Source organism: Dipteris shenzhenensis, chromosome 3, assembly GCF_047967505.1.
Source record: "Dipteris shenzhenensis isolate YYH24624 ecotype China chromosome 3, Dip_SZ_1.0, whole genome shotgun sequence".
Taxonomy (NCBI): Eukaryota; Viridiplantae; Streptophyta; class Polypodiopsida; order Gleicheniales; family Dipteridaceae; genus Dipteris; species Dipteris shenzhenensis.
The window spans coordinates 1,846,693-1,990,871 of NC_141598.1; the positions used below are offsets into that span (position 1 = coordinate 1,846,693).

The window sequence follows — 144,179 nt, forward strand, 5'->3', positions numbered from 1 at the left end:
AAGGAAGGAAGGAAGGGGAGGGAAGGGAGGGAGGGGAGGGAAACGGCCTTTTACAAAAAAATCATTTCATTTCAAATGAAATTGTGTGTGAAGCAACAAGCGAGAAGATTCACATGCTCCAAATCAAACATTATCATCATCATCGTCCAATTAAGGATACTTACTTAGGATGGTGATAATGATGATACTCATGATGATGATGATGTTGAACAAAACGAAGCAGCAGCAGCTACAGCAGCGTGGGAATGTTTCGAGAAACCACAGCTGCTTCCATTCCTTCGTCGTCGTCGTCTTCTCCTTCTTCTTCTGCTTCTTCGCTTGCAGGTTTGCGCCTCATTTTGCCTATGACTCGCTTCTCTCTCCCTGTTCGCGCTTCCAGGATTGTGCAATTTTCGTAGCAGCTCGTCGGTTCTTACCATGCGCCCCGAGGTGATTGACACCGGCCAGCGAGATGAGTGATCCGGGTTCTCCACCGCATGACGCTCGGTTGCTACTGGAGGGGGAGCGAGTTGAGGTCTGCCAGCAATCAAGACTTATTTCTTTCGACCTTTCTACCTCTCAGTAGCGCTTTTTCATTGTCTCCCAAATCGTCTTAGCTCCGACCGGGAGGAAATTTGATTAGATCTCTGGTTTTCGCACTGCATGTTGCTCCCTTTGCAAGACCATTAGGCAGAGCTTCTTTTTTGCATGGCTTCTCTTAGCATTCCTTGTGACGCTAAGGGTAGTTGACAGCGGTCTCCACTCTGGCCTTTTCTAATGGCAGCCATGATGCTCCACGTGCAGGTCAGGCAAAAAGAGAAAGGTTTGCGGGGCTCCTGGCATCCTGCCACAATAGTAGGCCTCAAACCAGGCCGTCGTGTGGTGGAATATGATGAATTGCTCACCGAGGACGGGCTCTATAAACTCAGAGAATCGATACCTTTAACCGCAACTGCGGAGACAATGAGAGGTTCAGCCTGTCGCACGTCGTTTACTACACGGCAGAACGAGACGTTTAGAAGTTGTTCACGCCACACGTTGCCCTCTCCGAAGCGAAAGAACCGGGGTTTTCTCAGACCTCTCCCGCCTCCTTGCACCGAACCTTCTCCTCAGGACTGGAAAAAAGGCTTCTTGGTTGATGTGTTTTTCCAAGATGCCTGGTGGGAGGCTGTTCTTCTCGATGATGTTACATCTCAACATGAAGATTCGTTGATCAACGTCATGTTCCCTGATGAAGGGGACGAAGAGAAGGTCTTTGCAAAGGATTTGAGAATCTCACAAGATTGGAACGAAGAGACTGGGCAATGGAATGTGAAAGGAAATTGCAACTTATCTGAGCTTTTAAAGAGAAGGGTCCTCAGAAGGAAACAGGCAGGATTTAATCTCCAATCAAACGACCGTTGTAGTTTTGCATTTGGATGGTTCTCCTTAGCTCTTACCATCCCTTGTGTATTGGGTGGTGCAGGTGGGTTCCGTCGTTGACAACAGAAGCAAATGCAGCAAGGTGGTAGACTGCAGAGCCGGAACTGATCAAAGCTGTCTAGCATCAAGCCATGCTATCGAAGGCAGGGAAGCTGGAATACCTGAATCCATTCAAGGTTTGATTCCTAATTCACATGGTAGTCTGTCCTTTCATATATCAAGGGCCTCCAAACGGTTAGCTTCGGGATAAGCAATTGCCATTGTTTTGCTTCAGGTGCAGCAGCTGATATTTCTGACATTAGAGAGATCGATGGCATGCTGTCGTTAGCTCAGGAGGCCTCTGTTCTTAAGCAACCACCGTTTTCAGAGTGTGTAGATAAGGAAGAGTCCATCAGTCGTAATCCTCTAGAGTTAACATGCCTAGAAAGTACTGGGGGTGTGCCCCTTTCACCTGGAATGTCTGGTTCAGGCGTCTTGTCTGGGGTGAGGGGCATGGATGATGTTGAGCCATGCTCCCTTTCAGATGGGGATATAAGTGTTCTCAGGAATTGTTCAGAAAGAGAGGGAACTAACGAGTGTTCTATACCTTGCAAAGCGGAAGATATCAAGCCCAAAGGTAGGCAAGGAGGAGGTGAAGCTGGTAGAAGGCAGGGAGAAGAACCTCATAGGCCTCCACCGTGTATCCCTGGCACTAGCTTACAGGAATCGGACAATGGCATCTCTCAGGTGAATGCAATAGGAAAATCTGGTCTTGGCTTGCTTCAGTGTCCCGGTTCTTCAGATGGAAAGTTTCAGAAAAGGGAAGACGTGTTGGCGAAGGAAACTGATTGTTCACCAAGCCTGCCGCAGCAGCAAGGTGATCCATCCATTTCGCAGCAACTCGTAATGCCTGATGAATCACAGATACTGAAGAAGCAACCTGGGAGATCTGCTGGCAAGAATTCTGGAAGCACCAACAGTAGGGATGCACGTTTAGGTAGGGATACCCTGGAAAGATACAGGGCCATTTCCAAGGAAGAAAGGTTGAGGCGAGCTCTTATGAGGATAGAAATGCCATCAGTGAAGGGCAAAGTGGAGTCAGGGAAGAGTTGTGCAAAGCTAAAGACGAAAGGGAAGGATCTTGGTCAAGGGAAAGGACGGTGGCAAGGCACTGGCAATGGATCCAAAACTTGGAACAAGGAGGTAGGAGGAAGAGCTGGGAAGCTACAGGGTTATAAAGGACACTTGACAATCAAAAAGCGCACAGGTGCCCTGAAAGGCAAGTCTGCTAGAACAGGTGCGGCAGATGAAAAAGAGAGAGATTCAGGGAGACTCATCAGGACAGAAGTGACTAACCATTCTTGCAAAATGCAATCCAAATCTGAACATACAACTCTAAGATCTGCTGTCTTGAAAAACATGGTCAGGGATATTGCAAAAGTAGCTCTCCAGGAGGCTGGCTTTAGAATCGAGTTCAGGCAGAGGCAAAGCAAGGATTATCAAGATGCTGTGTATGTCTCACCACAGGGTGGCACGTATTGGTCTCTTCCAAATGCATGGCGAGCTTGGAAGAGAATTCAAGCAGGAAAGCCCCCCAAGGTCAACAAGAATAATACAATTGCTGCCCAGTCATCTCTGAAGGGCACATTTCATAGCAATTATGAAGGCGATGGGAAAGTTGTAGATCAGTGGCAAGCTTCTTTTAGGTCTAGCAGGGAAGAACTTGGCCAAGCTTTAGACCAGGACATACTGCTGCAGTCAGCTCTTGAAAAGGCTGGCAAAGAGTTGGACATCTCACAGGAAGAGTTTAAGCAATTACATCTGACAAACTCTCAATGGACTGACCTTTTTGTCGAAGATTTGGGTGTCTTAAAGAGGGTGACGAAGAAGGGTAAATCAAGTCTCCAAAAGCAACCAGGATTTGACAAACCAAACAAGAAAAAGGTCATAGAAACGAGGAATGGAGTGGTTTCCAAGCCATCAAAGCTCTTATTAGCTAGTAATGAAGCTGAAGGTAGAGGGAAAAAACGTAAGCGGGACAGTCAAACCCTTATGGAGAAATCCAATAAGAAGGTTTTTAGTCGAAGGCACTCTTTGGATAGAGAACGGTCCCATAGCAAGGGTTTTGTTCTGAAAAAGGACAGTCATAGGGTCTCCTCAGGAAGTAGACTTCCTGTCAAGCTGGATAAAAGTGGACTGCTTGTCAAGCGTGCATTGACTAGGGTGGTCTCTAGCAAGAAGCGTGGTGCAGAAGACAAGAAACCATTGACTAAGCAAGAGAGAAGTGGGAAGCGTCGAAAATCTGATGGGCAAAGTGGCTTTGACTGTGAGCCCCTTGTCAAAAAGATTCGAGGAACTTTGAAAGAGAGAGCATTGGCTGATAATCTTTCGAGCAAGAAACAAAGCCTCTCTCGGCAAGATTCCATCCATTTATCTCAGCTCAAAGCTAAAAAGAACAAGCAGGTAAATTCACATCGTAAAAGAGGGAAGGATGAGAAGGCACGATCTGGTTTGAGACTAGAGGTGCGAGCAACTGGTTCAAGGAAGAGTCACGGGTCAGAGTCATCCTTCTGCAGCAAGCAAACGATCCTTTCATGGATGATGGATAGGGGTGCACTATTAGAGAAGGAGAAGGTATGCTACATGGATGGGAGCAACAATCAAGTGTTGAAGGAAGGTCTGGTGATGCGTGAGGGAATTTTTTGCAGCTGCTGCAAAAAGATTTACACAATTCACAGCTTTGAAGAGCATGCCGGAAGCCATGCTGGAGTACCTGGGCAAAACATTATGTTTGCTTCAGGAAGGTCTCTCCTGGATTCTCAACTCCAAGCTTGGGCTACTGAAACCCAGTTCAGGAAGACACAGAATTATGTGGGGGTGACTGTTGATGACAGCAATGATGATACATGCCTCATCTGTGGCGATGGTGGAGACCTATTATGCTGTGATCATTGTCCTTCAACGTTTCATACATCTTGCCTACAATTGCAGGTATGTGCTTGTTTCCCTGTGGAAAAGGTAGTTTTTGTATTGCTCTGTATCATCAAAAGATCATCTTAAGAGTTTCTCTATTAATTGGGGCCATCTTCTGCTCTAGTATGCTATTTGAATCCCTCAAGTTCATGGTGTAGAATGTTCCTGAAGGAGATTGGAATTGTCCAAAGTGTAGCTGCGCTGTGTGTGGTGCTGGTGTTCATTGTAATGACAAAGAGAAGAATTTGGCCACAGAGGAAATGGTATTATGCAGACAGTGTGAGCGCCGGTGTAAGTGACAGGCCATTTGCTTCACAGCTTGATTGTTCATGAAGCTCTCACATCACTGCACTTGGGGCATGTAATATTCATTCCAGGAAACGACGTGTTTGCTGTCTTTTTTGGGCATTATAGGGATCTTGTCAAGCTATTAGGATTGTAGGGAGATAAATATGCAACAGTTTGTCGATATTTTAGGATGACAAAGCACCTGTTTCCATTTAAATGTGTACCAGATGAAATTATTCCAACCATAAGATTCATTCAAAGTGGGATGTTGTCAATTACTTATTCTCAATTCTTTGCCCTCAGATCACACTTCTTGCTTGAAAGGGGGCTGTTTTGCGGCTGGAAATGATTCCTTCTGTGGGCATCATTGTCAGAAGGTATAATCCGTTAACTTGTTGAGTGCCATTGATTGCTCATACTGTTTTACTTCTTGTGTTGCGTCTTGCTTGAAAGACTTTTCCTTATTCTCTGATTGTGACAAAGCTTTGAGAAAGAGCATTGTTGTCTGTTGTTATTGGCTTTTGTGACATTGTCTTTTAAAAGATATTTTTGGAAATGTTGTGTTTAGCAAATGTCCGAATTGTAAATATACTCAGACAATAATATCTCGAATGAGTCTTTTATATCAAGCTACTTCATATGCATGTGGGACTGTGGAACAGTGTGGATGCAATGTTATCTGGAGGGTCTGTTCTCTCTAAGTCCTGCTGTAACAGACATGTAAGCTATTTTTTTCACAACCCTTTACGTGCTGACTGACTGAATATGGAGTCTTAAAAGTCTTATTGAAAGAGGGAGAGACTCCACATGCGCATGCATACATGTGAGTGAGACAGTGACTCAATACTGGGTGCAACTGTGGCTCCCTCCCCCCACTCGTCGAGTAATTCTATTACTATGCCAAGAGGCAAATGAATACAAGTGAGAAGGTTAAGTGCTGTTTCCAGAAGTGAAGGAATCGTCTTCCTGTGAGGATGGAGTAACCAGGGGCTGACTGCTTCCTCTTCTACTGCCTACAGAGGGCTATGAACTGGGGTGCTGATGGCTGAACTGGAGCTTAAATATAAAGTGGGGGTGGCCCTTTTACTTGGATCCTCATCCCTGCCCCCCCTTCCCCCAGTCGGTCCCTCTCCCTCCTGAATGTTTCTCCGCCTGTTTACTGACTAAATGCGGAAGGGTAAAAGTCTTAATGAAAGAGAGAGTCCATGTGTGTATCCATACATGTGAGTGATACAGTACTATCCCATCCCCCTATAGAGTGTTTTTATAATGATGACAATATGCAGATGAATACAAGTGAGAAGGCTGAGTAGAAGTGAAGGGCACTGGAGGTGAAGGATCCTGAGGTTATGCTGGAGCATAAAGTGGGGGTGGCTTCTTCATAGGCTTGGAACAAACAGCGCGCCCCCCCCCCCCCCCCCTTTGCCTGTTGGAAAGGTCACCTCCCCATCTGTAAGCGCCCAAATGAGGAGAGCGTGGGGGAGGGAGACCTAGGGCAGAAACTGCCCAAAGAAGAAAGAGAGAGGGGGCTGGCACATGGGCAGCACCTCACAAAGAAGAAGACTGCAACAGATGGCGCCACGTACAAAGCCCGGAAAAGGCTTGGAAGGAGGCAGATCTGGAACAGCAGAAAAGGGACAGCGCCTTGGATGGGCTGGCCTATGGGCAGGAAAGAAGCCTACAGGAGGGAAGAAGCCTACAGGAGGGCCTGGCAGCAGCAAAGGGAGGGGCTGCAAAAGGGCAGCACCCTGCCCTTATAAAAGACCATGAAGCTGGCTGGTCGGCCAGATCTGGTCTGCCATATGGCCCAGCCCACAGCCCTATATATAGGGGGGAGTGGAGGGGCCAGCCACTCAGCTGGCACACAAAACAAGGGGGCTTTTAATGCAGAGGGCACACAGCCCAAGATAAAGGGCTGGTGGGGGCGGGATTCTTACAGACCGAGTCGGCCAGGAGGCCTGCTCCAGTCAGTTATTTTGCAAGGCCTTGGGGCCTATAAAAACAGGCACTTGGGCTTCATAACAGCATCCAGCAGACCAGCAGTCGTGGGAGCAGCAGTGCACACATCTTCAGGTCTACTTCCAAGGAGGCAGAAGAGTGCAATAGAGGCTGCAGACTGAGCTCTACTAGGGCTGGGACTTGGCTGTCTTCTAGGGCAGCAAGAAGCTGAGATCTCTGGATGGAGAAGTCTACATACGCTCGAGGTGGAGCACGCTTCTATATATGGCTGGATTATTGTCAATTGATGAGTCTGCATATCTATGTGAAGCACATAAATTTAAGAAGTTTGTGATTCCACTCCCCACACACACTGTGTGAGCTCCTGGGCCATTCTATCAGTCTTCCGCTGTGCGTACCCTCTGCTGGTCAATTCTTAACCCCCCCCCCCTCCCAATTAAAAAAAAGAAAAGAAAAAGAAAACACACACACACACACACTCACGCCCCCTTTTTACTGCTGGCCGATTTGGGCAGACTGAGGAGCAGTCAATAGATCACCAACCTGTGCGTGGTGGCAAATGTCTGACTTGGCTGTTGCGGGGACAACCCATACCAGATCCAAAATATGTTTGCTTGCATGCCTTTGCTGATGTCCTTGCAGTCCCTTGTGGACTGCCTCATGGCGGTCCGAAGGGGAGTGTTGTGCTGCTTTAGGTCCTAGATTGCAAGGATGTAGAGGTCCATGACATCCCCTTCTCTGTTGAAGCTGAAACAGGCTACAGAGGAGGAATGTCAGAGCCCATGGAGAGGATGGAAGCTGTGGTATGGCATCTCTGCAATGGTCCTTTGGGAGCTGGTGGAGAGGTGAAGCCCTAAGGGGGAGTCTAGTGATGTATGAGGCTGCAGTGGCATAAAACCTGTAATAGAGCATGCTAGCTACGGTCTGTATGTATAGTCTGCTGTGGTCTCCTAGTTGTGGTCCTACGTTGGACCAGAGCCACTGTCAGACCCGTCTTCTTGTCTTGGGTCCTGTGAACATGGAGGGAAGATCCCCGAGTCCGATCAGTACATCGATCTGCTGGTGAGTCGTTGTGTCTTGTCCCGGGCATCCACAGCCCGTGGCCATGTTGACTGCCATGCAGACAGCGCAAGAGTACACACAGGCAGCGTTGATGTCAGCACTTGCCACGTGGCCAGTCGGCTGCCACATCAGCACTCAGCAGCAGCAGCAAGGTGGTGAGGGAGCAGCCTGGTCGGTGGGCCAGCAGCCTGCTGGTCGGTCAGTTTGAGGCCCAAGGGGGCCTATAAAAGCAGCCCCCTTGGTCTCCATTTCTCATCCCCACCTCAGGCCTTCCAAACCTTTAGTGCAGTTGTTAGACAAGCTTCCCTGCAGCAGATCAGCTGTCACCAATTGGTATTTCTCGCAAGAAATAAAGAAGAGTCTTTATCAGATTGACTATGGTAAAAAAAAATTGACTTTGGTTCACTAGAATAAGTTGTACTACTTTTTCTTTGCATTGGTAAAAGATAACTGTGGGGATGCCCACAAGGGACTAGGATTAGTCTAAGAACTAGGAATGCATGCATTTCGCTAACCCTTTAATGGGTTAAAGTGTTGGAATTTGTTTGTGCTATGTGGAGGACCTAAGAGAGTGCAAAAAGGACCCAAGAGTGGGGAGAAAAGTGTAAAAAGCAGGTCCCACAAGGCTCAAAAGTAAAGACAAGGGGGCGCCTCATTAAAAAAAGGGCCCACAAGATTAAAAGGCTCCTAAAAGCTCCAGAGCACTAGATTTAGAAGGAAAAAGACTAAAAGCTTGGCTTTTTATGAAAGTAGCTTTTAGAAAGCAGGCCCGAGCTTTTTGCTAGGCCTAGTCTATAAAAGAAAGGCCCTTGGCCTCCTAGATTCATTCAAGATTGTACTCATACCTATGCTCTTTCATGAGCCAGTTGTACAAAGTATTATTCTATTGCAATAAAGACCTTCAGGGGGGTCTAGCCCTTATTTCTAGGCCCTAGTGTTGCTCGTGTTGCATCTCCTTCGTCTCTCCCTCTGTTCTATTGCAAAGACTCTTTGAGATAAGTGCTGCAATTCTGATTTTCAGATTTCGGTTTGTGTTCTCTAGTTGCTATCGCGAAGTTCTTGTGAAATATTGCAAAAATATTGCGTGGAAGTAGCAATATGTTTTCTCTCTCTCCCTCTCTGAGTTCGTTTTGATTCCCAAAAGAAATCTGCAGCTTCTCCTCGTCAAGTGAAGCTATTAGATGCTGTTTTTCCCTGTTATCTCTGAAATTCGAAATCTATCTTGGTGATTATCTGCTGCGAATCGAAGATCTAGGCTGCGTTTCCACCAGCAGTAATTCGTTTTTAGGGTTTCAAAGTTGAATACAGATTCGATGGGCCTATGACTGCCCAGTGCTCTGTAAGAGCAGGAAATGCTAAAGAAAAGCAAGAATCTCCAGCAGAAAGCAAGTGTTTTAGATGCAAAAAGAGGGGCGTGTGGCTGCCTAGTGCCCCAGAAGGCCAGTCAGCCAATAGCAGCAGAGAATGCCACAAGACTGATGTAAGTCAATGATTGGAAGTTACCAAATTCCAAGATCCACTTTAGGTGGAAGAGATGGAGGAGACCCTCCAACAAGAATAGACTGTATATCGTACAAAGAAGAAAAGCACCCAAAGGCAAATTTATCTGCAGGTATCTTGCCAAGTACCAGAAATATTAGGCAATTGATACCAAGAGAGGAGATATCCTCAAGTTTAACAGTTGTATCAAGAAGCTTTTTATTTGAGGACAACTGATTAGAAGCCGAGGGGATGACACCAATTGGTATTTCTCCCAAGAAATAAAGAAGAGTCTTTATCAGATTGACTATGGTCAAAGAAAATTGACTTTGGTTTGCTAGAATAAGTTTTACTACTTTTGCTTTGCATCGGTAAAAGAGAACTGTGGGGACGCCCGCAAGGGATTAGGATTAGTCTAAGAACTAGGAATGCTCAAGTATTGTGATAATTCTTTCTATCTTAAATGGTGCGTTGCCCTATCAGCTAGATTTAGATTTAGATGCTCGTTGGGGAGAGACTAAAATGAAAACGTTTAGACTTCACAAGCAGTTGTAGCTTGATTGAAGAGATTTTGGACTACCTTTTGATTAGCCTTCTCCTTTAGTGCTAGCCTTCGTCATGGCTGAGTCTGCCCTTCACCTCCGGAGTGCCGTCAGAAACTCAGTACGAAGACTTTGTATAAATGGATGCTCAAGTATGTGTGGGTGTGTGGATTTGTATGTGTGAGAGCATATTTTTATACTATGGTCTACACCCACTGTTGGGCGCTGATGACGTCAGTGGGGATGTCATAGTAGCTAGTCCCTGCTATGCATGATGGAGTTTATGGTTTTCAACCTTGTAAGTGACTATCATGAGATTGAAATTGCACTATGTTGTGTTTTTAAAGGATGAGTTTGGGAATGTTCTCGGATTCATCTAGGTATAAGAACTAGGAATGCATGCATTTCGCTAACCTTTAATGGGTTAAAGTGTTGGAATTTGTTTTTGCCATGTGTAGGACCTAAGAGAGTGCAAAGAGGGGGGAGAAAAGCGTAAAAAGCAGGTCCCAGAAGGCTCAAAAAGTAAAGACAAAGAGGCGCCTCATTAAAAGGAGGGCCCACAAGATTAAAAGGCGCCTAAAAGCTCCAAAGCACTAGATTTAGAAGGAAAAAGACTAAAAGCTTGGCTTTTTGTAAAAGCAGCTTTTAGAAAGCAGGTCCTAGCTTTTTGCTAGGCCTTGTCTATAAAAGAAAGGCCCCTGGCCTCCTAGATTCATTCAAGATCATTCTCATACTTATGCTCTTTCGTGAGCCAGTTGTACAAAGTATTATTCTATTGCAATAAAGACCATAGGCGGGGTCTAGCCCTTATTTTTGGGTCCTAGTGTTGCGCGTTCTCTCCCTCTGTTCTATCGTGAAGACTCTTTGAGATAAGTGCTGCAATTCTGATTTTCAGATCTTGGTTTGTGTTCTCCAATTACTATCGCGAAGTTCTTGTGAAATATTGCAAAAATATTGTGTGGAAGTAGCAATATCTGTTCTTTCTCTCCCTCTCTCAGTCGTTTTGATTCCCAGAAGAAATCTGCAGCTGCTCATACCAGGTGAAGCTATTAGATGCTGTTTTTCCCTGTTATCTATGAAATTCAAAATCTATCTTGGTGATTATCTGCTGCGAATCGAAGATCCAGGCTGCGTTTCTACCAACAATGATTCGTTTTTAGGGTTTCAAAGCTGAATATAGATTCGTTTTAGGGTTTTTGGTCCGGTTTCACGAGCAGGGTGCCTCAGCCTCTACAGGGATCTAGTGAGGATTCACCTCCTCTAGGTAGTCTAGTTTCCTTCCAGTTTTGCAGTTGAGGGTTTCAGCCCCTCCATGCAGTTGTATTCAGCCCTTTGGGCATTCATACTTTCAGCTATATTCTCTCCCTCAGATTCTCTCACTCACTTCTACAACATCACTTTGGTATTGAGTGCATCATATTGCAGTTTGCAGTTAGTGAGCAGCAGAGAGAGTGAGAATAGTCTATCTCCCACTACGTTGGTATTAGAGGTTCAGATTCTCTCCTGAGACAGAGGGGTATCTATTTTAATAGTACCATACTTCATTAGCCGCTCCCTCCCTTGCTCCATCGCCGACTATAAAAGCAGCCCCCTTGGCCTTAATTTCTCATCTCAACCTCAGGGTTCCAAGCCTTCAGTGCAGCAGTATACAGGCTTCCCGCAGTAGACCAGCAGGGTGCCTTAGCCTCTACAGGGATCTAGTGAGGATTTGCCTACTCTAGGTAGTCTAGTTTCTTTCCAGTTTTGCAGTTGAGGGTTTGAGCCCCTCCATACAGTTGTATTCGGCCCTTTGGGCATTCATACATTTCAGCTATATTCTCTCCCTCTGATTCTCGCTCTCACATCCACAGCATCACTTTGGGTATTGAGTGAGCAGGAGAGAGAGTGCTCTTGCTCCCGAGCTTGGCTCTGTGGTCTCCTTGGGGCCTGCCGCTCCGTGCTATTTGTTTGGAAAAATTCAGTGCTTTGAGTGGAGTTGGAATTTTCACCTTGATCTCACCTACGTAGCCTCTACAGGGATCTAGTGAGGATTCGCCTCCTCTAGGTAGTCTAGTTTCTTTCCAGTTTTGCAGTTGAGGGTTTGAGCCCCTCCATATAGTTGTATTCAGCCCTTTGGGCATTCATACATTTCAGCTATATTCTCTCCCTCTGATTCTCTCTCTCACATCCACAGCATCACTTTGGGTATTGAGTGAGCAGGAGAGAGAGTGCTCTTGCTCCTGAGCTCGGCTCTGTGGTCTCCCTGGGGCCTGCCGCTCCGTGTTATTTGTTTGGAAAAATTCAGTGCTTTGAGTGGAGTCGGAATTTTCACCTTGATCTCACCTACGTGCCTTGAGTAAGCAAAGATTGCAAAAGTAGAGCAAGGTTTATAAGATTGATGATGCTGGTAACAAGGCTTCATCCTATTCAAAGGGTAATTGAAGTTCTAAGCAAGGGAAAGTCTGTGTTTAGGAAAGAGGTGATGCTTGGTGACTGGTGAATATTCATGGAACTTGCGTGCTCTAGTTGATGCTATGTGCAGATGTACACTATAGTGCCATGCTGTTGTTTGGTGCCGTTGTGCTGAGTGCAAGACTGGGCACCCAACTGCAGGAAGAACGTGAGCTGGGTGCATCCTCAATGGTTGGGATCTTTATGACATGATGCTTATTAAGAGTGTGGTGCTTTCGACCATGGTCAATGCCTTCCATGGTCAACTGCTGCTGTGACAAACATGTTATATGTGGTGGATTAGGAACAAGCTGATCCTTGTGGCCAATGTAGAACTATGGTTTGGGCCAAGTTGAACTCATGGGTGATTTTGAGTTTTGACAAAAGTGCTCTCCCCTGCCGAAGGCCTTGTTTGTTTGCGTAGCTGGGGATATGCTCAATGAATGAATTATAAACTCTTTTGATGATGTGATCACCCTTTCTTTGTCACATGTAAATCAAAGTCGCCAACAATATGCCTTAAAAATTTGGGGTGTCTGTCAACTATGGGTTTTTCAGTCATATCTTCAGAATCTTTCTGCAAATGTTGTTTATTGCATCATTTGATATTTGTGCAGCTTTTTCGGGAATGAAATTCCTCTACTGGTTTTCTATTTGATTTGCAGACGTTTGATTACTGAATTTTGAAGGTTTTTGGCCTGAACAGATCTTTGAAGGTTTAAGCAAACTGGTTGGGATAAAACACTCCCTTGATGGAGGCTTTTCATGGACTTTGCTTAGATGTATGAAGGAAGATTGGGAATCTCAATCCTCTGAAAGACTTGAAGCCATAGCTGAACAACATAGCAAACTTGCGGTGGCTCTCCTTGTGATGGAGGAGTGCTTTGTTCCCATGGATGATCCTCGTACAAACATTGACATGATTGCTCATGCATTGTACAACTGCTGGTAACTTTTCATTTCACTGCTACGTTGTTTCACCTAATGAAGCTGCTTATTAGTCTGTCGATTGTAACGATGTATCTTCCTATGAACTTATCAAATTTTTCAATTTAGCTCTACTGAAGTTCCAATGATTTTGCTTTGGGAGAAATTTTGGCTGTTTACAGTAATGTTGTGAGACTCTCCTGCAGTTTTTCCTGTAAGGTCAAGGACATCATAGAAATATGGGAAAGAGAGATTCTTTAACCATGGTTGTTTCTGTTTGCAACATTTTTATCCATCTTGTCGAGTCATTTACCAGTTTTGTGAAGATACTGTGTAACAACAAACCATTGCTAGAGAATATAGCCACAAATTCGAGCTGTTGGTTAATTGGTTGTGGTTTTTGGTACGGGTCTCCACAATGGAGCTGTTGTAGACCTTGCGTCTGTTACGTATATTTTCAGAACGCTTTGCCTGCTTAAGGAGGAATATGTGACATCTCATGCTTCCGGAGGTGCTTGAGCAGTACAAATGATGCTGTCTTGTACCAGCATATGCATCATGGACAATACTCTCTTAGCAGGGGATGGTACTGCCTTGCACCAGCATATGGATTCTGCACAATACTCTCTTGACAGTTCTCTTGTCACAACAGAACCTCGTCTTGTTATGTCATTCATGTTTAATCTATTATAAGTTGTCTCAATTGAGGTCTCTTGTCAACGTCCCATGCCTTTTATGGGGAAAAAAATAAAAATTTTAGATTTGTACGATTGGATATATTCTATCTTACAAAGGTATGTAATTTTTTTTGGTCAATACCCAGTTTAAATGCCTTTCTATCCAACTTTCTATCCTAGGTAGCATCATCTTTTCATCACCTTCACTAAAAACAATGAAATTGAAGAGCCTTGTGTGCAGTCAATTGTAGTAGCTTTTACCTCGTCGTGGTTTCCTTCTGATGAAGAGTAGGATTTCTGCTATTTCCGCGCACAAGTAAAAACAATCTCACAAATCATCCTCACTCGTTCCTTGCAAGCAAATTTGGACCGACAGCAGTCAGATAAGTCCAGAGGTTTCAAGAATGTGTGCTATGCTCTCTTGCAACGCTTGGGAATGTAGCTTCAAAGAGAGAAAGATGGTCAAGAGCAATGTTTTCATACGTGTCATTTCTCTTAGCAGGGCACACAATGGGAACACACATTGCCTAGATCATGGAAGCTTGGAGTTAGCTCCTTGAAGAGTGAGAGCTATGACCACTAGGGCTGCTCCCATATGACATGTGCTTCTGGCAATCTCTGTAATGCTGGTTTTTGGTTGGATAGGTCGTTCATGTTCTCATTCCGATTCCAAGACGATTATGAGTAACGCGAGGAGTTTCAATTCATAATGATCATAGTTGCCAGGAGTTTCTGAAACGGGAGGTTTCAAACGGGTGTCATACGTTTGAAACGGGTTTTGAAAAATGAATGAAACCGGTTTCATTCGGAATGTGAAAATATGTGCATTCATACCTAGGGTATGCATCATGCCATATACAAAAATGTGCAAATAAAGATTGTAAGTGACTCCATAGTGCATACATGATACAAAAAACATACATATAAGTATAAGCACCATACATACTGAATCCTGATCTTACAATTTTACAAAAAGCTAGTCATCAATGATCATACATTATACATATTAGAGTACTCAAAGATCATCTTCACACATACATACTGAATGATCATACATATTGATAATTGAATCTTGATCATACTGATCACACATACTGAATACTGATAATAATAAAAACTAGAGTCATCAATGAACCTCCCAAGACCTCCATGGTGATGGACCATGAAGGTAAAAAGATCAAACTACAACTGGAATTCAAAGTACTGTCTATCAATAATAAGTCACAAGTGACAAAGTCACAAATCAAAAGTCAAGCCTCATCATCAATGTCAGCATCTTCCTCCTCAACCAAATCCATGTCCTCATCAGCCTCCTCCTCACTGCTACTGGAACTCCCAGAAGACTCATAAAAAGCATCCTCATGAGATGCAGGTGCAATTGAAGTACCGGCACCAGCTGCCTGGGAGGATCGGGTGTGGTGAGATGAAGCCGTGATCTCCTCATACAACATGGCGTAGATATCCCCCTCCTCATGTGGAATCACCGGCATCTTCTTGCACTTTGTGATGTCGATTTTGTAGGGATTCACCTGCCGAGGCTCAATGGGGTAGTTCGTTTGCTCGAGCAATCGTAGATTGCAGTGGCAAAAGACCAACCTCTCCAATTGCACAGTGGACAATCTGTTCCTCTTCTTGGTATGGAGTAAGGCCCATGTACTCCAGTTTCTCTCACAAGGTCCAGAGCTACAGTCTTGTGAGAGAACTCACATCGCTATGCGTCTCTGAAACAAAACAAGAGACATTCTCAGACTTTATAGTTTAGTGGCAGCTTCTAATTGCTGAGCTATACCCACATGTTTTCAAGTAATAAGAAAGTATTGCCTCTAGGGTTAAGTATTACCAAGTGGGGTGGCTCAATGCCATATTTTTCCCACCAAGAAACTGCTGCTAGCTGAGTCTCCTCTCTCTGTGCATTGCGTGATCCAAAATAAGTACTAATGAATGAAATAACGTATGTATCTGACGATAGCTATCCACGAGAGTTTGGCTGGGTGGAACAACTGAATGCCATCGCCCGTGATTTGTATCCACGTAAGGAATAGAGCTTCGTGAATTAGAGATAGAGATTATGATAGTTGGTATCAGAGCTCAAGGCAAGGAAGAGATCATGGGAAGAGCGACGAGCTAGGTGAGGGGAGGATCGTTGGCTATCCGTGAGGCGGGTCTATACAAGCAAATCGATGGAAGCCCGTGAGGCGTTGACGAAGAGATCGACGGAAGTTGGTACTTCGGTTGCGGAAAAGAAGACGCTCATCCGCCAGCTTCAAAAGCAGATCATCATCATCTCCCACGATCTTGCTCATATAAGCTGACCACCCATCCTCTAATTCTCTATCGAGATATTGCTGCTCACTCCTCCATAGAGGATGAAGGATATGAGCAACAGTATGGATTGGCCTATTAAACCAATCCCAACGCGTGTTCCAGATCTCCTTAAGGTCTTCAATCCTTCATAAGAAATTATGAATCAAAGGCAAAACCAATAATGTTTAGAAAAAATGAAAACATAGATTAAAAGGAATTCTAAGAATGCCACTTTGCCAATTGGAAAAATGTTAAACTTCAAAGGATGACTCATGAGTACGGGATACCTGTCTGCAGATAGGTGAGTACATGCATCAAGGGCTTCCCCCACTTTGTCCATGAACTCATAGAGAAGCCCAATGGTGCTCCCCTCCATATCTGTCAATCGGAGAACGCTATACATGGGGTTCATTGTCTTCACTAGAGCTGCAGCCTCCTCCCACCATGCATCTGTCATGACCATGTGGCTGAAACCAATTGCTTTGGGCTCATTTCTATCCCCCCATTGCTGCCAATCACGGGAAACAACTGTACGCAGCAAGCCATGCCGCACTTGAACAACCCTCTCCAACATTACCAACATATAAGCAAACCGTGTCTTTGAGGGCTTTAAAAGTTCGAGGTCACTATTTTCCCTGAACATGCTCAAGACCTTGGGTCTTTTGGTTACAAAATTTACCAAGCTCAAAGCTTTAGAAAATATATGAGAAACCCAAGGCAACTTTGCCATGTCCTCAATGGCAAGATCCAAACTATGAGAAGCACATGGTGTCCAAACAATAGTGGGAAACTCATCCTCGAGCATCCTTCCCATGGACACACAATTGGAGCCATTATCTGTGATCACCTGCACCACATTTGCTACACCAATCTCTAGAATAGCTGTGCGCAAATGAGACCATATATATGCACCTGTCACCACTGTCCCTGAAGCTGATGCATCTATAGCACGAAGGAACATAGTTCCTTTGCAAGAGGAAACTAGAATGTTGTAGACATTTCTTTTCCTCACATCTGACCAGCCATCACATAGCAAGGTGCAACCATACTTCTGCCATGTTCTCTTCAGAGGCTCTAGCTCTCTCATCAATGCTTCTTTCTCATGGCGAAGCTCTTTTGTACACAATGTCTCATAGCTTGGACCCTCCCACTCACACCCAATACGCGAGATAGCTCACATAGTAGACTTCCAACGGGCGGTTCGAGTAATATTGAAAGACAATGCACATTGCACAAACAACTTTGTTACCTCTCTAGTTGCCTCCTTCATAGCTGCCTTTTGCATGGTTGCCTTCATATCTTCTCGCTTAAACATGGGAAGGGCACTTCTTTTAGCTGTGGGCGTGGAGCCTGAAGACTGCGACATCTGCAAAATGTCATTCTCCTCCCTCATTGATGCTGGAATAGCTGAGATATTAATTGAAGCTCATCCCATGCATTGACTTTATCAATTGGAATCCCTAGCATTTTAGCTTTCCAGGCCTTCAAGCCATCATACACCTCCTTTGGCACACGAGAACAAGGGCCAATACCAAAGCCCTTTGTTCGAGAAAAGTGAGCCTGCAATCTCTGAAATGTCCCATGATGCGGCTCAGCACAAAAGTTGCAGGTCCACTTGCTTGTGCCACTCTTATCATAGTGTGCACCAAAGGAATTGAAGGTGACATTGCTCCACAATGCACTACCTTTTCGAGGCATCTTCTTGCTTGCAAAAAGCGATGTAGAACAGCAAAAGTAATTGCAGCTTTCCAGCCTACATCATGCATGCAAGATGAGCAGATAAATCAAGAGAGGAGCGTTAGAACTTAGATTTCAGAAACATCAGAAAGTTCAAAGAGCAGATTTCAGCCTGCATGAAAGGATGCAGCGCCAAATTCAAGAAGAAGAGTAGACTGTAGAAACTTGAAAGGACGATTGAATGCACATTGGGGATGATTGGGGCACAGTTACGCTGAAACGCGTTTCAGAGCCCAGCCAGGCCTGAAACGCCGTTTCAGAGAAGCTTCGTTTCCTGAAATGCGTTTCAGGGTCTGAAACGTTTCAGGACCCTGAAACGGCTGGCTGAAACGTTTCAGCCAGTCTGAAACGCGTTTGAAAGCCCTGAAACGTGCCGTTTCAGACAACACAGGCTGCTAGGTCTCCAAAATCACATTTTTTGTCTTTTTGCTTTTGATTTTGGTCTCCAGGCTCCTTCCACTTCTTCAGCCTCATACTCTCTCCATCCTCAAGGTTTTCCAGGCCTCCTTCAGCCCCATTCACTCCTTTCCTCTCCTTTCTCTCCTGCAGCCTGCTTCAGCCCTCCATCATCATCTGCTCCCCTCCCTTGCTGACATGGCGTTTCCCCGTTTCAGCCCTCCCAAAAATCCCGAAACGTTTCCGTTTCCGTTCCCCGTTTCCCCGTTTCCGTTTCCCCTAACTATGGATTGGGGGCACAAACCTCGAGAAGGAGCAAGAGGGAGCGTATGGGCTGCACGGACGGAGCTACGGGAGTACGGAGTGCACGGGTACGGCGAAATGCATGAAATCGCGATTTTGCCCTCTTTTGAACCCTACCCAAAATTTGAGGCTTTATGAAACGCGCTTCATACGTATGAAACGTTTACGCGTTTCATAAAAGTATGAAACGCATTTCATATGCAACTATGATAATGATATAATTGACATTTCAGAAGGTACATTGCTGACCATCAATGTAACTTAAAAAAAAAAGGGACACTTTGGCATTTTGAGGAGATTGTGCCTTCCTTCCTATGGAACATGTCTGAAATCTCTTGCTAGTGTCCTTTGTTCCTCTTGGTAGGCTGTACTCATCGGCGGCGTGAGGCAGGCTGTTGTCGAGATGCCACATTGATGGTACCTGATGTGCATAAAAGCCAAGTATCAGTCCTTACGTCTCTGCATCTACTTGTTGCTGTCTAGGGCCATGTCCGAAGGTGTTTCTCATGAGTCTAAACCTTAGGTGTGTCCAGACTTCAGTCAGGTGACTCGTGAAAAGAGATTGTGATGCATCTTTGGTTTGGGTTATCAACGACAGTGCTCATATCAGGGTATCCATGGGTAAAAGACAGTGATATGTGACATGTCCCTTGGATCTCATTATACTGGGGCATTACGTCATGACCTACTCCTTAGTCTTCACCTTGTGTGTATTACACAGGGTGTAGTGTCTCAAATCTCTGCTAATCTACGGGATCATTTGGTCAATGGTTTAGAACCAAGCTCCTCTTGAAAGAGGGAGTGATATCGTCCACGCATCTTATAATATACTCGGCATCTACAAATGAAGTTCTCGTCTGTCTGCACTCCCCGACTGTGCAAAGTCTACATATCCTCTGCTTTTTGTGGTATGCTTGCTGCCCTCCATATCTCAATCTTCACCTGCTCAATGGCAATCCTTTGTGCATGTGAGACTTGCCTAATGACATCCTCAGATAGTGGTCATGATAAAACTTGAGGTTGGTAGGAAACTCCTGCCCCCCCCCAAGTCTGTGTGGAGCTGGAGTAGATCTATTGTCCTCGAGATATTCCTGCATTTTATACTTGTCCATTTGATTCATTTCTCGTTTGTAGAAGTCCATTTTCGGCCTCGGGTCTTGCCATAGTTTCTGTAGCATTTTTTGCATTAGTAGACTTCTGGTTCATCCTCTGGGATATTAGCAGCCAATATTCCCCATTGTTCCATACATTTGGCCCCTTCTGTATGCCTCCCTGTTGTTCTTGTGGCCTCCATTGCCATGCAAGCAATCTTCTTTGGGACGACGGGCAGGAAATGAAGAAGAAGAAGAAGATGGGGGGGGGGGGGGGTGGTGGAGAGCAAAAAACCCAAAACCAACCCAAAAGGAAAAAAATAAAATATAAAAAACCAACCAAAAAGAAGAAACGTCAGCAAGTAGTCCATTTCGCGTGTTTTGTAGGAATGTTTTGTTGCGTTTTGACTTGACGAAAGACAAGATCTTGCTGCAATAAAGAGTTCTTGGTGGGTTCTTCTTCATCCTTTCATGGCCGAGCTAGCCTCACTGTACGAGGGTTTCAATTTTTTTAGTCAAAACATGCCACTTGGGTGGCACAAAATCGTACCAATCACAAAGTTCATTGTATAATGCTTGTATGGGGGACATGCTGACTGCCATAATGCAAAGTACAAGGTCTGCAATGAGGGATAGCCTTTGGGAATATTGTTCACAATGCAATTGGTTTTGCATCATTAACCACGCCATGTGGTGGGTTCGATGGAAACGATATCATGTTGGGAGAAAAAGCCCTCCTGTAGGGTGGCTGTAAGAAAATCATTTTTTTCATTTTCCCTTAAATTTTTTTGGCTTTCTTTTGTTTCAAGTCGTGGTAAAACCATTGATTTTTGTGATGCACAAGGCGTTTCCTACCCGTACAGTTTACGCAAGACCCTTGTGAAGGTCAAGGCTTCTGTAACTAGATGTTGATTTGTGTTTTTAAGCATTGTAATGCGAGAAGCGCTTGTTCTCATAGTTGACCTTGATAGCACTAACATGCAATTAGACAAGAGTCAAGATAGCCTAATAACGTTCTTCTTTTCCTTAGGAGAATCATGGTATTTTAATCTTACGTATGGCATGTGTATGTAGGTCGGAATTTCATCGCTTGAATTATGGAGGCTTTTACACCACAATTTTGGAGAGGGAAGGTGAAATTATCTCAGTAGCATCTATAAGGTAGAATTTCATTCTTGGTACTTTTTTGTGTAGTAAAGGCTAGAAAGATTATGGTATTACTTTTTTTGTGTGTAGGGAAACTCAAAAAGATGGTGGTGTCTTAATAAATGAGGTCTCCCAACACAATGTGGATTTTGAAACCTTTGTTGCAGTGTTTATTTTTCGCGGTTTGGAATTTCAAGGCATTTATGGTACCTATGATGGCATTAATTAAAGGCTGGGCCACGTCTATGTTCAAACTTCATAAGTGGATTTGTGTTGTCAACCTTTTGTGTAGTGAACGATAATTTGCTTATGGTAGATCATATCATGTGAGAATTGCAAGACAGTATTCCCTTACATCTCTTAGAGCTTTCTTTCCATGCAAAGTAAGTTGTTTCATGGTTTGGTTCGTAAGTTTTCACATGGTCACTGTTAGCCCAATTTTGGACCAAGTACTATAAGGGTGAGAGTGCGTGAAAATGATAGAAGGTGGTTTTAGGGCTAGACTATTATCCATCATAGATAGATACTTGAGATGTGAAAAGCAAGGGCTCCAGGTTTTTAGTGCCTATTTAGATGCACTCTTCCAAGTCCAAGTAAGGACTTGATAAAATATTTTTGGGGCCATTTGGCTTTCGCTTAGAAGAGATTGTTTGCTGCTTTTTCTTTTTTTAATAATTTGCAGTGTCTAAGGCAGTATTAGTTCCTCCCTCTTTCTTTTTTGGTCTAGTTGTATTGTTTTTGTTGACTGTCTGTGCACTTTTTTGGCACAATGGTTTCTATCCTTGAAAGATCCTGGCATGTGCTTGTTTGCAAGCTAGAGCCTTGAGTCTTTCTATTGGTAGGGCATGCCTAATTTGAAAGGAAGAGCTACATGTTTTGACATTTCCATTGCAAATACTATGGAAGGAAGAGCAGATGGCTAGTAAGAGTGTGCCCATCATGGGTAATGTATTGTCAGAGAATTGAGTTGCTTGCTATAGTCAACTCCTATGCAGTGGAGAGAGACAGATTGAGATCAGACTTCTTCATTCCATGGACCAACTCACTTCATGTGCATGCATGTATGAAAGGACACTTCAGAACTAGAGAGAGAATACTCAGAAATATAAGTGTATTGACACGAAAAACCAAGTACAAAATCTGCAAATACATCTACCGTCACTTTCAGCACACTGTCGCTGAGGTAAGGTACCAAAATCGGCTCCGTATGCTGTTCTATAGAGTTTGAATCCTCATCTCTGCCACCTGCCTTCCTAGTAGCTACAAGGATGAGCCAATGTGCTCCTCCTTCAGTGTTATGGCTCTTCTACTTTGGTGTAGATTTGCCCCTTTGGTATATGCACCTGGAAGGATTAATGCTGATCACTGTAACTGCCTCTGTTCTTTCCCTAGAAGGTGATCTGCAGAGTGACGGCTTGGATGGGTGGAACCCCCAAGTGGCGCTCGTTATATAGGGGCTGGATGCCCAAAATCCTGGCCAAGCAGGTCCAGCTGACCTCGTCCCCTGGAATGCTGACCTGGCAGCCTGTTATACCGCCAGCCACACCAACTGCAGACTGCTGCTGTTGTCGACCTGCTGCCAACCAGTACCAGGTCATATAAATGGCCCCAGTCCTGTTACTTGTCCTGGACTTTTCCAGACCAGCGGCCCTGCATGTGGGCTCATGGCTGGCCTTTTTGCAGCCCTTGTGTCAGCCCTAAACCCGGGTAGACTGTCAGCCAAAGATGCTGACCAGGGTAGCCTATGTGGCTGCCTTAAAATGAATGTAAGACGGATGTGTACTTGCTGTCATGTGGCAGCCAGTCTGCTGCCCTTATGGCAGGCCCGGCTGTCACATGCAGCAGGGTCAAGCCCAAGTGGCAGTGACACCTGGCTTCCTAGCCTGCCTGAAATGGCCCAAAAGAGCCTTGTTTTATAGGCAAGGGCCAGCAACCTGGTCGGCCAAAACCAACCAGCCAGTTGGTTGTGCTGGCCCAAGGTTGGCTGGTTCCCAGCCCTAATAAAGGGGTCTTCATCCCCCCTTTTTGCTCAGCCTTCCTCAGTTCAGGATTCAGCTCCCAGCCTCCAGCAGCGCTTCCAGCCAGCATATGTGCAAGGTTTGGGTGTCCTATTTCCGCAGTAGAGTTCCAACTCCGGCATGTCGTAGTTAGGGGAGTGGTCTCAGCACAGTTTTGTATGCTGATTTGGCAACCATGTATAAATAAAGCAGTGTATTATAGTTAGGTAAATCTCATGTGTGTCTCATGCTTGAGTTAGCCTTTATATTCATCTATTTTCCGCACAGCAAGTCTCCGCACGTTACATTGGTATCAGAGCAGTATGGTTCCTTCTGGCCTGAGTTAGGTTGGAGAGAGGCCTGGCAGCAAAGCTTAGTTATGGAGAGTCAGTAAGAAGAGGAGGGAGCATGTCTGGGATATTATATAATTTTGTATTTTGTCCCTACCTCGGACTAGTGGTAGTACCATACTTCATTAGCCTCTCCCTCCCAACCTTCATCGCGCATTGGGCCAGCTCTCGTCTTCACCCGTGTGCGTTTACACCTTGCGGGGCAAGGTTGGGGGGGGGGATTTTTTTCCTCTGGCAGTCATTATTGCAGCAGTTGATGGGCCTTCCAGCCTTCCATCATGGACCCTGTCCAGTAGAGCAGCTCTTAGGCAAGCGTTCAGGGAGCAGGATCATCTTCTTGAGCAGAATTTGCTCTTTTCTGAGCAGCCTGAGCAAGTCCAGACGTCGCAGAGGAACAAGAGACGCATCATGCCAATCTTCTGGCAGAAGACGAAGCTGAACCTGAAGAGCCCCCCCCCGGAGGAGATACATGCAGCTATAGCAGAGGTTCATGGCCTCTTTCTTGACGACGAGGATCCATTTAACCAGGGTTGGGCTTTCTAGGCCCCTATGCTATGTGTGTTTGTGTTGAGTCAAATAAAGGTTCTCAGCCTTGAGTTGTCCCTCTAAATTGAATGTATTTGGAGTCAATAAGAGGTACTCTGCCCTGGGTTGTCCCCCAAAAATGAATGTTTGGTCTTCTTCTTTGGTTGATGGTATTGACCACCCAATTCAGAGTAAGGGAGGATGACGAGTGATGGTTTGCCCTTGCCGGTCGCAAGCTCTGACTGAGAAGTCACTATCACACGGGAGGTGTTGGATAGTTGGACTTGCTCTTTGCAGCATTGCGGTGGAGGGGGGATCGGTCTACTCTTGCGTGTTGGGTCTCACACTCTTTGCTCTGAAGGGGGGTGTTGGAGATATCATAGTCAAAGAGTGTGTTGGTGTGAAGTGTTAGTGTGTAGTACTAGGTGATCTAGTACTACTTTGTGTGTGAGTCTTGTGTGAGTGCCACGTGTCATCATGGGACTTATCCCATATGCACTAGGTGCTAGAGTGTGAGTGAGTAGCCTACATAAGGCTTGTACTTCACTTGTCTTGATATACTTGATGAATGAATGAAAGCCTTCTTCATGTCTTGATATACCCTCCCCGCCGCTCAGCTATCCCCCTCCCTGCCGCTCAGCCCCTCCCCGCCACGCAGCCCTCCCCCTCCCTGCCGCTCAGCCCCCCCTCCACGTAGCCCTCCCCCTCCCCGCCGCTCAGCCCTCCCCCTCCCAGCCGCTCAGCCCCTCCCCACCACTCAGCCATCCCCCTCCCCGCCGCTCAGCCACACTGTGCCCCCCCCCTCCCGTAGTTCTAGTGTGCCCCCCCTCTCCTGTATCTCTACTCTGCCCCCCTCCCGTAGCTCTACTCTACCCCCCCCCTCCCGTAGCTCCACTCTACCCCCCCCCCCCTCCCGCAGCCTCTGCACCACCTTCCCCTCCCGTAGCCTCTGCCCCACCCCCTCCCGCAGCCTCCCTGTGGTCTGAGGGCCCTTGTCTGCTGCAAGCCTTGGCTTGCCACTGGCCTTGCGCAGGCCTACGCACCCCTACAGCAATGCTGAACAAGCTTCCCTGGAAATCGTGCACTTGAACAAGTCCTACAATGGCCCACAAACCCAAACAGTCTCCGAAGCCAATTGTGGGAAGAGATCACAAAGCGCATCTCAGGGAGTGGATTAGCAATTGACAGCCAACCAGCCTTGAAAACATCGGGTGCAATGGACACCAATGCAGTTCTTTCTCCCGCAGCCATCATCTCTACTCCAACCACTGCCTCCCCCACCACTGTACCACTCAGCCTGCCCCCCACAGGAGAGGGTCACAGTTCCTCACCCCCCACACAGCTCCCTTCTGTCTCCACCACTCTTATGTCCCCCCTTCCCCTCACCCAGCAGCCTTTCTCCACTCCTCTGCCATATACAGCCAGTCTATCGCCCACGCCCCCATAGCCATACGCCATGTCCTAGTTGGCACCCTCGCGGGTCCCACCTGAGACGATAGATTACATCTTTACGGAGCTACATCGACTACGGGATCATACTGTAGCACAAGACCAGCTTATTCAGAGCATGCGCCAGGAGATCACTCACCTCCGTCAGGAGGTTGTCTCTCTCACTGATACAGTCACAGCGGCCCCGCGCACTACACCAGAGGTGGAGGAGCGGATCGCTACTATCCAGACTGCTATTGCGGAGACTACCAGATGGGTGGACGTTGCGAGACGGGCACCCAAAGCAGCAGTCTCAGCCACCATCGCCGAGCAGGAAGAGAGGGCTAGTAAGGCTCTCAACATCCGAGTACGAGGTATCCCCCGCGCAGATTCACTCACCCCCTTAGCGGACACGACTGCTTTTGTGACCTCTACCCTCGGCCTCGTCGAGCATGGGATCAAGCATGGTTGGCGCATAGGACGGGACCCCACGCGCCCACAGCCACTCATCATCCGATTCAAGGATATTCAGGCTCGACTTGCAGCACTCAGGCAGCGTGCTACACTACGGAATCACCCTACTATCTTCATGGATGAGGATCTCACACCTATGCAGGTGGAAGAGCGGTGCACCCTGCTTTAGCAGCGAGATGTAGCCCGTCAGGAGGGGAAGTGGGCTGTCGTCCGAGATGGCCGCCTATTAGTTGGCCCTCGCCGCCGAGCCCCACCAGGTACTCCAGACACGGTAGCAGACTCCCCCCCCCCAAATAGGGAGACATGGTCTATGAGATTTAGACTCAGCACACAGTACCCTTGGCATGCACCATATGGAACTGTAATGGTACCCTATGGTCTGACCCTGGGAACTTCTCAGAGTCATACACTGGACGCGACATCGTTTTCTATACAGAGACACATGAGAGCCCCGAGCGCCCTCTCCCCTCGGTCAGTGGCTATACCTGGGAGTCAGTATTCCATGAGGAGACCAGATATACTGGGGGGGTCCGAGGGTCAGGCGGAGTTGCAGTACTCCTTCGTTCAGCGCTCACAAGCTTGACATCCGTGGTTAGACGGGATGTCCATGCCCGTTACCTATGGCTCCATTTCCGACGCCCCTCCACACGCGACCTCTTTATTGCAGTCTGCTACTTTCCGCATGAGATGTCACATTTCGCACAGATGCTTCGTGAGGATACAGGGGTATCCCCCTATCTAGATCTCTACTTAGACATTGTGGAGTTCTCCAGACGCGGAGAGGTCCTCCTAGTTGGGGATTTCAACGCAAGGACAGGTGCATGTCAGACATCACTCCTGGACTTCCACTCAGATCCGGTCCTATTACCTGAGATGGACACAGAGGACTCGGGCTTCCCCCGCTCCTCGGCTGACAGTCGCGCTCCCGTTATTGGGTATGGGCAGGCTCTTTTGGACCTTGGACGTATACATGATCTGGTCATCTACAATGGACTAGACCGGTGGCCTGCCTCCTCTGGTTTCACATGTTTCCCACATGGCGGAGGAGCCAGTGTCGTCGACTACATTCTGGGATCTCCTGCTTTGGCCCCACAGATCACTGACTTCCGCACTGCACCCTTACCCCCAGGAGCCGATCACACTTACCTGTTCTTTCATATACTTGCGTCCCCCTCCCAGCCACACCCCGCACTACACTACCTATCATGATATACACTTCGATCATAACCTCTCACCTGATTACTCAGCCCACCTAGCCTCCCTCCTCAGACACATAGACACCATACCCTCTCTAGATCACCGAGCCACCCTTATCACCCACTCCCTTCACAATGCAGCCCGCCACATCTTTCCTTCCACTACTCGGTCCACCCGCCCTCCACCCGCTGGCTCCACCCCTTGCAACAGCTGGTATGATGACGAGTGCAAAGCATTACGCCGCACACTCCGACTCACGACCCAGCCTCACCAGGGATTATCGTCGACTAGTCCGTCGCAAGAAGCTAGCCTTCCTGCGCCAGAATGAAAATACGCTACTAAACATTCTGTTTAGTAGTAACTCCAAGGATTTCGGGAGGAAATTCCTAGAACGCTGATCCCCCTCCCCCCTCACGGACACTTCCCTCTGGCACACCTACGCACGCACACTCTATGATATCCCTGATCAGCCTCCTCCTGACCTCTCAGCCACCCCCCGTCCCAATTCTTGTATCCTCTTCACAACCCAGGGAGTCACCCACGCAGCGCATAAGCTTCATAACGGTCGAGCTAAGGATCATGAGGGCCTATGCACAGAGTTTGTTGCCTATGGCATCAAAACTCTAGCCCCCATCCTGGCAACGTTGTTCAATGAAGCTGTCTGCCACGGGTTTCCCAGAGCCTGGACCCTGAACACTATCACACCCATTTACAAAGCAGGAGATCCCATGGATCCAGGGAATTACAGGACCATCATGGTTGGACATGTTATGTCCAAGAGCTATGCATCAGTGTTAGATGGCGAGGTCAGTGCTCGCGCAGAGGTACAAGGGCTCAGGGCATCCGGACAGGCTGGCTTCAGGGCGGATCACTCGACTTACGATCACATTTTTACACTTAGAGGGATCATTGAGGAGGCCAGACACAGGAGACAGAGAGTATATTGTTGCTTTGTGGATTCCGCAAGGCATTCGACACCGTTCCCCGCGCCCGACTCATCAGACGTCTGCAGGAGTTAGGCTACGACTCGGTGATTATCTGGGCAGTAGTAGCTCTCTATGAGTGGGTGACGGGGCAGGTCAGGATTGGCACCAGCTGGACCCCAGAGATCACGAGCACTATCGGAGTCAAACAAGGATGTCCCTTGTCACCGACTCTATTTGGCCTCTACATCGACGAGCTCGAGACTACCATCAGGACACTCGGAGGTGCAGGCTGCTCTCTTGCGGAGGCTGTCATCCAGATTCTCCTATACGCAGACCATGTAGTACTACTATCCTCTTCTGCTACTGGTCTTCAGCGACACCTGGATGGACTTCAGGTCTTCTGTGATACACATGACTTGAAGGTCAACCTTGGGAAAACCAAGGTGATGATCTTCAACACTTCTAGACCCGCTATGCACCGAGAGCAGTTCCTCTTCGCCGGCGACCCTGTTGAGATAGTTGACTCTTACACATACTTGGGCGTTGTCTTCTCAGGCCCGATCTTCACGATGCGCCCGGCCATGCAGGCCAGGATCAGCCGAAGATACACCGCTCTTGCCAGGCTGGAGCGACAGTGCTACCACTCCCACTTCCAGGACCCGCGGACCAAGTCTCTCCTTTTTGATTCTTTGGTCTGTCCAGCAGGCATGTATGGTAGCCCTTGGTGGGGAGTCGACCTTTTAGACACAGAGTGGGCTCGAGTTGAGCGCCTACAGATACTGATGTTTGCTCGGATGATCCGTAGCAAACCATCGGTACCACACCAGATCATTCTAGCAGAGTTCGGCGCCTCACCCCTACAGCTTGATGCGGCTTTTCAGGCTATCACCTATCTCCACAGAGTCAGGGATTTTGGCTCCTCCGCTGACGGTCGCCTCCGCCTACCTTGGTTAGTCCTATCCTCCTCTATGGCCTTATCCGTTGATGGGGACAAGCGATGCTGGTATAGTCGTCTTTCCAGTTGGTTCACTCGACTGGGCCTCGACTTAGACCGGTTGCCTCCTTTTTAGTACAGCCTCGATGCTCCACCATCTCCCCTCTCCCCCACTGACCAGGAGGTCAACCGGCTCATTCGAGCGGATCTGTCCCAGCTCCACACCTGGCGGACATGGTTTCTTCACTCCGAGCTTCCTGTGAAGCTCGACTTCTACCGCCGACACTGCCTCCAGATCTTACAGGAGGGCTTCATCACACCTCCGGGTTACACATAGCTTCATCTACCACATGCGCTCCGGATCTCCCTCGGTCAGTTTAGGGTCTTGTCACATCGATTACGGATCGAGAGCGGACGCGCAGAGGGTATCCCACGAGAGGACTGCCTTTGCCCACTTTGCGACTTGCAGGAGATCGAGTCGGAGGAGCACTTTGCTTTCAGATGTCCTATCTATTATGCCATTCGAGGCCGATACCACTGCCTCTTCCGCAATGGATTCGGCTCCCTCCCACACATGCTGCAGTTCCCGGATCAGCGATGCCTAGCCGCTTTGTTACATGAGATGACTCGCCACCGAGATACCTCTCTCCGAGCACGGCGACACGAGCAGCACACACAGCGTGAGGACACCCAACGGCCTATCACTGACTTCTTTCAGTCACAAGATACCTCTTCTCAGTCTAGCCGACGACGCGGACGTGAGCGAGAGCCAGAGCCACGACAGCTGCGTCAGCGGACAGACTCACACATCCATGTCCATGACATCTCGTCTTTGCTCTCGGCCCGCCCCACTGGGGTTACCGTTGCCCTCATCCACAGGGCCACCCGCCGCCCCCGGCGACCGAGCTCGACTAGGCCGCGGGACGTCAGAGGCCAATCATCTATCGCAGGGTTTTTTCCGACCTCCCATTTGATGGCCCCTCTATGATTGGTCTCTGACGATCACCACCTGCACATGTATACTGTATCTCCCCCCTCTGGCCCATTTTTGGTGCCCCCCCTTCTTCTTCTTTGTATCATCTGGAGGTAGACACATATTTTTTGTATCAGGACTAGACACACAGTCCTTCATAACCTCTTTTTTGTAGAAACGGTTGGTTTGCCCGTTTTGAGACCACCACCGTTATGCTCATTGTATCAGTTATCTTTAGTCTCATAGACCTTCACGGTTTCCCGAAGACTTTAATAAACTTTCTTTCTTTCTTTCTTTCTCTCTCTCCCTTTACCATGTTTGTAACAGTTTCGAGCAGTAGTTGGTGGTCAGCATGATCACATTTGCTTCGCAGATTCACTCAGTCCCTCGGCAGCTATCATCATCCAAAATTTAAGCAGGAGGGAATGCCACATGCAACTCTACACTAGGGAGCAAGGTGACACACAAGCTGACCCACTTGTCGTACGTTGTGACCCCGTTGTGAGCCCTAGTCCAGGGACGAGTCAGGCAAGAGCTAAGGGGGTCCGTTCCCAATTCCCAAAGTCACAAACCACGGCGGAGCAGATTTGGTGGCTAGGGCAAAGTGTTGTGAGCTATCCACCTAGCAACAAGTTCAGAAGAGGGGAATTTCACATGCACCAGGGTCAAGCCCAGGTGGCAGTGACACTTGGCTGCCTAGCTTGCCTGAAATGGCCCAAAAGGGCCTTGTTTTATAGGCAAGGGCCATCAACCTGGTCGGTCAAAACCGACTAGCTAGTCGATTGTGCTGGCCCAAGGTTGGCTGGTTCCCAGCCCTATATAAAGGGGCCTTCAGTCGCCCTTTTCACTCACTGAGCCTTCCTCAATTCAAGACTTAGCTCCCAGCCTCGAGCAGGGCTTCCAGCCAGCATATGCGCGAGGTTTGGGTGTCCTATTTCCGCAGCAGAGTGCCATCTCCCGCATGTCGTAGTTAGGGGAGTGGTCTCAGCACAATAGTTTTGTATGCCGATTTGGCAATCATGTATAAATAAAGCAGTGTATTATAGCTAGGTAAATCTCATGTGTGTCTCATGCTTGAGTTAGCCTTTATATTCATCTATTTTCTGCACAGCAAGTCTCTGCATATTACACCCACCCTCTTTCTCGAATCCCTTGTTGCATGTCAAACCCCCAATGTCCTCCACATATGGGGGCTCACAAAGTGGGCTCACAATTGGGGAGGAGGCCTATTATCCCAATCCGTCCTCTCACCAACCCATGGTGGGCGAACACCCCCCCTTCGATGCAGATACTCCATCAGTTCCCATGGAGAAGCTCTCAGGAACATGTCGAAGGTGTCCTTGATCTCTAGTCCATGACTCCGCAGCTCTTGCTCTTCTAGGTATGGCTCCATACAATTAAACCATCATAGGCATTTCCAAGCTCCATATGAAGGGAACGACGTGCTCTGATAACTATGGCTGTTGATAGTTGGCAGGTTCATAATCAAGAATTACAGCACCATAAGTGGTTGGTGGTGCATAGAAAGAACCTGTGTACAAGGGAACACCAAGCATAGCGAACGTTGAGGGAAGGTCTAGAGAATGTCTAAGCAATGCTTAGGGAACATTCCTTGGGCCGTTCCACAGGGACTAGTCACTAAATGACAAATTCCATTATTTTTTATATGTATTCTATAGACTCCTTCACACTCAACTACTCCACCATTGGTGAAGTGGTGTTCCCGTTCTCGTTCTCGTCTCCTTGGAGTCTCGTACTTGTTTTGAAGGGGGTTGGCGTTCCACAAGGCGTCCCTCTGGGTGATTGTCAACAGGTTTAACCACAAAGTCACCATCTCCTCGTCTTTGCAAATGTCAAGGCCATTCACATACGACCTTCTAGCGGTCGCCCTCAGATTCCTTCACCCTCAAGCACAGCACCGTCATAGGTTTAATCACAAAGTCACCATCTCCTTGTCTCTGCAAATGTCAAGGCCATCATCATACGACCTTCCAAATGTCGCCCTTAGATTCCTTCACCCTCAACCACGCCACCGTCATTATTTAATATATATTCTATAGACTTCACCCTCAACTACTTTGCCATTGGTGATGTGGCATTCCCATTTCCATTCCCGTCCACGTTCTCATTCCCTTGGAGTCCATTCCCATTCTAAAGGGGGTTGGCGTTCCATGGACGTCCTTGTTTCGAGTAACTGTGTCAACATGGTCAACCACAAAATCTCCAAGCTCCAAGGAAATCTTGCCATAGGCGTTGAAAGCCTCTACAATGAGGTCCAAACGAAAGCAATCTTTTGAAATCTCTTATAAAAAAATTTCAAGAAAATGTAGCTTGGAATCTCAGTCTTGTGTTGCTTGCCATTGCAGCAAGCTAGGAACCTCCTCATAGGACCCTCATCTTCAATGTCCCTTTGTGACTCTATAGGCATGCTCATCTTCATTGTCTCTGTGTGACTCTGTAGGCAGGCTCCCCCTGGTGCTACCTAGATGTTTTAAGGGCTTTACGACACTTGTCCATTGGAAAACTCGAGTGGACTGGTGGAGTGGCGTCATGGATCTCATTATATAACTGCCTTGCCCCCTTAGTCACCAAGGCTACCGACCCTCATCTAAACAAAATTAGATGTGCCCTAGCGGTGAGATATTCCAAAGCAAGCACTACCAAATCCCGTGCACTAAAGGCCAGTCCACAAGTAAAGGGAAATCGACTCCTAAACTCTTGACATGCAATAATGACATGTCCTCTTGACGAGAGTGCATTCACACAAGGAGAGCCTGTTGGAGGTCAAAATCTCCCGATGTCACCTAGAGAGAGAGGGCCTTGCTTGTGGGTGTGCCCGCGGCCCGTGAGCGAGGGTAGTGTAGAGAGAGAGGGCTTGTGTTTGTGGGTATGCCCGCCCCCGTGAGTGTAGGTTTGTGTTGCTTTCCAGTGCCTCTTGTGAGCCGATGTGGTGCCGCGGTGGCCATGGAGGTTCCAAGGAGGGGTGTGGAGGAGTGTGGCCAGAACTGCCCTGAGGGGCTGCCATGGATGTGCCCTTATAGGCACCCCAGGTGGGGGCTGGAGAGGAGAGGGTGGAGGTCAGCCACCTTGGCTGGGTATAGCCCCTATTTTTGGGGGGGGTTGTGCCCTTCTTATAGGGCCATGAGCAGCCCTAGTAGTGGGTCGGCCCACACATACAGGTCGGCCCTACAGCAGGGGGTCGGCCACACTCTAGACCAACTGACTAGGCAGGGTGGGCTGCCTATATATAGGCTCCCCATTCTCATTGTTCATTATCACCTGGTGGAGGAGCACTTCACTGCAGACAGCATCTCTTGGAGGGTCTGGCAGAGGAGCAGAGCCAGCCCTGTTGTTCACCTGAGGTTCTAATGTCTATTAATAGTCATTTTTCATCATGACATGTGACGGTTAGTATCATTGGTTTGCCTCTGGCACTTGCTACATGCTAGTTGCTCATTTATTAGGTTTATCTTAGTATTTTAGTTTCTGAATGTGATATAATTTATGTGAACTTCCTTTTTGTCACATGCAATCTTGTTATTCCAAATCTCATGCAAAGATCTCAAGAGGGCCATTCAGTGTGTATGTCCCTTTTATGTTCATGATGATAGAAACGGTCAAAATCTCTCATTGTGGTACTTGTCTTGGGCTATGTAGAATTCAAACCAGCGGGATCTGGATGGATTTGTATTTTACACAAGATCCCAAGCCTTCCCGTTGTTAGACAGAAATAAATATCACTTCTACGTCAGAGGATTCTGTGAAACTTATAGAAATCTGTTTTATCTGATAAGGATGATGATTTTACTATAAACTGAGTAAAAAAACGTCTTGTTGAGAGCAGGGCCATGGATGCTTTGACTAAGTTACACCTATTGAGATGAGCTTGAATGCTAGATGGACCAAATGCGTTCCAGTATTCCTGTCTGTGGGGTGTCTTGAGTCATTACAGTTAAGATATTGCAACTATTTTCACATTTGTCATCATGAAAACTCAGCCGTGGATTGCATTGCTTTCTACAGAGTCCATGGTGCATTGTTGGCCGAAATGCCTCTTATAGGAACCCGGGAACAGTACCGTCGCCAAGGCATGTGCAGGCTACTTGTTAGCGAGATTGAAAAGGTGGGGTTGCACTTATTGTGATATTCTATTTACAAGAACAGAATTTGATCTTGAAATTCCATTTTTTAAAAATCTCTGGAATTATACAGAAGTTTTGTTCTATTATTTTGCAGACCTTATGCTCTCTCGGTGTGGGAACCTTTGTTTTACCTGCAATACCTGAACTCTTGGAGACGTGGACACATGCTTTCGGTTTTCAACCATTGGATTCTTTGCAAAGGCTTGAATATAGAAATCTGAACATGATGGTATTTCCAGGAACACAGTTGCTGCAGAAAGCTCTCCCAGGAAGTGTGACAGCTGACATCGTGCAAGGAGAAACTCGGTTTGTACAGATGTCAGATCTAAGTCCTCAGCTTCTGCAAAACGTTTCAACATCAGCAGAAATTCCCTGTATAAGGTTAGATATCTCTATAAGCTCTTATGGTGCTGTAGAATGCAGGCTGCATGTCTGTTGTCCAGTGGAGTATGCTACTTGCAGATTGGGTCTGCATGCTTCAGAACCTGAAATAGATTTAAGGGTGCAGACTTGTACCCAAGGGCAATGGCTAGAAGAGAGTTCATGTGAACAGTTGCGAGTGTACCTCCTCTGAACTGTGGAAAACCTTCAATCTGTATTAACTATATAGAGCTAATATTTAGTTCAATGGAGCTGAACAAGGAAGTAGACGATGGAGAGTAAAAGGGATCTAACGGTTTTTTCTGTGAGAGGTGAATAAGACTGCTGCAAGACTCTCACGAGAGGTTGAATTAGGACATGCTTTTCATGACGACATTCTGGAATCACTTAGCTCACAGCCTATGATACAACCGATTGTTCAGAATGCAACATGAATGGTAAAAAGGCATGCTCTAATTGGATTTTTTATGAAAATCATTGTGAGAGGCTTGTTCGCCTCTTGCAGGTATAATTGGTCAAGCTGCTTCTACTCTCCATCATCTAACCTTTTTGCGTGCTCCGTTGGATAATCTTAATGCCCCATCTTATTTACAAAGATTATTGTTTTCTGCCATTTCAGAGGGACTCCCATTTTCTTCAGAAAGTCTGGTCTCATGTAATTCTTGTGCTTTAGTACAATTCCATCTCGTTAAGCAGCTTCAGATTCTGAATTATGAAGTTTCTATCTAGAAAGAGCATACTCCACTGGGCTTATAGGCTTGTTCTATTTATTTGGGGGCCTTGTTAAGATAATACCTTTTGAAATATAAAGTTTGAATTTGTAAGGTTTACAAACATTTCAATCCGTAGATGAAAGGTGGCTTAGAGTAATCTGAATTATATTTCTTGTTTTGGTCACTCATCTTATCTTTTCTCTTTCATTCCAAAAGCTTTTATGTATTGTGCTCATATAAGAGAAATACATAAGGTATGTGCATAGATTCTGTCTCCATTGACCAGCTTAACCACGGAGAGAACGGGAGCTGATTTTGTAACCAGTTTGTCAGCTTCTTTTAGAAAGTGGGATGCTTGGTTGTCGTGTTCTCTACATGTAAGCTCTTTGCATATTCTGACTTGCCATTTTCTAGACAGCCTGTTTATAGCTCATGACAACTTATGAAAGATTTGAGCTCAAAGCTAGTAGAAACTATAGTTTGGGATGAAAGGCTTCGCTTTCTCTTACTCAAGTATTGGTGAACCAATGAGAACTGGTCCAAGACTTGCAGCTACATGTTTTTTTACTTCAGGTTATGCTTTGCTTTGTACAATTCTTCCTTACGTGTTTGGGCTGTGCATATGGAATCAAAGAGCTGGTTGCTGAATGGGTAACACGTTTTTCATATCATCTTCTCCAACACGATGGATGACCTAACTCCAATGTTGACAAATTCTTCTAGCATGCTATGTGCATCAAGCTCACGTCTAAAATTGAATCAGAAGTGTTGATGACGCTTAGAAATTTAGAGGATCTGAGGATCTAGATTAATTGGTGCTTTGGGTGTATCAAGCTCTTGTCCTTTCTTATTTCAAGGTGAGCCCTTACATGGTCATGTCGCTTTGCTATTTTTTTCCATAACCAGATTCACAAGGCATAGATCTGTTGTACATAGAGAGGGGAATATTATCCCCTAAGTGAACCTTTCCATCCTGTAGGCAATTCACTTTCCTCTCTCCTTGGATCATGAACCGGCTTCATTATTTTTTTTGCTGTTTGAGACTTACGGTAGCCTTGTATCTAGAGTCTTGTATCTCTGTCACATAAGCAAAAAAACCTGCTCCAGGAACACCGGCACGGCTGACAAGGCGCTCTACCACATCAGTCTAAGAGCAGTGGGCATAGTAAAATCCTTTTCCTAGAAAGACAAAGGAAGAGATACAATGCGGACCCACTGCAACATCAGCCCAATGACGAAGATGAGCTGAAGATAAAACCCTGCCCATAAAATAGAGGCAGACTCCCAATTGCTGAGCGTGACGAAGACCGGAGACCAAAAGGGTAGAATCCTAGGAGTGAACAAGCGGGGAACCCGATAAAGGAGCTTCTGTGATAGAGGTAGAGCACATTTGGCGAAGAAGATCCAGCTGGAGAGGAGAAGAAGGACCATCAGAAACATCCAGTTTTGCCGATTCGACTGAAGGCGAGGCAAACACACCACCATGCTTCCGCCAAAGAAAAACACTGAGTAGTAGGAGTAGAGGCAGAAAGAGGAGGGGCTGAGGCAGAAAAAACAAAGGAAACAGGTGTTGAAGCAGCAGGAAGGGAGGAGGAAGATGACACCGAGGGTTGCAACACTGGAACAGAAGGCAGAAGAGGCGTAGGGACACACACACACACACACACACACGCACGCACGCACGCACGCACTCACTCTCTCTCTCCAATTTTGGATTCAAAAGAAGAACAATAGAATGAGACAATCACCATATGTGAGATGAGTAGGAAACCCATATACATTCATAATTTGGATCTCACAAGATACTCAATACAAGGTAAATCCCCCTCATGCGGAATCCGTGGATATCACATGAAACCACTCCAAGCAGTTGCAATGTTTCCTTCATGCCTTTTCAAAGGATACAAACTTAACTCCTACCTTATCCGAGGAGAAATATACTTGATTGACACATGATCAAGGACCCAATCTTATTACTGATTTGTAATCGATTGAAGCAATGCTATGTTTGCAATGTCTAAGAAAAAATAACCAAACCAATCATTGCTCAAATACTTACTTGATTGAGAGATTTGTCAATAGTGCAATCTCTTATCTAATTACTCCAGGCTGCAATTGAGATGCATGTCCTCCTCTTCCCCGCCCTGCGCTGCGCTGCCCCCCCCCTCCCTCCCCCTTTCCTTCCCCCTCCGCCATTCGCTCCCTCTCCACCACCTCTCCTCCCCCCGCTTCCCCGTACTTCTCCATCCCTCCCTCTTTCCTCCCACGCCTCCGTCCCACTCCCCCCTCCCTCGTCTCTGCCATTTTCTTCCCCCGCCTTTTGGAGCGTTCGCAGTTTGTCGGTGCGGTATGGCGGCCGTGAGCCCGGAACCGGTGGCCCAGACGGACCCCCCCCTCCATCAGCCTACCGCATAACACTGACAGAGCATCAGGTCTCCTTGGTGAAGCAGGCCGCCACGGACTTCTCCCAGACGTCCGTTTATGGGGGTCATTGGCTACGCCCCTTCACGAGTAGACATCAGGGACTGGTTGCAGTCCACCCTCTACCTTGAGGACAGCCACATTGAGGAGGTTGCACTCATGGGACATGGTATCTTCTGGCTCAAGCTCTCCTCAGCACACGTTGTGAGCGATATGGTCAGACGGTCCCCTACTTCTGTGGGTGGGAAGATCATCCTTATGGTCCCATGGTATACGGGTTTCAGTGTAGCGGACTTTGATGCCCGCTTCCGCATTCCTCACCATCCAGTTACCCTCATTTTCCCAGGCCTCGCAACCGAGCTTCGCCCGATCATCAAGGACCTGGGGCGCACTTTGGCTGGCTCATGCAGGACACCACCGTTGATGCGGCGGCAGCCAAGAGGTGCCACGTGTCAAAGTGGCAGTCCTAGATCCGCAGAGTATCCCCTCGGAGTTCGAGATTGAGACGGACACAGGTGTGGTGACGCAGCGCATTATGGTCACTGGTCGCCCAGATCAGTGTCTGAGATGCCACGGCTTCGGGCACCAGGCGCGCTCCTGCCCTCGCTTCACGAGGATAGAACCTCAGATGGCCCCCATCCAGGCAACTCAAGATCCCCCCCCCCCCAGGGCATCGACACCCCCTCTCGAAGGGGAAGGCTGGACTGAGGTCAAAAGAAAACGGAAAGGAAACATAACAGGACCAAAAAAGCCTTCCCATCTACAGCAAGAGACCCCTGTGGTCACCAATCAGCAGCAGCCCGGCAAGGGGAAGGAGAAAGTTAAGGAGAAGATCAGTTAGCATCCCCCTCATCCTTCACCCCGACCCCCCCCCTCCTCGGTCCCCCTACCTCCCCCCCCTCCAGAATCCCCCCCAGCACCTTTGGTTTCAGCCCCCCTCTCTCCCTCGAGCATGATCCCGAGGGAACCCCCCCTTCCGTCTGTGCCGCCTGCGGCCCCGAAGCCAGCACAAACCTCCTCCGCGCCTATCCCTCCTAGCCCGGTGGAGGGGAGAGGCCGTTCCCCGCAGATGGCTAGCACCACTTAAGCTTGTTGGACAGCCAGCACTCCTCTTTCTGGTTCAGACTCCTCATCCTCGTCCCCACACCCAAGGGTAGTTCCTATCCTAGAGCTCTACTTTTGGAGTTTTACCGAGCAGGACCTTGGGATTATTTGGATGCAGTGGGTATTGGCTCCTTCCCTACATGCCTAGACATTAGCATCTTCTTCCTCCGAAAGGGGGCGGAGGGTAAGGTGTCCGTCCTTGCTCCCCATGATGGTCCTAGCTATTCCTTCACTATCACTAGTGATGGGAATGAGCAATGGACAAATGAAAATGTTTGGGAGACGATTCGAGATCAGTCCTAGGAGCAGGTGCAGGACTGGATCGGTAGCAGAGCAACGGAGCTTCTTCAGCAGCAGTGGAAGGAGGGTGACATTCGTCTGAGATGGCGCCACAGCGCCAAACGATTCCGCCTCTTGGTCATCATTCGACTGCCTCTGGAGTGGATCTACGCGGAAGGGCTCCGCCCGTGGAGGACCTCAGAGGTTGCGGGCTTCTACAGTATTTCCCTGGTGGAGGCTTCGAGTTGGTTAGAGAGCTCTTACCACCATGGGACGAAGGGCCTCTCCCCTTTGTTGAAGGTTTTAGAGGATGGGTCCGATGATCCGGCCTCTCCTTCGAAACCCTCACAGGAGCGCCTTCGTCTGCACACTGGACATTCTCCGACCACCTCGACATCGACCACAAGCAGACAGTTGTTTGTGGCCCATCTCCCCTCTTCATGAGTATACGCATTATCTCTTGGAACGTCAACGGGTTCCACTCATCAGGAACCCGCGGCCCCAGGAAGATGGTGCTCAGACAGGAGCTCCAGCCAGCCTTGGTGGGAAGGGTAGATGTGCTCTTATTGCAGGAACACAAGCTTTCGGCTTCTCAGACCAGTAAGTGTGGGAAGGTTCTCATAGGACGCTCCCACACCTACTGGGAACCTTGGATTGGCGAGCAGGGAAGGAGCGGGGGTGTCTGTACCTCCATCGACGCTTCTCTAGTTCAGCATGTGTGTGGTTTTGGCACCTTGATCTCAGGACGAGCGCTTTGGGTGGGCTTGAATATTGAGGGATCCCGCATCGGCATCCTCAATATCTATGCCCCGACCGACCTCAGATGGAGAGCTGCTTTCTGGAGCTCTTTGACAGACTTATTGCTAGAGATGGATTCTTGGATTGTAGGAGGGGACTTCAATAATCTTGAGACTTTAGAGGATCAGCAGGGATGGGGCCCAGAGTTCCTCGGTATAGCTCAGGCGGAGCAGGCAGATTGGGACTCCTCCTTGCTCGATGTGGGAGGTCGGGACAGCTGGAGGGAGCCTTCCTTTTGCAGATGGACAGGGAGTCTGGACTTCTCTTGGGGTTACAGGAGGGAGGGAGGCAGACTTCTGGAGCGGTTGGACCGTATGTCAGTGATTGGGCGCTAGGCAGAGGTGGAGAGTCAGGAGTGGTTCCAGGGACGGCCCTCTCTGACCATGCCCCAGTCATCCTAGTCCTGAACTCAGCCTCTCACTCCTTACCTCCACGCTCGTGCCGGATCCCAGACTGCATCGACTCCAGAGCAGCGGTTCGCAACAGGATAGTGGACCTGTGGGAGCAGGATTGGGACCCCATGGGGGATATGGCAGCTCAGGTCTCATCTGTTAGCAGGAGGCGATTCAGGTCAGGCAGCAGTGATGGGCGAAGGAGAGGGGTCTCAGACGAGATCTTGCGATACAGCGGATGCAGCAGTCTTCTCTAGGCTCTGAGGAGCTCAGACGACAGGAGGTTAGAGCTCGAGCCATGCTAGAGGAGATCACCCAGCGACGCTCAGAGTTCTCGTTTCATGCTTCCAAGTCCTTTTGGGCTAGGAAAGGCGACAGGATGTGCAGAGAGTTCTTCAGGACTCATGGCCAGAGGCCAGCAGGGGAACAGCTCCGATATCTTAGAGCGCAGGATGGTAGTATCAAGACAGATTCAGACGAGGTCCGGGACTTGGCGACAGATTTCGACAGATCCTTGTTCCAGCAGGAGCCCCCAGACCCTCGTGCCCACTGTTGCAGGGAGGAGGTGTGGAGGTATACACTGTCGCTCGTGCAGCCTAGCATGAGTGAAACCTTTCTCGCCCCTTTCACCGTGGCAAAGATGCAGGATGCGGTGAGCGCTATTGATGGGCAGAAATGCCCAGGTGAGGATGGGCTCTCTAGAGCTTTCTTCACCACCTTCTGGGAGCAGGTCCACCAGCCCTTGCTCGCAGCCTTCCAGCATATCTTCTGCAGCGGACAGATGCCAGAGAGCCTTGCGACAGGCTTGATCTGCCTCATCCCCAAAGGGGGGGACCGTCAGGAGATCAGACAGTGGCGCCCTATCACCCTCCTCCAGACTGCCTACAAAATCCTCGCCAAGATGATCAGTAGCCGCATCCGCCCCCTGCTACATGACTTGATCCATGACACCCAGACTGGTTTTCTGCAAGATCGTAGCATTTTGGACAACATTTTCACATTCTCAGAGGAGACGGAGTGGGCCCAGCACAGTGGCCAGCACCTTGCCATACTCCTTCTTAACTTTGAGAAGGCGTACGACAGGGTAGACTGGTCCTTCTTGGAAGGTACACTCTCTCGGTTCGATTTTCCAGACGAGTGGATCAGAGGTATTGCTAGTCTCTACAGGTCGGCCTCCATTCGGGTTATCATCAGCGGCAGGATGGGGGAGAGATTCACCCTCGAGCGCTCAGTGCGTCAGGGCTGCCCGCTTGCGCCCTATCTCTTCCTATTTTTTGCGGAGGCCATGCCTCACTTCCTACGAGCCCATACCACTGGTCTTCGAGGGATGCGCCTCCCTATTCGGGACGATGCAGAACTTCTGGACTCCGAGTATGCAGACGCCACGGCCCTGTATGTGCAGGATGATATTGAGTCACTGGAGCGAGTGAGATTGTCTTTAGGGGTTTTTTGCCTAGCCGCTGGGGCGAAAATCAATTGGCATAAGTCAGTTGGTTTTCTTACAGATCCGAGAGCCAGCTCACAATGGGGTATTTTCCTGGGGTTTTGCTGGATCCCTAGAGGACAGACGACACGTTACTTGGGATCCCATATCCCTTGGGCACTCTCGGCGCGTGGGCCTGCGCGCTCGCTCCGGGTTTGGAGGGACGTCTATAGCCAGTTGAGCCCAGGCGAGCTGGCAGCAGCAGTAGGTACGGCACGTGGGATCCAAGCTCGGCGAGCGGAGATCGATGCTGCCATTCTTGCAGGTTGGAGGATTCCCATGATCACCAGACAGCTCCTCCCGGGAGATGAGAGGTGGCTAGGGCAGTTCACACCCCGTGGCATTCCTTTGGTGGTTGCAGGTCTTTTCTCAGACTCCTCGATTCACTTCTCCTCCGTCGTCGATGATAGCCGTCTCTAGAGCAGAGAGGCCGTGATCGACCCCCAGCTTCCCTGGCAGCGCCTTTGCATCATAGGGCTGCAAGGGAAAACGTGGCATATAGACCCCTTGATTATGCAGGACCAGGACTGGAGACTCTAGATTTGGGAGGGCCGCTCCTTGACAGAGGTGGAGTGGGACCCAGGAGAGTGGCGCTGGCCACCACTGGAGACCTCAGAGAACCCTACCCCCTTCTTCTCATACAATGCGCGTACTGGTAGGCGTGCTCTTGGGGCTCTCCAGCGCAAGCTACCCACACAGGCACATAGTTGGTATGCCCAAGGGATATCTTTGGTCTTTCTTCGCACATTCTGGAAGACTCTTTGGGCAAGCTGGCGGCCGAGGAAGATCTCTTACTTTCTTTGGATGGTGGCCCACAAGGGGCTACCAGTTGGCAGCTGGCTGAGGCAGATGGGGCAGGAGGGGCACTGCCAGATGTGTTTTTAGGAGGAGTCGTCCCTGAAGCACTGCCTTTGGAGCTGCTTGCATGCCCAGACAGTGTGGAAGGGAGTCATGGGGATCTTAGCGAGGGCTGCACCCGAGCTAGGACCGGTCACTTAGGGAGCCGTTTGCTGGTGCAGCACCGAGATGGGACATCACTTGGCTTATGAGTTCTCTAGGCAGGGTCCAGTTTTCTTCATCACGCAGGCCACCTAGGCATATATGGACAGCTTCCCTTGGCATCTGACAGAGACAGATGCAGGAGCGATGACTCGGCACCCAGTTTGGGAGATCATAGGGAGTATTGTAGGCTGGCATATCTGGACTTCCAGATGTGCGCAGACCTTAGGAGATCAGGCTTCTCCTGCTACCCAGACCCTAGCGGACATTTGGAGCACGATCATTCACACGCTCAAGGGTCAGTGGGATTAGATTCAGGGGGAGTCCAGGGTAGGGAAGGAGAAGAGACGGCGCTTCCTTCGCGACTGGGACTATCGAGAGCTGTTCTTCTAGCACTCTGCTTAGAGTCTTCAGTGGCATTACTCCCCCCTACCGTGGCTGTTTGTCCACATTCCGATGATTATGCCCTGAGAGGCTTGTAATTAGTATTTTGTTACCACGGGCGGTATCCGTTTTGTGATTGCAACCCGCTGGCCTTTAGGCCCTCTTGTACTCTCGTTTTCAAGCAATATAACTAGCACTACGTTTTGCGCAAAAAAAATTCAGATGCATGTCATGTCACTAGTGATAAGCCTTATGCTCGCCATATACAATGGGCTTGCTTAATGTGGTGTGACGCTCAACAACAGTGGAATTTGTTTATCGCACGTATTTGTGAGCATTAAGGATATAAATGTTTGCTCCATCGAGGTGCTATCACCCATTAGCCAAATTATATCCTCAAGTGTAATGAAGGCCAAAATTTGGTCAAGTCAGTAGAGTTAGGATTACTAGTACTTGGGGTGTTTGCAAGATAGAAAGGTCAAAGGGGATAAGGATGTACTTGTATAGTACACTCCCTTCATTTGCAATGTATTGTTGATGTGACATCTAATCCTATCTACACTCCTCCTTCCTTCCTGCTACTTGTTGCCTTCTCTCTCTCTCTCTCTCTCTCTCTCTCTCTCTCTCTCTTTCGCACCTCTTCCTCTCTGTCTCTCCCTCCTTTTCTCCCTCATTCTCTCTCCCTTTCGCTCTTCTATCCTCTCCCTTTAATGTGCCCCTACCGCTTTCTGCATCAAGTAGATAGATGATTGCTTCTCTAAGAATTATTGAAGCACCTATTTTGACAACTCTTTCCAATTCCATAAGCAGCACAAAACTACCCTTTAGTTAGCCCACCTTACCAGCTAGAATTGACACAAAATTTGACAATTGCTATCCCCACAGGTCGTCGCCTTAACTTCTATCCCCACGCCTCGTCGCCTTACTGCTATCCTCATGGGTCATTGACTTAGGCCGACTTGTCGCCTTACGCCAACCCCATGGCGGTTGCCATCGCTCCTATCCCGCCAGTGGTTGCCATCGCTGCAATCTCGTTGACGGTGGCCATTGCCACTATCCCGTTGCCTTACACCATTCCCACGGCCGTAGAAATACCAGAAACTATAAAAGACCACCCTATCCCTCAGGTTGTCACAGTGTAGGCAACATGTAACTACAAGTAGATAGGAAAGTGTGTGTGGGTGTGTCGATTTGTATGTATGAGAGCATATGTTTATACTATGGTCTACTCCCATTGTTGGGCACTGATGACGTCAGTGGGGATGTCCTAGTAGCTAGTCCCGGCTATGCGTGATGGAGTTTAAGGTTTTTAACCTTATGAGTGACTATCATGAGATTGAAAGTGCACCGTGTTGTGATTTTAGAGGATGAGTGTAGGCATGTTCCTGAATTCTTCTAGACATATATTTATTAACGTCTACAAAAGAACAAAAATGTTGATGAGACTAAAAATTGAAATATGAGAGGATGGGTTTAATATTATTTCATTATGTTATTCGGGAGGACCTCCTTAAGGTTTTGGGACATTTCATGTTTGGGAAAGTTGGCCACTTGGGAATCTAAAAATATTAGAGTCTTAGCTAGGGGAAGGGGCCACATTATTTGGGAATTGTAGGAGACTTAGGTTGGGAACATGGTATTGGAAAATCTAGATATTAGTTTGAATTGCAAAGGAGAGGGACATTGTAGATGCTATCATGATTCATGTTTGATCGTTTTTTGGCAGTTCATGTTGTATAAACTGTGTTTGAGAGTCTTGGAAACTATCTTGGGTATTCAATGTCATTTACATGGATTCATTATATGGCTCTATTCTTTTTTCTTTCTTTATGTATTCTCATGATTGTATAAAGTATGGTGAAATCAAGCCTGGACTTTTTAGCTATCTATTGTATATGATGTACATTCTAAGGCATATGAACTATCATAAATTACTAAGGTTAGCAAAGATGAGAGTTATTGTGCACTAGCTAGTCACAAGTATAGTTGGGGTGAGTGGCCAAGCTCTTTGAAACATGCAGTCCAAACTTTAGAAACTTTTGTCTTAAACAATGACTTTTGTTGTTAGACCGATGGTATCCAAACCGATCTAAAGCCATTGTGGTTTGTGACTCAACAGTTTGACTCGAAGAGGTCCACAATGGCTTTCATTTGTGATCCGCAGGATCAGCTTCGCACTATCATCTTTTAAGGTATATTCCTTTCGTGATAAATAGCACAAATATCGATGATGATAAAGACAGTTCATCAACTTCTTTTATTAGTGAATATTTAGAAATGTATAGAGGCCTCTAAGGCATTTTGCAGGGCTCTGCATCTGCATTCAATCAGCCCCCGCTATCCAAGTGCGATTGGTTTCATAGGCCATTCTTGACATCCTCAGTTTCTCACATAATCAGATTCAAAGACGATAGGTAGAGACAAAAATGATTCTTAAACGCCTTTTCTCAGATGTTCTTGAACTGGCGTGTGCATCAATCACACCAAAAGTTTGAATTGAAGTAGGACATTGAAAGGGGGTGTGATTAATGGCTTAAATAGGAATTAATATTCTTTCATAAAGGAATAAAGGCTGCAGAGTCAATGTGCTCATGGCATAGATTAATGTCTTAAAGGAGCATATGGGCCGCAGAAGCCAAAGGGAACTGTATATCGTGACTAGGTCTCCTACCTAGGCCTGTTTTGCAATGCATATGATGTGTTTCGAAATGGTTACATTTTAGACCATACAAATTTTTATTGTAACTCTGATATCTCAGCACAACAGTATATTCTAGCTGTCTAATAGTCTGGCCTCAAAAGGCCTTTTCTATCAGTATAGCTACTGTTCCTAAACTTTTTAACCTAGAATTATTTACTTGGGAGAGACGAAACCCCAAATTTCTCATCTTCATGGGCTATTTTAGCGTGGATGGAACACTAGCCTTTGTCAGGACCGAGTCTGGACGTCACCTCCACGGTTCGAACAGAAACTTAGTTGTTGGATGCTCATGTGTGTGGGGATTATGTGGATATGTGCCACATTTGAGAGCACGCCTTGATAAACCTGGTCTACAGCCACCATTGGGTGATGATGACGAAGTAGGTAGTCCTTGTTATTACAATGGAGCTTATGGTTTTCTTTTGTTGACTGCTGCTGGTCTAAACCTGCACCCTTTATTTTTTACCAGGATGAGTTTGATGTTCCTGGATTAATCTTGACTCATCTATTTCTTGAATTAGTGGTGAGCATATCCTCGATTAATCTTGACATATGTGTTTCTTATTGCGAACTTGTGTTTGCTTAACAGTTTAGTGGTAACATATCTGTGACCAAATTTTCTATGGTTGCACGATGACGATGCGCCAACATTGAAGGACGATCATAATGGAGTTCCTTATGATTAGTTGTAGGAGGTAATTGAAATGGTAATCAGATGTTACTGGAGAGCTGCAGGATGGTATGATTTGATAGTAGGAGCATCTGTAATTGAAATTGTAATCAGATGTTACTGGAGAGCTGCAGGATGGTATGATTTGATAGTAGGAGTATCTGCCACTTCACTTTGAACGTATATTTGTTGTAGCCTTGGATTTGCCGTGGGCCCGAGTATGTGTTCGTTACAGGGTGTCGTCCCGGGGAAAATGCCTGCATGTTGGCCGTAGGACACAAAACTAGTGAACGTGTAGATTGTTTCATCAGCTGGACCTCCTTGAAAGAGAAATCACAATAAATTTGAATTGTGGATTATGTTTGAAATTTGATGGGCTGTCTAGTCTTGATGTATCAAGAAAACAATGAGCTGCATCTTCAAACATGGTCACCGAGAAAGAGCTGCCTCTTTAAACATGGCTACCTGGAGATTCAATGAAGTACATGAATATATACCAATAGAAATCAACTTAGTTACTTCATTTTGATTGATCATGATAGATCTGATTTTTTTGTGACAGGAAAATGAAGTCATCTTCTTTTAGATGCAACGTAGGAGAATGTTGATGTCTTCAATCTTGCATGTTCTAGCTTATTGCTGCTGAGAGGTTTGTGGTGCTTTTTGCAAACAGCCGAGATCTAGAGGAGGCAATTGCTTGTAAACAGAAGCAGTTGGAGGAGTCGAATGAGGTGGGGAGAGTAAAGTCTACCTGCACTGATGACCAAGTATGTTCCATGCTTTAAGATGGTGTCTTGGAGGTTTTTTATAGGGATGTATTATGATGTTGAATTAGCTTGAAATCAAGTTCTTGCTTTTCTCCTTTCTATGAAGTAGGTGTCATCATTGTTCTGAACGTTAAAGCATGTTTTCATAGATTCAAACGCCAGCTTGATGTGGTTTTTAGTGCATGCAAGAGAATTCAATGCAAAATTTTCAGAAACCTCAGTATCAAGTTTTTCGAAATCGAGAACCTATTTTGATGGTGCTTACTTGCAGACTTATAACAGCTCACAACCTTGATCTCGAGACCAGAGGTTGCTAATTATCTCAAAGAGACACTGACATATAATTATCATGGATGTTAGGGGATGAAGAGTGTGTCGAAGGCATGAACCTGTTATGGTTATTGATAATTGGCCCGATTTGTATTTCAAGAAGATATTATTGCAACTCTTTTCTACTCGCTATAGTGACTAGTCAACATAAATATGAACTGCATACAGCATTAAACTGACTTTGGGTTGAAGCACAGTAAAGATGACTAAATTTGAATACTGAGTGTTCTTACAACATATTTTAATGTTATTTTGCCAATGCGGATTACAATCCGTAGTCTATCATGTAGGTTTACGCGGGGGAATCTTTTGGGGGTAGAATGCTCTTGTGAAGTTTTAGTTGCTGGGAACTAGGTTCAAACTGATATTTTGAAGGCCCAACATTGTGAGCTGACACGTGATTTATAGAAGGCCACTCACTTTTCTCCAATTATATGCATGCATTATGTTCTGTGAAGTGTCCTTAGAACACACGCCAACTCAGGACTTTTGGTATAATTGTAAGTTCTTTCTTGGAGTTGAGGTATCTTGCTTGTTGGAAAACAGGTGTGGTGAAGAAAAGATTTTTCCTTAACAGCAATTTGTTTATGCTTCAAATTATTTTCTTCGGACTTTGTTTATGATATCTTATGTCTACAGGTGAGAGATTTTTGTCCTTCGAGCCTTCTCCCCAAAGAATCGGCTGAGAAGCAACGGGAAGGCTTGTGTACAGAAGAAGAGCCTTTGCCTGCTGGCCAAGGGTTGGACAGACATATCTCCCAAACTTATGGTAGAAAGAGGCGTAAACAAGTTATTGATGGGGCCTCTCCCCTTGTTATTCAGTCGGAACACAATGCTCCGCAATTAACCACAAGAGATACAATTATGACTACTGACAACACTGGTGCGACATCTTCAGCATGTTTTATTTTGGGTCTGAGGAATGTGTTGCAAGACGGCTCAAAATCAATGGATCCAAATGTTGAAGAAAGTGACTTACATCATTTCGTCGATCAAACAGTCTTTGGGGAAAGCCATGGATGTGTAGTTTTAAGTACAAATGATGAACGGGCTCACTTGGAATGTCAAACACTCTGCAATCAAGTGATCCCTTGAATTTTTTCCTTTGTAGTTTGTGTCTAGTGGTTTGGGGCTCAAGTCTCTTGAGGTCTTAAGACTTTGAGATCCCACCCAAAATTTTGTGAACATCGTGTCGTGTCCTCTATTCATTTATTTTTTTAATATGGGGTTTTGTGTTGGAGGTGCAAGTATAATCCCACAGTGAAGGGTCGTGTTCATGAGTATTTGCAAGCTTGTCAGATTTTACAAGAAACATTCTTTCGCCCACGATATGAATTGTCATCATGTTTCAGATTTTTTAATGATCAAATGAGGCTTTCAGTTTTTGAGCAAGCCTTGCGTATGGGTACTGGAATGACCTCTTTCAACAGCTAATTGATCTCTGGTTTACAAACACACTGAATCTGTTGGGCTTATATTTTTATAATTTTGATGAACATTGAAACTGCATATCCCCCAAATAAAGGGTGAGATAATGCCATGAGAATTTGTTGACCATTGTGACTTTTTCACCACGAGATTTTTTGCTTATATGAGAATATATGGGCAGGCTTATGAGTGATGTTTTAAATATGGTCGACAAAGAAGGTTCAGAAGTTAGTATTATACAGAGGTGGACTTAAGAGTGGGATGGTTGAAGCATGGTGGACGAAAAACAGAACTCAGTAGTTAGTGCTGCTATCACATCGTTTAGTTCGTGGCCCTCTCTACCTCCATGGGTTTGAAACACGTCGAGCTTAACAACAAATCCAGCGAGGAGCTCCAATGAGAACAAAGGAAATATGTAGGCTTTTGCAGCCAGCAACTATCTAGCAATCGACAAACAAGTAATGACAAGACGGGTAACTAACTTCAGTCAATTGACAATGGTTAAACGATTATCAAATCAAATTTCTTCAAGCAGTATGGAATCACAAAGTCTAAGGCAAAGGAAAGCAGAACAATATTGATCAGCACATAATTGATCACTTGGTAAAAAATGGTATCACATTACTGTTGATGACTAATCAAGGAAAGTTTCGGTTTAAGAGTAGCCTTTGAATCATTTCATACTTTCAAAGCTCTTGTGGAGAAAGAAACAAGCAAAGATATTAAGGTGTGATAATGGTGGTGAATACAAGTCTAATCTTGTCAACAACTTTTATTATAAGTATCATGGCATCAACCAAGAATTCAAATGCAAATACATTGCTCACCAAAATAGTTGTGTCGAATGAAAAATTAGTTACTATAGAAGGGGCTTGATGCATGGCTGATAGAACGAAGCTACCAAAAAGATGTTGGTTAGAAGCTGGTACCAATGTGGTTTACTTAAAAGCCAATTATCATATTGAAACATATGATGTCATACTACAAGAAAAAAGCCTTACGCATGTTATTTTTTGGATCATTAGTTTATGTCCATGTGATAGATGAGCTCAAAAGAAAGTTTGGTACCAAGTCAAAGTGTACTTGTAGGTTACAATGATGGCCTATTGGTTATGGAATTGTGTTAAATGTAAGTTAATTATCTCTCAAGATGTTATTATTGAAAGTGTAAGCTATTATGAGAAGCTTGGTGGTGGGGGAGAGAGAAAGGAAAGGGTGGGCAAGGGGAAAAGAGAGAGGTAGATAGGGTAGGAGAGAGGGCGGATATAATGGTTATGCGTGAGGTACCATGGTAACTCCCTTTGATGCCAATTCTCATAAACACTTACTAATGGTAAGTTTCGCAGGTCCCCCTAACGTTTACTTTGCGAGTTTCAAAGGTCAACCCTAATGTTGAGTTTGCAATGTTGAGTTTCTAACACCAAGGGGAGGATTGAAAGGGTTAGAGAGAGGGGAGAGGGAAGGGAAACACATTATTCATTGATTATCAATAAATTAAGTAATTAATTAACTCTACAAACACAGTGAAGGGAGCAAGGACCCAAGAAGATCAGAAGAAAAAACAATTACAAAATCATTGTTTCTCAAAATTATGTTTTTTAGTTTTTGCATTATTAGTGCAAAATGTTATTGTGAGCAAAGAAAATAGTGCCAGAAAGTTAACTTTTGATTTGGGAAGGATTTTTAGGCTTTGTCGAGAAAGGGAATAAAAGTCCAAAATTATTGAATACAATGTTTAGGGTTAAATTGATTGACAAGTTTGTGAAAGTTGGGAAGGTCAATAAGTATTTACATCTTCCCATAGTGGTGCCACCTCTCTCTTTGCTTCTGACTCACTGCTCAATGGCCTTTAGCCATTTTGGCCTGTGAGGTCTTCTAGTCCTCTTCATAGGACACACAAGTGGCTTGCAACACTTCAATATCCTCTTCCAATCTTCAGGATATATAATCAGCCATACCTGGGGGTAGAAAGTTCTCAATGATGTAGCACATGACTTTGTACAAGGCTTGGTGCACCTTCAATGTATCGTAGTGGGCGAGGTTGATTTGGTTGCAAGTTTTGATATCAAGCTTGGGAGGAGGAGTCAATGGAACTTCATATAAGAACCATTCATGTTTGTCCATTAGTGTCACTGGTCAGATTTTGAGCTCTTAGCATAGCATCAATGGTCCTCTCGTGGCTCCCTTTCCCCTTATGTTCGTGAATTAAATCACCAGCTCCAAACCTAAGTGGAAAGGAGTTAAGGAGAGTTTGCAAAAAGAATACGTTGATTGACTATTCAACTCAAAGGGCGAGAAGCTATGGAATCTCGTCATGCATCTGACATGGCACTTATGATAAGGTGAATTCCCAATGTATAGTCTTAGAGTTTGTTTGAAAGACACATTCTTTGCAAAGGTGATAAACCAATTTTTGCAAAATACATCTAGGAGAGACATGCAACTAGATATGAAGGAAAGTTATAGATTAATATTGAGCCTAACATCACAATGAGAAAGGAAGAAGGTGAGCCTTGTGTAGATCGTTTGACACAAAAGGTGTATTATCAAAGACAAAAGCATGGAAGCTCTTTCCTCTTGAAAGGCCAAAATTTGTGGAGTAGTACTAAAAAATCCACCCCCATCATATGAGAACATCAAGCTTGCACTTATTACCAAAGAGTAGCAAGCCACATGCAATTTTTCTTCAAGAAAAATCCCAAATGAATGACACAAGCTAGGGCCTTCATGTCCAATATAAAGTTCAAAGGTAATGTTCACATGATGATGGGTCGAAGTCTCAAGATTACATACATCAAAATAAAGGTAAGAGGCAAATCTAGTCAATAGTACAACAATACAAAAAATTGCAATTATGAAAGGCAATGATAGAATGACATAAAATATGGAAAGAAAGGTCATATTGCAAGGTTATAAATATGGAAAGAACAAAAGGTCCTATTGCAAGAGATAGTAGATCAAAACAAACTAACTCCATAGAGAGTGTGTAGCGGCACCAATCTATCATGACATGGTTGCTTTGATGCAAGTGCTGCACAATATCCTTGGATGGAGGATGTATTAGGGTTTCATTTGAGGCAATGGCGGAGACTTCAATAACATGACATTTTCCTAACCATCGACGAATAACGAGCTTATTAAGAAAGGGGATAAGAGATCCAAGTGCACCATGATGTTTGCTTGAAAATGTGTTGGAAGCAAGCAGAAGAAAGAAGGGACTGGAAAGGATATACATAACTTTGAGGAGTAGAGAGCACAAGAATGCACGACAAGAAATCTTCTGATACCCAAATGAAATAGTTTTGTGCCGATCACCAATGGCCTCTTTGCTTGAGCTGCCCTGATCAGTACCTCTTCATTGATATTAAGAAGGATTTAGATCGAAGAAGAACCATGCACATGCAATAGAGATAAAAAAACTAGGTTACAGCTAGCTATATGTGTGCACTCCTATTGCACTTACACTTTCTCCTAACATGGTATTAGAGGGTCTCACCCCCTTGCATTTTCCCAAGGGAAGTTGTCACTTTTCATCATCCTTCAACACTGATCTTTTTCCATTAAAATAACAATGTATATTGATACTTCCTTAAAATAAACAACACACATTGATTCTTTTCCCATTCATTTGGAGAATTTACATAAGTTCTTTTCTACCTAAAAGATGCTACAAGGGAAAGGCATAAAAGTCCACATGGAAACGATATTTAAAGCCTACCACACGATGCACCCTTTGATGAGTGCCAAAAAGTAGTCATGGACACATCTTGGAAGACTTTAAGAAGATAGAGGCCAAAGTCGAGGGTAAGATGGAAACTAATATCAAGGATCCAATCAGCCCTTTTTAGATGCCCAAGAACTACATGCACAAGAAGCTTAGCATGAATAAACCCGCATTTGACAATGCATGGAAAATAGTCGAATATTAACTATGTGAAGAATAGTTAATTGAGCCCAGGTTCGGCAATGCATGGAGAATAGTGGAATATTAACTATATGGAGAATAGTGGAATATTATGTACATGGAGAATAGTGCAATATTGAGTATTGAAGATGAAACCGCTTGGGTTGTTGCATATGCTGCTTGTGTATTCCAAGGTTGAGCTGAAGTTAAATAACTGTCAAATAGATAAGACTCTCAATGATTATGTCATTGCCTAGCATATATGGCTAGTGAATTGGTATAATGTGACAATTTAATGATGCATTCCCTTCAACGTCTAGAATTATAAATTGTTTCAAAATCTTTATGCAATATTAGATAGAGTGATGACAAATTTAACCTCTTGATTTCTCTACATATGAAACAATGGACTCCATGTCTACTTATCCATTATTGCCTTATATTCTTCATCCATTATTATGAGTTTTGTGTATCTCTCGGATAAGTTGTAGGCTCATTGATTTCCATCACATTGGCCATGAATGTGTAATTGGTTTTGTAGGCCCACCTGTCTAGATTTTTCTTTTCATGAGGATCTTTTATAATGTGGAGATGAGGCTTCTATATTGTTAGTGTTCATTTAATACTTTGAAAATGTTTTTTGCCTTTTTTCGTATTTTATTGGAAACAAATCAACTGATACATGGGAATAGATGCTTGACTGGTCACCTCAAATTGCTCATTGTGCATTGCTTGTTGATCTAGTGAGCATAATATATTGGAATAGATCCAAAGGTTTAGCTGCTGAAGTTGGAATTCAAACAACGACCCCTTACCTGACACCCTCCCTTCCCTACACTACCTCCTAGCCCCCCCACTCCTTACCTCCTACCCTCCCTTCCTCTCCCTTGGCAGTTGACGTGCCCCTTTTTGCACCCCCCACCCCCCCACCCCCACCTACCTCTCTCCTACCCCCCCCTCCCCCCCTTTATCTCTCTCCTAACCCTTGCCCCCTCTTACCTCTCCCCTTATCTCTCTCCTAACACTTGACCACTCTTAACTCTCTCCTTTACCTCTCCCTCCTTGGCAGCCATGGCCGTTTGGCCCCCTCCCCTCCCATCTTACCTCTCTCTTACAACCACCAGCCCCCATCCCACCTTGCCTCTCTCCTACCCCCCCACCTCCACTTACCTCTCTTCTAGCTTCCCTCACCTTACCTCTCTCCTAACCCCCCCCCCCAACCCGCAATTACCTCTCTCCTCTCCCTGTCCCCCAAGGCAACCATGCCAACCCCCCCACCTTACCTCTCTCTTAACGACCTCCCCTCCCCCACTCCCCCCCTTGCCTCTCTCCACTTTACCTCTGTCTCCTACCCCCCCCCCCCCCCTCTTCGTCTTACCTCTCTCCCTTCCTTTTGACTCCTCCCTCTCCCTCCCACATTACCTCTCTCCCACCACTGCCCCTTACCTCTCTCTTTCTGCCCCTCCTTCCCCTCGCAGCTTATCTCTCTCCTAGCCCTTCCCTAGGCTTTCTTACGTGTCTCTCTACCCCCCCTCTCCTACCTTACACCTTATGTCCCTCCTGAAATCCCCCCCCTCTTACCTTCCTCCTTTCCCTTACTTCACCCCACAATTATCTCTCGCCCTTCTCTCTCTCCGGCAGCAGGCCCCTTCCCCCTCCATCCCACCTTACATATTATCCCTCTCCTAAACCCCCCCTCTTCTCACCTCTCTCATTTCCCTTACTCTCCCCCACACCCTACCGAAAACAATCAAGGTCCCTAGAAGGTTCAAGTTGCATCGCTGTTATTTTTGATTGCGATAAAAAATTAAGATGCCACAAAAAAAGACTACATAATATTAGGATGAGGGGATTATAATAGAACCACTACAATGTATCCAAAGAAAGAAGAATTGGAAAATAGAAAAGAATCATATGAAAATTAGAAGACTTAGGTAATTCAATATGGGAAAGACTAGAAGTATAGTAGAGCTAAGGAAAATACACTTTATGGGAAGGACTAGAAGTATAGTAGAGCTAAGGAAAATATACTTTATTGGTTGCTTTCCCAAAGAAAAAATAATAAACTTTAATGAGTGGAGACCTATTCACATTCAAAAGCATCAGCCTAAGCAGGTGAGAGGAGGAAGAAAAATCAAGATTATAGAAGAGTAAAGAGAAAGAAAGAGAGACTCACAGTAAAGAAAAGATTAAAGAGAGAGTTCTACTATTCACATTAAAATGCATTAGCCTAATGGGGTGCGAGGAGAAAGACAAATCAAGATTAGTACAACAAAGACAAAGTAAAGAGAAGAGTAGGTAGAGAGAGAGGGGGAGAGAGAGAGAGAGAGAGAGAGAGAGAGAGAGAGAGAGAGAGAGAGAGAGAGAGAGAGAGAGAGAGAGAGAGAGAGAGAGAGGATGAACATCTCATCAATGAAGTTGGTGGGGTACCTCCTCGCTCCATGGCTCCTTGCCTCCCCTAGATAGGGAAAAAAAGAAGAAAATAAAAAATTCCATTGTCTAGAAGGCAACATGGTACCAATTTCTCTTCCAAAGCATGTAGTGTATCTATGAGGGCTCCATCCCAATTATATGAGCACATAAGGGGATAGAGGAATCTCGCTCCCAAGGATATTGTGTATGTGTGAGGGCTCCAACATCCATATGGATGTATAATATGAAGTTTGATAAGGCTAGATAATATGAAGATTGGTTAGAGACTATTGTTACAAACAAATAATTAAAGTTTGGCAAGGCTGGTTGTTCCCACATGGAAAAGTTATAATAAGCGGTATTAGCCATGAGCCAAATTTTCACATGGTGTAAGCCCAACTTAGGAGTGAGGGGAAACCCCCACCCTTAAAACAAGAGGATAAAAATAGAAAGACACATGAGTTGAGATTACTTTAAATTCGAAGGCATAAAATTGGTTATGAGCTTGCTTTTAGCCCTTAATACATCCAGTAGCTTGATTCTTGTGATGTCAACATGTAGCTCAAGAACATTGATAGCTTTATCACTTTTAGGGTTCCATATTTGATGGAAAACATTTCAAGGCATCTCATGTTGCCAACCATCTCACCCACCCTCAAGCATCAATAGCATTAATTTTTTGCATAAAGGCCAGGCCTTATGATTGTTCTTTAAAACATACAAGGAATGTGAAGTTTAAAGGGTGGGATCTAATCTCATAGAATATTGAATTCTTGCAAGTAAATCATATTAAATGTGTGATTTACAAGGTGAAGAAATTTTCTAGAGTTATATAGGCTACCAAAAGGCCTATAATTGGACATGGAATTATGAAATTTTACTAAGGCCTATGGATTGAGCTTGCGTATTTAGCATGGAATACCACAATTTATAGAGAATAGAATAAGAATCTTACATGTCATATAAAGTTGCAAACATGTCATTGTTGCCTAAAGTTATAGTCTATGTTAGAGATTTGACTCTATTTTTAAAATGCACATGAAAAAAGGTTCTATTTATAACAAGATTACAAATGACCATTGTGTGTGTGTGTCCTTTGGAGATGCATCTTTGTGATGGAACAAGGTTATGAAAGCCTTATAAATGGTGCTTTATAAATACCACCATATTGAGTATTTATAAACGGTGTTTAATAAACACCTCCAATGTGAGTATTTTCAATCCTATACCATATGGATGCATATTGCTAGTGTTATACAAACTATAATCACACCATGCAAGTTACATACAATTTGATGGCAAGCTCCATGCAACTATAAAAACATACAATCTCATGGCCACTTCCATATTAACAATTTTCCCAAAGTTATTCGGATTTTTCTCATTTGAGAATTCCCAAGGTATCTAAACATCTCAAATTCCCTAATATGGTGTTCAGACATAAACCTTGCCTATGTGGGAGGTTAGGTCTTGAGATAGGGTGGGACTGGTCTAATTTTAACGAGGCCATATGCCACACCATTAAACCACATGTTGTGCCATGTCATCAACATATCCACAACGCCAAGTGTTAGTGATGTCAGTTGTGCCACCTCAGCATCCATGTCATTAGTAGCCATAGTGCCACTTTAACTTATCTACCACATCATATGCACTTGCTACATCATCCTTACAACATCCCACTTGCCATGTCATCAAGGCCGCATCACCATGCCACATCATCATAATCCATGTCACTACCACATCAGTAGTGCCATATTACCTTGACCCATCATCATTGCACATCATTTTCCACATAGCACAGTACCAATGAGGCACACTTACATCTTGCCAAGCACATGTGCACACACTTGACATCAGTACTATGCTCTACAAGCACATCTCTTCAAAGGCACATGTTGCATGTGCACGTGATTGCCACACAACCTTTGACCCCTCTTCTTAAGAGATCAAGTCATATCTTTTGATTTAGGAAGAATAAGAGAGTGATTAGAGCTCCATGTGCTCATCACCTCACACACAAGTTTTGACTTGCATCTAATAGTTTTGAGCCTCTATATCGAAGACCCTTCTTTTTCACATTGAAGCCTCTTCATTTACACATTTAACCCCAACACATTAAAAAGAACTAAGAAAAAGAAGCTATTTCTTGCTTTTCATTGCTATGACAGTTGGTGTAGCATAGATTAACATAGCTTAGTTTACGTTAGAGGAGATTCCACTCCACAAAATCTAATTAAGCCATTTCTTAAACTTACTCAACTAGTTCCTATCGGACTTAGTCCCCAGGTTCACATGTGATTTCACATTCATTACATATCTTGAAACTCGACCATCCACAGTTCAGTGAGTAGAGTTTAGAGTTTATATAGGTAGTAGGATCGTATTAGTGGGCAGATTGCACTTTATTCACTTTGTGGTTCACATGTGTTTTTTTGTAAAGTCTTATCGAGTATTTTTATAGCATTTGTGCACCTATTTGAGCCTTGTAAATCCTTCTAGCCTATTCTCAGCATATATTGCCATATCAAGGTTTGTAATAGATTGGATATATTGTAGTTTCTATCTTCACTAGCAGTTTGCAGATTGCAAATAATAGAGATGATATTTTTACAGGAACTTTTGCATCATGTCGACAACTAGCAACCTCACCTGGAGGCATATACTAAGTTAGGCAACTTCAATTATGGTACATGGAAGCATTGGTCAGATGGAGACCATAATTGTTTTATAAGATAAGCAGGAGTCTGTAGAGCAAAGTATGCATAGCATTTGATCAATTAAAATATTTAAGATGTCATGCTTGGATAAGTCAACTTGATCAATACATCACAAGAAGCTTGGGATATGTTCTTCACTCTATGAGTCCAAGGATACTTCCAAAATTCTAACACTCAGAAGCCAAATCAATTAGAGTTTTTGCAAGAGGTGTTTCATGTTTTTGCAGTGGATTGTGATGGTATTGGATGTTCATCATGTTAAGACCCGAATGTGTTTGTCTACCAATGTGGATGCAATTCAAGATCCCGAAGAATTCATGGTCATTTTATCGCATTGGCTTCTTAAGTTTAATTATAATGATACACTAGAGTCTAATATACAATGTCCAAATAAAGAATGGTAATTCAAGTGTATGTTTAAGATGTCTACCCCTTTGGTGAGTTGCTAGTTAAGTATGTAGTTAAGTATGACTCTTGAGTCAAGGATACTACAGGTAGCTTACAAAAAGACATTCTAATAGTGATGCTTAATAGATCTACCTAGATAGAATATGTTGGTGGTATGGCACGCCAAGATGTATTGTTGCCCCCAACATAGCACTTGAAAGGTCCATATTTCGAAATACGGAGATCGGATTCATAGACACTTCAACGTGAGCAGGGCTGTGTTTTACTTTAATTTCTTTTACTTTCAATTGTTAATATATGAAAATGAAAAGGCATTAAGGTCTTCCTACTGGCACAGTTGTTGCAGCATCCATTGATGCAAGCGCTCTCTCTCTCTCTCTCTCTCTCTCTCACAGAGACAAACATGCATTGACATAAATAAGTGCGTGTATACATAGCGCACAACATCCAAACAGCCTTCAAACCTTTTCTGGTTTGCATGATGTTGCCCTGTGCATACGATGATGTGAAATTTGTGTTCTTTAAGTGAAGATGCTCTCTCTTGTCCAGTGACATATTTTGTACAGTCACAATTTACAACCCTAAACCTGCAATAGTAACAATGCAAGGACTTTACAGACAATTGGAAACATGACTAGCGAATAAATACATACAATTTCCTTGAATATTCACAAATATTGAATGTTTCTTGTATATTCAAGCCTGCATTCACCTTACTCCAATGGAAAGAATTCCTAATATCCCATATTGAATGGTGACTGTCCAGTATGTACATGGCCTATGGGCAGTCCAAATCTGGTATCCTTGTTCAGCAGGACATTCAATAACGTTCTGTTTCATGCTCGGCGACTTAGATGTATTTTTCATTCAATTGTGAATGGCTGACTACGTTCATTCTGTGTCCGTCTCCTCATCTCCAATATGGGAGAGCTTGATAGAAAATACCAAAACACTAGTCAAAGCTGCCCCTATCAAATACCACACAGCTGCTGCTAGTAGTACCTGCATTTGAAGGCTGTTTGTCCATTCCGTAGGAAGGGGCCCGAAGACTTCAACCTCAGACAGAGCTGCCTCTGGGACACCTTTGAAATGCACATACAAGGTTGCAAAACCTGAAAACATAAGAGGTACACCTGTAACGATACCTCGAACCCAGTTATTCAATTTCTTGTCCAAGCTAGACGTCCCCTTCCAATTGTCACCGTTTTCCTTTTTTGTTCGGACCTCCTTGCCTGATGCACTGGACCTTTCATTGACCGGATAAGTGACTGGGCAGCTAATACGACTTATTGGGACCCAGTACTCATCATCAGGTGCCAGTCCAGTGTCAACAGGCCTTGTTCCCTGCCTCCGCCATGTGGCAGCTTCAAATAGTCTCTCCAGCTCACTTTGGAATGCAAAGGCATGCTGATTATGACTATGCCCAGAATGACGGCCTGAATCTTTCATGGTTCTATAGTAGGCTGCAGGAACAATAGCCCCATGACCTGCACGCCCAGAATCTGTAGGAGCTTGCTCCTTGGCACCATCCTTTGGAATAAAATGATACCACCATTTGCCTGCCCTAGCTTGTATTCCTTCCAGCGCAGCCAACCGAGCCTTTTTTTGGGCAGGTGTTTCCTGTGAACAGTGCAAGGCACCGTCTCTAATCAAATGCATACTAATTTACACGTAGAAAAGAAATTTAAAGCCTTCCCATAATCTCCAGCCCTTCTTGTTGCTCACAAAAGCTAAAGCTGCTTCTGCTAATATTTGGTTTGCAACATTCTGATTTTATAATCCAAGGACCAACAGCAAAGCTAACCGAAAAAAAGATCTGTCTGTAAAGTCACCGGTAAATTAGAGGGCCAAAAAAGGAAGATAGATAGAAAAACAGGAAAACACTTCTTTGAAAACTGAAGTGATGCTAGAAGCGGCAGGTTGAAATTCGACAGGAGAGCAAAAGTTCACAGAAAAAGGGCAAAAGCAAACATCAACTGAAAAAAGAGTTAACATCCCAAATAATAAAGAGCAACATTTTCCCCTCTATTGAAGAACTTGCGAATGCAAGCAAAGTATCACGAACAAATCAAATATCAGTAGCACAGCTGTGAAGAAAGGCAACTATTTCCTTTCCATACTTGAAAGTGTCTCTCTAGCCAACCTCGTCAGATGAAAAACAGGTCAGCCCTGAGTGGAGCACCACACCTGAATCATGGATACCCGAAGTTTCAAAAACATCCAGTACAAGAAGCACGGCACAGTGTAGGATCAGAACTACTTAAAAAGCGTTCTTATTGAGGCAAGCTTCTCCTTCTTCAGCTGAATAAACAAGAGATCAGTATGTCCACTCGTGGGCAATTATATGGAAGGGCTGTTGGCGACATCCACCAAAGGTTGAGAGAACCAGGAAAGCATTTGAAGAATGACTAGAGGGACTTCTTAAGAGAGCAATCAAGGAAAATATTCGAAAAATTACTAGAGGGACATATTAAGAGAGCAATCAATCAAAACTTTGGGTAACAAAGATGTTCCAAAACGTAAAAAACAAATGGAAAAACGCAGCCTATAAGTTCAAATCTACTTTTCATCTCAATAGGTCTCCACACCTTGACATAATGGGTTTCCAAAACAAAAATGCCTACACACTCGAGGTACATCATGGCATGGGACAAGAGCACCTAATTTTTAGGGAAAGAAAGAAACATTCATTAATTGGATTTAATGTACATGACACAGAAGTAGCCATTAATAGTTCCACCCCATAACAAGCAAGGTGATCTAATTTTGGAGAAACAGGAAAGAAAAAGGAAGCAAGCAACAGGAAAAGCAACAGGAAAGGAGATAACTTACTTCTCGCTTCACCCATCTTTCAGTCTCGAAGTCTCCCACAAACTATAAAATGGACTAAAGAATTTCCCAAAAGACGAGGCATATCTAATTTATAAAGCGACACCCATATCGATTCAGACTCACTTGGGAATTTAGCTTTGTTTTCCTCTCACAAACATAACTTTTCAAAGCCTTACATTACTAAGGAGCCTGATCCCTTTTACTTTTTAACTCACTTTGTTAAGGTTGGAAGCTATCTGCGCACTTACCTTCATAATTGACACTTTTCTTTGCTCCCTCTGGGCGAGCTTCTCGAGAAACTTTTCTACCGCCTGAAAAACATCAGTACTTCTTACCCCACCATTGCTGTGTACATCGATGCCAACTGGAACACAACGTTCTTTTGACATGACATACTCAAAAGCGGGCAATTTGCTTTTGTCTACCCAACTGAAAAGAAAACAGCATACCATGGACACGTCATATGTGCTGCGGTATAATCGACCTTGCATAATATTGCTGTATTACAGTTTGACACGAAAAGGATTTGAGGGGTATAGGGAGAGTACGAGATACAATCTACGGGACAAGCTCTGATCGCATCTTCGATAAGAGGCTCCGGATCTGCCCATTGTCCCACCGCTCGGGCACGTCCGTATTTGTTTTCTATTGCGAAGGTGCTGGAGGCCAAGAGAGCGCATTTGAGACAGCCGATGCACTGGCTTTCATCTACAAATACCGCCCTCTCTTCATGCGCGGGTCCAAACCACTTTGAATAGAGAGGGCGACCTGTGAATCCCTCAAATTCTGTTGAGCCTGCACGATCCTTAAGAGAGACAAATGCCAAAGCACCCTTCAGAAACCTTGAGTGAAAACAGAAGCTGAGAATCACACAGCTCCAGCAGATTATACAGAAAACCCTGTACTCACTTGGTCATAAGCAGTTCGTTGATTTGGGTCTGCAAGCGTTGCGTAGGCTTCGTTCAGCAGAATTGACATGTCGTGTCCAACGTGTCCGGCGATGTCGGGATGGCATCTCTTTTGCAGCCATCGATAGGACCTTCGTATCTCCTGCTGGGATGCGGTCTCGTCTACGCCCAAAAGCTCATAGAGATCAAAGGCATGCTCTACAGAGGCCCTAAAACGCACGGCGTTCCTCGATCGTTTTGATGGTGTTAGAGTCCCTGGCTGCCGAAGTCGTGCAAAGTCCCGAGAGTCGACGCCAGATAAGCCTTGCCAAGACAGAAGCGCTGCTGCCATATGCGTGGATGTTTCAGCTGCTCTCAATTCAGCGGGAGGAGGAGGTGAGCGGCTGCACAGTCGTGGGCAGTAGCTCAACCTCCTCGGATTTCAAGCATCATGGAACGCACAGGCAGAGGCAGCGTTGATCGACTACGTAACGTAATTACGTACACACGTGTCGATTCACTTTTCACGTGTGCCATTTACGTAAGATCATGTTTTCAACATTGCAGATAAACCACAAACATTTCAATTGTTAAATCTCCTCAGTTCTAGTGGTCTTTAGAACTGTATGAGCTATCTTGGAAAGGAGGGACTTACACTCCAAGTGATGACCATCCTACCACTCGCTCAGGTTCGATTATTGGGATGAGGTTTCTTTTAGGTGGTTTTTGATTCTCTTGGAGTTGCGAGTATATGGTCAAGGCTAGCCCCTTGATAGTTGGTCCTAAGAAGATCTTTTCACACCTTCTCTTTAGGTTTTGACCTTGTGGAGGACGATATGTAGGTCACTTCACTCTTCATTAGGTTCCCCTGTCAACAGCCTCAGGTCTATCATCGACTCCTTCCCACGCTATGAGCTTTTTTTGGGCTCGCCACATAGATCCTCCTACCTATTTTAGCCTCTTTTGTAGTGGAGCAATCAAGTGAGATGGGGTTCCTAGAGTTAGGGTTATCATGTTTCGCCTTGACATGTCCGATGATGACCACATTAGGTTCAAGCATCCGAACAATTCTCTTCTTCGGAAAAGAGTTAATCACGGATAAGTAGGATCAGTGTTGGATTTGCAGCACCTTCGGGCATTTTGCTAGAGATTCCCCATAGAAGGAAAAAAAATGTCCAAGAGGTCTTTCTTTTAGTGCGGCCCTTTCTCATTAAAGTGCTCCATGGACACCTCCTACGTGTCTAGCACCAGTTGTCCCTGAACCTACTACCTGTCGTTGGGTTGTGGTTAGAGTTGGCATTCCTCCACCATTTGTAGCTCAGGAGGCCCTTTGTCTTGTACCTAAACCTACTTTTGTTATTGCTAGTACTGTTTGTTCACTTGCATCTTCAGATCCTGGCCTTCCTTCTCCTTCTAAAAGCCCCCTTCCACCTCAGTACTACACGCACCTCTTCTTAATCAAGGGAAGGATGTGGCTCGTGCCTCTACATCTCTCCTGCAAGCATAGATATTATGAACTCCAACACCAGGTTTGGTTCATAGGAACTCTTTCTCTACTCTGGTTGATTTTGGAGAGGCGGAGTTTGTGCCCTCCACCTTCGGTTACATTATTCTTGGACACTCCCACTAATAGAGCATGCACATCCACAGGTATGGGGGGTCCTTTCCCCTATGAACTTTTTCCCTCTCCATTACTCTAGGAGATCCCGCCTCACTGAGGATTGTTAGCTGGAATATCTAAAGCCTAGGTGGTGTAGCTCATCACCATCGCTGAAGGCACTCGATTTGTAATTAGCTTCATCCAAGCCTCATTGGGGTCTTGCTAACAATCTCTTTATTCATGAACACGAGCTGGATGTTAAAGATTCTGCAAAGTCAAGTAAATTGCTTTCTGGTCACACATTTTGTTCTCCTACCTTGGATACTAGGGAAGGAATATGCATTCCAATTTCATATTCTTTTCTCCACCCCTATGCTCCAACATGGTTCATTACACACAGTGGATCTTACTTCTTATTGGGGGATGTAAGGTTAGTCTTCTCAACCTATATGCCTTAACAATAGAGGGGAATGTGTCCTTTTCTAGGAGGAACTTCTCTCTTGGGCCGCCATTGCAAATTCATCGATTATTCAAGGTGATTTCAACATGGTGGAGTTGCCTTCAAATAAAAAAGAGGGAAAGGAGGTGGCATTCATTCTCCTGACAGAGCAACTTGGGATGATTTTCTTTTCTAGATTAGTGGTAAAGATTCTTGGATAGAGAGGATGCCTTTCACACTCTACCTCATTCGCTCCTATTATTGTGCTTGAATAGGAGACATCAGATGCCCATCCTTATGTTGATTGATAGATTTTATGTTGATGATTGGGCATTAGATAGAGGTGGCTCTATATACATTTCATCAGGGGTCTCAACCTCAAATCACTTTCCAATGGTTTTATTGGTTTTTGAGCCTTGCTAGAGAGCCTGCTCTGCCAATATCAAGATTCTAAAAGAATTATATGTAGAGGAGGGCCTCAAAAAGCTAGCGTTGCATATTTGTGTCTCTCATATGCAAGGCGGAGGGCCTTCTCCTTCACTTATGGGAGAGCATCTCTCTCCAGTGTTAGTGATTTCTATCAGTGACACAAAATTTTCAAGCGACAAGGTTGGCCTTCATTAATAGTGAGTAGCCCTATAGAGGGAAGAACAGAAGCAACCTACAAATGCTTGGATTCAAGAGCACCTTGCTACAACAAGGGCAGACAAGCTAGGTTTATTTGGAAGGGGATTGCTAGACTTTTGAGTACTCTTATTGCCTCTCCCTTCTCACTAGCTTGACTCTCTCTTTCAAGGCCTCATGACTTGATGAGAGGCATGACTCTTCTTGGACTCTTTTGGTTTGATGACATTTAGTTGATCCATTCTCTTTGGATGATGTTTTCCAAGACTTGCACATGCCTCAATGGATACTTTTTGATAGATTTTAGTAGCATTACAACGTGGAATATATAGAATCAAATGCACAAAGGCTCCCAGGTCCATCCTTCACACACATTTGGTAGTTATTTGGACCAACACTATACACACTTTGATGGCCATTTGGGTGAACATACCAGGAAGATCTCTCAGGTCAAGAAGTTGCTCATGGAAGAGTTTGGGATGGCAGACTTAGGATCTCTTCACAACTTCCTTGGGATCAAGGTCAAGCAAAACAAGGATAGCATCTTCATCTCATAGGAGAAATATTATTGGGAGATATTGAAAGCGATTTGAGATGGAGGATAGGGTGGATGCTATGACACGAATGGAGGTCAACCAGAAGTTGTGTTCTTGACTCTTTAGATCTGGTAGATGCCGATAGGTATTGACAATTTGTGGGCAGGCTGCTGTATCTAACCAACACCCAGCCAGAGATATCCTTTGCCATTGGGATGTTGTGTTAGCTCTCTACTACAAAACCTAGGGAGAGATTGAAAGGCAGGTCTATCGGTGCTGAGGTATCTATAGGGTACTTGCACATATGGGATTGCATACACCACATGGATTGAGTTAGGCAGATTTATGACTCAGATTGGGTAGGTGACAGGTCCACCCACAAGTGAACTTAATTTTTCGATCCAATGCCAAGTCGATGAAGATGCCTCTCCAGCAAGTCTCTTCCAGAGACTTTGTGAAGATGTCTGCAGCATTCTCTGTAGTCAAACAGTACACCAAGTCAACCTCTCCATCCATGATGAGCTCGCATACAAAGTGATATTTAATCTCAATGTGTTTTGTGCGAGCGTGGAACACAGGGTTCTTTGCAATCGCCATGCAACTTTGATTGTCACATGATAACTACATAGGCTTGTTCTACACTGCACCCATGTCCCCCAGAATCCTCCTCAACCACACTGCCTCGCAAGAAGCAAAGCATGTTGATTTGTACTCAGCTTCGGTAGAAGAAAGAGCAACTATGGGTTGCTTCTTGTTGACCCATGACACAGCTCCAGATCCAAGTGAGAAACAGTAACCTGTCACTGATCTTGTGCTGTCCATGTCTCTTGCCCAATCCGAGTCACAAAATCCGGTCAAGATGTTGCCCTTGGTATAGGTGATGCCATAATCAAGTGTGCCTTTGATGTATTTCAGCACCTGCATCCCTACTCTCCAATGGTTCTCCCGAGGCTTATTGGAAAACCTGCTTAGTACACCAGTCGCAAAGCTGATGTCCGGCTGTGTGTTGCACAAGTAAATCAAACTGCCCACAAGCCTTCTGTACTTCGCTTCGTCCACCAGTGGTGATGAATCCGCATTTGAGAGCTTCATGTCAACCTCCATAGGGGTACCAACTGTCTTGCACTCAGCCATGCCAAATGCCTTCAGTATCTCTCCACCAGCATACTTCAGTTGTGAAATGAAGATCTATTTTGGCTCTTGCCAAACTTGAATCCCCAAACAGAAATGCATCAGTCCGAGGTCTGTCATTTCAAACTCTCTTCCTAGCAAATGCTTTGTCTGCAAGATCTTCTCTTCATGGTTCCCTGTTATGACAAGGTCGTCCACATAAAGGACCACGATCATATACCTACCTCCTTCTTTGAAGATGATGGGCTCCTCCTAAACCCGTTTTGCAGAAAGTAGGCATCAATTCGCTGGTACAATGCTCGTGGGGCCTGTTTCAGTGTGTAAAGTGCCTTCTTTAGTTTACAGACTTTACCTTCTGAATCGGGGATCATAAAACCTAGTGGTTGTTCCACGTATACCTCCTCCTTGAGATCCCCATTCAGAAAGGCAGATTTTACATCCATCTGAAACACGGGCCAACTTCCCTGTGCAGCTAAAGCCAAAACACTGCGAATTGTGGGTAGGCTATGGGAGCAAAAGTATCTTGATAATCAAAACCATGTACCTGTGCAAATCCTTTTGCCATGAGTCGAGCCTTGTACTTATCCAACGTGCCGTCGAACTTATACTTGGTCTTGTACACCCACTTGGTGCCGATTACCTTGCGTTTTGGTGGATGATCCACAAGGTCCCAAGTGTTGTTCTTCATTATGGAGCCATACTCCAACTGCATAGCCTCCATCCACCTATCATCACCTTGTGCCTCTTCAAGACACTTGGGTTCATTAGCACGGATCACTTCTGTCATCAAAGCATAGTTGACCAAGTGTTCCTGCGCTCTTCTTTGCTCCTCTAATCTCTTGGACTGGTGGTGTTCGGATGGTTCCTCCTCAATGGCTGGAGGTTCTCTGCCATCCAAAAGCTGCTTTACCCACTTCGGGAATGGCTTTTGCCATTGTGGTTCTGCAAGCTCTTCTTCATTTCTTTATCTCGAATCCTCCCAAGCACCGTTGGGGGAGTTCGGTCTGCTGTTGGTGGTGGTACTGGATGGATATCCTGGTCCTAGTTGTCTGGGAAGGAAGCATCCTCCTCTAATTGATGTGGCTATTCTAAGAAGACCACATCATGACTCTTCTTGGTAACAGGGTTATAGAGACAGTAACCCTTCGCCTCTTCACTATAGCCTAAGAAAATACACTTTTGGCTCTTTGGTTCCCATTTGGTCCTATTAGCATCAGGGACATGCACAAAACAGTCACATCCAAAAACTCGAAAATGTGCAGATGAAGGTTTTTTACTAGAAAAGGCCTGTTGTAGAGTCATCCCATTCATAGCTTTCGTGTAGCTACCATTCAGAATGTAAATTGTAGTGTTACAAGCTTCAGCGTAGAAAGTCTTTGGCAAATCTTTCCCTTTCATCATACTCCTGACAATTTCACAGATGACACTTGCGTTCTGCTACTCCATTTTGCTGTGATGTATGTGGCGGGGGTTTCTGCCTCTTGATCCTGTGACTTTTGCAGTAACTCTCAAATTCGGTTGATGTGAACTCTCCACCTCTGTCTAATCTTAATTTCTTCACCTTCTTCCCTGTTTCTTTCTTGACCATTACATGCCATTCCTTGAACTTACTAAAAACCTCGTCTTTAGTCTTCAGGAAGTATATCCATATCCTTCTACTATAGTCGTTGATCAGCATCATGAAGTAGTAGGAACCACCCAAAGCTTCCGTCTCCATCTTTCCGCAGAGGTCCCTGTGAGGAGCCTTTGCCCTGCTGGCTTCTTTAGGAAAGGGCTACCGATGCTGATTGCCCATCATGCAAGCTTCACATACATCGGGCAAATCTGAAATTTCTGGTAGGTCTGCAATCGTTCCACTTTTATGCATCTCCTTCAAAGAACTAAGGTTTAGATGACCAAACCTCTCATGCCATAGCTTAGTGTTCTTCACATCGGCTCGAGCACTGAAAGCTGAGAGTTCGTAGATGTTGTTGCACCGTGTACCTTTACCAATGACCTTTCCTTGAAGATCCAGGATCTGTGCACCATTCTTATCAAATTGAACTTTGAGGTCCCGATCCGTGATCACAGAAACGGACAACAAGTTCCTCTTGCTGAACATTTTGCATCATTGCCAGCTGCTACCAGGATCTCATTCCCTACCGGCTGTAGAGAGGTATACCAATCCTTCCGACTGGTCATGTGGCGCGATGCACCACTGTCAATGATCCAAGGTTCATCCGTAGGTACATGAACTGCCTCTGTGCAAATCTTCTCAATTGCTACGAATACTCTACTGGTGATGCCTGCATGCTATTGCTAGACTCTTTCTTTACTCCATTCTTCTCATATGCAATCTTCTTTCGGCACTCATTCTGCTTGTGCCTTGCCTTGTTGCAATAGAAGCACTTGATCTTCTTCTTTCTCTTTTTATCATCAGAAGAAGATGGGTTACCAGAGTCCTTACCCTTACCTTTCTTTGAGCTAGCGTAGAAAGCCGAATCTTCTCTAGTCCTCGTCTTTTGACGCATCTCCTCCTCCAGAAGCATTGTGCTGAAATCCTCAAAGTTGAGGGGTGGATTTTTGTTTTGCGTATTCAACACTGTAACAAGGTTGTCGTACTTTGGTGGGAGAATTTATATACACCTTCGTGCTAGATTCTCATTGGTGATGGTGATGCTAATCGCAGTCATCTGATTGTGCATATTCTTCACCATGGTGATGAACTTCTCTGCCACTTCAGACTCACACAATTTCTCGTTCGCGAGTTGAGTCTCTAGATTCTGAATCTACGTCTGATTCGTGGTCTCGTACTGATTTTTCAAGACCGTCCATGCCTCCTCCGCTATGGTGACATGTTGAATTAATGCCATGACGGAATCACTTACACTACAGACAATAGAACACAGTGCATCTGCATTTCTTCTTGTCCACATGAGAATCTCATCTGTAGTTGGTACTATCTGATGTCCTGCATTGGTTGGATCTAGTCTCGTAACCGGCCTCACGTCCACCCTAGTAGGAGTGTCCCAAAGCTCATATGCGCTTAGGATGGTCTTCATCTTGAACTTCCAAAGTGGATAGCTAGAGCTGTCCAACTTTCCACTTTTGCCGAACGGTGGGATTCGTAGTCTTGCGGGCTGGGCCATCTCTCACAATTTGCTCGCAAACAGAAACACACTATCAAATCTTCTTACTAGACTCTAGGCTCTGATATCATGTAAGAAAACAATACAACATCTGTGCTCAACAGATAACAAGATCTCGTATGCAAGAGAGAACATGGATAGTATGGAGAATCAAAAATTTGATTACTATAGAACTGATACAATAGATGGCGCTGCCTCCTAACCGTGAGCTCCTGTGAAAGAAGCTTCGATGGCGAGCTGAAAACAGTAGAGGACGGAGGCTGGATGCTAAGGAATCAGGGTTGCTGTAGCCAGTGATGAAATGGGCTTCACGGGCTTGCTCTTATATAGCCACCAATCGTAGTTGGGCTCAATTGGGTGACCGACCCAGTTTGCCCAAAATGGTCGACTGGGCATCGGTCCCAAAATAGGCCACGACCACATGATAGAACCGGTGCGCAAAATAGAGCAACAAACCTACAGTTGCCATTCGGCCCACAGCCATCCGGGATCATTTGGGACTCCAAACGGGCCTCGCAACCCGAGAGTGGGCCACTCAGGAAATGCTCCGTCTACCCTCAATGCAGTTAGTCATGGGATGCCTTCCTGCACTTGCATGTAGCCCAGTTGGCAGTGTGCCAACTCTGTCTAGAGCCTTCAGGCCACACATGGCCCCCATCTAGTGTCCAAACGAGGGACCTACCGGATAACCGAGCTACTCAAATGCCTTCTCCTCATATGGGGGGCTTACAAGTAGAGTTAGCTGGTTCCCGCATAGTTACATGAGAGTGGAGCATTGATATCTAATAGATATTGGTTTTTGGGCTATGTACCAGCACTAAAATAGAGGTTGGAGGCCATACCAAGCAAGGCAGTAAGCCCTAGTGAGCCCCTCAGCAACTCCTTGTAAAGGCTGCCCAAGGGAGGCTCTTTGAGGCTAGGAAGGGGCCAACTAGTGGCCTGCTATAGCAAAAGTATTGACGAGAAAGTTGGCTAGGTGACGGCCCTTTTAGCCCCCTATATAAGGGGCCCCTTGCCCCACTCATTTCTCATTTATTGAAGCCTACACAAGGTAGTGTGGAGTAGGAAGAGTAGGAGTGATCTCAAACTTAAGATATGTAGCCCCTTGTTGGCATTTTGTGCTCATCTTGAGCTTTTTCTTTGCCTAGTATTGGTGGAAGAATACATTTGACTTTCTCTCTCATATTCTCTCTCTTGTATACAATGTCTATACTCTATCTTGTAAGTTGTGGGTGAGGTTCTAGTGCATAGTTTACGTCATTGAGTGAGTGAGATGGAGCTATTCCTATTCTGGAGAGGTTGCAAGGCTAGAGTGATTTTACCCCTCATTTCCAATAATGGGCTCATCTGTGATGCTCTTATTATGTTTGCGAGTTGAAGAGCTTTTATAATAGTCACTTACAATCCCTTGGTTTCTCTTATCAATGTTTTGGAGCCCTTGGCAAAAAGATACCCTTGGCACTATGGTGATAGAAGAATAACTTTAGGTGAGGGAAAAACTGCAAGTCAGACTGGTTATCACCAAAGAATTCGAGATCTTAGAGGAGCTCAGTTTCAGAGTAGATTCATCCATTTGTGGCCTTGGTAGAAGCCCTTCAGTACTATGTCCCTGGGACCACATCAGGTCCCTTTTTGGATGCTTTTCCTTAGACTTCCTGATGAGGTTAGCTCTTGTTGCAGAGCTGTGGAGCATATGGCTAGCATGGTAGGTACAGTCATGCCATCAGATGCTAGACTTTCCTATGCTCAGTCACTCACTGGTATAGGTGTTACGAGGGTCAGACTCACTTCAGAGTTCCCCCCTCCTCGACCTTTGCCTACTTTGATTTCGTACTCCACGGGAGATGGGGTCCAGATGCAGCAGAGGGTTTTGTATGAGGGGCTTCCTGATCAGTGTCTTTTCTATCAGAAGAGAGGTCACTTTATTAGGGATTGCCCCAGTTGTCGGCCTCGATTAGAGACTCAGGATCCTTCTTGTCCTACGAGAGACCCAGAGCCTTCAGTTCAGCCTCCACGGGTTTTTGAGCCTGCTTCGACTCATTCAGCAGAACGAGAGGAGACTCCTCTAGGGGAGCCTCCAATGGAATCAGAGGACCTGGAGGTGCCTCCAGTGGAACAGCTTTCATGAAGAGCTTGGAGGAGACAGAGACAGAGGGAGAGCCAACAATACGAGTAGCCCCAGGTACGAGCTCACAGATGGCAGAGAATTAAGACTTATGTGCAGGAGACCCGAGAAAGGGGAGATGCATAGGACCATCCGCAGGCAGGTCTTGACACAGTGTAGGAGATGGTCGCTCAGGGAGTCTAGTCACATGTGCAGGAGACCCTGAAAAGGGGAATTGTAGAGGACCATCCACAGGCAGGTCTTGACACTGTGCAAGAGACAGTAGATCAAAGAGTCGAGATACATGTGAAGGAGACCCCAGAAAGGGGAGATGTGGAGGACCATCCACAGGCAGGTCTTCTCACTGAGCAGGAGACAGTAGTTTAGGATTTGATGACTCCAGACACCACTACCCCGGAGGTTTAGATATTGGTTACAGAGACAGTTATTCAGTAGGAGACTGCTTAGGCTGCAGTTATGGTGATGGATGCCTCTCCCCAACAGCCTGAGAGAGGGGTATTTCATGACACAGGTTAGAGTGAGAGCTCGTCCCAGGATCTCATGTGCCTGTACGAGGTTCCCTTGAGACCCTTTTCACAGCCTTGTCACACAGTACCTTCCTTTGTTGCTATGCGGAGCGTCCTTTTGGACACCCCTCCTAGCACAGCCTCGTCCTTGCAACTTTTCACTCTTGGTATATCCAGATCTTTTGTGAGTGCGGTCATAGATTTTGCTCAATACCCAGATAGGCATGAGGATTGGGAGATCCTAGCAGATGAGATCGAGAGAGAGTTTCAGTCACCCATGCAGACAGGCACCTCGTCGTAGATTCTTCCTCTCCCTCTCACCTATTCCAGGAGCAGAGTCAGGATGGCTCAGCCCTTTTCAGCTCTTCTGACTCCTAGACCACCCCAGGATGGTTGACAGAGATTTGCCCATTGAATTTTGGCCCTTTTTGGCTCGAGGGGTTATCACAAACTCCCTCACTTGATTCGAACTTCTACTGGTGTTTTGCTGACGGTTAGAGGAGGTAGAGGAGTACTTGGAATCAGCTACCCTCTCTAGAGAGGGGCATGTTCTTCGTTTCTCCGCAGGTAGCTTTCGATCTCGGGGGAGCGAAAGCTGGTTAGCTAAGTTACTTGATAGCGAGATTGCTAGACAGCTTATGAGCATGACTCAGTTTTCATCGGTTCACTGTTTTGTTGGCTCGCAGATTCATTCTTGCCCTAGGACTCTTCGACCTAGCTTCGGTTGGTTCTTTGAGATTCAGGGAGACTTTGATTTGCCCAGGAGTGTTGGTTGGTTTGACTTTCAGCTCCTTGGTTCACGGCAGAGTACTATTCCCTTGGATGGAGCTATTTTACATGAGTTGGGGCAGATTTGGAGTTTGATCAGACCATTGTAGTTGCTTAAGGACTCCCTTCAGTTTATTTCATTAGGATCCCCTCCAGACATTGTGCTTATCCAGGAGCATAAGTTCTCCCAGGACAGGATTGACAGATGCAGATCCTTACTCGGAGGACAGAGCCGAACTTATTGGAGCCCAGCAGATGGCACGAGGGGAGGAGTTAGCATTTTAGTTTCAGCTAGGTGGGCCTTAGAGATCACCCAAGAGGGTACACTAGTGGAGAGCAGAGCATGCTATGTTATTCTTCATATTGAGAACATAGCAGTTGGTGTTCTCAATGTGTATGCTCCCATGGATCTAGCTCACAAACGTGCTTTTTGGAGACAGCTTAGAGAGTCCATTCCTCAGGCAGACACTTGGATTGTTGGAGGTGATTTCAACATGGTTGAATTTGTTGAAGACAAGTCGGGTCAGACAGAGGGTGGCCTTTCCGATAGGGAGAGAGTGGAGTGGGATAGTTTTGTTTTGCATGCTGGACTTCATGATGCTGCTTGATTGGACAACTTTCATCAATTGGCAGATAGTAGTCTTTAGTTCTCTTGGTCCGGGGTTTTCCATGGCTCTCTTTCTTTGGTCAGAGTTGACAGGTTTTATATTGGCCATTGGGGTCACAGGCCAGAGGAGGACAGATTGGGATCCGCTTGGGTTATGTTTTATCTGACCATGCTCTAGTCCTATTACAGATTCTTCCTACCTCTCGATTGGAGAGCACAGGCTCTGTCAGAGTTTTGGACTTTGTTTTCCAGGATACAGAGTTCATGGAACAGTTGAGAGAGACTTGGTTGTCAGTGGACACTCCTATGGATCAGGGCTAGTTGTTGTGGGTAGAGGGGGCTTTGGCTAGAGTCAGCATTTCCTGCTAGTTGAGGGCAAAAGAGGAGAAGTAAAAGCTTAGAATCAGAGATCGGAATGCAAGAGCGGAGGTATCTAGACTTCAGAGATTGATTGAGAGTTTTCCTCATTCTCTTTTCATCAAAGGGTAGCTATTGGAGGCTCAGGAGAGATTAGAGGAGATTTAGGGCAGGAGGGCCCAGTTTAGGTTTTACTCTCATCAGACTTTTTGGATTCAGAAGGGGGATAGATGCTCTAGAGAATTCTTCAGGGCAGTGGGTTAGAGATACTCTTCGGACAATCTTCATAGACTTGTGGATGAGACTAGGTCTCTTCAGACGGACCCTCACCGTCTTGTTGAGATCACTTCTGATTTCTATTCCACTCTTTACACCACCGATCCAGTCACCGAGGAGATGATTAGAGCCAGAGAGGAGATTTGGAGCCATGTCCCCCTGATGGTCTCAGACAGGATGAGTCATGTTTTGGATAGCCCACTATCACTCCTAGAGATCACGGATGCGTTACATGAGCTGCCCAGAGACAGATGCCCAGGGGAGGATGGTTTGTCGCCACTTCTTTTTAGAGCTCTTTGGGATACGATTGGGCCTCATCTACTCTCTGCCTTTTTATTTGTCTCATCCTAAAAGGGGGAGACAAGACGGTCCTACGTAATTGGAGACCCATTACACTTCTAGGGACAGCCTACAAGATCCTAGCGAAGAACTTGGCTCTTCGCCTAAAGCCTATGCTGCCAGATATCATCAGAGCTACTCAAACAAGATTTGTCCAAGATCGGAGTATCTTGGATAACGTCACTTTTTGGGAGGCCACTCACTGGGCGAAGGAGAGTCAGGAAGAGATTGCAGTTCTTCTCCTCGATTTTGAGAAGGCTTATGATGGGTGGACTGGGGTTTTTTGGAGGGCACTATGAGGAGGCTAGGCTTCAGTGATAGATGGACTTCTTGGGTCTCCTCAATTTACTCCCACTCTTCTAGCAGGATGGTGGTCTGTGGAGGCAGAGGACCGGCTTTTCAGCTATCTAGATCGGTACGACAGGGATGCCCGCTTGCACCTTACCTCTTCCTTTTCGTAGCGGAGGCTATGGGATACTTTATGCAGGCTATCAATCATGGCACTTTGGGCCTCCATCTGCCTATCCGGTAGGAATAGAAGCTTCTGGACACTGAGTTTGCTGACGACATGGCACTGACAGTCAGAGGAGATGCATATAGTCTTGCTACTGCTACAGATTCAATTGACAAGTTCTGCCTAGCCTTAGGAGGACTTGTTAATTGGAACAAATCAAAATTTTGGTACTAGTACTAGCTTAGGATTCTAGGCCTACTTCACCTGCAGAGTCAGCCTGGGAGGTGATTTCTAGCATTACCCTATGGCGGATATGGTGTTCGTGATGTTCTTTTGTCCTTGGGGGCCATTTATGCATGGAGGCTAACACTCTTGCTTCCATTTGGGCGAAGATTATCTTCACTCTCAGGAGTCAGTGGGAGCGGTGTACAGGCACCTTTTTGGCAACTCATGGGAGACTTTTTTCCTTCATGAGGACATGGGACTGCTCATTATTTTTTCATTTGACCCCTTGTGGGATGCCGTGGCATTTTAGACCGCCACCATGGCTTTTTTGCCATATTGTTGAGGCTAGGGATACAGTACTTTCTCTCCCACCTGTTGTATGATTCGTTTTGAATGGAATATATCACTTTTGTTTAAAACTGCAAGTTAGAGATGGCACATAATTTCCCTAGATTCATGGGACTACCCCATGAAGATGCTGCGAGGTTGGTAGAAGAGATGGAGTTCACAGCATTAATGAAGGAAAGGGATATGCCAGAGGTGTTGTTGTAGATCTTGACTTACTATTTGAAAGGTGAAGCTAGGACGTGGATGCAAAACCATGCAACAACATTTCGAGAGGCCCAAGACCCCCAGGGGGACCTACATATAGGAAAGTGAGAGCTGCATTCTTAGATTAATATGCTCAAGAAAGAGACGCCAATAGAATTTGGAAGGAGTTATGTAGTTATCAACAAGCAGTGTATCAAGATGTTGATTAATACTTGATTCATTTTTCTGAATTGTAGAACCAATGGAGAGCATCTTTACATCCAGAGATCCCACCTAAAATGTCCAAAAGGAGCGATTTGTTGTAGGCCTTAAGCTGGATCTTAGATTGAAAGTGGAACTAAAGAACCCTCTTTTCTTTCATGAGGTAGTATGGTATGCACGAGAGAAGGAATTGAAGATGAAGAGATTGGGAAAATTGGGGCTCGAAGAAAGTCCAAAAAATCCACCAGTTGGCATTGAGGTTGCTTCAGTTGCTAGAGAAGAACCGGTAACTTCCTCTTGCCAAAGGGACCGATGACCATAGGCGATTAACTCTTCATTAAACCCATATAGGATGTGCAAGGAAGCATGTATTGATAATACCCCTAATCTTGCATTTTTACATTTTCTCATGTGATTGAGAACCCCCCTCTTGCATGTACACATTTTTCAATCTTGAAATTTAGACACCCCTCCAAAAATCTACACATATAAACTACATAGATTTCCTATTTTATAAATCCCCTTATGCATGTAAATGGCATGTAAGTCCCTATATTTAAAAAATACCCCTCTATGCACTAATGTGCTATGTTACATGTTTTTGGAGTGACCCTCCTAAGCGGATGACTCTTTGAAAGAGAACCTCCAAGAGATGGTTGAATTAATAAAGAATATGAGCTTGAATAAGTTGGGTGGTATAGGTTGAGGTAGGGGAAATGATCTTATGGAGGTAGAGGTGTTAGAGCTCCACAAAATCAAAATGGGTAGCCACCATGGCAAGGAGGAAGAGGTCGAGGTATGTATGCTATGAATGTTCAGTGTTTTAATTACGATGAGGGGGTGCTATTTAGAATTGGGAAAAGGGAGTGATAACCGTGCATACTAGTATAGGAAAGAAGATGAGTTTTGACATGAAGCATCAGGAGATGAATAAGGATGAAGAAGGAGATGATGAAGGGGAAGAGACAAAAACTGAGAGTGAGGATTCTGATGAGGAGGAAGGCAAGTGTCTTTCATTCTTGGTGAGGAAGACGCTCGAGAAGTCCAGTTAATGGTTGTATTTGATGCTGAAGAGGAGGGAAGAGGAGGGAAGACTAGAACCTCGAGAAGATCAGTTAATGGCTATATTTGATGCTGAAGAGGAGGGAGGACGAGAACCCATGGAAACTCTGATGCAACCAAGGAGTTCCACAACCCAAAAGTAGGAATTGGTGGAGAGGATGCAGAGTACCCTCCTCACTTTGGAAGAAAGGTATGAATGTCTCAAGATGTTTGAAAAAATCCCTGACCTTTTTATCACTTTGTATAAGGAAATAAGGGTATTTTCAGGGGAACCTATAGCATAAAGTTAAAGGAAGGTGCAAAGCTAGTGTTTCAAAAGTTGAGAAGGTTGGGACCCGAAGAAAAGCAACTGCTCAAGGTAGAAGTAGAGAATCTTTTGAAGGTATGTTTTATTTATGACATAGAGAATGTTGAGAAGGTTGGGACCCAAAGAAAAGCAATTGTTCAAGGTAGAAGTAGAGAATCTTTTGAAGGCAGTTTTATTTATCACATAGAGAATGTTGATTGGGGAAATCCAATGGTAATAATAAGGCCAAGGAAGGATGGTAGGTGTGGTTATGCATGGATTATAAGCCATTAAATGCAGTAACTAAGAGGAATTACTATCCATTGCCCTTCCTTGATGAAATCTTGGATAAAGTTTCAAGCCATGAGCGATACAGCATAGTGCTCTAATGAGATACTTGATCCTTTTCTTGATTAGTTTGATAAGGTTTTCTTGGATGATGTTTGTGTTTTTAGTTCAAGGAAGGAGCATTATGAAAATCTAGAGTAGGTATTCCAAAGGATGGAATTAAGGGTTAGACATCTAAATCCAAAGAAATGTTATTTATTGCTCAGCCTAGAATTCAACTTCTTGGGGATGTTGTGTTAGAGAATGGGATAGAGCCTAATCTTGACAAGGTGAACATGCTAATTTTACTCTCGTCTCCTACTTCCACTAAGCAATTCCATATGTTCATTCAAAAGGTGAAGTATATGTCTAGGTTTATGGATTTATTGACACAATTGGTTAATCCACTTCATCACGCAGTCAAGAAGGATCCTCTTCAGTGGGATGAAGAGTGTGAAGAGGTGTTTGGAAAAGTAAAAAAGGCACTTGGAGAGATTTCAAGTGTGAAATCTCTTGAGTTTTGACAAGACATTCCATGTTAATCCTTCCATAGGGCCACGTGCAATTGAGGCAATTCTCTTGCAACAAGAAAATGAATCTAGGTATATGAGACCGGTATACTATGCTAGTAGAGTGAAGATTGAGGCAAAGAGGAAGTACATAGAGGTAGAGCTTGTGCTATCAATTTTGGTTTATGCATACATTCATATTGCATGAACTTTGTATACACCTTCGTGCTAGATTCTCATTGGTGATGGTGATGTTAAGCGCAGTCATCTGATTGTGCATATTCTTCACCATGGTGATGAACTTCTCTGCCACTTCAGACTCACAGAATTCTCGTTCGCGAGTTGAGTCTCTAGATTCTGAATCCGCGTCTGATTCATGGTCTCATACTGATTTTTCAAGACCGTCCATGCCTCCTCCACTGTGGTGACATGTTGAATTAACGCCATGACAGAATCACTTACACTGCAGACAATAGAACTCCATGCATCTGCATTTCTTCTCGTCCACATGAGAATCTCATCCGTAGTTGGTACTATCTGATGTCCTACCTTGGTTGGATCCAGTCTCATAACCGGCCTCACGTCCACCCTAGTAGGAGTGTCCTAAAGCTCATATGCGCTTAGGATGGTCTTCATCTTGAACTTCCAAAGTGGATAGTTAGAGCCGTCCAACTTTCCACTTTTGCCAAACAGTGGGATTCGCAGTCTTGCGGGTTGGGCCATCTCTCACAATTTGCTCGCAAACAGAAACACACTATCAAATCTTGCTAGAGTCTAGGCTCTGATACCATGTGAGAAAACAATACAACATATGTGCTCAACAGATAACAAGATCTTGTATGCAAGAGAGAACACGGATAGTATGGAGAATCAAAAATTTGATTACTATAGAACTGATACAATAGATGGCGTTGCCTCCTAATTGTGTGCTCCTGTGAAAGAAGCTTCGATGGCGAGCTGAAAACAGTAGAGGACGGAGGCTGGATGCTAAGGAATCAGGGTTGCTATAGCCAGTGATGAAATGGGCTTCACGGGCTTGATCTTATATAACCACCAATTGTAGTCGGTTGGGCTCAATTGGGTGACCAACCTAGTCTGCCCAAAATGGTCGACTGGGGGTCAGTCCCAAAATAGGCCACGACCACACGATAGAACCGATGCGCAAAATAGAGCAACCAACCTACGGTTGCCATTCGGCCCACAGCCATCCGGGATCATCTGGGACTCCAAACGGGCCTCGCAACCCGAGAGTGGGCTACCTCGGGAAATGCTCCGTCTACCCTCAATGCAGTTAGTCATGGGATGCCTTCCTGCACTTGCATGTAGCCCAGTTGGCAGTGTGCCAACTCTGTCCAGAGCCTTCAGGCCACACATGGCCCCCATCTGGTGTCCAAACTAGGACCTACCGGATAACCGAGCTACTCAAATGCCTTCTCCTCATATGGGGGGCTTACAAGTAGAGTTAGCTGGTTTCCACGTAGTTATATGAGAGTGCAGCATTGATATCTAACAGATATTGGGGAAAATTTTTGGGCTATGTACCAGCACCAAAATAGAGGTTGGAGGCCATACCAAGCAAGGCAGTAAGCCCTATGAGCCCCTCAGCAACTCCTTGTAAAGGCTGCCCAAGGGAGGCTCTTTGAGGCTAGGAAGGGGCCAACTAGTGGCCTGCTATAGCAAAAGTATTGATGAGAAAGTTGGCTAGGTGACGGCCCTTTTAGCCCCCTATATAAGGGGCCCCTTGCCCCACTCATTTCTCATTTATTGAAGCCTACACAAGGTAGTGTGGAGTAGGAAGAGTAGGAGTGATCTCAAACTTAAGATATCTAGCCCCTTGTTGGTATTTTGTGCTCATCTTGAGCTTTTTCTTTGCCTAGTACTGGTGGAAGAATACATTTGACTTTCTCTCTCATATTCTCTCTCTTATATACAATGTCTATACTCTATCTTGTAAGTTGTGGGTGAGGTTCTAGTGCACAGTTTACGTCATTGAGTGAGTGAGATGGAGCTATTCCTATTCTGGAGAGGTTGCAAGGCGAGAGTGATTTTACCCCTCGTTTCCAATAATGGGATCATCTGTGATGCTCTTATTATGTTTGTGAGTTGAAGAGCTTTTATAGTAGTCACTTACAATCCCTTGGATTCTCTTATCAATGTTTTAGAGCCCTTGGCAAAAAGATACCCTTGGCACTATGGTGATAGAAGAATAACTTTAGGTGAGGGAAAAACTGCAAGTCAGACTGGTTATCACCAAAGAATTCGAGATCTTAGAGGAGCTCTGTCTACTGCTGCTCCCCACCATCGTCTGCCGCCATCAACCACCCCTGGCAGCACCTTGCCCCTTGGCTGCAACCTGCTCCCTTGGCACCGCCTTGCTGCCTAGGCCGTGCAGGCTTCCCTTGGCAGTGCCCCCTGCTTAGGTCACCCCCCTTCACGTTGCGCTCCCCCTTCAGCCCGACTGGCTGTGCAGGTCATGCCTTGTTGGTCGAGCTCTCCTTGCCCCTTTAGGTCACCTCTTCAGGCTGCCATCTAGGCTGCCCTTCAGGCCACCAGTAGCTACCGTCTGCCCCCTCCTTGCACTTCAGGTTGGGCTTCAGGGCCCTCTTCCGAGACTGTTCTATGTGTGTTCTGGGGAGCTATGTTCCTGGGCTGCTTCTAGGCATTAGTGGAGCTTTCTGCTTCTGCATTGAGCGGTCTGTTGTCATTTTGCGCAGGCTAAAGTTGGGAGCATTCTTTAACCAGGGGGTTTTTTGGGGATTCTAGTGGTTGGTTGCGAGTTCTTGGTGGGTATTTTCAGTAGAGATAGCTCCTCCCCTTAGGACAGTGCAAGCTAAGACAATGGACACTAATGTCATTCCTATCGCCGAACCTGAGGAGATCAAAGTCACACTTTCTTCCTCCTGACATTGTGCAGATGATTGAGGTAACAGAGGAGGGTTTTCGTTTGACGCACATCATTGGCTTTCTCCCCAATAGAGGCCAACAGTTACATGATTGGGTGTACACCAGCATGGCCTCATTAGGTGTCTCAATTACAGTTTTTCGATTGCTTGGCAGAGGGTACTTTTCTTTTGGCCTTCAATCCACAGAGTAGGCTCAAAGAATACTTATGAGCTCTCCGATTCAGTTTCAGAGTAGAGTCATCCATTTGTGGCCTTGGCAGGAGCACTTCAGTACTACGTCCATGGGACCACATCAGGTCTCTTTTTGGATGCTTTTCCCTAGACTTCCCGATGAGGTTAGCTCTTGTTGCAGAGCTGTGGAGCATATGGCTAGCATGCTAGGTATAGTCATCCCATTAGGTGCTAGACTTTCCTATGCTTAGTCACTTATTGATATAGGTGTTACGAGGGTCAGACTCACTTCAGAGTTCCCCCCTCCTCGACCTTTGCCTACTTTGATTTCGTACTCCACGGGAGATGGGGTCCAGATGTAGCAGAGGGTTTTGTATGAGGGGCTTCTTGATCAGTGTCTTTTCTATCGGAAGAGAGGTCACTTTATTAGGAATTGCCCCAGTTGTCGACCTCGATCAGAGACTCCAGATCCTTCTTGTCCTACAAGAGACCTAGAGCCTTCAGTTCAGCCTTCAGGGGTTTTCACTCATTCAGCAGAACGAGAGGAGACTCCTCTCGGGGAGCCTCCAATGGAATCAGAGGACCTGGAGGTGCCTCTAGTGGAACACTTTCATGAAGAGCTTGGAGGAGATGGAGACAGAGGGAGAGCCAATAGTACAAGTAGCCCCAGGTACGAGCTCACAGATGGCAGAGAGTTGAGACTTATGTGCAGGAGACCCTAGAAAGGGGAGATGCACAGGACCATCCGCAGGCAGGTCTTGACACAGTGTAGGAGATGGTCGCTCAGGGAGTCTAGTCACATGTGTAGGAGACCCCGAAAAGGGGAATTGTAGAGGACCCAGGTCTTGACACTGTGCAGGAGACAGTAGATCAAGGAGTTGAGATACATGTGAAGGAGACCCCGCAAAGGGGAGATGTGGAGGACCATCCACAGGCAGGTCTTCTCACTGAGCAGGAGACAGTAGTTCAGGATTTGATGACTCTAGACACCACTACCCCAGAGGTTCAGATATTGGTTACAGAGACAGTTATTCAGTAGGAGACTGCTCAGGCTGTAGTTATGTGCCTGTATGAGGTTCCCTCAAGACCCTTTTCACAGTCCCGTCACATAGTACCTTCCTGCGGAGCGTCCTTTTGGACACCCCTCCCAGCACAGCCTCGTCCTTGCAGCTTTTCACTCTTGGTGTATCCAGATCTTTTGTGAGTGCGGTCACAGATTTTGCTCAGTACCCAGACAGGCATGAGGATTGGGAGATCCTAGAAGATGAGATCAAGAGAGAGTTTCAGTCACCCATGCGGACCGGCACCTCGTCGTAGATTCTTCCTCTCCCTCTCACCTATTCCAAGAGCAAAGTTAGGGCAGCTCAGCCCTTTTCAGCTCTTCTGACTCCTAGACCACCCCAGGATGGTTGACAGAGATCTACCCATTGAGTTTTTGCCCTTTTTGGCTTGAGGGGTTATCACAAACTCCCTCACTCGATTGGAACTTCTACCGGTGTTTTGCTGACGGTCAGAGGAGTACTTGGGATCAGCTACCCTCTCTAGAGAGGGGCATGTTCTTCGTTTCTCCGCAGGTAGCTTTCGATCTCGAGGGAGCGAAAGTTGGTTAGCTAAGTTACTTGACAGCGAGATTGCTAGACAGCTTATGAGCATGACTCAGTTTTCATCGGTTCACCGTTTTGTTGGCTTGCAGATTCATTCTTGCCCTAGGACTCTACGACCTGGCTTCGGTTGGTTCTTTGAGATTCAGGGAGACTTTGATTTGCCTAGGAGTGTTGGTTGGTTTGACTTTCAGCTCCTTGGTTCACGCCAGAGTACTATTCCCTTGGATGGAGCTATTTTACATGAGTTGGAACAGATTTGGAGTTTGATCAAACCGACTTTGAATTGCGCAATCAGAGAGAGAGTTTTGTACCATTGCCACTGGCACACCCTCACTTCCATCCGATGTCTAGGTTGTCCATCATTTCTTGGAATGTGAGAGGACTGAACGGGCACAGATTTACCTCAGATGCAGATGGTCATAGATTGGGAGTTCCTAGATTGTAGTTGCTTAGGGACTCCCTTCAGTTTATTTCCTCAGGGTCCCCTCCAGACATTGTGCTTATCCAGGAGCATAAGCTCTCCCAGGACAGGATTGACAGATGCAGATCCTTACTCGGCGGAGGACAGAGCCGAACTTATTGGAGCCCAGCAGATGGCACGAGGGGAGGAGTTAGCATTTTAGTTTTAGTTAGGTGGGCCTCAGAGATCACCCAAGAGGGTACACTAGTGGAGAGCAGAGCATGCTATGTTATTCTTCATATTGAGAACACAGCAGTTGGTGTTCTCAATGTGTATGCTCCCACGGATCTAGCTCACAAATGTGCTTTTTGGAGATAGCTTAGAGAGTCACTTCCTCAAGCAGACACTTGGATTGTTGGAGGTGATTTCAACATAGTTGAATTTGTTGAAGACAAGTTGGGTCAGACAAAGGGTGGCCTTTCCGATAGGGAGAGAGTGGAGTGGGATAGTTTTGTTTTGCATGCTGGACTTCATGATGCTGCTTGATTGGATGACTTTCGTCAATTGGCAGACAGTCTTTAGTTCTCTTGGTCCGGGGTTTTCCATGGCTCTCTTTCTTTGGTCAGAGTTGACAGGTTTTATATTGGCCATTGGGGTCAGGCCAGAGGAGGACAGGTTGGGATCCGCCTGGGTTATGTTTTATCTGACCATGCTCTAGTCCTATTATAGATTCTTCCTACCTGTCGATTGGAGAGCACAGGCTCTGTCAGAGTTTCAGACTTTGTTTTTCATGATACAGAGTTCGTGGAACGGTTGAGAGAGACTTGGTTATCAGTGGACACTCATGTGGATCAGGGCTAGTTGTTGTGGGTAGAGGGGGCTTTGGCTAGAGTCAGCATGGCCTGCCAGTTGAGGGCAAAAGAGGAGAAGTAAAAGCTCAGAATCAGAGATCGGAATGCAAGAGCGGAGGTATCCAGAATTCAGAGATTGATTGAGAGTTTTCCTCATTCTCTTTTCATCAGAGGGTAGCTTTCGGAGGCTCAGGAGAGATTAGAGGAGATTCAGGGCAGGAGGGCCCAGTTTAGGTTTTACTCTCATCAGACTTTCTGGATTCAGAAGGGGGATAGATGCTCTAGAGAAATCTTCAGGGCAGTGGGTCAGAGATACTCTTCGGACAGTCTTCGTAGACTTGTGGATGAGGCTGGGTCTCTTCAGATGGACCCTCACCATCTTGTTGAGATCACTTTTGATTTCTATTCCACTCTTTACACCACCGATCCAGTCACCGAGGAGATGATCAGAGCCAGAGAGGAGATTTGGAGCCATGTCCCCCTGATGGTCTCAGACAGGATGAGTCATGTTTTGGATAGCCCACTATCACTCCTAGAGATCACGGATGCGTTACATGAGCTGCCCCAGAGACAGCAGATGCCCGGGGGAGGATGGTTTGTCGCCACTTCTTTTTAGAGCTCTTTGGGATACGATTGGGCCTCATCTACTCTTTGCCTTTTTAGAGGCTCTTGATACAGGATCTTTGGGCGAGACATTATGCATAGGTATGATTTGTCTCATCCCGAAAGGGGGAGACAAGACGGTCCTACATAATTGGAGACCCATTACACTTCTAGGGACAGCCTACAAGATCCTAGCAAAGACCTTGGCTCTTCACCTAAAGCCTATGCTGCTAGATATCATCAGAGCTACTCAGACAAGATTTGTCCAAGATCGGAGTATCCTGGATAACATCTTCACTTTTTGGGAGGCCACTCACTGGGCGAAGGAGAGTCAGCAAGAGATTGCAGTTCTTCTCCTCGATTTTGAGAAGGCTTATGATAGGGTGGACTGGGGTTTTTTGGAGGGCACTATGAGGAGGCTAGGCTTCAGTGATAGATGGACTTCTTGGGTCTCCTCAATTTACTCCCACTCTTCTAGCAGGATGGTGGTCTGTGGAGGCAGAGGACCGGCTTTTTAGCTGTCCAGATCGGTACGACAGGGATGCCCGATTGCACCTTACCTCTTCCTTTTCGTAGCGGAGGCTATGGGATACTTTATGCAGGCTACCAATCATGGCACTTTGGGCCTCCATCTGCCTATCCGGCAGGAGGAGGAGCTTTTGGACATTGACTTTGCTGATGACACGGCACTGACAGTCAGAGGAGCTGCATATAGTCTTGCTACTGTTGCGGATTCAATTGACAAGTTCTGCCTAGCCTTAGGAGGACTTGTTAATTGGAACAAATCAAAATTTTGGTACTAGTACTAGCTTAGGATTCTAGGCCTACTTCACCTGCAGAGTCAGCTTGGGAGGTGATTTCTAGCATTACCCTATGGCGGATATGGTGTTCGTGATGTTCTTTTGTCCTTGGGGGCCATTTATTCACGGAGGCTAACACTCTTGCTTCCATTTGGGTGGAGATTATCTTCACTCTCAGGAGTTAGTGGGAGCGGTGTACAGGCACCTCTTTGGCAACTCATGGGAGACTTTTTTCCTTCATGAGGACATGGGACTGCTCATTATTTTTTCATTTGACCCCTTTTGGGATGTCGTGGCATTTTAGACCACCACCATGGCTTTTTTGCCACATTGTTGAGGCTAGGGATACAGTACTTTCTCTCCCACCTATTGTATGATTCATTTTGAATGGAATATATCACTTTTATTTAAAACTACAAGTCAGAGATGGCACATAATTTCCCTAGATTCATGGGACTACCCCATGAAGATGCTGCGAGGTTCATAGAAGAGATGGAGTTCACAGCATTAATGAAGGAAAGGAATATGCCAGAGGTGTTGTTGCAGATCTTGACTTACTATTTGAAAGGTGAAGCTAGGACGTGGATGCAAAACCATGCAACAACATTTCGAGAGGCCCAAGACCCCCACGGGGACCTACATATAGGAAAGTGAGAGCTGCATTCTTAGATTAATATGCTCAAGAAAGAGACGCCAATAGAATTTGGAAGGAGTTATGTAGTTATCAACAAGCAGTGTATCAAGATGTTGATTAATACTTGATTCATTTTTCTGAATTGTAGAACCAATGGAGAGCATCTTTACATCCAGAGATCCCACCTAAAATGTCCAAAAGGAGCGATTTGTTGTAGGCCTTAAGCTGGATCTTAGATTGAAAGTGGAACTAAAGAACCCTCTTTTCTTTCATGAGGTAGTATGGTATGCACGAGAGAAGGAATTGAAGATGAAGAGATTAGGAAAACTGGGGCTCGAAGAAAGTCCAAAAAATCCACCAGTTGGCATTGAGGTTGCTTCAGTTGCTAGAGAAGAACCGGTAACTTCCTCTTCCCAAAGGGACCAATGACCGTAAGGGGTTAACTCTTCATTAAACCCATATAGGATGTGCAAGCAAACATGTATCGATAATACCCCTAATCTTGCATTTTTACATTTTCTCATGTGATTGAGAACCCCCCTCTTGCATGTACACATTTTTCAATCTTGAAATTTAGACACCCCTCCAAAAATCTACACATATAAGCTACATAGATTTCCTATTTTATAAATCCCCTTATGCATGTAAATGGCATGTAAGTCCCTATATTTAAAAAATACCCCTCTGTGCACTAATGTGCTATGTTACATGTTTTTGGAGTGACCCTCCTAAGCGGATGACTCTTTGAAAGAGAACCTCCAAGAGATGGTTGAATTAATAAAGAATATGAGCTTGAATAAGTTGGGTGGTATAGGTTGAGGTAGGGGAAATGATCTTATGGAGGCAGAGGTGTTAGAGCTCCACAAAATCAAAATGGGCAGCCACCATGGCAAGGAGGAAGAGGTCGAGGTATGTATGCTATGAATGTTCAGTGTTTTAATTACGATGAGTGGGTGCTATTTAGAATTGGGAAAAGGGAGTGATAACTGTGCATACTAGTATAGGAAAGAAGATGAGTTTTGACATGAAGCATCAGGAGATGAATAAGGATGAAGAAGGAGATGATGAAGGGGAAGAGACAAAAACTGAGAGTGAGGATTCTGATGAGGAGGAAGGCAAGTGTCTTTCATTCTTGGTGAGGAAGACCCTCGAGAAGTTTAGTTAATGGTTGTATTTGCTGCTGAAGAGGAGGGAAGACTAGAACCTCGAGAAGATTAATTAATGGCTATATTTGATGCTGAAGAGGAGGGAGGACGAGAACCCATGGAAACTCTGATGCAACCAAGGAGTTCCACAACCCAAAAGTAGGAATTGGTGGAGAGGATGCAGAGTACCTTCCTAACTTTGGAAGAAAGGTATGAATGTCTCAAGATGTTTGAAAAAATCCCTGACCTTTTTATCACTTTGTATAAGGAAATAAGGGTATTTTCAGGGGAACCTTTTAGCATAAAGTTAAAGGAAGGTGCAAAGCTAGTGTTTCAAAAGTTGAGAAGGTTGGGACCCGAAGAAAAGCAACTGCTCAAGGTAGAAGTAGAGAATCTTTTGAAGGTATGTTTTATTTATCACATAGAGAATGTTGAGAAGGTTGGGACCCAAAGAAAAGCAATTGCTCAAGGTAGAAGTAGAGAATCTTTTGAAGGCAGTTTTATTTATCACATAGAGAATGTTGATTGGGGAAATCCAATGGTAATAATAAGGCCAAGGAAGGATGGTAGGTGTTGGTTATGCATGGATTATAAGCCATTAAATGCAATAACTAAGAGGAATTACTATCCATTGCCCTTCCTTGATGAAATCTTGGATAAAGCTTCAAGCCATGAGCGATACATCATATGTGATGGATATTTAGGTATTCATATGATGTTGCACCAGAAGATCAAGAGAAGACAACATTTATTACACCTTGGGACTATTTTTTCTTTAGAGTCATGTCATTTAGTGTGACAAATGGTCCAACTATTTACCAATAGTGCTCTAATGAGATACTTGATCCTTTTCTTGATTAGTTTGATAAGGTTTTCTTGGATGATGTTTGTGTTTTCAGTTCAAGGAAGGAGCATTATGAAAATCTAGAGTAGGTATTCCAAAGGATGGAATTGAGGGTTAGACATCTAAATCCAAAGAAATGTTATTTATTGCTCAGCCTAGAATTCAACTTCTTGGGCATGTTGTGTCAGAGAATGGGATAGAGCCTAATCTTGACAAGGTGAACACGCTAATTTTACTCTTGTCTCCTACTTTCACTAAGCAATTCCATATGTTCATTCAAAAGGTGAAGTATATGTCTAGGTTTATGGATTTATTGACACAATTGGTTAATCCACTTAATCACGCAGTCAAGAAGGATCCTCTTCAGTGGGATGAAGAGTGTGAAGAGGTGTTTGGAAAAGTAAAAAAGGCACTTGGAGAGATTTCAAGTGTGAAATCTCTTGAGTTTTGACAAAACATTCTATGTTAATCCTTCCATAGGGCCAGGTGCAATCGAGGCAATTCTCTTGCAACAAGAAAATGAATCTAGGTATATGAGACCGGTATACTATGCTAGTAGAGTGAAGATTGAGGCAAAGAGGAAGTACATAGAGGTAGAGCTTGTGCTATCAATTTTGGTTTATGCATACAAGAGATTCAGAGATTATTTTTTACCCAAAGCATTTGTTGTATTAACTAGCTATACACTTTTACCCCTATTTCTCGATATTACTAAACTTTCCAAAAGCATGATAAAGTGGATAATTGAGCTATATGAATTTGGTCTCACATTCTTGATCAAGGAGTTCGTGCCCGAGCTTCCTTGGCTAATCTCCTCACATATAAAGAAGGCCCAATATTTGTGAAGGAGGTAACCTAGCTCACAAATGCTCATGTTCTTTGGTTCGATGGTTCTTTCAAGAAGAGTCTAAACCAAGCCACTAGAGGGATTGTAGGCACTGCGAGTTCTCTTGGCTTTGCAAATCTCTTGCCCACTTTCACAAACATTTGCTTTTTTTTAGTTCCTTGCATTTTAGTCAACAAGATGAAAATCTATGGTGTCTGCACTTGACCAAATATTTTTGTCTTGCATCAACGCTGCTTAACCAAAATGTGAGGAACTAGACAAAAGCAATCATTTGTGAAAGTGGGTAGGAGATTTGCAAAGCCAAGAGAACTTGCAACCCCTCCTTTTGGTAGTGAAGACAAGGTTAGGGGGCAAGACCTGGTCATCTAGGCTTTGGAGAGGATTGCAAGAGATGAGGCAGATATGAGTGTCCCCCATCACAATTAGCAGTGCCTGTCTCCCCCCCTCTCATATATTGAAGTTTGGCCAAGAGCCGAAGAGTGGAATTGTTTCCCTATCAGGTGTTGATTCAACTACTGTGAGGAAGGCATGGAGCTCAAAGGTCAATGCACAATTGCTTTGGGTAGCTAACAAATGTTTATCTTCAAAAGGCTTCACAATAAAAAGAATCCAATCACCCTCTATATGCTACAAGATATTCAAACTTACTGGTGATCAGGCTAATAGTTTAGGGTATCCTATGGTGGGTTTTAGCCACACCCTTTCTTAATGCCCTTGTATCTTTTGTTTTTTTGGAATACTTCCAAGATTTTGTGAGGACCCCTTGACCTTTTTTTTGGGATGAACGGGTACCACCTAGCTCCATGGCTCCTTGGCTTCCCTAAAAAGGAAAAAAAGAAAAGAAAGATTTTCATTGTCTAGAAAGCAACATGGTACAAATTTCTCTTCCAAAGCATGTAGCATATCTATGAGGGATCCATCCCAATTATATGAACACATAAGGGGAAGGAGTAGTCTCTCTCCCAAGGATATTGTGTATTTGCGAGGGTCCTACATATGGATGTATAATATGAAGTTCGATAAGGCCAAATAATACAAAGATTGGCAAAAGATTATTGTTACAAACAAATTAATTAAACTTAGGCAAGGCCGATTATTCCCACATGGAAAACTTGTAATAAGCGGTATTAACCATGAGCTAAATTTTCACATGGTATAAGCCCAACTTAGGGGTGAGGGGAAACCCTCACCCTCAAAACTATAGGATAAAAATAGAAAGACACATGAGTTGAGATTACCTTGAATACAAAGGAATAAAACTGGTAGCCCTTAATACATCTAGTAGCTTGATTCTTGTGATGTCAACATGCAATTGAGAACATTGCTAGCTTTATCACTTTTAGGTCTCCTTATCTGATGGACAACATCTCATGGCATCTCATGCTGCCAACCATCTCATCTACCCTCAAGCATCAAATAGCATTGAATACACGGAGACACTAAATTTTTTGCATAGAATAAAGTCAAGGCCTTATGATCATTCTAAAAAAAAAAAAGAGGAATTTAGAGCTTAAAGGGTTGGATCTAGTGTCATAAAATATTGAATTCCCACAAGTAAATCACATAAAATGTGCAAATTATAAAGTGAAACTATTTTCTAGATTTATAGAGGCTACTAAAAGGCCTATGATTGGACATGGATTTATGAAATTTTGCTAAGACCTATGGATTGAACTTGTGTATTCAGCATGGAATTCCACAATTTGTAGAGAATAGCACAAGTTTCTTACACATCATATAAAGTTGCAAACTTCTCATTGTTGCCTAAAAGATATAAACTTCTCATTGTTGCCTAAAAGATATAGTCTATGTTAGAGATCTGACATATTTTTAAAATGCACATTAAAAAAGGTTCTATTTATCACAAGATTACAAATGACCATATATATATATATGTGTGTGTGTGTGTGTGTATAGATTGTATGTATGTATATATGTATGCATGCATGTATGTATGTATGTATGCATGTACATACGTACGTACGTATGTATGCATGTATATATGTATGAATGCATGCATGCATGCATATATGTATGTATGTATATGTGTTTGTGTAAATACACACACACACACACACACACACACACACACATATATATCTCTATGTGTGTATAGTTACAGAGAGAGAGAGAGAGAGAGAGAGAGAGAGAGAGAGAGAGAGAGAGAGAGAGAGAGAGAGATGCATAGGACTATTAAAATAAGAAAGTATTAGAGAATTATTTTACTTATTATCTAAAATTAGTAGATCTATATTTTAGTCAAAGCAGACTTTATTCTTACTAATTAAATAAAATCGTGACAAGATACTTGTAATAGAGAAAAATTCAAGTAGCGAGTACACTGTCAAAGATGAAAGCCAATACTTTGATTTGGTTTCAACATTACTTGAAAGGGTTTGATGTTGTCACAATAGTAAGAAATACTCTTTACTTTTCATAATCATAAGCTTGGCATATACGTATGTTAAAAAACTACTAACTTGCTAATGTTTTTTACTCAATCAAGAGTCCATTCTAATTGCTTCTATACTCACATTTTAGCTTGAATTTTTTAGATGTCTTTGAAGATATTAAAAAGAATATGTTGAAAAATTATTTCATGGTCGTGCCACAATATACATGTAAAAAACTAGGGCTCATAAATGATGGTATATATAACAATGAGAAAGCTAATTTTATACATTATTCTTTCATAGCTCACGTAACATATCAATAAGACATCAAGAAGTTAGTAGAAGTACTTGCATTCCATAAATCAACAAAAAACTCCAAAAAGGAGGTGGGTTGCATTTCATTTCTTCTTGCACTACTTTGTGTAGATTTCAAAATTGTCACATTAAAATTGTATGACAACCCTTTAAATGGATATTTTTATAGATTATTGGAGAATTTTGTCTTGAAATCACTCAAGTACCATACTTTGATACTTGTGCAGAGGCGCAACAATGTAACATCCTTATATAAAGTGGCATAGAAGTAGTTTTCTATAAATACTATCCAAAAGAACAAAATTGATTTATACATGTTGCGCAAATTCATGCACAAATATCAACTTTTGATTTTGAGATGCAATTCTATGAATAAGTGGTTACCTTCTTCATGAAAGATGAAGTTGAACGTCACCATAAAATCTCGAGGATAAAGAAAGCTTAGTGAATATCATCTCTATGCATTTGTGTGCATTTTTGGGTTCAATGAGATGAAGCATGTTGCAAGCTCAATTCCTTATAAAAGATCTTGGGAGGTCAAATAGTTGTCATTAATCCATTTTCTATCAACATTCATGATACTTTTCTTACAAAAATCATTGTAAAGAAAATAGAATCAAGTATTTATGTATCATTTCAAATTTTTGTATAGTTTCAACCATAAAAAAGCTTGTGGTTTAATGATGACAAAGCTTGTACTTGCAATAAAAAAAGAGCATAATGATTATCTACAAGACACAAACAATAGTCTAGCAACAATAAGAGAACAAGGTGATATAATACGAAATACAACAAAGAATTCAACATTACAATAACCTACTAGACAAAAACCTACTATAGACAAAAACCTATACAAATAACCATTTTTTGAAGACTGAACCTTCATGATGTTGAATACAAAATGAAAAGATATCTATAATAATCCTTTTTTCCTTGAAGATTTTGAACCACAAGAACAATGTTTTTGGAGCCTTTTGCATTTCTCCTTGTGTAAATTTTTGGTTTGTTTCTCTACTTGTTGATAATTGTGGCAGGACGCTTTGTAGGAAACTATTTGAAATAACATGAACTCAACACATCTAGTAGCAAAATACCAAACTATGAGTGTAAAATATTGACTTAAAATTTGGCTATATTTGTTACATTTCCTTTTGTACCTTGGATTGGATATAAGAAATCCTTTTTTCCATGAGTAATTTGAACCACAAGGATAGTGTGCTAATTATTCTCCACTTTATAATTGTGGTAGGACATTTTGAAGGATGATTTTACATCACAAAAGTTTGAACATGTCTTCTATGTGATAAATCATGTCTTCATTTTCATTTGCATAGGTTGAAAACTTATTTGAAATAATATGAACATGTATTGGAATATACAACAAATAACAAAATAGAAAATATTGTGAGTGTATTTGACTTAAAATTGGGCTATATTATTTACATATTACTTATATGGATAGAAAAGATAATATTTTTGGTCACCAAGCTAACTTGAGTACAAAAGAGATCTTCATAGCATTATCTTGCATGCCTCAAGGCCTAGTTTTTGTAGATTGCACGCCTTCATGATGTTGAACAAAATTTGAAAGGACTATTATAATAATACTTTTTATGATGGAGATTTTGAACCACCAAAATAATGTTTTGGAGTCTTTTTCATTACTCCTTATGGATTTCTTGGGCTATTTCTATACTTGATACTTGATAATTGTGATAATTGTGATGGGACACCTTGCAGGATGATTTTACAATCACAAAACTTTGAACGTGTCTTTTACGTGATAAATCATATCTTCATTTATAGTGATGTAGGTTGGAAACATATTAAAATTGTCAATATAGAATAATTAGAAAACTATGAGTGGAAAATATTTTGACTTAAAATTAAGCTAGTGTAACAAAGATGCAGAATACTGGATTTTGCTAAGGTTGAATGTAATCTTATTTTTTTTTGTGGACTATACATCCCTTTTAATCAAAAAAGGGGTCTAGCAACTTCAAGATTTGTTTTTTGGTTATTGGTTGTTATGGTTTATTAGTTTACAAGGATAACCACTTCTTTTATTGAGCAATATGAACCCTTCATTTACAAAATGGTTTCATAATCATGGCCTCATTTCATGAACTTCAAGAGTTAGAAAGCTTGTTTAGTCAGAAATAAGGATATCCATTTCGTTTTTCTTAAGCAATATGACCCCTTTATTCACAAAAGGGGTCCATACACTTGGATTGTTTTCATAAACTTTGACACAAAAAAACTACATTCTGATCCAATTTGCTCAAATGCTCAGATGGTTTTTCTCAAAAATTAGAAATCCCCTGTTCTTGGTAATATTGTTGCTAGCATGCTAGAGAATATAGATGGGAGAATCTTGAGTTACAAAGGAGAAAGAGTTCAACCACAAAATTCAAGAGGCATTGGCAACAAATTAACATCAATGAACATGTCTACTAGATTGCCATTTCCAAGATATTATAAGGCATCAAATAATTCTCAAGCCCACATAGCATTTAATTATAGAGATAAAGATTCAAGGGAAATGGATTCGAGGTTTGTTGATGGTCTTACAATTGGAAAACACAAGACACTATTTACAAAAAGAAAGTATGTGAGTCTGAAGAGGCGAAGAATCATGGCATCAATTCTAGAACCAAAGAGACATGTAATGTTATCCGAGGAGAATATGGAAAGGATGCTTATGCGAGTTTGTTGCAAGAAACTTTGCATTAGAAAAGTTGGGAAAGATGATTGTGCAGCCATACGCCTTGGTATTTGGAGTAAGACAGCGCCTAATAGACATAACTATCTTCTTCAAGAGTTTTCATGCTTTCTTCATCAAGGCACTAATCAAGATTTGAGCACAAGACACTATAAACATAGATTAAAACCCATGGTTAATGGGAGACCAATTTGCAATCGAGGATATCAATGGTTGACTGGACTATCAAATGGCACATACTGGACCATCTGGGCAGAGGTAAAAGAAAAAGTGATTCATACAATTCATGGAAATGCCTACAAGCTTAAATGCCATGGAAGCACTATAAATGCAACCGCAACATTAAAGCAAGTTCTCGAAGACCATGCATTACCATAGCCTCATCTTCAACAAACAATGCTAGATGGACATGTCGAATGTCAAAAACATCTTCCTTTGGGAATGACAAAGAAGGTCGTCCTAGAAACTATCAATAAAACTTTACAAGACAGAGATGAGAGCATGATTTCACAGTCAACCTTGTACAAAATTTGGCGTAGAGATTTTTGCCATGTCAAGACACCATCAAAGCAAAGGATGTCAAAATGTAAGACATGTGATGAATTAAAAAATGCCATTGAACATAGTAAATGTGAGCAGCAATGAGAAAGATATATTAAATGGTGATCAATCCATTTACGTCATGTGCAAGATGCTCGAAAGTTGTATGCTTCTTGGAGAGAGGAAGCTATTTCACATGTCGATAAGTCCATGTGCATCACCATTGATGGCATGGACCAGAATACAACAACTTTGCCACGATATAGATGTATCCCACTGGCATTGGAGGGCAAACATGGACTAAAAACACACTTGTGTGGAGTATTAGTACATGGATATCGAATCTTTTGTGATGTATGGATTGATAATTTGCATGACGATGATAGTAACCAGGTTATTACATCAATCATGAAAGCAATAAAAAGGTCAGAGATGCTCGCAGATATTTACTGACACATTGCGAATACAAGCTAATAATTGTTGGAGAGAGAACAATCAAATCTTCAGTGTTATCTCTGGTGAGTTGAAGTCAATGGATGTTTTGACAATGGAGGATATGCTATTTTGAATTGGGAAAAAAATTGGAGGGTCTCGCAAGGAAGAATCAAAAGTGGCTATCTTAGAGAGGATGGTAAATTAGAGAGCATTCATAGAGCCACATTTACAAATAGGAGATGATGCCCTAATAGGATACACAAATCCACACTACTTTCGGTTTCACATGCATAACAATATTCCAGTCAAATCCACACTACTTTCGGTTTCACGTGCATAACAATATTCCAGTGATGCAATGGAAGCACTACTCAATAGATGGAGATCATTTATGGAGTGAGTCATATGCTTTATTACAACAAATAATTCCATTGGAGGAAACTAGATCTATTCTTGCAAAAAACAAATCACTTGACATAGATGAAATGAAAGGCTTGAAAGCCTTTATTAAACATCTTCAAAGTATGATGCAAAAATATCCAGAGCAATCAACTAAGAATTTGGAGATAATTAAATCAACTGAAGCACTTATCCAATCTTTAGAAAGATAAGAAAACTTAATGAGCATTGAATAGTGTGAATCCTTTTGGCCGGAACAAGCTAGGTCACCAAGTTTTCCTTTGGAAATAAATATGTTAGTACATATGGAGGAAGCAGAGGAATGCCTCTTACCTTGAAAATATTGTGGCAAGAAGGGAGACAAACCCTTACCAGAGTTTATACCATCTAATGAGATTGAAGAGGGTCTATTTGTTGCACTTTGGGCATCTGATCTAGGTTCAGAGTTGGATGACCAAGGTGGCCCAATTTGGGTTGCAAAGGTTGCTAAGATAGAAAGGGATGACAAAGGAACTCCTATAACATTCACAGCTTTATGGTATGAACCAAAGCCATTGAAAAATCTCCCGAGAAGATATACAATAAAACAACTCTATGAGGGATGCTTGCAAAAGAAACGTGAATGGGTTCCAAATAATAAGGGATTAACAGAGGTGGAAATCAGTACATTATTCATTGCTGGAAATTGAGGACACTAAGTTTTAAAAAGAAGCATGGATACAATGATAAAAATGTATCACAATCCCTAATCCAAGTCGTGTCCATATTAAACATCATTTGGCAAGACTTGACCCATCAAGCGCAAATACATTACATGACTCTGATGACTCTGAACGAGATTTAGATGCATAGGATAATGTTTTGTATGCTTTTTTCCATACAAATGGTGTATCTATACACCACCAATAAGATAATGTATTGTATGCTTTGTTTTAAAAAAAAAGGGTGTATCTATACACCACTTATATATTGAATTCAACAAACTCTTTTTTTTTTTTAAATGGTGTATCTATACACCACTTATTTATTGAATTCAGTAAACTCTTTTCATATGGTGTCATATTTTCACTTTATCAATATAGTGTTAAAATTGAACTGGAGTTAGGAGACTACTGTTATTATTATTATAGTTATTGGATGGGGGCACCATGCACAAGTTTGGGAATTATAGCTTCATTGAGCCATATTTTTTTAAATTAGAGGTCACCACTTGACTTTTTAGATTAATAAGGCCATATTTGTATATAAGTAACCCATTTAGTGCTCTAAAAAACCCAATTTTTGAGCTCACTAAATGAAGTTGAGTGGAGAGGATATGCTCCATAAAAAAGTCCAAACCAGGAGAGAAAGTCCAAAAATTTTGAATAGTGTGTTAACTATAGAAGAGAACAAAAAGAAATACAATTATGACTATAATCAAAAGATACAAAATGAGGAAATGTTTAAAGACTTGGAACTCCAAGAAGAAGAAAGCATTAGTGCATATGATGATAGCATACATAAAGATGAAATTGCATATGATATTAAATTAGACATGCCTTCATTGATTAAAGCACTAAGGAATGATGGCTTAATCATACCTAGCAAGAAGCAATTGCTTCTTGACAACACTAAATACTTTAAAAGAATAATATCATTGAACAAAGAACAATGCTCATTGTTTGGTGACGTTATGTTGCATAAGAGAATATATGCAACAGAGAAAATACATTTGTTCATTTAATAAGAGGAGCTGGTACAAGGAAAACATACCTCATGCTTCTAATCATGCAAGGATTGCTAAGGCACTATAACCAAGTGATTCACAACATAGATTTCAAGTTGCTTAAGGTTCTTATGCACTCATTAACAGGAAAAGCTTCACTACGTATCAATAGAAACATAATCTGCTCTGCTTTGCACTTACGGACACATAGTAAAGACCATACTTCACTCTCCAAAGGGAAACTGGACACGTTGTCTACACTATATCCACAAGTGCATCTAATTGTTTCGATGAGATCTTGCTAGCTGGAAAAAGAACATTAAGTTTGCAGACCTTAGAATGTGCACGTTAACAAGGAACCATGATGATTACTTCGAGAATGTTAATGTTATTACTTGTGGTGACTTTTACCAAGCAAAGCCCATAAAAGACTCTTGGGTTTTTAAAATAGATAATAACAAGTTGGAAAGCATCGCTAACACATACCAGCACACAAAACCCAAGTGCTATGAACTCAAATCCACAGGAGACAAAGCGATGACACCTTCATCAATGCTTTGAACTTGTTCAAAAATTGCACGCACACACCTAAACACATTCATTACATAAACAACATGTGCTTGCATCCTACACCACATGATCATACATTCCCACACCTGTACTACACAAACTCTCAATTAAATGCATACTACAAATATTACCAGGAAAGAAACACATTCTTAAAGCAATACATCACTTTGTCAAAACAATTTACAATAAGGGGAGAATATTAGATGACCTGAGAAGCAGAAGTGGCCTACATACTACCATTGAAATAAAGGAAGGCATGCTTGTGGAGCTATGCCCAAGAAACACCAACCAACATGACATATTAGTCAATGGTGCAAATGGAATATTCATGACAATGTCAACTCGCATGGGAAGAGACATAGCATCCCTATGAAAGAAAGTGGAGTAAAAAGTAGAATTGACAATATGAACGCTTTCCAACTACATATCAAAACCGAATCTTTAGAATTACAAAAGAAGTTCAAATAGGACCATAAAAAACAATCATCCTTACTCGTGAACAATTCCCTTTTCGATTGGTAGCCACAAGAACAATCCATAAAGCCCAAGGACTAGCATTGGAGAAGGTAGCATTTTCCCCTAAAGGAGTTCATTCCCATGGCTTGGCATACGTTGCCTTATCATGTAAAGAAAATAGAGAACTTATACTTGTTGGAACCCCTTGAGGTTAACAACCTTGATGTGGAGAACGATGTTCAAAAAGAGATGGCACGTCTTACACAAAAAGTCCAACGGAATGCAATAGCTACAACAAAATTTAGAAAAAAGGAACTTACACGATGCTTATCCAATCACTCAGTAAAGATCACTCTCAAAATATGCAAGTGACATTAAGCAAACTACCAACCTAATGGAATAAAAAATAATTTGCTTGCAAGAAACAAGGACAAAAAACCCATCTCAATACATACCTAATATGTTTAATGTCATAGGAAATTACTCTCATCCAAGAAAATGCACTCTAACTCATAAAAGCATCAAAATAAACAACATTAATAAATACACAGAACTAGGAATAGAACTCACGCCGATTGATATAACCACAAATAATGAAAACTTTACAATTTTCAACATATACAGAGCCTCCATCTATAAGATACAACAAATGCATATCATACCTCACAAACACAATTGTAACAAACACTCCAACAATATTACTAGGTGACTTCAATATAGATCTGTTAAAAAACACACTTTAATCAACAAATGCACTACGAATGATAGGACTATTTCAAAATGCACTTGCAATTACAAGAACCAACAACTACCTATAGGTCTGAGTTGGATCACATTTGGACCAACATTTTGAGTGAGGACATGCAAGCTGGTAGCTCCTATGCTTATTGAACTGATCATTTTATTGTGTACACCTACATTTAGAAAAGACACAACATAGCTTCATGGCACAAAGCAAAGCAAAGCAAAGCAGGGCCTTACTTACTGGGATTCCCACCTTGTTAAAAAGTAAATAATGCTAAAATTATTTCCCACAAAATGTTTTCGGAGATCGGTTAAGTTTATGTACTTTTGATTTAGAAATGCACACTAATTTGTGTTGAGTGAGGCCTAAGCCTCCAAAGAACTCCGCCATTTTCACCATTTTTTGAGAGTAGGAGACGATCTCACCATAATTTCAAAATTTGTCGGTGTATCCAACCACCCGAAATTGTGGGCAAATAGCCTCCGTCCAAAAGATGGCCTTTGCAGCTACAAGAGTGCTCGAAATTGTGAAAAAGACTACGGGCGGTCTAGTCTGGAAACAATGGCCCATGAACCACACTCGCAGAGCGAATGCAAAAAAACGTGCCAGAAGGATTGCACAGGTACGGATATAGGCTGGATCTTTTCAATAAGAGCACCTTTGTGAAGCTGCTGCTTTGGTTTACTGGTAAGAATGCGATTTTTATTGGTAGAAAAAAATTGTTATATGCTTCATCCAGAGAAGGCAATATGAAGTTCTCCAGACATTGTGTGCTGTCGTCCTGTTAGGTCATTACATAGCGAAACTATAGAACAAACAGGTGAAGCGTGGAAAGGACGTGGCGATTTTTTGAAAGAAATGAGGAAACTAGGGCTATGGTCAGGTTGTATTGTGCTTTGTACAAGGTCTGGTGGTGTGTATGAGTAGGAGTGATGTCCAAGTCGTCAGGGGCTCCATGCTAGTTTGGAGATGAGCATTGTGACGCTGTCACAAAGCACGAAGGTGAAGGGAATTTTCCTGTCAGAAAGTGTACTTCTCCATTCCTACACCAGACAATACATATGCATGGCACATAGACACATGGGTTGTGAGGGCCATGTGTGCCCTTCACCTTCGGAGTGCCGACGTTGGGCGCTGATGACGTCAGTGGGGATGTCATAGTTGCTAGTCCCTGCTATGCGTGATGAAGTTTATGGTTTTCAACCTTATGAGTGACTATCATGAGCATTGAGATTGAAACTGCACTATATTGTGTTTTTAGAGGATGAGTTTGGGCATGTTCTTGGACTCATCTAGGTTGTTATCAATCACACAGTATGGTGCATGAAAATTAAGCTTATCAACATGCTAAGTAATGAAGAGTGTCGATTGAACTCGATTCTGATTACGCATATTATATTTCAAGGAATGGAATCTTTTGCTCAAGTTTTGAGGTTCTTCAATGCTTGAGAGAAATGGAAAGGACTATGACTAATCTACTTCATTATAACGCTTGAAAATGGCTTGCCAATGTTGAGGAGACCACGATTGTGGCCTTTAAAATCTTATTCATTTAAGAAAATAAACTGCAATGGTAACCCTATGATGTTTGTGTGGCCTCTAAAATCTTGTTCACGTAGGCAAATGAGTTGTATGGTGATCCTATGATAGGTTCTGTGTGTTTTGTATGAAGTTTCCTACCATCTTGAAAAAATAATGATATTATTGTTGTATATTGCATTTGTTCTTTTGATAATGTCAGCATGATCAAGTCTTACACACAAGATTTGAAGATGATTTCTTTTTGAATTTTGTGCTAAAAGATAAGGTGAATTGTTATGTCAAGTTTGAAAGGTCAAAACCACAATCTACGTTTTGGGCTTTGGGGAATCAAATTCCCTTCACTCTCTCTTAAAAGCTTGGGATAGGTCTAAACCCGAACAGTATAATATACAGAATCTAGTGGAAGTTTGTCTATCCAGATATGTGCCATGAATCCTTGTTCTCTAGACAAGTATCATGTCCACCGTGGAGATGCATACTCCAGTAATTATTCAACTGTCATGAACAATATCTCCCTAGATATCCTAACTATCCTCACAAATTCTATGCTATGCATAGCCCTCTTGAAAATCCAAATTAAACTGTGCCTTTTAATTATGACGCGGTAGCAATGAAGCTGAGTGAAGGGCAAAGCTTGTCCTTGTAAGAGAGCACGGTTTCAAAGTTGTCCCACGAATCAGAAGGTAAATTGTTGAGAAGATGAACTCTCTTTGCTGTGCCATCTTCTCACCAAGCTGGTCAGCTGGTCAAGTAGGTCTTTAATTTGATTTAGATGGTCATTTATTTCTCTCATCCTAACCCTGCTAAGCTGCTGCCACTTGGGCAGCAAGCAGATGCCATGTGAGCAGCACAGTAGACACCCTGTCCAATTTGTGGTGGCTGGAGACATGTAACATGGCAGTGTATATATTTGAATAGTGTCCCACAAAGGCATTGGACAGTCAAATACCTGAAGAGGTCCAGCATATGCCCATGTTTCTGCCCAAAGAAAAGGAAGAAATGGGATGCAAAGATAGAAAGGTGTATCTTTATGGCTATGATGAATATGCTAAGGTTTACCAGTTATATAATGAAGTAATTTTGTTGAGTATGAAAGTCATGACCCTGAGTCAGACGGTTTGAAGGAGGACAAAAAGGAAACATTGGAAACTTGAAAAACTCTTAGAGACAAACTGGAACTAACCTAGATGGCGTTTGCAGACCACGTGGAGGCGAACTTTGCATTAGTAACACATATATATTATAATCTCTAGATTGGTTGCAAACTTTAAAGAGGCTTCAAGGCAAAAGGAATGGATAGATACTATGCAGCTAAAAATAGATTTTTAAAGTCATTTTTGGTTTGTCTTTTTTGTGCATTATTATTTGTAATATGTATGACTATTAAGTGTCCTAAGTTTTATAATACTATGTACGTTTCAAAGGGAAACCACACATATAAACTGCCTTCTTGAGTTAACACATAAGATGCTTTCCCTTTCTCCTCAAATCCTTCTACCATATAGACTCCCTCTTCTAGTACACCATTAAGAAATGCCGACTTGGCGTTCATCTAATATAGTTTCCAACCATAATGAGCAGCAGTCCTTACAATTGTCCACTTGGCAATGAAAGCAAATGTCTTATCATAATCAACACCTTCCTGTGGCTCAAAACCCTCTTGCAACCAATCTACACTTGTAATGGTCAATACTCCCATGTGACTTGTATGTTATCTTGTAGATCCGTCTGCAGGTAATGCGCTTTTTCCTTGTCACAATTCCACCGGATCTCATGTGTCATTCTTCATGATTTGGTTACACTCCACCATGTTGAAAAATTTTGTGAGGGAAAGGAGTTCTCTGCGAAAAGGGAACATCAATCTTTACTTATGAAACTTGAAAAGGCACATTATCACGAGATATATAAGGTCGAAGATGTGATGATTGATGAGATGCCTTGTAACAGTGGACTTCAAACCAAAGGATAGAAACAAAAGTTTGCACTGAGAGAGCAAGCTTGTGAAGTATTGGAACTACCTGCCCAAGGCTTTTGTACTAGAGGTTTGGTTAGTATTACTAACCAATCTCAGTAAACTGTAATACTCTCCAAATTTACAAAAGAATCATTATAGTTATGGATCAACCTTTGGTGTATGAAATCAAGTATGATTTGACAGTCATTTGACATGTAAGATCTGGGGCTGATGTATTATTGCCTAGGCATAGAGGTGAGGCAAAGGCCTGAAATCTCAGAGCAGGTATGCAATGGAACTTTTTTAAAAGCTTCAAGATCACATACAGTTGTAGCTTCGATGAAGTGTGGAATATTTTTTATTAGCCTTTCTCCTTTAGTGCTAGCCTTTGAAGTCTTCCTTTCACCTCTACAACGTTGATCGAAACTTAGTACGATGCATGGACTTCATAGTTTTCAACCTTATGGATGATTGTCATGAGCTTGGAATTGCAAAGGATGAGTTTGGCCATGTTCCTATAGTCATCTAGATATTTATAACAACCGCTTGTCATGGTGACATGGGGTGAGGATATTCATGGATGAGCCACACCAATGAATATGTCTTGTGGAGGAGAAGGGTTGGACCACGGGGTACATGGAGACACAAGCAAGTCTAGCACACATTACATGGCAGTTTGACAAACACTTTCAAGGGGGGCTAACTGTCGCCTATCCATGTCTCCACCAAGAAAACACAGCATAGGGGAGGCTTGTGGCAACTTTTTTAGTGCTTCCTGCAAGGTGTTCATACATTCAAGGCTTGGTGCTTCACTTTGGTGGAAGGTTGTGCTCACCTTTGTGCATGAAGTTGTACACGTCTTTGGAGAGGTAGTCTTATACCCAGTGGTTCTAAAGCTGTGATACTAGGGGGCTCCTTATCCAGAGGGACTCTAGTTTATTTGTATTCGGGGCAGATCGTCTGAAGTTAGGAATTGCATCTTCCCCCTTCATTCATGTAAGGTAGTAGTCCAGGTGAACAGGCAGTTGTAAAGTTGTCTCCATGTTTCTTTAAGCAAAGGAATCTGTCATATTTTAAGTTATCTTTTCATATTGGGGAATGAGGTATATGCATGGATACATCTCAAGATAGAATGGTATTCCATTGACTCCCGCTGCTGAAAATGTAGAATTCACTCTTTTTCAAAGGATCACACTAAATTCAGGGCTGCCTCCTTCAAGAATGACTCTGAATGTGTTAAATTACGAAGAATAATGCAAGTAGTTCTTTATTAGCACTGCCTCCTTAGAGAGTGCTATAGCAGAGGATTGAAACTGTTTTGTAAACTCCATGTACTTTTCCAAAAAAAAATTTAAGTTATGGGTTTTGCATTGCAATTTAAGGAGATTATCCTTCAAAAATTGCCTCCTGATAGCCCAACACCCTTCAAAAAATGTTTTCCTTCTCTTTTGCATCCAAAAGCATTTGCTTTACCACTATACTAGGAGGCAGTGCCCACGTGCACTTGTGTACTCTTGTTTCCAGTATGTTTTTTTGTGGTTGAATAATTATATATTCTGCATTGTGTTGATAATTCAGGTTGAGGCAGTATTGAAAGCCTGTGCTGGAGGACCACCCTGCACAACCCCTCCAGAAGATTTAAAGAAGAGCCAAGAGCAGCAAACAGACGCCATTGGGTGAGATGAAATATAGCTGTTGCAATGCAGGATACTGTAGAACTCATTGACATATTATTGAGGAGTGGGATACTCTACTCAATTATATGCCAAAGTTAACCTTCTTCAACCGGGACGAATACCTTTGCCACCTTTGTGCTTATGCCTGTTTCAAGGCAATAGAAAAAGCTATTTTGTCATATTCTCAGAGTTGCATTTCAATTATACAGGGTTTGGATAACTTTCTCCTAATCCACACATCCTGAACAATCATTCTGCCCATGCTGTTAGAGATGGTCCTGGCTGTCTGTCCAATAGCAATAAAAGCATGGTAGAGTTTTATTGGAGATAATTGTGTTCTATGTTATATTTTTTTACGCTGTATTTTTTAACTCAGCCATGATTAATATTTATTTTACAGAAATGATGTGATTTATTTAAGAGGCATCCCGTTTACCAGATTCTGTCCTTAATTCACTTATCTATGCAGGTGATAAACACCTCCTTGTTGCTTTCTTCCCAAAACTATAGTATTTCCTAAGAAAATGGGAAGGAGTGCTAAGCAAAAAAATTAAGTACATTATGAGGGTACATAAATTTAATCATGAGAAAATATTAATATAAAAGAAAGGGTGGCTCTTGATCCTATGCATGCCTTCTGCTGCTTAGCTTTTAATTTAATGCTTCTGTCATGATTGGATTTGTGGAGTTTCTGTGTCTTTTTCTTTCTCGTAAGTTCATATACAATTACATAGTATGAGGAACAAATATTGACATATTCCTTACGATTGATTTGTAGGTCGGATTTGCACGTGTTAGTAGGTATTGTCAGGCTCTATTTTATATTGTTTGATAGAAATTGCAATCAAAATTCAGTTTTTCCAACGAAAAGACTTCTATTAAGTATAAAGAAGCCCCAAAAGCAATGCTCATGGCAAAAGTACATCATCAAAAACAAAATACCTTGAGTGGTGCAATACCTTGTCCACCACCAAGAGCCAATAAAGCACCAAGGTTGAGGCTGAGAATGCTGCCACCTCAAACACCAAGAGCCAATAAAGCACCAAGGTTGAGGCTGAGAATGCTGCCACCTCAAACTTGTGGTGGTCTCTAAGAAAAAAGGAGACCCACTCGACTTCGTGAGGAAGATAGTTCTCTTGGCAAAAGCTATCCGAGAAAACCTTGCATGCTCACCTAAATGGCCATCAAAGTGTGTATAGTATGTGTCTAAATATAGGCAAAAGTGTGAGAAGGGTGGACTTGGAAGCCATGAAGTGCCTTTGTGCATTTGGATCTTCATGAGTGTCATATCAAAGTGCTTGCTAAGATCTCCTAGAAAATATTCATCGAGGCATGTGGAGGTTTGTAAGAGAAGGGGGAACATTATCCAAAGAGCATGACTCACCTAAATGTCGACCCTTCTGAAACCATTACTTTGTTGAGAGTATCCCAAAATAGAATTTGTGCATCAGTATCTTCCACCTTGAAGTCACAAGTTGCAATTGTTTGCAACTCTTGGATAAAAGGATTATACACATGGCAAGCCATGGTAGTCCAATCTTTCATTCGCTTCACAAAGTCAAACAACACCCAACAATGATCCAATTCTCCTCCAGGTCTCATTTTATTTACCAAATCAACCCTTGAACTAGAACCTTGGGTAGACATTTTAAATACATGACACTTGCTGAATGAACTATGTTACAATTGTCCAGAAAACACTACACTTTGGAAATAATTATATTTATAATGTCTTTTCAAGTATAAAATGCCATCTAGCCCATCTGACACAGATCGAGAGTTACGTCGACCCTCCTCAATCCATCTTGATAATCTATACACAGACATAAAGTTGGTCAATATTTATTGTCAATAACATAATTTAATAAACCAATGCAATAACAAATATTACGGTAATTATCTTCTTTTGTCGAGCAAAGGTTCACATTGTTTTAGCAAATCTTGTAGCTCAACATCTGACATCTTAATCCCATCCTTGCACTTTTTTAGACAATAAAGTTTCCATAATAATGTCTTGGACAATTATATTTTGTATCCCTTTAGGGCATACAGCACCACCAGCCCTCACCATTTCAAAAACTTTGGTTTTAATGGCATCCTTTGTTCTCCTAGTCAAACCATCAGGGATGCATATTGCTACAAATATCAATCCTACTATTTGAGCTTTGCAAATGTGAAAATTAAAGGCCAATAGACCCCTTTCGTCGACGAAAAGGGTCTATTGGCCTTTAATTTTTATGAGAGCCCTTAAGAAAATTAAAGGCCAATAGACCCTTTTCGTCGAGGAAAGGGGTCTATTGGCCTTTAATTTTCATGAGAGCCCTTAAGAAAATGAAAGGCCAATAGACCCCTTTCGTCGACGAAAGGGGTCTATTGGCCTTTCATTTTCATGAGAGCCCTTAAGCCCTTAAGAAAATTAAAGGCCAATATTAATGAAAGGGGTCTATTGGCCTTTAATTTTCTTAAGGGCTTAAGGGCTCTCATGAAAATGAAAGGCCAATAGACCCCTTTCGTCGATTCGTCGACGAAAGGGGACTATTGGCCTTTCATTTTCATTGACGAAAGGGGTCTATTGGCATTTCATTTTCATGATAGCCCTTTCGTCGACTCTGTGTCTCTGTGGGCCTTTCATTCTCTGTCCCTCTGGCTTGTCGCCCTCCCTCTGCCTCCGTCCCTCCCTCCCTCCCTCCCTCCCTCCCTCCCTCGCTCCCTCTGCCTCCCTCCCTCCCTCGCTCGGCCTCCCTCCCTCCCTCACTCCCTGGCTCTGCCTCTCTCCCTCCCTCCCTCCCTCCCTCGCTCGCTCTGCCTCGCTCCCTCCCTCGCTCGCCTCCCTCCCTCGCCTTGCTCCCTCCCTCGCTAGGCCTCCCTCCCTCCCTCCCTCCCTCAGTTCCGGTAGCATCGGATCGGCTTCTTGATTCTAATTGCCTTCGGCCAAACCTCAGGTAGCAGTAGAGAAGCTGTCTTTGTTCAAAGTTCAGCCCACAAACCCATCAGGTTAGTCTAGAAAGATGGATCATTATGTACCTGTTGATGAGCGAAGAAGGGAGAGAGATGGATAATAATATGTAGGGACTTTCGATGAAAAGAGGGATTACCACGCACCTCAGACAAATAATAATAGACATGCCGAGAGAGAGAGAGACAGAGAGAGAGAGAGAGAGAGAGAGAGACCTGAAACTTTGCAAGCGTCTTTGGCTCAATAGCTAGGAAATTAGGCGTGGAATCGGCGGCTCGATCTGCCATGGATGGAGGGGTGTCGCTCTAGTTTCATGTGGAAGAGCAAGATGAGAGCTCTTGAATGAGAGCATCTAGAGTAGCACCCAAGGCTTTTGGATTCTTGAGGCCCATGGGAACCTATGTACGGTACAAGCTAAAATGCTGGAGCTTGAATAGACCGAGAAGTACCTACCTGGCATTGTTGCAAAGTCCCCCAAATGCTTAGCCTATTTATCATGTCTGATTTTAGGGAGATTGATAATTTCTCGTGACAACCGGCTACCAATTCTTGGGACTCCGTCGAGCCCACTTTTATGATATTAAATGATAATTAGTGCGCTAGCACAGCGCACGCTATCCCAGTGTTTGTCTTTCCAGGTATGTGCTGCGCGCTCTTTATATCTTATCGTTAGTAATGTTATTGTTGTTACGGTAGCTGCCGGTGATTCATTATCCATGCAGTTCGTCTCTCCTCTGTTTGCATCTAAGTGTCGATCATTTTTCCGTGGACACAACTTTTACACCTCTAGATGTTTCAGAGTACGGTTGCAAGATGTGCCTAAAAACCATTGCTCCAACATCCTGAACCTCTCAGTCATGGTCCGCAACTTCACACAGCGAAGAAACCGAAGAGAAACAATCGCCCACTGCCTTCAATCTTGCCGCATTTTTTTCTCTTTCTTCCATCCATATAGCCCCTTAGATTCTGGCAACTATTAGTGAGTGTTGCTTCCAATTCATCACCAGTCTCAACAAGTTTTTAATTCTGGATATTTTGCTCCACATCCCCCCACGCCCGTTGAAGCTCAAGGCTTTATCTATTCCCAAATACGCCCTCTCCCAAATGTACCTAGTGCAACTCATTAGCCTAAGATTGCCCACGAGGGAGGTCATTTGTTCATCGAGAACCCTTCGCTTTTGATCACTCCATGATGAGGGAAGTTCAAGGCAAAGATGAGTGTCAAGTCCCTTAAGTGTTTGTTCCATGATTCCGCTAACAAGGAGGATGAGGGGAACCCCTTGCTTTTTGCAACTGTCGATAAAAAGGTGTGGAACGTGAAGCTATCTATTACATGTTTCCACGCAAGGGAAATGCGGAGGAAATGGGGGAGCTCAATGGCAAGAAGTGCACCTGTGTGCTTGTTTAAGTCCAAGGAAAAGCCCTGAACTCCTTCGGCCACCTAGGTGTGAGAGGCTTTGGGCAAAGTGCCAAGCCAATACCACACCTCCATCACTCCTCTGCAACCCTACAACTCTCGCTTTGCAATCTTCCCTTTCAAAGCATGTGAACCGACCCACCCTCCACTGGTGCTCAAACGAGCAGGGCATTTGCCTTGCGTGTGGAAATAAGTCCCTACAAGATCAGAGTTTGCTCAAATGCCAAAAGAGAGGTTCTTGCTCTTTGATCTCTGCCAAATCTCTAATCGCTACACACCCTCATGTCCCCTAACTCTATTTGCTATAATACATTTTATTGGCACTTGATTTTAAAGAAAATATTCAGAAAATGGCAAAAGATATTCATACAATGGTACTACAAAATTCCTGGTGGAATTGCTTATCATGAGAATTGTTAGCAGGCTCCTGTGATCTCTTATATTGGATTTTTCTAAAAGATACATAGTGTGTATACTACAAACCCAAGGGGACTAAATGCATTGTAGATTTGACAATTTACCGAGGCTTACAGCAATCGGACCACGGAAAATGTTTCTAGACAGATTCAAGTAGGTGATGCCAATTAAAGAACCTAAATAAGAAGGGATGTCGCCATCTACAAGATTCCCTAACAAATCTAGGGATGCCATGGTTCGAGAGATATACAAGTACTATAAAAAATTGCCTTTTCCAAAATGGTGGATGTTTGATGAAGTGGTCACCCGAATGATTTAAAGTGAGGTTGCTATCTCGGCACTATTGTTTTTCTTGAAATCTGATGATGAGTTAGCTGGCAAGTTAATTAATGTGGATAAGAAGAAAGCACTTAGCCTAGGTCAACTCCTTGATAGGACATGGGCTAGAAAGTGGTTGGCTTCAATGGATGCAGATGCCACACCAACAAAGGATCTAAGAGCTAAAATGCCAAAGATTGTTGAGACATAATATATGGACATCAAGAAAAAGGCCTTGCAATCCACTGCCCAAGGTAGAGCAATTGGTGGGTTAGATGATGGTTCTCCATTCAACTTCTTCTATGATATCTTGCTATCAGAGAATGATACAAAATTTGCACACATCAATGGCATTGATACAAAGCATTTCATAACAATGAGCGGTCATGCTTGGGAGAAGCCATGTGTATTTTTCATAGATGAATTGCAAGACCTTGCAGTGTCACGGATAGTTGAACTTGTGCGGTTTATCATAGAAGGTCCTATGGCAAATAAGAAAAGATCAACGTTGGTCGTGTTCGTGATAGAATCACAAAGGAATGCCTTGTATACGAGTTTGACATCTGTATTTGGGTATATACTTTCAAAAGTATACCATGGTATAGTCCTACGCAATCATATGACTGTCTTGGAAGGCATTGCCATTCAAGTCTTGCAACCTTTCTTGATGTGCTTCTTATCCAGGGGTGGTGGCAATCTAATCAAAATTCCTTTAAGGACTCTCGAGCTTCATTACTTTGAGGACAATAAGGTTAAACTTGATGCAGCAATGGTGGATTACAAAAAGCCGATGGATCCTGATGTGATACTAGAGATGACAAAGAATTTACTGAATGATGGGTGGGAAGTAGCATTGTATCGAATGGGTTTTGCTGTTGAGAAATTGCTATGCCAAGGTAGAAATGTAAATGTCATTGATACCCCCCATTAGATTGAGTTCTTTGACAGCTACACTACCTTCTTTGAAGAGGAAAATGTCAAAGAAGAGGGTAGTGAGGAAAATGTCGAAGACGAGGGTAGTGAGTCTAAGGGTGATGATTCTAGCTTAGGTGATGATGAGGATGAAAGCTCTGCATCCGATGACTTACGCCAAGAAGAAATCCACACAAAGAATAAGGGTGATCAATTGTCAACTAGAGTCAAGGAGGTTCCACTCATCATACGAGAAGGCTTGTGGCAGCAAGAAGTAGTAGTACAGCACGTCATAGGAAAAGGTAAGGCTAAAAAGGTGAAAGCACTTCTCTTGAAATTAAAAGTGAGGAAGGCACCTTTGATCTTGGGTGAAGGACATGCAAGTGGATCAAGCTTTGAAGCCTTACCCAAAGAAGGTATGGATGAGGAAAAGCATGACCAGGAGGAGTTACCAGGAGGCATAGATGGTTCTTCAACCATGACCTTACAGACTCCAGAGCAGCCTACTAGTCAGGAACCTAGTAGCCAAGACCCTACTCACCAAGAACTTGGACATGAGACTTTAGAGTAGCTTGCTAGTCAGGTGCTTGGAACTGAAGAGCAAACTACTGAGGACCTTGCTACTAAGACTCCAATCTTAGAGCAGCCTATTAGTCAGGACCCTGGTAGTCAAGGGCACATTGAGGTCATTGGTACTATCTTAGAGCAGCCTATTAGTTAGGACCCTCGTAGTCAAGGGCCTAGCATTGAGAACATTGGTACTGAGGAACATGATGGCTGATGACTTTGTAATCACAAGTTTTGAACTTCTATGTAAAGCGAATATCTAATAAAAAGTTAACTACTTTTTTGGTTTCTTTACTCTCATTATTGTGTATAAAGATTGTTTATGAGGTCCATTTTATACTTAATGGTGTATTTTAAACTTTATGTCAATGTATTTTTATAGTTAAGGGTGTTTTTTAATACCAAGTGAAGTATATATGTACACCACTTACACATAAAAGGATCTATGCACACTACCTTTCTAAGGGGTTTATGTACACCACCTTTCTAAAAGAAATGGTCATAAAGGTGTGTGCACACCACTTATACATAAAGGTGTTTATTTACACCACCTTTCTAAGAAATTGGTCATCTATTGATGTTCTTAGGTGATAGTAACTCAATTCATAAGAAGTTATGAAGATGTTTATGTAGACCAACTCTGTAAGAGATTTGGTTATGCATTGATGTTCTTAGTAATTAATCACCAAATCTTTTGTTTGGAGTTATCAAATCTTGTTCAAAAACAACATGACTAGTATATTCAAAAATTTTGGATTGTTTTTTAGTCCATTTCTCAAATTGGACTTTACACAAGTCCAAAAATTTTGAATAGTGTGTTAGTTGACTGGTTCACAAAATAAACGGTTTTCCAAGATCCATGCTTTATCAGTTTCTCATTATCATCTCTTTGTGAAAGGATAGTACTACAATTTTTGTTCACATAAGTATTTATCTGGGTCCTTGAACCTATTGAACTTAACAAATCTCAATATCTTTGGCTTACTTCCTTTCTTTGAGTTGTTATTGTTATGGTTGTATTTAGACGCAAATGTAGCAAGGCAAACATTGTCCAGTTGTTGCCTTTTTATGTATTTGTCAATTATGGTACCTCATGAAATATTAGTGCAGTCATTATCTAGTTGAAGACATTTTTCCTTGTGCTTAAAGATAAATGATACTTTTTTTTTTCTAATTTGTGTTGATGAATTGAAACTCTCTAGTCGAGGTGTGATGTATGCAAGCTTTCAAAGTGCCTATATCCTATACCTTATTTTAGAATTTCTTCTATGTTTGTATTGTTTTTAGCATCTTTTGTACACAAAGATTTATTTTGCATCATCCCTGTTCTTAAGCGAACCCATATAGATTGCATTACTTGGTCAAATCAATACTTTAATTGATTTGAAAAATGAATTATAAATATTGTGAGCAAATTTCAAAGACTCATGCATTAGTTCCCATTTAACTATGTCTAAATATGTTAGTCTAGTATTCCTAATTGACCTTGGATATCCAAAGTAGAGAGTGGGGAAATTTAATTCTTCACTATGCTTGTCTTTGAAAACTCATAGGGGATTCTGATTTTCCAAAGGAGCAACGTAAGTTACTTCTTTTTCAAAATTGTTGACTTGTTCTGCACTTGTTAAATTGTGTTTATTTCAATATCGTCATCTTCCTCTGACTCATTGTTATTTTCATTGTCTTCTATAAAACTTTCACTTTCTTCAAACTTGTTTTGTAGCATGTGCTCGTACCATTGATTGTTTATAGGAGCGTTGTTGGCCCTATATAATGGTGTTTTGATGAGAGAATTTAAAGCTTTCATGATAGTCTAGGGGCACACTTTTCCAATTGGATAGGCTGATTTGTACTCCATTTTCTTCTTAATTCCAATAACTATTGAGTTCTCTTCATCTATGAAATGTGGCAAGACATGTTGGATTTCGTAAGTGTCTACCATTACATTCACAATGCTTCTAATCACACCGAGTTGTCTATCGAACCCCAACTCTCTTATTTGTGTCAATGCTAGCCTGGGGGCAGCCAAACGTTCCTTAATGTCATTAAAAACATCAACAAAAGGAATGATTGAGTTCAATGAAATTTGTGATGGTGTAAAGTACTTAGGCAAGATATTTTGTTTAATTTGTTTTTAACAGTCATGGCATATTCTTAACTCTTCTAGTGTAAATTTGTTCGTATAATTTCCTCTTCTTCTTGTCACCCATTGGTATATCTCCTCTGTTTCATATATGCTTTATTTTTTTAAAACCATTCTCTCGCATGAGATGCAATCAAATGAAGGCGTGTCTTGTAATTCTTTTAAGTATACTTTCCCTCTCTGAACCTTGGAACTCCTAGTTAGCTGTCTCAACGTTATCCCCCTTCTAAACCATGCAACCCCTTTCTAAACCCTTGAACTCCCATGCAGGTGAGAGCCTCCGCCCATTGTTGTGATACAGGCCTCTTTCTCACTAATGTGAATACGAGAGCTGCTTTCCATGATTCAAGCTACATTTCTCACCGGATTACGACCTGAGGACCTATGCTACACTTGTGAATACCTATGCTACAACGAGCAATGACACAACTATATGTGACCAACACCCTCAGAATTTGGACTTGGGAGAGATAGTGATAACATTTTGGCACCACTACCGGGGAGGTTTGCACCTAAAGCCAAAGAAGAGCACGTGTTTGCATGTGTGAAAAAGGACCCCCTTCAAAAAACCATTCAAGACACATCCCTCAAGGCAGAGGAGTGAAAAAAAGCTTTCGATTGGTGCAAAAGGATGAGATTTACATCCTAAATGATGTTGACTTACATAAGCACATTAATACACTAATCACAAAAAATTAACCCTTAAACCCTTCACATCCCATAAAAGGAAACCCCACCCCTCACAAACCACTTTCATCTCTCTTCCATCTCCAAATTCCATCAAGCCTCCATATTTTCCATCTACCTCCATTTTCCATCCTCCACATGTGTTCACAATCTCCACCACCATCACCACCACCACTTGTCCTGTCAACCTCCCTCCTCTACCACCACCCCTTTTTTTGTCCAACGTTCCCCTCCACTATCACTTCCATCATCCATTCCCTCCACCTCCCACTTACCATCTCCATCCCCTCCACCTTTTTCTGTCAAGCTCCCCCTCCCATCATCTCCCTCTCCACCACCTCTCCTTTTTTCGTCCATCCTCCACTCTGCCATCACTTTACATCGTTGAAAGAGAAACATAGTGACACACCTCCTCTACGTAGTGGGCATTGTAGTGTAGGACCTATTGTCCCTTTGTTAGAAAATTTCATTTGGGGGGGGGGAACACATTGTCTACACTCACAATTGATATCTTATAGGAATTCATAGGCCATCGCTTTGCACTGGAGTGCAAGATACTAGCTAAATATGGAACTTTTTGTGCACACAATCCCAACTACCCTGTTTGCATTCGTGCAGACGTAACCCATTGGCGCCTTTGTGACACAATAACCTTAGTTGTGCCACATGCATTTGTTGACCAATACAAAGACTACTTGGAGGTGGATTCATTCTATCGCATTGAGGGTGCCATGGTTGTTCCAAAGGCCATTGGAGAGGGTGGGATGGCAAGTTATTCACTACATGTTAATGCCACAATTGCCGTGATATGTGGGGAGCCCTTTGATGGTACTATCTCATTCTTGCCTGAGACAACGATTGCATTATACTTTCCTTGGGCGTCCTCCACCATTAAGTCAGGCCTAGGCAACATATCCACTGTAGCTAGCACTATCGCTTTTGTCGTGATCAAAGTGGATTCAAAGGGCAGTTTGAATGATCAAGTAATCATCGTGGACGGGCCACGCAATGAAGATCAGGCTGTGGTGAGTATATCTCAACATTGTGCTTCAATTCTAACATTCAAGTTATTGCACTAAAGTAACACTAACCCTTTGAATAGTTAACATTTGTGAATGACCAGCGCAAGAACGTTCAAGCACAACTGATTCAAGAATTCAATGAGAATGGGATAGTCATGCACACTCTTAAGAATGTGTCTTATATGCATGCGCGTGACTCATTGTGCGTCGTCGACTTCACTATCCTTGGTGATGTTCCTGAGGGTACACATAGGGAAGAGCTAAAGCAAGTCTTTATCAATCAAGTCTCAGATTTGGGATATGGGAGAAAAGTAAGTCCTTGAATAGCATTGTTTCATTTTAAGATGCTCATTTATGCGAGACTAAGCCAACTTTACCTTTTGGGCAGGTTAGTCAAGGCATGATTCTCCTTTGACTCTGTGTAACGCTCCAAAGAAGCCGCAACACACTTGCTTTAAAAAAACCTCCAAACACTCTTACTATTAAAACAAAGGATGAGCTTCACATTGCACCACGAACAACAACTCTTAAATGAAGCGCTGTTGCAATCTCAAATTAGAACATCCACAATAACATAAATAACTGAAAAATAGCAACATGCATTTAACAACTCATTTGGAGGGATTTGACCTTGCAAAATTGAAAGCATTCAAAGACACTAACCAAGCCAACACATCACATGCTTGCTGATGCTCCTTCCTTTGCAAGACTACACCAGCCTAGCTACAAAACTATGTGAGATGTTGGCTGCTGCAGTGGCAAGAAGCACATCTACATTCTCCTCTTTGGAAGGGTCATGGAAGATCTGACACCTGAGGAAATAACACGACAGCATGTGTTGGCGTTGTTGCGCACATCTGCATCATCCAGACTTCTGGTGTTCGAAGTTCTTCCACACTTTTTGCAGTCGTTCGACAAAAGCGTCTTCAAAGTGCTTGTATACGATGGGCAGACTTTGCGAACAATTTGCACTATCGCTACCACTTGCTAATAAACGAAAGCGAAGCGCCACCAACAATATACCCACTGCATCGGCCTGCAAGGAGGAATGCATACGCGACATGGAGCGAAGAGGATGAAAGGGTTCTACGTGCCGTGATGGAGTGCAATCCAAATTTTTCGGTGCGACAGATTGCGGAGGCTTATAGATTAAGTCAACCCAACAGTAAATACTCTTTGCGAGGAATTACGATGAAAACGTATAGAATTATAAAATAGCAACATCATCGTGGGTCTACGGTTGGGGCAAATTCCACTGAGCACACTATTGAATTTCGCAACACGGCAAACGTTGCTGACGGCCAATCAAACGTTCTATCAATAAATCATAAAAGGAAAAGACGCCAAAGTGAATGCATTGCACAAGAAGCGCATGAACATAGGATAAAAGATTCACCAAAGCACGCTTGCATTTGTTGTGGGACCCTAACATTCAAGTGCAAGCTAAAGTCATTGACTAGAACGACGAGAGGCTTCCAACAACAATGTTCTATAATCCCATAGACATTTGACTCGCACGAACGAACTCTGTGTAGCCCATGTATAAAGCAAATCAACAAGCAAAAGTTGCCTCTACTGTCAAGCAAGAACATGATTATGTCAAAGCAAACAATGCATACATCACTCCTAAACAATGTGGAAGTAGTTGTCTCAATTAGAATACCTTTTTCACAAATAAGGGAGCTCTCATATGATGGCCAATTCGGAACGTGAGGCAGCATCGTCAATGTTTTCGCAGACATAGATAGAGCTCAGTTATACTACCACGTTTCATAGACGATGCGGTTACTATCGCCATTTCAATAAAGAGAAAGTTGGAGTACGCAGACAACTACATAAGCGGTACCATCATGCCTACCTTGACAATGAGTGCTTTGAAGGAACTTTTGCGGTCCCCGCTATACAAGGAAGCAAACGTGCAGCTCAACAACATGTGGATTGAGCAAATCGCCTCCCTTCAAAGTGCACTAAGAGATGCACTGCACGATCCTACATTGCAACCAGACGAAGTCATTGACGAGAAAAATGAAACAAACACTTTTGTACATGGCATCTACACGGCACAGCAAGTTGTAGACTATGAAGACAAAACAATATGTGTTGCGCCTTCTGAGGTATTCTTGCCACTTAGCATATTCATTGACAAGAACTGCCAGGAATTGGCATTTCCAACTCTATTTTACGGTTATCCTTGACAACACAAAACACCACAAAACATTTTGTTCCAAAAAATAGTGAAATGGGAACTGCTAAACAAAGATAGGAGGTTCACAATGTCTATCAAGGATTTGTTCTTCAAGACTATGAAAGTGATGGTGTGGCAAGTTACATCATCATCTTGGGTTCGAATGCATAAGGGAAAATTAACAGGACAACAACTAATCGCCAGAGAAGGTGTCGCTTACATAAACATTGACAGGATACTACAATCTAACATGGGGTACAGAGACTTCAACTGCATGCGAATGTCAATGGACTATAAGAACAAACTAAAGAAAAATGTGTTTGCTATGCTATGTCAACTAGGCCCACCAATGTTCTTCATAACACTATCTTATGTAGAAAAACTTTGGGAACCACTTGTTCAATGTTTGGAAGACTTGGAGCAACCTTCAACTCTCCCACAAGCCAATACAGTAAAGGTGCATCTACGTGAACTCATTCACTTAGAGCCTGTCACAACAGCACATTACTATGTTCACAAATTTAAGGCGTTGAAAACTCTTCTGCAAAATGATTCATCTATTATTGGATGAGTGTAGGTCTACTTCTTTGTCATGGAATTCGGAAATAAAGGAAGCCAGCATGACCATGGGCTTATATGGGTTGCACATGCACCTTCTTCTGAGAGTGCAAGTAAAGATGACATTATAACCTTCATTGATCAATACATATCAACAGATATCTGATTATTTGATGTACAACAAAAGGAGATACAAATGCACAGCCATAGAAAAACATGCAACAAAAGAAGCAAATGCTGTAGGTTTTGGTTTCCAAGAGCACCTATGCAAACAATAAGAATATTGGAATCACTTCCTATGATGTCAACCACCGGGTCCATTCACGCAACACAAAGCTCATTTACAACACATTGGAGCAAGTGAACATAATGTCAATGGACTTTATAACATTCCTTGACTATGTTGGACTAAACCACGATACATACATTTTTGCTCTCATGTCAAAAATAGCGAACCAATTGTTTTTTAAAGAGGGAACCAAAAGACATATACACAAATAACTTTAACCCGACACTGTCAAAATTATGGGGAGTGAATATTGACATACAGTTTATTCAGAACCCACATGGAGCATCATCATATTGCACATCATACATTGCTAAGGAATACAAAGCCACAACTAACACTGTGAAAGTTGCACTGCATGAAGCAATTAAAAACAAAGCGGACATGAATGAGCATGTACGAAAAGTTAAGAATGCAATACTTAACACGCAACACATTAGCCCACAACAAGCAGTATACTTGACGCTTTCTTTACCCCTGACAAGTAGTTCAAGAGAGTTTGTATATTAACATAAGTCTAGCAGAAGAACACACACTACTTCTAAAAAGATGTTCTCAACTAGAAAGGCTCGACTCCAACAGCAATCAAATATTTTTCGATGACATTATCACAAAGTACCAAAGAAGACCTCAACAATCACATATCATTTGCCTTGCTGAATATGTAGCCACATTCAACATATTGAAGCAGCAAAAGCAAAAAAGAAAAAGACAAAAGGTCATACCCCTTCCCTCCGCATCTCTCCCTCCCTCCCCCATCGCCCCCCTCTCCACCTCCGTAGCAGGTTCCACAGCTTCCCTCCCCTCCCCTGCTTCGACACCCCTACCAGTAGGCAAGGGTAAGACAACATCCCCTTCTGCTTCCTCGTTGCAACATTAGGTCCATTCGGGTAGGGGCTGTACATGCCATTCGAAGGAAACGAAGGCTCATTAAACAACCACAACATGCCTAGGCACGACATATACGTTGCAAACAAAGATACCATCGACACGAGTAAAAATGACTTCAACAAGGTGATCATATCACAACATGAGCACTGAGCAGTCATCCCAGAAAGCAGCACATCATCAAACGACACAAGCAACCAAAAAATGCATGAGCAATATGACATTGCACTCGACATGCCATAGGCCACGAAGCGCACAACCCGACTAACACAAACAATGAAGACATATGAGAGAATGCCAAACGAAGAGTACCGTCAATAGTTTAGAAAGCTTAACAATGAGCAAAGATGCATAATCGATGACATCATGAGCAAAAAAAGAAAGAACAACGCAGAGAAGGTACACCTATTCTTGTCAGGCAACGTTGGAATAGGGAAGATGTTCACATTGTTGCTTCTTGTGCAAGCGGCACTACGATCACAACCAAACAACAGACAATAACAAATAAAGGGCACTACTGCTAGTCTACACAAGGAGAGCAACCTTTCACATTAGAGGGTACACCATACATTCTGCATTGCATTTGCCACTACTTACAACAGCATACATAGCATTGGGAGTAAAGAAACTACAAGACCTTTCAATTCAATTTAATAGGCTAGAACTGCTTGTGATCGATGAAATTTCACTTGTCGGCCAAAACACTTTCGCAGCAACCGATATGCGGATGCGTGAAATAAAGCATTATTACTCTGAAACATTCGGTGGAGTTGATGTTATCGTATGCGGAGACCTAATTCCAGCAAGTCCTACAAAGGACAGTTGGATCTTCTCAGATAAGTGTGAACAAATATCATTTACAAGCCAAATTTGGCGAGAAAACTTTCAATACTATGAGTTAACAAAACCAATGAGGCAAGACAATATACAATACTTGCAACTTCTAAACAAAATTAGAGTGGGTGTACAGTCGCAAGACGACTTAAACATTTTGAACACAAAGTATGTACAACTTGTTGAGATATCAAGCTCTACCCCCGATATATCTCCTGGATGACTATCATTTATGTCACCGCCTATGTTAGTTGTACTCGTGGTGTAGTTAGACTACCACGTATGTTTTTGATTTGGGTTCACATATGAACCACGTATTCTAGGTTTTGACATATAGGGTATTTCCCTCTTCTATTGTATTGTTGTTGTGTGCAAAAGTGAAGAAAGGCTTCACCCTCCAACCTTGTGTCCTCTCTCTTTTGAGTGTTGTGAAGAAAGTTGAACTTGAGTCTCCTATCTCTCTCCCTTATTCTTTACATGGTATCAGAGCCTTGTTCGTGGTAAGGAGCTCAAGAAAGCTAGCCAAGTTTGTGGTGTCCTGGTAAGAGGACCAGCGTAGCTTTCCTATTTCGAGTTTGGGAGCAAATCTCTGCAGGTAGCACAGCCAGAAGTGCAGGAGTGCACTGCTTCAGATTGAGAGGCCCTTCGCGATTGAGACTTTATTTTTCTGATTTGAGGCCGTTTCGGGGCCCGTTTTGAAGGCGGAAGTTCTTCGCAGGCACTCAGAAAAAGGCCCTGTTTTTGCTGTGCGACCACCGCGCGGCTAGTCGGTGGAAAGGTGCCACAGAAATTGCATCGTATGCCTATGTGCAGAGATATTGGGAGTTGCAGATTCATGCCTGTTGCCTGTTGATGCAAAATCGTCACGAGGAAGTGACTGTGTGGTGAAATACCACTTTCGTCAGTGTTGCAGATCTGCCCCTGTGAGGCTCTTTGCAGAAGTTTTGCTATTTGCCCTTCTGAGGCATTTGCTGTGTTTACAGGTTGCTGTTGCATTTCGTGATTTGTAAAATGTCTGAGAATCTGTCTACCATTGTCAGTGAGAAGCTTGACAAGAATAACTTCCAAGCATGGAAGTTCAGGATGACAAACTTCTTTATGGGAAAGGGAGTTTGGGATTACATCAGTGGTGAAACTGCAGAACCAGTTTTGGGTGCTGCTCCCACTCCTGCTGAATTGAAGGCCTTTAAAGAATGGCATGAAAAAGCCAGAAAATGCCTGTATTGGCTGTCCGTTAGCATTTCAGATTCTATGATTGTGCATATACAGGATCTAGAGACGCCTAAGGAGGCATGGGATACATTGGTGAAGCTGTATAGCACAAATACCAAAGCACGAAAGATGCAGCTAAAGCAGGAGTTGCACAATGTGCAAAGGAAAAATATGAATATAAATGAGTATTCCTTGAAGGTGAAAGGCCTTGCAGATTCTCTTGCCTCCATTGGAGCACCTGTTGATGATGAGGACTTAGTGTCCGTGACCTTGAATGGTCTTGGGAAAGATTATGCACAGTTTCGGACATCCATTGGAGTCCGTGAAACATTTCCTGATTTTCAGGAACTTATTGCTCTCTTGCTGAGTGAAGAGCAAAGGAATGGTGGTTCAGCCACCTCAACTTCTCACGTGAGATGGATTTGAGCTTGAGGGGGAGTGTTGAGATATCAAGCTCTACCCCCGATATATCTCCTGGATGACTATCATTTATGTCACCGCCTATGTTAGTTGTACTCGTGGTGTAGTTAGACTACCACATATGTTTTTGGTTTGGGTTCACATATGAACCACGTATTCTAGGTTTTGACATATAGGGTATTTCCCTCTTCTATTGTATTGTTGTTGTGTGCAAAAGTGAAGAAAGGCTTCACCCTCCAACCTTGTGTCCTCTCTCTTTTGAGTGTTGTGAAGAAAGTTGAACTTGAGTCTCCTATCTCTCTCCCTTATTCTTTACACAACTTCCACCAAGAAAGGAAACAATTCCACATCTATTTTACACAAATGCACTTAAAGACAAACATAACAAAGCGGTATTCTAATCACTACTCGGACAACAACACGTGCTACAAGCGAAAGACAAAAGGCATAGTCAATGTAGCAAAAACATACAAATTCTACATGACCCTAATTGCACAGTAGGATTACACAAACAACTGCACTTAAAAGTAGAGATGCTTGTGGAAATTTGCTCCGCGAATTTAGACGTTGGCGATGGCTTAGTGAATGGTGCTGATGGCATTTTCATGGACTTAGAAGAAACAACTCAATATGAGTCCCTAATATGGATACTCTTCAACGATAATAAGGTTGGCACAAAAGCAAGGTATAACAACAAAAAATTGTACCAGCATGGCACACAGCAAAATTGGACGCCAATCTTCTAAACACAGCGCAAATTTTAGGTGGGAAGAAACCACATCAACACATTCACAAGAACATAGTTTCCCACTGCTACAACTAGAACAGTCCATCGGTCACAAGGGTTATCTATGGATTTCTTAGCATTTGATCCAACAAACATCAAGTCCCATGGACTAGTAGACACAATACTATCAAGAATAAGGGACCCTCAAAATTTGTTCCTATTAAACAATATTGAGAACAAGCACATTAAAGTGGATGCAAATATAATAGAAGAAACAAAGAGACTAAGAATTGAATCACCATGGGTCATGGAGCAAAGAAACAACCCATTACTTACAAAAGATGAAATCATCATCCACTCACTTAACACATTTCAACAACACCCACATAAACAAGACATACTAGCGATAGATACCCTCATGGCCTCGATAGTTCTATGCTTACAAGAAACACATATAAAAGAAGGTGACAACATAGAAATAAAAGAGTTTCAACTTATACACAAACATGACGGACTGGGCATTGCAACTTATTATAAAAAATATATATAACTAATAGAAACACAATACTTGCACAACCGAAGGGCACAATGTTTACTACTAGTCTTTCAAAAAAGAAAATTGAAACCATTCAACTTAGCCAATGCTTACAAACCACTAGGAACATCAACTACAATGTTATTGCAAATACTACAAAGCATATTTAAAAAAACAAAAATTGAAAATCAACCATACGTTCTTGGCGACTTCAATATTGACTCCAAAAAAGAATACAAAAACTTAAGAGACCTTACAAAATTTATGAATGAGCATAATATTTAACAAATAATTGACTCGACAACAACAATATATGGATCAACACTCGATCACATTTGGACCAACGCATATACTCACAAAATAAAACACAAAACATAGTTCGCTTATTGGACAGATCACTCCATCTTATTCACAACAATTGAAGACACTTCTTGAAAAATAAGCAAGGCAGGCCTGATGAATATAATTCATCCTTGTTCTCCTTCTTTTCCTCTTTCCTATTGTGAATCCCTTCATGTGAGGCCACTTGAACGTGGTTGAACTTGTTCCTTTCTTAATAGACATACATTTTGTAGGTCCCTCTTTCTTTCTTAATAGACGTACATTTTGTAGCTCACTCTTTATATTCTCTCTCTCTCTCTCTCTCACACACACACACACACACACTTTTTTTTTATAGTGAAAGTGTCTCTCTCTCTCTCTCTCACACACACACACACAATCACTCTATCCCTTCTCCCCGAGGGTATTGGACTAAAAAGAGTAGTATTCTTGGGAGAAATTGCATGTGCCAGGTTTCTTAGAGGAAAAATATGAAGTACTTGCATGACCAAGGTTATGAGCAACGTGCTCAGTATGCCACCTTTGGAGGATACGAAAGTCCCACTTCAAGAGAGAGATTTTTTGTTTGTCCTCAGTGTCCGTCTATGAAAAGTTACGACATAGTGAGGTAGGCTTTTAGGCCTGAACTTTGAAGCCATCACGAAAAGATAATAAATGGCTACACCAATGAATAAAGACCATCTTCATGCCGCCTAAGTTCAGCTGATGTATCAAATTTCCTTTTAACGTCAAAGATGCAATGCATTACTAGTTGCTCGAGTGAAAATAAGGATGAACACATATTTGGGTTTGTGCCCTGGGCTGGTTGGTTTGAAAATATTTGAAGAAGTGGAAGTAGTTTTTCCATCATCATCTTTGCTTAAGCAGTCGAGTGAGCCTTACTTAGCTTAAGCACCTCCATCTACCAGAACAACACAAGAAATTCATTCTAGGACAGCTGGAGACTCTATGTGCGCAGCATGTACATATATAGAGCAGCAGTGGTGAAAAACTTTTCAACTGTCTCTACACGAACTGTCTCAAAACGTGTGTCTCGATCAGGTACAACAAGACAGGTAAAAGAACTCAACAGTCTCAGATATCGACAGCCTTCTGGTAATTGTTTTTCATTTGTGGTCATGCGTCGCAGATAGCTTCAGTACAGAGCGATTATCGCGGGACTACTTCACGAACCCTTCCCAACCATTTGACAACCGAAAGATCAAAGTAAGTGTGGTGGCAAAACAATTTGCTCAGGTCGTTAACACTTTAGAGGCACTCGGTTGTATTGGCTAGTCTGACGAGTCTGTTGGGAGTCTGGACAGAGAAATCCAATGGCTCCAGATTTCAAGCAAAATGTTATCGAGGAGTCTCTATGGATGGACGTCTGTTACAATCCAGGCTCGGTTAAAGACGTGAAAAAGGGGTCAAGCTCTGAAGACTTTTGCTTGATGGGGGAACAAGCAAAGTATGGAAGCAATTGCAAGGCCAGCGTTAGGTCTCGAATACAGGTGGATGCATCTAAGACACAAGAACTGCGAGAGAATAGTGGCTTGGAGAAGCTAAGCCTAGAGGGGGCACTCGCTTCTTTGGAAATGAAGTTCCAGCCACCTTCGGTTGAGAATTTTATATGCATCTTGCAGCAGTGTAGGAAGAAGAAAAATCTACCGTGTGCCATGCGCTTGCTTGCCTACATGTGCAAAAGTGGGCTTGAAGCTCATAGATTTCTTGGGAACTACCTTGTCCCAATGTTGGTTGAATGTGGAAGTATGCACGATGCTCAGCAGGTTTTTAACAGCTTGATTGATCGGAATGAATATTCTTGGACTTATCTCATCATGGGTTATATTGAATGTGGGGAGTCACAACATGCCCTCAACATGTACCAGAAAATGCAAGAGGACTCTGTACATCCTAGCAAGTATACGTTTGTGGCCCTACTGAAAGCTTGTGCTAAGCTGCAAGATCCAGAGACAGGACAAAAAATACACACTGAGATTGCTGGGCAGGAATTGGAGAGAGCTCCTTTTGTTGGCAGTGCCTTGGTTGACATGTACGCCAAATGTGGCTTGCTTGTGAAAGCACAGGAAGTGTTTGACAAGCTACCGGTTCGAGATGTAGTCTTGTGGACTGCACTAATTGCAGGATATGCTGAACATGGGCTTGGTGAGGTGGCGCTGAACTGTTTCAAACAGATGCAACTGGAGGGTGTCTCTCCGGATGCTTGCACATTTGTTTGCAGCTTGAAAGCTTGTGGCAGCATAAGAGCCATAGAAAAGGGTGAAGAAGTGCACGCCGAGGTTGCGAGACAGAAATTGGAAAGACATCCTTTTGTTGGCGGCACCTTGGTGGACATGTATGCCAAATGTGGCTTGCTTGCAAAAGCACAGAAAGTGTTTGATGAGCTGCCAGTTCGAAATGTAGTTTCATGGAACATACTAATTGCGGGCTATGCTGAACAAGGTTTTGGTGTGGAAGCACTGAACTGTTTTCGACAGATGCAAGTAGAAGGTGTCTCTCCAAATGCTTACACGTTTGTTAGCAGCTTGAAAGCTTGTGGCAGCATGGGAGCCTTAGACGAAGGCCGGGAGATACACACTGAGATTGCCAGACAGGAATTGGAAAGAGCTCCTTTGGTTGGCAACACTTTGGTAGACATGTATGCTAAATGTGGTGTGCTTGCAAAAGCACGGGAAGTGTTTGACAAGCTTCCAGTTCAAAATATAGTCTCGTGGAACATTGTAATTGCAGGATATGCTGAACATGGTCTTGGTGAGGAAGCGCTAAAATGTTTCGAGCAGATGCATTTGGAGGGTGTCTCTCCAAATGCTTGCACGTTCATTTGCAGCTTGAAAGCTTGTGGCAGCATAGGAGCCATTGACAAGGGGCAAGAATTACATTCTGAGATTGCTAGACACGAATTGGCAAGAGATCCTTCTGTTGGCAGCTCCTTGGTTGACATGTATGCCAAATGTGGCTCGCTTGCAAAAGCACGGGAAGTGTTGGACAATCTGCCAGTCCGAAATGTAGTCTCGTGGACCGTACTAATTGCAGGTTACGCGGAACGTGGTCTTGGCGAGGAAGCACTAAACTGCTTTGAACAGATGCAGCTAGAGGGTGTTTGTCCAGATGCTTTCACATTTGTTTGCAGCTTGAAAGCTTGTGGCAGTGTTGGAGCCATAGACAAGGGCCAAGAAATACATGCAGATATTTCTAGACAGGAATTGGAAAGAGATCCTTTTGTTGGCAGCATCTTGGTGGACATGTATGCAAAATGTGGCGCACTCATAAAAGCACGAGAAGTGTTTGAGAAGCTGCCATTGCGAAATGTAGTCTCTTGGAGTGCATTAATTACAGGATATGCCCAGCTCGGAGAAAGTAAAGTGGTTTTCCATATGTTCGAGAGAATGAGAGGAGAAGGCATAAAGCCAGATGGGATCACTTTCCTTAGTGTGCTTACTGCATGCAGTCATTCCGGTTTAGTGGATAAGGGCCACAAATATTTCGAGGCCATGAGCAACATTTATGGCATCAGTCCAACCATTGATCATCACATTTGCATGGTTGACCTTCTTGGCCGTGCAGGCCAATTAGATGATGCTGTAGCGATGGTGGAGAGGATGCCTTTCCAACCTAATATTGTGGTGTGGACTACTATATTGGGTGCTTGTCGAAAGTGGGGTAATGTGGAGCTCGGAAGACGAGCCTTTGAACATGCAGTGCGCTTGGATGAAAAGGATGCTGTAGCTTATGTCTTGATGTCTAACATCTATTTGGATGCTCACATGCAAGAGGACAAGGAGAAGGTTGAGGCAACGAGAATGAAAAAACAAGCGTGGAACAAGCCAGGGCAGAGTTGGGACTGAGATTTGCCCAGAGTAAAGATGCGTACATGCGAAGCTAGAATATATTTTTCTCGAAATATTGGGGGGGGGGAGTTGTTGCAGCTTGAAAGTTTGTGGTAGCATGGGAGTCGTAGACCAAGGCAGAGAGATACATGCCGAGATTGCTAGACAAGACTTGGAAAGAGCTCCTCTAATTTCGTGGACATAGTAATTGCAGGGTGTGCTGAACATGGTCTTGGTGACGAAGTGCTGAGTTTTTTAACAGATGCATCTAGAGGGTGTTTCTCCAAATGCTTGTGTGCTCATTTGCAGCTTGAATGCTTGTGGCAGCATTGTGGCTCGCCTGCAAAAGCATGGGAAATGCTTGACATTCTGCGAGCTCAAAATGTAGTCTTGTGGAGTGCATGAATTGCAGGGTAGGCCGAATGCGTTCTTGGTGAGGAAGCACTGAATTGTTTTCAACAGATGCAACTAGAGGGTGTCTGTCCAGATGCTTTCATATTTGTTTGCAGCTTGAAGGCTTGTGTAGCCATAGACAAAGGCCAAGAAATACGTGCTGGTATTTCTAGATAGGAATTAGGAAGAGAGCCTTTTGCTGGCAGCATCTTGGTGGCTGTCAGTTCGAAATGTAGTCTTGTAGATTATTCGATATGCCCAGCTAGGAGAAAGTAAAATTGTTTTCCATATGTTCAAGAGAATGAGAGGAGAAGACATAAAGCCAGCTGGGATCACATTCCTTAGTGTTCTTACTGCATGCAGTCATGCCGGTTTAGTGGATAAGGGCCACAAGTATATCGAGCCATGAGCAAAATTTATGGCTTCAGTCCAACTATTGATCATCAGGTTTGCATGCTTGGGCTCCTTGACCGTGCAGGCCAATTAGATGAGGCGGTATCAATGGTGCAGAGGATGCCTTTCCAATCTAAGGGGTATTGTGGTGCTCAGAAGACGAGCCTTTGGAAGTGCATGCGATTGGATGAAAAGGATGCTGTATCTCATGTATTGATGTCTAACATCTTTTCAGATGCTCACATGCAGAAGGACAAGGAGAAGGTCGAGGCAACAAGAATGAAAGATCAAGCATAGAACAAGCCAAGGACTGAGATTTGCAGAATTGTGCATACATTGGTTGGGGAGATACAGAGCATACCCAAAGTAGAGGTACATACATGCAAAGCTAGAAGATTATTTTTTCAAAATGGGGGGGAAAAGGGTATGCCCCAGATTTTCATTGTTCACAGGCACAAAGCAATGGGTTTTGTGGGTGTAGTGAGAAGGTGGCTATTGCATGTGCCTTGATAAATACACCAAAGGGGACACCTATTTGTCATGAAGCCATTGCACTTTATCAAAAATGTATTATGACAGAATTGGGAATACAAAACAGAGAACAAGGTCAACACTGGACTTAGGAAGGCATACAAACCAAGAAGCTTAAAGTTAATCCTAAAAATAGCAGAGTAAAACTAAGTAATTTCCCTCAAACAGAGCTGTTGCCTTGCATTTTCTGAAAGATGACTTTGTTCCGGAACTTCTAGATGCACTGAAGGGCTATAGCCCGAACCAACTGCCAGATTCCCAATAGAGCCTCGTTCATCCTTCCTTTGTCACCTAAAATGGCTTGTTTCCAAGTCAATTGGGAATTTAAAGAAGCTGCATCACACCATCTACATAATTTTCTCCAGATAGTTCAAATGTCCAAACACTCCCAAAACAGATGGAATGGAGTCTCCTTTCTAATCTTGCAAAGTGGACGTAAGGGGGAGACCATCAAATTTCACTTCGCAAGTCACGTTTTGACAGGAACAATCTTCCACAATAACAAATTTAGCTTGGCCGAAGGGGTACTCAGTTCATCCTATTCCACCATACGTAATTGCAGTCATTAGGTGCATGAATGCTCCATAGCTTCTAGGCAAGGTGAGCCACCCTAGGAATACCCGCCTCTTTATCTTCCAAATCCTTGTACAAACATTTCTGCAAAGGCTTCCTTGAACTAGATGCAAACCCTTGTACAAACATTTCTGCAAAGGCTTCCTTGAACTAGATGCAAACCCTCTCAAGTTATCAACATGCCTTAATATTGTATTTGTTGGCCATTCATCTCGGATTCTGCTCATTACTAGCGAAAATCTATTTTGAATAGATGACAGATGAAACCGATATGCGTCTCCTTACTAGCCTTAAACTGATCTCTAACGAAGGGGGGGGCTTCTTTGAGTGCCCAATTAGACAACCATATCGTTCTATCCAATGCAGCATCACTTGAAAATGAACGTGACCTTACCGAATGGCAATTAACAGTCATGGACTTCCAAACTTGAACCAGTCGTGGAAGCAACTCAGATTGAGGGATCTACAAATATGGAAATCAGTTAACACCAGTCTTGCCAGGGGACGTTTAGCCCACTAATTCCACATATTCCATTAGTGCATATCCAGTATCGGCTTGCCCACGGCTGATTGGAGGCCAACCTAGATAGCCATTTGAAACGTAGACTATCACATTTAGGCATAGTAATCAAATCCCATGGTATTGCATGCCACTGATCCCCGCACAACAGCTCACGAATCATGCCATCAATCCTTTCCATTGAAGCTTTAGGAAAAGGAAAAACCGAAAGAACATGGACAGCGAATGAAGATAAAATATGTCTGGCAATGCGAGTCCACTTTTCAAACTTACCAATCGAACTTCTCCTTCAGAGAAAGTCCCATACCAACAGGGCATTCCAAATATATCTGAGTCTCACCTGTATTGATCCATTTAAACTAAAACCTCATAGACCATTTTGGCAAACCGTTCCATCCAAGCCAGACAACAGTAGTTTTGGCTTCATTGATTTTAGACTCAAAGACCACATTAAATACCTTAAGAACATTTCTTATATTTTGTTCAGTGCCGACTAGACTACTTGTCTTGTCGTCTGCGAGAAATTGTGAGCATAATTGCAACGGCTTATGGTTCCCAAATTTGGTAAATGAACGCGTTGACGTAACGGTGGTTCAGTAGCAATTGCGAATAACAAGGGAAATGCAAAAACACCAATTGATTAGATTTGTAATGTCATAACCACACAATTTCCAATTGTGTTGATAGAACTCAATCGGAAAGCCTTATCTCTCGCTATGCCCATAATGTAAATTTGATCTCCGATTGTGATAAAAAGGGTGTTGAGGTTGCAAAGCTTCATAACGCAAAACAGTTCGGCTGTCTTGTGCATCTACATTTGCACTTGGATAGTCTCAACATTTGCACTAAGATAGTTTCAACATTCTCTTTCTTTATGGCTTCAACTTTTTTGTACATCTACAATTGTGATAACATAACATTTGCAAAAGGAAAGTGATCAATGTAAAACATGGTTCTCTTTAATGTTGATTTTCAAAGTGAACCGTTATTTTTTGGGCAATTCCTTGCTTCAAATAAATTTTGGCTTTATGTGCCACCATTGTATTCTTAAGCCTTGAGATATTCAACCACCTGCAAACAACCGCCTACAAATATCAAGGCTATATTTACATAAAAACACAATAGAAACCCTATAGTTGTACACCACATACTACTCTTTTTTTTTAACCTTCATGGGAGCATAGCTTGCAGCATTTCATTCTTTGGAAGCATGAATACCATTATGATTAATCTCTCTCTCTCTCTCTCTCTCTCTCTCTCTATCTCTATCTCTCTCTCTCATATAGTAGAACTTGTGAGTGGAGCACAATAGGTCGACATGACAACAAATAACTTGACTGAATAGGATCAACAAAATTATCAATAATAGCCTGAACTAGGTTTGGGGATGCTCCAAATAGGCGTTTTGTGCTTGAGGCTTCTCCACATCATGGAGATCAAGAGAGTAGAACAAACTCAAGCCAAAGGAATTGATCTTCTACAAACCCAACATTGTACCAAAGCTTTGTAGTAGGGGAAAAGGGCTTATGTGATGGAATGTGATAGAAACTCTATTTACATTGACGAGATTATTAGAATGTGCATGAGTGCAGGAAGGTGCCAATTCTAATAGGGAGAGGGCTAAATGGAACCTCACCCTAGAATGGCATGTGGCAAATGTGCAAGGGATTAATCCCTGATTCAAAGTGGATATCCCAATGTTCAGGAATATAAAGCCCTAGTGATAGAAACCTCAAATACCCTAGATTAACTTTTGGGGATGAGGTTCCTAGTAGTGGGTAGGTGGATGAGGTTTGGGTACCCTCATCCACCTAGCCATGGTGAAAGAAACCTCAAATACCCTAGATCGACTTTTTAGGGATGAAGTTCCTAAGAGAGGCTAGGTGTATGGGTATCACACGGCTCCACCACATAACACCACTTGTTCAAAATATCAACAAGGTATCAAAGCTAATGGTTCTGACTATCCATGAATGGAGATGCAAGCTGAAGCATGCCACCACGTGGTAGTAGGATACAACCTCAGTGACTAAAACTTGCAACACTACAAAATGGAGTCCACTGAAAGCCCAGGTACAACCCAAGCGGTTTGCCAATGACAAATGTAGGCAGAGGTCAAAAGCTTGCAGTATAAGTTAGCAAAACGTGTGGACACATGCAATAGACAAAAACTCATTAGCAAGTAGCCAATAAGGTGGCCATCTTGTCTAGATTTGTTAGCCTAGTGTGTGTATGATGCTTGAGCTTTGGTAATGCGGTCTTTCACGGACTCTGTAATCTCTACCACATCGATTCAGTGGTTTCAAGCATTAGATTGTTCATGGGTAATACAAATATGTTTCTTTATAAGAGGCCTTCATTAAGGATTTGGTAATGAGTTCTTTGCAAAGCAGTCATTATCATGCATTCACGTGAGGCAAACATTTGGGAAATGAACTGGATCTAGATATTAGGAGACAACACATGTTAGACGGCAAGTTCTAATAAAGCGTAGAGAAGTAAACCTGTTGTTTGGATATAGATCAATCTTTGTAACTTTAACACTTCTTGAGCAGGCTACCTTTAACTCTCTTAAGATGAGGAGACCAACATCTATACCCTTACAATACAAAGAAAGAGGGGCTTATGATTGCATGTTAACGTGACCGATCTCCATAATCCTTGTCTAGAGTACAAATCAATCACAATGAATAGAGTGCTTGGTCAAAAATGGAAGTTTTACATTGGAAGGAATTTGAATCAACCAACTACAAGCAATTGTAAGCAATATGAAGATATGCACCACATAGTGCCATCACATGCTTTGGTGGATAGTTAGCAAATACACGTGAGAGGTGCGGGGCATTGACTAATCTTCTAAATAGAAGGGATGAACAAGGAGGGCTTGCACCATGCTTAAAGGGTAGACGATAGCATCCAAAAGGAATCAGGGAGTTGTTCATCTAGTTTTGCAATACAACTAGTTAAAGGTGTGCCTAGAAATAGGTGTGGAGGATTGCTTGGGGCACCTCTCTAACTATGGAAGAGAGAGATCAATTGGTCAAAGTCCACTATAAAGAGGGTCAATGGGTATATTTACAAACTATCAAGCAAAGATTGAAGCAGGTGGGCAAGTGATTCCCTAATATGTCTTTCAGGAGCTTCAGACCATTCCCTATCATTCAAAAGATCAACTAAGTCTTAATGAAGTTACACATTTCAGACAGTAGGACTATGCACAATGTGTTCCATCTAGCTTCATTGAAGCCATATTTTGGTCCTCCTATTACCGAGATTTTGGACGAGTAGCAACCTAAAGTTATTGATGAAGCCAAATTTTGCAGCCAGTGTAGATCCTTCTTCATAAGTTCAAGCATGGGTCAGGACGCAAGATCTGGGAGTTTTACACCAAGTTTAATGATCGAGGTACCCATGAAGCAGTGTGGTTCGACAAAGATTTTTTCTAGGAGTTCCCACAAATTTTGGCGAACTACTTGGAAGCAATGAACCTACCACCAATCGAATCACATGAATGTCCCAAAAAGCCATCCACTATTGGCACTGAGTGGCTCTCCACCTTTACATGTGCTGGAGACTAAAAATTTACTATTCATTTTTTCCATTCAACTCCACAAGGTTCTATGGTTGCAATTCTCTAGATTTTGCATGAAGATTTATGTTCTTCCTAGAGCTTTGATTTCGTGCATCATCTTGTATGCTTAATCATATACATTTCCCAATAAAAAATACAATTTCTCTCCTTGCCTTCTTGTGTATCCCTAGGTCCACCAATGTAAACATTTCCAGTAGCAAACCAATTTGCAGCATGTTAAGGTGGTACACTTGAATATGCTATATAGAGGTGCCCCACTAGTACAACCTTAGCAATGTGTAGAGGGGTGAAGAATTTTTTTAAAGCGTGTAACTAAAATCATTGACAAGTGACTCGGTGTACAAACTAACACAATGTAATGGCCCGCACGAATGGCTTCTCAATGAACATCGTCTCCCTCACTGCCAATTTTCACTCACATACACGTAGACCCCAAATGGATACTATGCATGACCTCTTTCCTCCAAGACCACTCCCTACAAAACATGAGGTGGTACGACCTCTATGTGCATGAGCTCTTTCCTTACCAGTCCCTATAAATTGTTGACCCAGTGTCAGCTATGGCTACCACATGAACTTCGTCTCCCTCATTGTCAATCATGAGCTAGTGCTTTATATTACTTCTAGCATATACAACTTGTTCAACTAATAAATATGAACAGTAGAAAACGAAGATAGAGCGAAAAGAAAATTATACATCAGTTATAGAAATCCTCTTTCTTAAAAAAAATAAAAATGGTGAGCTGGTGCAACTTGTTGCCAGCTTCCTCCGTGTGTGAGCTCTTTCATTACTAGTCCATGCAAATCATGAGCTGGTGCGAGATGCCTTCAACTTCCTGAGACCTCGTTTCCTGCAAATCGTGCCAAATGAGAGATGGTAAAAGGATTTTGCCCATGGATTTTGTCTAGGTCATCAAGCAATAGTGCTATCAAGTACTAAGTAGAACTAAGATGCACTAACAAGCAATATTAAGCAATATCAACTAGCACTAACAAGCAATAATAAGCCATAACAAGTAGTATCAATAAGCACTAGCTAGTACTAACAAGCAATATCAAGATATATTAACTCATACTAAGAATAAAAAACTAGCAAATATAATAGGTAGTATATGGAACTACATAGTGTGTCATGGCATAACAAGCACTATGTGGAACTAAATAGTGTGTCATGGCACTAAGAGGCACTAACAAGCACTAAGAAGAAATAGTGCTATCAAGAATTAACAAGAACTACTATGTGGCACTAATAAGCATATCTATAAGTAAATACTACTAACAAGCAATATGTGGCACTGTCAAGTAGTAAGAACTAGTATGTGGGCACTAACAAGCACTATGTGGTACATGCGGTAGTAATAAGCACTATAGCCTACCACTAATAAACAATATGTGGCACTAGCTAGCATTACTAATCACCACTAACAAGCTTTATGTGGAGCTATAAATAGCATGTCACGATAGTAATAACAAGCACTAACAAGCACTATGTGTAACTAAATAGTGTGTCATGGCACTAAGAAGCACTAATAAGCTCTAAGTGGTAATAACAAGCAATAACGAGAAATACTACTAACAAGTAATAGCTCTAAGTGACACTAACAAGAAATAGCACTATCAAGCATTAAGTGGAACAAAGATGCACTAACAAGCAATATCAAGTAGTAGTAAGAAGCACTAACTAGCACTGACAAGCAATAATAAGCCATATCAAGTAGTATCAAGAAGTATCAAAAAGCACTAAGAAGCATTAACAAGCATTGTGTGGAACTAAATAGTATGTCATCGAACTAACAAGCAGTAACAAGCAATGTGTGGAACTATCAAGTAGTAAGAAGAACTACTATGTGGGCATAAACAAGCACTGTGTGGAGCTAAATAGTTGTCACAGCACTAATAAGTTTTAACAAGCAATATGTGGCACTATTAAGCACTAACAAGAACTAGTACACAACACTAACAAGTACTATTAAGAACTAGTATCATCACTAACTAGTATGTGGCACAATCAAACAATATGATATGATCAACTAACACTAACAAAAAAATCGGTGGTAGTTCAAGCAGCATGTGCCATGGTGAGAAGGAATATGTAACACTAACTAGGTCTAATAAGTAGTATGTCAATAAGTAGAAATATGTGGTAGTAGCAAGCAATATATGGCACTAGCAAGCATTGTAAGTTGGGTACATCAAGTTGATAAGGATCTTGATAAGATACTAACCGGGGAACATCAAGAAGATGAACAGGGTGTTCTACATATAACTTTCTCCCTATCCGTTTGCAGCATACATCCTTTTTATTGGGTGAGACATGAGTTTGCATTGACCAAAAGGAGGAGAACAGGTCTTTCACCTCCTCTATATTGGTGCTAGTACGTGATTGCCATTGACATGTAAAAAAGGGGAGACTTTGATTGTTGTTTAGAAGCAATCTAGATTTGGATGCATATAAATTCCTCCTATGAATATTCAAAATTCTTGAGGTTTATGAAATGTTTAGGTTGGGAGATGGGCCACTTGTACCATCATTCACTACTAATATCATCAAACTAGACCTCCAAAAAAATAGCTCATCTGAAGACTTTGGTTTGTTCACCATATAAAGGGTATTGTGAATACCACATAGGAGAGCTGCTTGAATATTAGCTTCATCCTTTGTTTCTTGGAGCTGAATGTCTTTCAAGGCTACATGATTTAGCAATCTATTTAACATGTCTCTTTTTGATGCACTATCCATTCCAACTGTTTGTTCATTAAAAAGTTGTGCCACAGCATGGCAAACTTTCTTTCTCTTTCTTTCATCACTACTAACACTGGAATCCTGCACCTTTGCTTTGTTGCATTGTTCCCTTTCCTCTTGCTTTGTATTCCCTTATCATGGTGTGCTAGACACGAGCACAATAGGTGCATGATGCTGAGGAAGCAAGGATGGAGCATCTACAAAAATGTTGATCATTGTGGCTTGTTGAAATAAAATCCAACATTTGGTTCTAAATCGTGCCCTCCATGTTTAACAATATATGTTTGAATGGTCCAACACAAAATCAAGTGAGCAAGAAGGTCATGAAAGAAATCATATAACAATGTATTTGCAAGATACCTAGCAAGGGAGATGCACACAACAAAGAAAGAAAACAAACAAGGTTAATGATATTCATATCATCCAAAGGTCTGCCCAAAAGTGGAAAATCCAAGCGAATTCATGGGTAGACTATAAATATTTGATCAAGGACCAATAAGCTAAAGAGATTCCCATTTTGAATGTAAAGAACACAGTGAAGGCTATGAAGCAACGACTTTCTAGCAATTGATCCTGCAGAGATATGGAAACAAAGATGGAAGGGAAAATTTTCAGAGGCCAACAATCAATGAAGGCATCTGCCGGTCGAGACATATCAACATTCCTGTAATCCAACATCCTTAATGAAGGCCTCTTATAGAGAAACATATTTGTATTACCCATGAAGAATCTAATGCTTCAAACCACTGAATCGATGTGGCAGAGATTATAGAGTCCGTGAAAGACCGCATCGCCAAAGCTCAAGCATCATACACACACTAGGCTAACAAATCTAGACAAGATGTTCACTATAAAGAGGGTCAATGGGTATATTTACAAACTATCAAGCAAAGATTGAAGCAGGTGGGCAAGTGATTCCCTAAGATGTCTTTCAGGAGCTTCAGACCATTCCCTATCATTCAAAAGATCAACTATGTCTCAATGAAGTTACACATTTCAGACAGTAGGACTATGCACAATGTGTTCCATGTAGCTTCATTGAAGCCGTATTTTGGTCCTCCTATTATCGAGATTTTCGACGAGTACCAACCTAAAGTTATTGATGAAGCCAAATTTTGCAGCTAGTGTAGATCCTTCTTCCTAAATTCAAGCATGGGTCAGGACACACGATTTGGGAGTTTTACACCAAGTTTAATGATCGAGGTACCCATGAAGCAGTGTGGTTGGACAAAGATTTTTTCTAGGAGTTCCCACAAATTTTGGTGGACTACTTGGAAGCAATGAACCTACCACCAATTGAATCACATGAATGTCCCAAAAAGCCATCCACTATTGGCATTGAGTGGCTCTCCACCTTTACATGTGCTAGAGACTAAAAATTTACTATTCATTTTTTCCATTCAACTCCACAAGGTTCTATGGTTGCAATTCTCTAGTTTTTGCATGAAGATTTATGTTCTTCCTAGAGCTTTGATTTCATGCATCATCTTGTATGCTTAATCATACACATTTCCCAATAAAAAATACAATTTCTCTCCTTGCCTTCTTGTGTATCCCTAGGTCCACCAATGTAAACATTTCTAGCAGCAAACCAATTTGTAGCATGTTAAGGTGGTACACTTGCATATGCCATAGTGGCGCCCCACTTGTACAACCTTAGCAACGTGTAGAGGGGTGAAGAATTTTTTTAAAGCGTGTAACTAAAATCATTGACAAGTGACTCGGTGTACGAACTAGCACAATGTAATGGCTTGAGTATGATCCGCACGAATGGCTTCTCAATAAACATCGTCTCCCTCACTGCCAATTTTCACTCACACACACGTAGACCAAACGAATACTATGCATGACCTCTTTCCTCCAAGACCACTCCCTGCAAAACATGAGGTGGTATGACCTCTGTGTGTATGAGCTCTTTCCTTACCAGTACCTATAAATTATGACTCGGTGTGATGAGCTACGGCTACTGTATGAACTTCTTCTCCCTCATTGTCAATCATGAGCTGGTGCTTTATATTACTTCCAGCATATACAACTTGTTCAACTAATAAAGATGAATAGCAAGAAACTGAGACAACACGAAAAGAAAATTATACATCAGTTATAGAAACCCTCTTTCTTAAAAGAAATAAAAATGGTGAGCTGGTGCGAGATGCCTTCAACTTCCTGAGACCTCGTTGCCTGCAAATTGTGCCAAGTGAGAGATAGTAATAGGCTTTTGCCCATGGATTTTATTTAGGTCATCAAGCAATAGTGCTATCAAGTACTAAGTAGAACTAAGATGCACTAACAAGCAATATTAAGCAATATTAACTATCACTAACAAGCAATAATAAGCATAACAAGTAGTATCAATAAGCACTAGCTAGTACTAACAAGCAATATCAAGAAATATTAACTCATACTAAGAAGAAAAAACTAGCAAATATAATAGGTAGTATGTGGAACTAAATAGTGTGTCATGGCATAACAAGCACTATGTGGAACTAAATAGTGTGTCATGGCACTAAGAGGCACTAACAAGCACTAAGAAGAAATAGTGCTATCAAGAATTAACAAGAACTACTATGTGGCACTAATAAGCATATCTATAAGTAAATACTACTAACAAGCAATATGTGGCACTGTCAAGTAGTAAGAACTATTATGTGGGCACTAATAGGCACTAACAAGCACTATGTAGTACATGCAGTAGTAATAAGCACTATAGCCTACCACTAATAAACAATATGTGGCACTAACTAGCATTACTAATCACCACTAACAAGCAATATGTGGAGCTATATAGCATGTCACGACAGTAATAACAAGCACTATGTGTAAGTAAATAGTGTGTCATGGCACTAAGAAGAACTAATAAGCTCTAAGTGGTAATAACAAGCAATAACAAGAAATACTACTAACAAGTAATAGCTCTAAGTGACACTAACAAGCAATAGCACTATAAAGCATTAAGTGGAACAAAGATGCACTAACAAGCAATATACAGTAGCAGTAAGAAGCACTAACTAGCACTGACAAGCAATAATAGGCCATATCAAGTAGTATCAAGAAGTATCAAGAAGCACTAAGAAGCATTAACAAGCATTGTGTGGAACTAAATGGTATGTCATCGAACTAACAAGCAATAACAAGCAATATGTGGCACTATCAAGTAGTAAGAAGAACTACTATGTGGGCATAAACAAGCACTGTGTGGAGCTAAATAGTTGTCACAGCACTAATAAGTTTTAACAAGCAATATGTGGCACTATTAAGCACTAACAAGAACTAGTACACAACACTAACAAGTACTATTAAGAACTAGTATCATCACTAACTAGTATGTGGCACGATCAAACAATATGATGTGATCAACTAACACTAACAAAAAAATCGGTGGTAGTTCAAGTAGCATGTGCCATGGTGAGAAAGAATATGTAACACTAACTAGGTCTAACAAGTAGTATGTCAATAAGTAGAAATATGTGGTAGTAGCAAGCAATATATGGCACTAGCAAGCACTGTAAGTTGGGTACATCAAGTTGATAAGGATCTTGATAAGATACTCACCGAGGAACATCAAGAAGATGAACAGGGTGTTCTACATATGACTTTCTCCCTATCCGTTTGCAGCATACATCCTTTTTATTGGGTGAGACATGAGTTTACATTCACCAAAAGGACGAGAATAGGTCTTTTACCTCCTCTATAACGGTGCTAGTACATGATTGCCTTTGACATGTAAAAAAGGGGAGACTTTGATTGTTGTTTAGAAGCAATCTAGATTCGGATGCATATAAATTCCTCCTATGAATATTCAAAATTCTTGAGGTTTATGAAATGTTTAGGTTGGGAGATGGGCCACTTGTACCATCATTCACTACTAATATCATCAAACTAGACCTCCAAAAAAATAGCTCATCCGAAGACTTTGGTTTGTTCACCATATAAAGGGTATTGTGAATACCACATAGGAGAGCTGCTTGAATATTAGCTTCATTCTTTGTTTCTTGGAGCTGAATGTCTTTCAAGGCTACATGATTTAGCAATCTATATAACATGTCTCTTTTTGCTGCAGTGTCCATTCTAGCTGTTTATTTATTAAAAAGGTGCGCCACAGCATGGCAAACTTTCTTTCTCTTTCTTTCATCACTACTAACACTGGAATCCTGCACCTTTGCTTTGTTGCATTGTTCCCTTTTCCTCTTGCTTTGTATTCCCTTATCATGGTGTGCTAGACATGAGCACAATGGGTGCATGATGCTGAGGAAGCAAGGATGGAGCATCTACAAAAATGTTGATCATTGTGGGTTGTTGAAATAAAATCCAACATTTGGTTCTAAATCGTGCCCTCCATGTTTAACAATATATGTTTGAATGGTCCAACACAAAATCAAGTGAGCAAGAAGGTCATGAAAGAAAATATATAGAGAGAGAGAGACAAAGAGAGGGGGGTGAAGAGAGAGACAGAGAGACTAGGTCGTGGAGGCAGTTACAAGGCTTTCACATTTCTGTTACTTGTGATGATGCCTTCTCTCTTTGATGGGGGCATTTAATGCAATGTCATTAAACATCATCTCAGCCATAGCACCTGCATAAGAAGGCAAAAAGCTAAAATAGACCAATAATATCAATGCCTCATTGATAATAAAAATTTTGAATGTTCAAAGGTGCTTTACCCCACTTGTAATAGTACCTACTTAGAAATGCCTTAGAATGCACTTTTTGTACCACCTTAACATGCTACCACCCCATGATCAAAATTGAAAAGACATACCAAACAACTACTAAATTCAAAACGGTATGCAAAAAAATGTGGAGAATGCAATACAATAAAAAATGACCATGACCAAGTGTGTGTCATGAGGTAGATCGATAAGACTCCACCCTATAAATTTTTGCAAAGTTCAATGAACTTTCATGTTTACTACCTCAACAACAGATAAATTAATCATGACATCCATCCTAAATGAGTTCTTCTAGCTTATTCTCCACAAAAGAATTAACATTAGGGGAGAATTGGGGTCTTAAAAGGGCCTCCAATTAGTGTTTCCTAATTTCAAGGGATTAGAGAGTGATTTGAGGTGTACCAATGAGAGTGCTAGAAGGTGTGGGGCAATGGTATGTTGAGGTGGAGGGTGGGCAGACCTGCAGATAGCTTCTATTGGTTGCTCCCCTTATACTAAGGACCACCCAAACCATCCCCCCCCTCTTACCCCATGTTTGACCCTCCTACCAGGGGCACCTCCCCCACATGAGCCCAAAACTGCCTTCAATGGATGGTAAGGCCCTTGTGGCGAAGTTTTCTTCTCCCCTCCCTCTTTCTAGGACCTTTGCCCCACACTATTCTGGTCCAGCCTCCCAAATCACTCAGATTTGAACCAAATCACACGCATTTTCCCTCTTCCCCCTCTTTCTCTACTCTTGGCCTGCTTGCTGCAACTCCTCTCTCTCTCTCTCTCTCTCTCTCTCTCTCTCTCTCTCTCTCTCTCTCTCTCTCTCTCTCTCTCTCTCTCTCTCTCTCTCTCTCCCCCCGCTCCCTCTCCTATGCCTCTGTTGGAGCTACTCTGTCCCTCTTCTTCTCACTCTCCTATGCCTCTGTTGCTGTTGCTCTGCTGTCCCTCTCCTTCTCCCTCTCAAGTGCCTCTGTTGCTGCTGCTCTGTCCCACTCCTTCTCCCTCTCCTGTGCCTCTGTTGTTGCTACTCTGTCCCTCTCCTTCTCCCTCTTTTGTGCCTCTATTGGAGTTGCATTGCCTTGTGTAGGAGTCCCATTCTTGCTGTTGCAACCTCTGCAAGTATGGTGAGGAGAAAGGCTACAAGACCACGCAATGCTGTGACCTCTTGTGTCTTCCACAACACCAGAAATGCATTGGATGAGTGGATCCCTTGCACCTACAGCTTAAATGACTGGATAGTGATGAAAGGATCAGCCAAAGGTCCACATAAGCTTCCCAAGAGCAAGAGAGGTGACACCTTGCATGAGTGGAAGGGGCACATCTTGAAGTTCAAGTTTGGGAAGAAAGGATGGCTCACAAAAGTGCAACATGTTTACATGGGAAAAGATATGCGGCTTCCTCCATCATTCAATCAATCTAGGATACCATCACACTATGAGCCTTTCTATCTATGTACCTTTTTCACCTGTAAGTGTAATGAGTCCATTTGGAAATTTTTTGTTTGGTTTCTAAGAGCTCTTATTCATGGTGGCAGATGTTTTCCCTTCAGACCTCGAGGAGTGGGAACCAATTGAATCATTCATAGGCAAGTTCACTGCGATTCATGAGGATTTAGGTAAGCAAATGCATGCCGGGGAGAAGTTGGCCTCCTTGCGAATGAAGAATGTGTATTGGTATAATGCAACATACATCACTCCAACGACATCATCAAGCGATGGCCGTCTACAAAAAATTGCACCACCACAACTTCAAGACATGGATTGCAGCAATGTGGACTCGAGGACATTGCAATCGTACAAGGACAAGATTGCAAAGGATGTGGGCATGGCGATGAAGATTACATTTGGACCTAAATGGGAAAGGTTACCTTGGTTTATGCCTTTGCACATTTTTGCTTCTTTATTTTAGAATATACATATGCATAGAACAAAAACTATGTGGTCCTGCAAGCGTGTAGATGAAAATGCTCTTGAAGATTTACTTGGGATGAATTGGGGAACCAGGTCAAGTGACCCAAAGGGTGATGTGCTTTAATGTCACGCATATAAAGACAATGTGGTTATTAGATACCATTTGTCATGCCAAATGTTGTATTTAGCTTTTCAGTATAGGCACTGGAAGAAAACAAATGGCTAGTGGCTTCCCCTAGACTCTAATGATGAAGACAATACAGGGGTAAGTTTGTTTATTGATGTTGAAGACGGAGATGTCAAGAATATGAATGTCACATCGCAATGAGCTCTAAGGGATGTGCGAGAACACCTATTGGTCATGGAGGACGGCATGTTAGAGTCCTTCTACTTTACCTTAAATGGTGGTAAGGTCAGCCGCCATGTGGAGAAGTGCATGCATAGTGCCAATTTCATTCCTCCTGCAACTTTTAAGATTGCTAACAATGTGTTTGAATAGTGTAGCATTAAATTTTTTGTTTGTCAAATTCTAGTTATTGCTTCAAAAGATGATGGACAATTAAATTAAAATGTTATTTCTTTTAATGTTTTCTCCCTTTAGTATATGGTGGTAAATGTTTTTCAAAAAATTTGGGGATTTTATGATTAATTTTAATTTTTAGGTTTTTGATATATATTAAGGGGTAAGAGCCCTTCTTACATCACATTCTCACTTTCACATTTAGAGAGCCATAGAAACTCCCATCCTCAAAAGTTACTCCCTCCATTAATTGCTATTTGCCATGGATTCAGCTAGAACTGCGTTCCATGACTTCATCTCATGAACTACATTTTTAGATCATGAGGAAGAGCTATTTTTAGTGTTTGATAGGACTTTAGATGTCCTAGGCACATATATACGAGCCAAGGATGACTTCTTAGATTTCATCCTTTACATGCAAGATAATTTCTCAAATTTTGCCTATACACTTGACCACACTTCAAAGAGATGGGTTCCCATAGATTACATAAAGTATATGTTCGTAGAGGAATCCAAGTTTGTAAAGCGCTTGGCCCACTTTTGTGACAACCTTACAGATGAAGGGTTTAGGACAGTCGAAGTTCAAGACATCCTAGACGCAGGGATCACAGGAAATACAGGCACCAAATTCCTTTCATGGGAGATGACATTCATCTTCCTTCTCCAAGAAGGAAATTTAGAGGAAGAAGCCTCATCGTCTAGCACCCCCTCTATTAGAACTGCTGATTTGGTCATCCCTAGACTAGACTCGGACATCTACATGGAAGAGAGTCTTAACAATCCAATAGAGGAGATGGAAGCAGCTCAAGCATTGAGCCTACTTCAAGAGCCTCCAGTAGAGCAAGAATCTGCATCAGAGACTGTTGACCTAGACTCAAAATTATGGTCCTTGTCCCCCCTCATCATCGATGGAGAAGAGTATGTATTCCTCCATGACATAGAGATTCTTTTTGGACTATGAGAGGATGAGGCACTCGGAGTCCTATCCGGGTTAGATGTTGACACAAGTGTCAAAGATCTCGGGGTTTTAGGTACTGAAGACTAGACAATGGAAGACTTTCTCTTGACGATTCTGGTTTCAATGAGGGATGTAGATATGTCTATATACGATGCACAACCCTCTCATGTAGAAGCTTCCACCTCCAACACAGGTCAGGAGAAAGCGTCCACCTCCCAAATGGAACATTACACAACACCTGGTTCCATCAACATTGCAAATGAGGAAGGGATAGAAGCCGACGACGTTGTAGTGGTAAGTTCGAACAATACTTTTTATTTTGATGTTCTTTCAGTATAATTGGTTTTTTCGGTCTTCTACTATTTGTTGAATTGTTGCAGGATATGTGTTTGAGCTTGATGAATTCTCATCTCAACGGGGTAATGTTCATAGCACATTTGGGCGAGATCATTCTTTGGTCCATTACCTTGGCAAAGTCGCAGAGCATATCGTGGTCTTTCACAAAAAATTTTCTCCTCGAGGTCCTTCAGAGCTGCTGAAGTGCAAGGCATTGTCGTGCACTATCGGATACTCCAACATTACTCAAAATGATGACAAAGTCATTTTGGTACACCGCCTGGCTGCTATTAATGCCTTTGGATCAAACATTCATGGCAGGGCATTGACGGCAACGGCTATGTCTTTGGAAGTAGGAGAGGAGGATGTTAGTGCTATTGCGGCTAGATTTATATCTAGGAATCCACTAGGGGATTCAAAGAACCCTATTCTCGATGTACTCGAACTAGCCAAGAAGAAAGATAGCCTGTGAGGCCTTTTGTATATATAAACATATATTTAAATGGATACATGACTACATGTCTTTATTATTTGTTTTAAGTTATCATTGCTTGTCATGAATTCCATTGTATTTTGTTTAAGTCGATGATATATTTTCTCCATCATTTTAATTGCATTAATTTAATAAATTTCTAGCCAATTTAGTATCATTTTCACCAATTCTGGGTATCAAGAGTTCATTTCTGTCAAATCCTGAAGGAATTTCACCATCATGCAGAAGGAAAAAGTGTCTGGCACGTCGCCAGGACCCCAAAAAACCCAAAACTACCATGGCACGAATTTGGGCATTTTGGCAAGTCCAAGTGGCGGGTTTTGGGCTTTGTGGTGTCTTGGCGATGT

At 43.0% G+C, this 144,179-nt stretch overlaps 3 protein-coding genes and 2 pseudogenes across 6 annotated transcripts; 3 read left to right on the forward strand and 2 right to left on the reverse strand.

Annotated features, from left to right (window-relative positions):
• The first annotated feature begins 284 nt into the window (after positions 1-284).
• LOC147903214 (uncharacterized) lies at positions 285-48,381 on the forward strand. 2 transcript variants are annotated; one of them, XR_015540806.1, is made up of 13 exons: positions 285-514; positions 784-1,350; positions 1,445-1,577; positions 1,676-4,371; positions 4,512-4,644; positions 4,945-5,018; positions 12,820-13,061; positions 20,623-20,709; positions 33,522-33,621; positions 33,735-34,021; positions 44,714-44,786; positions 46,639-46,732; positions 47,702-47,839. XR_015540806.1 is itself a non-coding variant. In XM_087372988.1 (12 exons), exons 1-12 carry the CDS (start codon positions 452-454, stop codon positions 48,155-48,157), a joined length of 4,932 nt encoding a protein of 1,643 aa, XP_087229114.1. In that variant the 5' UTR covers positions 285-451; the 3' UTR covers positions 48,158-48,381. The 2 variants fall into 2 exon arrangements, 1 of the variants encoding a protein (XP_087229114.1); XM_087372988.1 differs by lacking the exon at positions 44,714-44,786 and having other exon boundaries at positions 47,702-48,381.
• On the reverse strand, positions 14,968-17,719 carry LOC147903215 (uncharacterized; annotated as a pseudogene).
• Positions 48,382-58,609: 10,228 nt separating the features above from the next.
• LOC147903216 (chaperone protein dnaJ C76, chloroplastic-like) lies at positions 58,610-62,177 on the reverse strand. 2 transcript variants are annotated; one of them, XM_087372990.1, is made up of 4 exons: positions 61,676-62,177; positions 61,315-61,571; positions 61,015-61,195; positions 58,610-59,554 (listed from the first exon to the last, which is right to left on the reverse strand). In XM_087372990.1, the coding sequence occupies exons 1-4, from the start codon at positions 62,003-62,005 to the stop codon at positions 58,826-58,828; spliced, it is 1,497 nt and encodes a 498-aa protein (XP_087229116.1). In that variant the 5' UTR covers positions 62,006-62,177; the 3' UTR covers positions 58,610-58,825. The 2 variants fall into 2 exon arrangements, with proteins under 2 accessions (XP_087229116.1, XP_087229115.1); XM_087372989.1 differs by having other exon boundaries at positions 61,315-61,598.
• Positions 62,178-99,110: 36,933 nt separating this feature from the next.
• LOC147903217 (uncharacterized) lies at positions 99,111-104,179 on the forward strand. Its single transcript, XM_087372882.1, has 2 exons — positions 99,111-99,409; positions 103,862-104,179. Exons 1-2 carry the CDS (start codon positions 99,281-99,283, stop codon positions 103,961-103,963), a joined length of 231 nt encoding a protein of 76 aa, XP_087229008.1. The 5' UTR covers positions 99,111-99,280; the 3' UTR covers positions 103,964-104,179.
• An 18,941-nt stretch (positions 104,180-123,120) lies between these two features.
• LOC147903218 (putative pentatricopeptide repeat-containing protein At3g47840) lies at positions 123,121-127,519 on the forward strand (annotated as a pseudogene). The gene is made up of 3 exons (XR_015540807.1): positions 123,121-123,426; positions 123,515-123,591; positions 123,690-127,519. The product of XR_015540807.1 is annotated as a putative pentatricopeptide repeat-containing protein At3g47840 (transcript).
• The last annotated feature ends 16,660 nt before the right edge of the window (positions 127,520-144,179 follow it).

What these genes read in the sequence shown, in the direction of transcription:
- LOC147903214 (XM_087372988.1), top strand. Translation starts at nt 452, where the DNA reads ATGAGTGATCCGGGTTCTCCACCGCATGACGCTCGGTTGCTACTGGAG. An exon ending in CATGCATTGTACAACTGCTG is followed by an intron (nt 13,062 to 20,622) that starts GTAACTTTTCAT and finishes ATGTGTATGTAG; the next exon opens with GTCGGAATTTCATCGCTTGA. An exon ending in TTGTTAGCGAGATTGAAAAG is followed by an intron (nt 33,622 to 33,734) that starts GTGGGGTTGCAC and finishes ATTATTTTGCAG; the next exon opens with ACCTTATGCTCTCTCGGTGT.
- LOC147903216 (XM_087372989.1), bottom strand. Translation starts at nt 62,005, where the DNA reads ATGGCAGCAGCGCTTCTGTCTTGGCAAGGCTTATCTGGCGTCGACTCT. An exon ending in AACGAACTGCTTATGACCAA is followed by an intron (nt 61,599 to 61,675) that starts GTGAGTACAGGG and finishes AGGTTTCTGAAG; the next exon opens with GGTGCTTTGGCATTTGTCTC. An exon ending in TGTCCCGTAGATTGTATCTC is followed by an intron (nt 61,196 to 61,314) that starts GTACTCTCCCTA and finishes TTTTCTTTTCAG; the next exon opens with TTGGGTAGACAAAAGCAAAT.
- LOC147903217 (XM_087372882.1), top strand. Translation starts at nt 99,281, where the DNA reads ATGGCCTTTGCAGCTACAAGAGTGCTCGAAATTGTGAAAAAGACTACG. An exon ending in GTGCCAGAAGGATTGCACAG is followed by an intron (nt 99,410 to 103,861) that starts GTACGGATATAG and finishes TTGATAATTCAG; the next exon opens with GTTGAGGCAGTATTGAAAGC.